At 47.8% G+C, this 140,478-nt stretch overlaps 6 protein-coding genes and 2 pseudogenes across 10 annotated transcripts; 6 read left to right on the top strand and 2 right to left on the bottom strand.

The window, feature by feature from the left end:
• The first annotated feature begins 161 nt into the window (after positions 1-161).
• LOC123594771 lies at positions 162-1,703 on the top strand (annotated as a pseudogene).
• A 5,347-nt stretch (positions 1,704-7,050) lies between these two features.
• On the top strand, positions 7,051-9,522 carry LOC123594354 (annotated as a pseudogene).
• Positions 9,523-10,505: 983 nt separating this feature from the next.
• UXT (ubiquitously expressed prefoldin like chaperone) lies at positions 10,506-19,442 on the top strand. 2 transcript variants are annotated; one of them, XM_045470727.1, is made up of 7 exons: positions 10,507-10,633; positions 10,815-10,921; positions 12,317-12,398; positions 12,538-12,605; positions 12,876-12,983; positions 19,060-19,123; positions 19,342-19,441. In XM_045470727.1, the coding sequence occupies exons 2-7, from the start codon at positions 10,824-10,826 to the stop codon at positions 19,393-19,395; spliced, it is 474 nt and encodes a 157-aa protein (XP_045326683.1). In that variant the 5' UTR covers positions 10,507-10,633; positions 10,815-10,823; the 3' UTR covers positions 19,396-19,441. The 2 variants fall into 2 exon arrangements, with proteins under 2 accessions (XP_045326684.1, XP_045326683.1); XM_045470728.1 differs by lacking the exon at positions 19,060-19,123 and having other exon boundaries at positions 10,506-10,633; positions 19,342-19,442.
• A 1,121-nt stretch (positions 19,443-20,563) lies between these two features.
• ELK1 (ETS transcription factor ELK1) lies at positions 20,564-35,096 on the top strand. 2 transcript variants are annotated; one of them, XM_045470726.1, is made up of 7 exons: positions 20,612-20,778; positions 27,856-27,913; positions 28,833-29,106; positions 31,316-31,765; positions 32,402-32,848; positions 33,515-33,616; positions 33,702-35,096. In XM_045470726.1, the coding sequence occupies exons 3-7, from the start codon at positions 28,897-28,899 to the stop codon at positions 33,798-33,800; spliced, it is 1,308 nt and encodes a 435-aa protein (XP_045326682.1). In that variant the 5' UTR covers positions 20,612-20,778; positions 27,856-27,913; positions 28,833-28,896; the 3' UTR covers positions 33,801-35,096. The 2 variants fall into 2 exon arrangements, with proteins under 2 accessions (XP_045326681.1, XP_045326682.1); XM_045470725.1 differs by lacking the exon at positions 27,856-27,913 and having other exon boundaries at positions 20,564-20,778.
• A 5,121-nt stretch (positions 35,097-40,217) lies between these two features.
• On the top strand, positions 40,218-45,636 carry LOC123594674 (complement factor properdin). The gene is made up of 9 exons (XM_045471546.1): positions 40,218-40,376; positions 40,454-40,604; positions 41,841-42,016; positions 42,451-42,621; positions 42,757-42,948; positions 43,144-43,317; positions 43,557-43,748; positions 43,907-44,018; positions 45,405-45,636. Exons 1-9 carry the CDS (start codon positions 40,298-40,300, stop codon positions 45,568-45,570), a joined length of 1,413 nt encoding a protein of 470 aa, XP_045327502.1. The 5' UTR covers positions 40,218-40,297; the 3' UTR covers positions 45,571-45,636.
• Positions 45,637-49,973: 4,337 nt separating this feature from the next.
• On the top strand, positions 49,974-101,156 carry SYN1 (synapsin I). Of its 2 annotated transcripts, none has more exons than XM_045473025.1 (13): positions 49,974-50,510; positions 61,462-61,519; positions 61,622-61,713; positions 63,834-63,990; positions 64,166-64,255; positions 95,192-95,254; positions 95,978-96,120; positions 96,214-96,288; positions 96,390-96,492; positions 97,717-97,863; positions 98,232-98,319; positions 98,408-98,999; positions 100,041-101,156. In XM_045473025.1, the coding sequence occupies exons 1-13, from the start codon at positions 50,134-50,136 to the stop codon at positions 100,174-100,176; spliced, it is 2,121 nt and encodes a 706-aa protein (XP_045328981.1). In that variant the 5' UTR covers positions 49,974-50,133; the 3' UTR covers positions 100,177-101,156. The 2 variants fall into 2 exon arrangements, with proteins under 2 accessions (XP_045328981.1, XP_045328982.1); XM_045473026.1 differs by having other exon boundaries at positions 49,975-50,510; positions 100,079-101,156.
• Positions 86,811-90,888, bottom strand: TIMP1 (TIMP metallopeptidase inhibitor 1). The gene is made up of 6 exons (XM_045473030.1): positions 90,756-90,888; positions 89,794-89,922; positions 88,652-88,731; positions 88,341-88,467; positions 87,943-88,067; positions 86,811-87,084 (listed from the first exon to the last, which is right to left on the bottom strand). Exons 2-6 carry the CDS (start codon positions 89,912-89,914, stop codon positions 86,914-86,916), a joined length of 624 nt encoding a protein of 207 aa, XP_045328986.1. The 5' UTR covers positions 89,915-89,922; positions 90,756-90,888; the 3' UTR covers positions 86,811-86,913.
• ARAF (A-Raf proto-oncogene, serine/threonine kinase) lies at positions 101,148-112,717 on the bottom strand. 2 transcript variants are annotated; one of them, XM_045473027.1, is made up of 16 exons: positions 112,588-112,717; positions 111,112-111,306; positions 110,835-110,938; positions 109,754-109,856; positions 109,506-109,660; positions 109,301-109,399; positions 106,764-106,905; positions 106,629-106,656; positions 106,389-106,540; positions 106,094-106,296; positions 104,164-104,340; positions 104,015-104,061; positions 103,407-103,525; positions 103,036-103,167; positions 101,921-102,055; positions 101,148-101,721 (listed from the first exon to the last, which is right to left on the bottom strand). In XM_045473027.1, the coding sequence occupies exons 2-16, from the start codon at positions 111,205-111,207 to the stop codon at positions 101,587-101,589; spliced, it is 1,827 nt and encodes a 608-aa protein (XP_045328983.1). In that variant the 5' UTR covers positions 111,208-111,306; positions 112,588-112,717; the 3' UTR covers positions 101,148-101,586. The 2 variants fall into 2 exon arrangements, with proteins under 2 accessions (XP_045328983.1, XP_045328985.1); XM_045473029.1 differs by having other exon boundaries at positions 111,112-111,266; positions 112,588-112,694.
• Positions 112,718-140,478: the final 27,761 nt, after the last annotated feature.

Below are 140,478 nucleotides of genomic sequence, written 5' to 3'. Positions count from 1 at the left end.
TGACAGAAGACCTGTATCTAGCGTATACAAAGAACTCTCAAAACTCAACAGTTAAAAAACAAACAAACAAACAAACAAACCAGTGCATTACTTACCTTGACTCTTAGCCTGTCAAGGACAGTATCTGGGACCCAGTGTCTACTCCTGTCTCCTGCGCCTACTAACCCATAGCCACTATGTGTGAGTGCACTTCCATCCACGTTCACCAGGCTGGTGTCCAGAAAGGCAATGCCTGCTGGAAGCGCTATTGCCTGGAACACTGCATCCAGTCCGATGGCCAGATGCGAAGTGACAAGACCCCTGGGGGAGATGACTCCTTCGACACCCACCTTCTTCAGTGAGACGGGTGCTGGCAAGCATGTGCCCAGGGCAGTGTTTGTAGACCTGGAACCCACAATCATTGATGAAGTTCTCACTGGCATCTACCGCCAGCTCTTCCACCCTGAGCAGCTCACCACAGGCAAGGGAGATGCCGCCAATAACTATGCTTGAGGGTACTACACCACTGGCAAGGATCAGTGATCAAGGTAAATGATCATTGACCTTGTCTTGGACCAAATTCAGAAATTGGACCACCAGTGCACAGGTCTTCAGGGCTTCTTGGTTTTTCCACAGCTTTGGAGGGGAAACTGGTTCCGGGTTCACATCCCTGCTCATGGAATATCTCTCCATCGATTATGGCAAGAAATCCAAGCTGGAGTTCTCCACTTACCCAGCCCCCCAGGTTTCCACTCCTGTGATTGAGCCCTACAACTCCATCCTCACTACCCATACCACCCTGGAGCCCTCTGATTGTGCCTTTATGGTAGACAATGAGGCCATCTATGACATCTGTTTTAGAAACCTCAGTATTGAACGTGCAACCTACACTAACCTTAACTGCCTTATTAGCCAGATTGTCTTCCATCACTGCTTCCCTTAGATTTGATGGAGGCCTGAATGTTCATCTAACAGAATTCCAAACCAACCGGGTGCCCTATCCCCACATCCACTTCCCTCTGGCCACATATGCCCCTGTCACCTCTGCTGAGAAGTCTACCATGAACACCTGCATGCTTTGGGCCAGCCAATCAGGTGGTGAAATATGACGCTCCCCATGGTAAATATATGGCTTGCTGCCTGTTGCACCATGGCGACATGGTTCCCAAAGATGTCAGTGCTGCCATTGCCACTATCAAGACCAAGTGCAGCATCCAGTTTGTAGACTGGTGTCCCATTGGCTTCAAAGTTGGCATTGATTACCAGCCTCTCACTGTGGTACCTGGTGGAGACCTGGCCAAAGTACAGCGAGCTGTGTGCATGCTAAGCAACACCATAGCCATCACTGAGGCCTGGGCTCACCTGGACTACAAGTTTGACCTGATGTATGCCAAGCATGCCTTTGTTCACTGGTATGTGGGTAAGCGCATAGAGGAAGGAGAGTTTTCTGAGGCCCGTGAGGACATGGCTGCCCTTGAGAAGGATTATGAGGAGGTTGGTGTGGATTCTACTGAAGGAGAGGGTGAAGAGGAAGGAGAGGAATACTAATTACCATTCCTCTCAGTCCCAAAGCATGTCACACTCAGAACTTTAGCTTCAACATTAGCTGACAGTCATTAAACCTTTCTGGTTAGATTGTCTTCACTTTTAACTGTGATCATGTCTTACTTTTCCATGTGCACCTGTCAGATTTTTCCCTGATGTCTCAAAGTAAAGGTTTTTAAGAAAGGGGGAAAAAAACCAATCCAATTAGAAAAGGATGAGCAAAGGACGTAAAAAGACGTTTCACCAAAAAGGATATACAGATAACAAACAAGCATGTGACAATATGTTCCATATTACTGGCTATCAGAGAAATGCAAACTAAGGCCATGATGAGATATCAGCACACACCTAGCTGAATGATTAAATTTTAAAAAATAGTGACAACACCAAATGCTAGGGAGGATGCAGAGAAACTGGGTCACTTATACATTGCTGGTGGGACTGTAAAATGATACAGCCACTCTGGAAAACAGTTTGGCAGTTTCTTATAAAATTAAACATGGAGGGGCGCCTGGGTGGCGCAGTCGGTTAAGCGTCCGACTTCAGCCAGGTCACGATCTCTCGCGGTCCGTGAGTTCGAGCCCCGCGTCAGGCTCTGGGCTGATGGCTCGGAGCCTGGAGCCTGTTTCCGATTCTGTGTCTCCCTCTCTCTCTGCCCCTCCCCCGTTCATGCTCTGTCTCTCTCTGTCCCAAAAATAAATAAACGTTGAAAAAAAAAACATGGATCCAGCAATTTTACTCTTGGGTGTTTATTCCAGAGACAGGAAAATTTATGTCCACATAAAAACCTGTCCCCTGATGTTTATAGTAACCAACCCAAATGTTCTACAACAGGTGAATGGTTAAACTATGGTCATACACACCATGGAACACTACTCAGCAATAAAGAGGATTGAACTACTGATACTGATACAACAACTTGGATGAACCTCTAGGGACTTCTGAGTGAAAAAATCCATCCCAAAAGGTTACATACTGTATTATTCCATTGATATAATGTATAAATAAGCAAAGGGCATGAAGAGACATTTCATTAAAGATGACATACAGGGGGTGCCTGGGTGGCTCAGTCGGTTAAGCATCCGGCTTCAGCTCAGGTCATGATCTCACGATTTGTGAGGCCGAGCCCTGCGTCGGGCTCTGTGCTGACAGCTCAGAGCCTGGAGCCTGCTTCGGATTCTGTGTCTCCCTCTCTCTCTCTGCTCCTCCCCTGCTCATGCTCTGTCTCTCTCTGTCAAAAATAAATAAACATTAAAAAAAATTTTAAAGATGACATTACAGGGTTGCCTGGGTGGCTCAGTTGGTTAAGCATCCAACTCTTGATTTTGGCTCAGGTCATGATCCCATGGTAGTGGGATCGAGCCCCACTCAGTGCAGAGCCTGCTTGGGATTCTCTCTCTCTCTCTCTCTCTCCCTCCCTGCCCCTCCCCACACACACACACACACTCCCTCTCTAAAAATTAAAAAAATTTATTTTTTTAAACTTTTATTTATTTTTGAGACAGAGAGAGACAGAGCATGAACGGGGGAGGGGCAGAGAGAGAGCAGACACGGAATCCGAAGCAGGCTCCAGGCTCTGAGCTGTCAGCACAGAGCCCAATGCGGGGCTCGAACCCACAAACTGCACGATCATGACCTGAGCCGAAGTCCTGACACTTAACCGACTGAGCCACCCAGGCGCCCCCAAAATAATTTTTTGGAGATGATATACATAGGTAAAATGCGCCCATAAAAATTTGTTCTATATCATTAGCCATTAGGGAAATAAAAACTAAGACCACAATGAGATATCACTACACATCTATTAGAACAGATTAAAAAAATAGTGACAATACCAAATGCTAGTGAGGGTGAGGAGATATCGGATCTCTCATGCATTGCTGATGGGAATGTAAAATGGTACAGACACTCTAGGAAATAGTTTGACATTTTCTTAAAGAAATTCAACATACACTTCTCCTGCAGCCCAACAGTTGAGCTCCTGGACATTAATCCTACAGACACGGAAACTTAAGTCCACACAAAACCTGTACACAATCGTTCATAGCAGCCTTGTTTGTACTAGCCAAAAATTTGAAACACCCTAAATGTCCAAGTGAGGACTATGTGAATGGTTAAATACACTGTGATACATCCACACCATGGAATACTACTCAGCAATAAAAGGAAGAAACTATTAATACCTGCAACTTAGATGGATCTCCAGAGTGTTGTGCTGAATGAGAAAAAAAAAAAAGAGTGCATCTCAAAAGGACACATACTGTATAATTCTATTTATAAAACATGCTCAAAATGACAAACTTATAGGAATTATAAAGTATAGAAAATTATGACATGGAAAACAGAGTAGTGGCTGTGAGGAGTTAGGGATAGCAGGAAGAGGGGTAGGGGTGACTACGAAAGGGTAGCATGAGGCAGATCATTACAGTGAGAGGATATTTCTGCATTGTAGTAGAGGTGCATTGAATGTGCACCCATAATAAAAGAGCACAGAGCTACACACACACATTGGACTGACGTCAGATAGCTTCCTTTGTTTGACACTGTACTATAGTTATATACGATTTAACCACTATAGGAAACCGGGCAAAGTGTATACAGGAATTCCCTGTGCTATCTTGCCAAATCCTGGTGAAGCTGTAATTATTTTTAAACAAGAAAAAAAAATTTTTAATGAAACAAAAATATGCTCGTAGAGAAACAAAGACAGAGAGAAGTTTTTGCTAGGTGACCTGGCTGACAAGAACTAGTAAAAGACGTTTTAGAATTTTATTTTTAAAAATGTATTATTTTGAGGTCATGTTGTTAGGTACATCCAGGCACCGGATCACAACTTTCTGGCAAATTGTTCATGTTCTTTTGTATAGATGTACCTTAATTAATTAGACCCATCCACTATTCATGGACACTTGGCTTGTTTCCAGTATTTTGCTTATACACACAACGCTGCCGTGCGTGCTCCGGTAATACTTTGATACATAATGGTGTTAATATACCTGTAAGATGAATTCCCAGAAGCAGAATTCATAGATCAAAAAGTAAGTATACTTTAAACTGGTAAAAGATATTCCAGATGAAAAAGTTCTGGGGACAGATGGTGGTGATGGGTGCACAAAAATGTGAACGTACTTAATGCCGCTGAAGTAAACTTAAAAATGGCTAAAATGGTAAATTTTATAGTACGTGTGTTTCACCACAATAAAGAAAAGTAAAATTAAAAAAAAATTTTTTTAATGTTTATTATTTGAGAAAGAGACAGAGAGCAAGCAGGGGAGGGGCAGAGAGAGAGAGAGGGAGACACAGAATCGGAAGCAGGCTCCAGGCTCCGAGCTGCCAGCACAGAGCCCGATGCAGGGCTCGAACCCACAGACTGTGAGATCATGACGTGAGCCGAAGTCGGCTGCCTAACTGACCGAGCCACCCAGGGGCCCCAAGAAAGGTAAAATTTTTAAAAAGTACTTCTGTATTTACTCCCCAAGTATGTAACAGTATTAGCCTCCCCGCATACCTGTCAACCGCAGCCAACGTGGAGAGGAGCTTCTCAGATTCCTCTTCAGGGAAGGGCTCAGGGCCCAGCTGTGAGAAGCAGGGTTACTTGAGACTCAGTCTCCAGTTAGCTCCACTGGGCTTCACCTCAGCTCTCACACCAGGGTCCAGCTATCGTCAGGGCTGTCTCTAGGCAATGACAGAGCAATGAGGAGATTCAAAGGACTAGGTGGGACTCCCCTAACGGACAATCTTTGCTCTGGAGCTCCATGTGGAGATCCACGTTGAACTCCATGTTTGTTGGGTTGGCATCATGGTCTGAACATCCCTCGGCTCAATCCTGCTTTGCCCCTTTTTCTTTCACGGATGCCCTATAGACCTGGACTTCTAACCCCCATGTCAGTATCTGCTTCCTGAAGAACTTAAGCTGTGACACCAACAGTATATTACAAACCCTTCTGGTCTTTTCCACCCTGTAGAAGAAAAACAGCATTTCGCATGTTTTATTTTGCATTTCTCTATTATGATCGAGCACGAACACATTTTCATGTATTCAAAAGTGATTTGCATATCTGTGAATTGTGTCTGTCTTGTTTCTTCTAAATTGTTGGGCTTTTGTATAGATTTGTAGTACTTTACGTATTAATTAACCAGCCATTGACTGCATCTGTTGCAAATGGTTTTTTTGGGTTTTTTTTTTTTTGCAATCTGCCATTTGGCCTCAGGGTTTTTAAGGTTAACCCTGCATGCATTAATTTTATGAACACGATGGGTAAATTGTTACACAGCAATGGAAAACTAACACAGTTATCTACTATTCCCAATTTTTTCTACAACACACATATGGTTTAAACATGAGACAACCACAGTTTTTATAAACAGTGCTTATCTTTTAGAAGTACACACTGAATTATCTAAGGATAAAATGGTATCATATCTGAGATTTGCTTCAATAAGTGAGAGAGGACAATGGAATGGTATAAATGAGATGAGATTGCTGTATGTTGATAATTCTTGAAGCTAAATGATGGATTCATGGGGATTTATTACACTTTTCCTTACCCTTTTGTATATGTTTGAAAGATTCCATAATAAAAAACTTTTTAAAAATTAGACTCATAGGGGCCCCTGGGTGGCTCAGATGGTTAAGCAGCCAACTTTGGCTCACGTCATGATCTCGCGGTTCGTGGGTTCGAGCCCCAGATCGGGCTCTGTGCTGACAGCTCAGAGCCTGGAGCCTGATTTGGATTCTGTGTCTCCCTCTCTCTCTGCCCCTCCCCCACTCCTGCTCTGTCTCTTTCTCTTCAAATTAAATAAACATTAAAAAATTAATAAAAAAATTAGACTCATACATAGAGATTAGCCAAAAGCATGTTTATGGTTTCTGATACAGGAAAACTAAATAATTTAAATGTCTACACAGGGAACTGGTTAAATTAATCACTTTAGATATACAGTATATTTATATGTATTTTTAAATTGCATAGAATAATGATGCTATTAACATTAGTCTATGGTGGGGCGCCTGGGTGGCGCAGTCGGTTAAGCGTCCGACTTCAACCAGGTCACGATCTCGCGGTCCGTGAGTTCGAGCCCCGCGTCAGGCTCTGGGCTGATGGCTCAGAGCCTGGAGCCTGTTTCCGATTCTGTGTCTCCCTCTCTCTCTGCCCCTCCCCCGTTCATGCTCTGTCTCTCTCTGTCCCAAAAATAAATAAAAAAAAAAGTTGAAGAAAAAAAAATTAAAAAAAAAAAACATTAGTCTATGGTCTGATAAGTCTATGTAAAATAAAATATTTCTAAGCAACAAAAAAAATTTATGAACACAGTGTGTCAATATATTCTCTCATGACTTCCAAATTTTATGTCATGACTAGAAGGGACTTCACTCTAAGATAATAATAAAAATGTTCTCCCATTTTTTCCTTCTAGCACACTGATGGTTTTTTACATTTTTACATTTAAGTCTTTAATCCACCTGGAATTTATTTTAGTGTAGGAAGTGAGGGAGAGTTCTAATTTTATTGTTTCCTGGTGAATGGCATGAAATATGTCCTTCTGCTGATGAACTGGTATGCTTTTTCCTCGTGGGCAATACCCGTCACATAACCTCATTTCCCTTTTTGCTACTGCTGTAGGAAGATTAGAGACAAATTCACAGCTAAGCACGGAAGTGAATTTCATACCTACATCCCAATTTCCCCTGACATTAATTTTCTCCTTGCTTTATACTTTTTGTGAGCTTACCTTTATTTTTCAATTTTATGAGATGTATTCTTAACGGGTTCCAAATACCCAGTGGAAAATAAAGGAGGCAGTGAATCAAGAGTTTAGCCCTAATTCATCTGGGCCTCAGTCATTTCTTGCTCTTCCTAGGTAAGGGCAAGACAGAGATCTCTAAGTCAAAGCCGGGGGCGGCTTGTGGGCAGGAGGTTGGCTGGGAGGGAGAGAAAATACAAATGGAGATGACAGACAGTGTCAGCCTCATACCTCCCAGAAGCACCAGCCTGAAAACACCCGTATCCGTAAGCCAGGTGAGAGGTCACCAGTTGAAGCTTGGTAGGCCCACATACTTAGAGCTCCAACATACGTATTGGTGATTAACATGGTTGTATAGAGCTGACATGATTGAGGTTGGCAAACTTTTCCTATAAAAGGCCAGATAGTGGGGCGCCTGGGTGGCTCAGTCAGTTAAGCGTCCAGCTCTTCATTTCGGCTCAGGTCATGATCTCACCGTTCATGAGATCGAGCCTCACATCAGACTATATACGCTAACAGCGCAGAGCCTGCTTGGGATTCTTTCTCTTCCTCTCTCTCTCTGGCTCTCTCTCCCTCTCTCAAAATAAATAAATAAACATTAAAAAAAAATAAAAGGCCAGATAGTAAATACTTTAGGGTTTTCAGGCCACATGGTCTCTTTGGCAACTACTCTACCACTAGAAGCATGAAAGCATCCACAGACATGAGTATAGCTGTGTTCCAATAAAACTTTATTATTGGACACTGAAACTTGAATTTTATAGGATTTTCACATGTCACAAAATATTCTTTTTACTTTCTTCAAGCATTTAAAAAAGTGAAACCAGTGTTCTTAGACTGCAGGCTGTAGAAAAACATCAAAGGTCAGCAAACCAATGATGTAGAGCTTAGATGAGGAAGTTTGTTACTGGAAATATGTGTACAATTGTCAATACTTGGTTTACAATGCAGTGACATCCTTTAGATCAATAATTTTACTTTGAGAGATTTATCATGAGGAAATAACCATGGTATTATACAAAAATAGGAAAGCAAAGACTGTTTTCCCATCCTGGGTGTTAACCACAGAAAAAACTGGACACATCCAAACATCCAATAACATAGGAGTGGCTCAAAAATCTGAGGCCATCCTGTTGGGCTCTGTGCTGGCAGCTCAGAGCCTGGAACTTGCTTTGGATTCTGTGTCTCCCTCTCTCTCTGCCCCTCCCCCGCTCACGCCCATGCTCACTCGCTCTCTCTCTATCAAAAATAAATAAATGTTAGAATTTTTTTTTAATCTGAGGTCGTCTAAAACGTGGAATTCTATGTAGTCATGTCAATAATTATTGCTGAGTCTGGAAACAGAGAAAGCAAATACGGTCAAATATTAACATTTGGCGAGTCTAAATGCAGGCTATATGGGTGTTCACTGCCAGCTTTTCTGTAGGTTTGAAATGTAAAAATAAAGTTGGAAACATGTTTTTAAAAAGTAAAAAAACGTTTCTGTGAAATGTAACTTAATAGATTTGCAGAGACCCATCTCCAGCTCATCAGAACTCTGTGTTCTTTTGTGTTAAATAAAGATGATAAGTATAACACCCTTTTTTACCCCACAGGAATATACTGTAGATTAACTCAGTAATAGTTGTCTAACTACCTGGAGTCTGTTTCAATGACACCAAATGCAACTTTAACTATATGTAACAAGAGAAGATTTAGAAAAAACAATTTTTTTTTTTAGCACGTTCCCTTGGCTCTTCTGCCCGGACTAGAGGAATGGGCTGATCGTGGAGGAGGGACAGTGCTCCCGCCGCTTCGCATGCAACACCTGCCCCTACCTGCACAACATCACCTGCAAGGTAACAAAACAAAGTATCCAAAGCTGAAAGAAGTGGATGATGTGCTTGGTGGAGCACCTGCCTGGGAGAATGTTGACTCCACTGCAGAGTCATGTCCTAAATGCGAACATCCTCTTGCCTATTTCAAGCAGCTTCTGCAGACTAGCCAATGACCACCTTCTATAAATGCTGCGATGCTCAGGGTGGACACCTCTGGAGGGGACTAAGGCCATACTGGCCCAGCTGTGTCAGCGTCTGCTTACCTTGTTCCCCAGGATGGATTCCCAGCCCAGAGTGTGAACCGTGAGTCCTGAGAGTCTTTGCTGGTGTGGCAGAAAGCTAACCCTTTTAGGGTAGCGGGCCAGGATGTCAGCAAATGTAGCTCATCTGCCAATCAGCGGATGAGTTCATTTATGTCCAGGGAGATGGGGGGGGGGGGTAGGGTATCCATAACGAAGTGCACTCTGTTTAATGTCCTGCTCATTTATCTTTTACATGTATTGAGTAATTGACATTCTATAAAATTTCGTATTTTTTTAAAATCACATTTCTTTTACAATCATGTTCTAAGAACAAAGAAAACTTGCTTAGGTTTTGAGCATTTGAAAGAAAAACTTGCTTTTACACATGAAACCCACAAAGTATCTGAGAAGTCTTCCCTGGTAGGGGTGAGTGCTCTAGGCCCTATAGGCGGGAGTAGCATTTGAGGGATCTGGCATGTGGGTTCTCCTTCAGGCTCAGCCTGAACTTGCTGGGTTTGATGCTATTATTTGAAAATCGAACATAGAAAAATAAATTCATTAGCTTCAGCGCATACGAATGAATAAAAAGTTTACACATTTAAATAAAGACATTGGAACTATTTCTAACTACAGAGTAGCTGATCTCGAGCAGAGGACGTCAGCGACCCGCCACTTGACGCCTCTACTAAATGAAGTAATAGACATAGTGTGCTGTCAGTATCTGCTCGGATCCTGGTTATGGAATTGCGAGCTGCAAAGCCGGAGTTACCAAAGATGAATTTTAGGACCTCTGTCTCCATTAAAAATTTTTTTAATGCTCACATCCATCCCCATTACCGGGAGCCAAACCCAAATCTCCCGTGTGAAGAATCCAAATCCATGGCGATAGATCACAGGGATGTACCCTCTCCTTTTTACAAACCAGAACCAAAATCAATTCTTGTCTGGCTGCTTCCGAAGCTCTGACTTTTAAATACCAAACGCTTTACTCTCTCTCTCTACCTCCACCTGCACGCCCCGCCTCACCCAGAACCCGCCAAATCCCATTAAGGCCCGCCCCCGCGAGCCACGCGCGGTCCCCACAGGCTCCGCGCGCATCCCTGTTCCCACACGCTGCTGTCTAGTACTCTCACCGGATTCCCTAAAGCCCCGCCCTTCTCGCCTCTGCTTCGGCGGTTTTCATCCCTTCAGAGCGGCCCCTCCCCACCTGGCTATTTGGTTGGCCCTCGCCCTTAGCGTACGTCATTCACCCGCGCCACCCGGAAGCCGCGGTTTATAGCAACTGTTCTTATTGCCGGCGGCTCTAAGGTGAGGGCCGCGTTTGGGTGTCCCTGGGTGGCAAGGTCCCAGAGTTGGGAGGGGCAGAAGGCAGAACCCCTGGCAGGAGTCGGACGAGCCCACTTCGGCTGTTGAGGGGGGGTGCAGATGTACCGTGCTTGAGGCCAAACTGAGTGATCAACGTGGTCTGCCCCCCCCTCACATTCCTCAGGAGCCCATCATGGCGACGCCCCCTAAACGGCGGGCGCTGGAATCCACAGGGGAGAAAGTGCTGCGCTATGAGGCCTTCATCTGCGATGTGCTGCAGCGGGACCTGCGGTGAGTGACAGTGTGGAGGGCCGGGCGTTTGGAACGTTCCACGTGGGGAGGCGGGGCGTTTGAAGTCAGGGCCTAGCCTTCTGATTGGTGGGGAAGACGTTCGGAGGTCGGCCCCGTGCGCCCATCGAGCGGGGAGGGGCGACGACATCCGGGGTGCGACTGGACTGGGATGTGGCGGTCTTAGCAGAGGGTGTGTCCGCGCATGTGCAGCCTCCCATCTCGGGCCGAGTTGGGCTCCAAACCGGTAGCTCTTGGGTTCGAATCCTTTGCTTGGCCGTTTCTCCATCGTGTGAAGACGGTGTACCCCGTCTCGCCTTTTTGTGCCTCAGTTTTCTTATCTGTGATATGGGAAAGTTGATGGGACCTTCCTCAGGGGGTTGTTTTGAGTTTTTATTGTGTTCATTCCTTGTAAAGAATTTAATATGAATACTACAGGCTCAATGAGCATGAAAAATTATTACTATCCTTACTAGTCTGAGTAGGAAATAGAGTATTCAGAAATAGGACCTTGAACATCCTAAAAGAGATGGAGGAATTTTCTAGAGAATGGGACATTCTGATTGGAAAAAGGCATTGGCAGTGTGATAACAATACTAAGAAATAGGGGCGCCTTGGTGGCTCGGGCCTTGAACATCTGACTTCAGCTCAGGTCATGATCTCACAGTTTGTGAGTTCGAGGCCCACCTCAGGTTCTATGCTGACAACGCAGAGCCTGGATCCCACCTACAGTTCTCTCTCTCTCTCTCTCTCTCTCTCTCTCTGCCCCTCCCCTGCTCATGTTCTCTCTCTCTCTCTCTCTCTCTCTCAAAACTAAAGTAAACATTAAAAAATTTTTTAATAATAATACTAATAAATATTAACTAATACATACATAGAGCTTACTATTTGGCAGGCACTATTTTAAGTGCTCTTTTTATGTTATTTTTGAGAGAGAGTGTGCAAGCAGCAGAGGGGCAGAGCATCCCCAACAGGCTCCATGCTCAGTGGGCAGCCAACTTGGGGCTCAGTCTCACGACTGTGAGATCATGACCTGAGCCCAAATCAAGAGTCAGGTGCTTAACCCACTGAGCCACCCAGGCACCCCTATAAGTGCTTTATAGTAAACTCTCATGTAATTCTCTTTATGACTCTGAGGTAATAATTGTCATCCCTATTTTATAGGTAGGTAAATTGGGTCCTAAAGAGGTTACTTACTTGCCAAAGTCACACGACTAGTCAAAAAAGAGAGCCTAGATTCAAACCCAAGCAGTCTGACTCACAATCCAAACCTTCACTTCTGCACTAAAATGCTTCTTTAGGGCATGGTGACATGAGGGTCTCAGAGGGTCATACTGTGAGGTATTCTGAGAGGGCCAGGGCTTCCTGTTGGTCACCATTCTCCTCTTGTCCCATCAGAAAAGTCCTGGACCATCGTGACAAGGTATATGAGCAGCTGGCCAAATACCTTCAACTGAGAAATGTCATTGAGCGACTTCAGGTAAAGACACCAAGGTTTGGTACCATTTTGGTGTATGTGGACAAGGGAGGGGGATGGGAGGAGAGACCCCAGACCAAAACCTGTCAGCTGACCTAAAAGTTGACCACTGACCCCTACCTCTTTTTCCCTGGCCCCACAGGAAGCTAAGCCCTCGGAGTTATATATGCAGGTGGATTTGGGCTGTAACTTCTTCGTTGACACAGTTGTGTGAGTGTCTACCTGCCCCTATGAGCCCACAGGGTTCAGCTCCCCTCTTCATTCAACAGATATTTTTTTGACTATTTGCTATTTACCAGACACTGTGCTAAGTGCTGGGGATGTGACAGTAAATCAAATAGGACAAAATCCCTGCCCTCCCAGAGCTTCAATTTGGGGAAGGTGGGAGGAGGGGATTAAAAAAAAAACCCATCTCTAATAAACTGTATAGTATGCAGTGATAAGGACATCCTGCTCTTCCTCTAACCATTGTTTCCTCAGCCCAGACACTTCACGAATCTATGTGGCCCTTGGATATGGTTTTTTCCTGGAGTTGACCCTGGCAGAAGCCCTCAAGTTCATTGATCGTAAGAGCAACCTCCTCACAGAGTAAGTCCATTCTATGAGGATAGTGCCTAAAATACCACCATTTGCAACACCCTTCTCCCTTTCCCCATGGCTGCCTGGGATGATACTTCAGGGCCCATCTCCCCTCCTCCTCAAGGCTAGGGCTGAGGACAGTGGAGATACAAAGCTGAGCCCCAAGTATGGTACATAGTAAGCACTCAATAAATGGTCTTTGTATTATCCATCCACACAAACATTTGTTGGCTCTCTGCTGTATGCCAGGCTCCATACTTGGTCGCGGGGAGGCAGACAGAAGGGTTCCTTGAAGGCCTAATTTTGACCAGATCCAGGAGGTTTTGGCCTATAAATCAGTAACAGTAAAACAAACTATCTCTGACTTCACCTTCTCCTAAGTTGTCTGCTCATCCACTGTGCTCTCACCACACTGACCTTCCCAGGCTTCTTTAAACACCCTCAGAACGAGCCCACCTGACTGCAGGGACTGTGCTCTCTGCCTGTAACACTCTTTCCCCAGGTACACGCCTGGCTTCTTTTCCCCTAACTCAGTTTAAGTCTTTCTCAAATGTCACCTCCTCAATGAGGACTTCCGTAGCCTAACTGTCAAATCACGACCCCTGGCTCTCCTCATTCCCCTCCCTTGTTCTACTTATGACCTCTCAATGTTTACTGTGTAATTTTACTTCTTTCTAAAATTCATTGCCTTTGCCCATTAGGATGTAAGCTTAACAAAGGGAGATATTTTGTCCATACCCCCAAGTGACCAGAATAGTACATGGCATAAAGTAGGCATTCTGTGTTTGTCGAATGTTGGAGGGGCACCTGGGTGGCTCAGTCGGTTGAGTGTCCGACTTCAGCTCAGGTCCTGATCTTGCGGTGAGTTCGAGCCCCGCGTTGGGCTCTGTGCTGACAGCTCAGAGCCTGGAGCCTGCTTCAAATTCTGTGTCTCCCTCTTTCTCTGACCTTCCCCAGCTCGCACTCTTTCTCTCTCTCAAAAATAAACAAACTTTTTTTTTTTTTTTTTAAAAAGGGTACGTTGGAAACAGATTGAAGTGGGGATTGAAGCAGATTTCTGGTGATGGCAGCAGGGAGGTAATGTGGGAAGAAAGTATGGGCTCCAATTGAGTTTAAGGCTTTGTACAGGGAAGGGAAATTGGGAGTGTGGATGAGAGGTTTGAAATGTAGCTAAGGAAGGCCTCCCAGGGGCTATCTGAGGAAGAGCCTTCCTGGCAAGAGGACCACTGTGACTGCCATGTAGCAAAATTGCCAAGAGAGGGGACACTGAGCAATGCATTTAGATTAATATCATCTCACAAGAGTGAATACCACTCATCTAAAACTCCTTCTGGGTTATATTTATTCCTACATTCATTTCTTCCAGCATTGCCTCTCTTGTGGTTTTAGTGATTCTTCTCTTTTCAAACCTTTCCAGGGTTTCGGTGTTAGTAGACCCAAAAGAGCCTCAGACCTGCTGAGATTTCTTAATCTTAGTGATCAGACCAATTGGTGGAGGGGTCAAGGGGCTGCTTTCATGGGCCAACACAGTTCTGAACTACTGGTCATTTAGACCACATCCATTTGTTTTATTTATAACAAAGCTTTCCTTTGTATGTCACAGGATTCCTGAGCCTTCAGGTAGATTTTAATTTTTTTGAGACTTGCTGTCTTTCCCCCAAAATGTACCTGGGGCACCTGGGTGACTCATTTGGTTGAGTCCAGCTCTTGATTTTGGCTCGGGTCATGATCCCATGGTTTGTGGGACCGAGCCCTCCACTGTCAGCGCAGAGCCTGCTTGGGACTCCCCCCGCCCCCTTACCGCCCATCCCCTGCTCTTCTCCCTCTCTTTTTCTCTCTCAAAAATAAATAAACATTTTTTAAAGATTTTTAATAAACATATTGTCAGTGCCTGGTTGGTTATTGTGATGAGAAATGTGATTGAATCATTTATTAGTTTATTGTAATTAGTAAGGCTTCTAGAAGTTTAATCTTTCTAGGAGATGAAAATTTGTGGGGTAGTTCACTCTCATTTTGAAAAGACTTTTTTACTTGCAACTCACTTTGAACTAACTTCCCCTCTCCACTCCCCCTCTGTTTTTTTATGTAACCAAATGGCCTGTCAGTCCTTCCTATTCTTAGTATTATTTTGGGGGGAGCAGGAGGATCTTATCTTTGTGTATATTCTTCTTGATTACACAGAAAAGAATATACATCCACACCATAAAGAGACGTGTAACTATAGAAGAGACAGAGAATAGGGGTGCCTGGCTGGCTCAGTTAGTGGGGCATGCAACTCTTGATCTCAGGGTTGTGGGTTTGAGCCCCACATTGGGTATAGAGATTGCTTAAAAATAAAATCTTTTGGGGCGCCTGGGTGGCTCAGTTGGTTGAGCGGCCGACTTCGGCTCAGGTCATGATCTCGTGGTCAGTGAGTTCAAGCCCCGTGTCGGGCTCTGTGCTGACAGCTCAGAGCCTGGAGCCTATTTCAGATTCTGTGTCTCCCTCTCTCTGACCCTCCCCCGTTCATGCTCTGTCTCTCTCTGTCTCAAAAATAAATAAACATTAAAAAAAAATTTTTTTTTAATAAAATATAAATATAAATAAAATCTTTAAAAAAAAAAAAAGAATTTGGGGCGGGCACCTGGGTGGCTCAGTCGGTTAAATGTCTGACTCTTGGTTTCGACTCAGGTCATGATCTCATTCGTAGTTCATGGGTTCAAGCCCTGTGTTGGGCTCCACGTTGACAGTGTGTAACCTGCTCGGGATTCCCTCTTTCTCCCTCTCTCTCTGCCCCTCCTCTACTCACTCACTCTCAAACTTTAAAAATAAATAAATAATTTAAAAAGGAGAGACAGAATAACTATTTGACCATTAACACTGCCTTACATATTTAAATCAGTAGCAAAAAAATAAACATCTTCCATTTGTGTTACAACTAGCATTTGGTAGACTTTGTATTTTTCTCCTTTTTAAAAAATGTTGCAACTCATAGCCTTTCATAGACTAAGCTTGTACCATTAACTAATTTTGTTATTTTCGTTGATGTTCAAATTGCCCTTAGAATCTGATCAGGTTCACTGCTCTGTTCTTTGAGTACCACCCCAGATATTTTTTTTTAATATGTTTTTTGTGAGTTTATTTTAGTTTTTTTTATTTTTTAAATTTTAATTATTTATTTATTTATTTATTTATTTATTTATTTATTTATTTAGAGAGACAGAGACAGAGACGGAGAGCATGAGCAGGGGAAGAACAGAAAGAGGGAGAATCCCAAACAGGCTGTCAGCACAAAGACCAACATAGGGCTCAAACTCACAAAACCATGAGATCATGACCTGAGCCAAAATCGAGAGCTGGATGCTTAACTGACTGAGTCACCCAGGGGCCCCTACCCCAGATATTCTTGAAAGCATTCTTGCTCTCTGACAACAATACCAGGCTTCATTTATTTCTTGCCTTTTTTTGTGTTTTTTTTTTTTTTAATAGTGCCAGGAGTCAGGGAGAGGGTCAGAGGGAGAGAGAGAGAGAGAGGGAGAATCTTAAGCAGGCTCCACACTGAGCACAAAGCCCAATGCAGGGTCTGATCCTGCGACCCTTGGATCATGACCTGAGCAGAAATCAAGAGTCAGACACTGAACCGACTGAACTACCCAAGCACCCCTATTTCTTGTCTTTAAACATAGGCTCAACCATCTTCTGAGGACTTCAGGTTCCTTTGAACAGAGTAGTTACTTAATTATTTATTCAGCGTACATTGGGTGACTACTATGTGCCATGCACTGTTTGGTTCCTAGGGATACAGCAGGGCACAAAGCAGACCAATCTGTTCTCTGCCCTTACACAGCTTATCTAGTCAGGGGAGCCAGATAATAAAAAATAAGTAAATGATACAGTATGTCACACAGGTTGACTATGCTACAGAGAAAAACATGGAATGGAGAGAAGAAACACTGGGAAAACTTTTTTTTGTAACTTTGTATGGTAACAGGTGGTAACTAGTATTATTGTGGTGATCATTTCACAATATGTATAAATATTGACTCATTGTTGTACCCCTGAAACTCTGTTCTGTACCAATTATGCTTTAATAGTGAAAGGAAAAGACACATTGCCTAGGATGGAGCGATTGTAATTTTAAATAGAATGCCTGATAGGATGTGGGGTATAAGAGTTTTGGGCTGAATAACTGGAAGGATGCAGTTGCCATTATCTGAGAGGGAGAAGATAGAGAAGGGGAAGATTTGGATGGGGAAGATCAGGAGTTCAGTCTAGGACCTGTTAAGCATGGGGTGCTGGTTTAACATTGGAAGTTTTTGAAGATGTGGTTAAAACCCCCAAGGCTGGAGTTCAGGAGAGGGGTCTGGACTGAAAATATAAATTTGGGAGACATTGATATACAAATGGGTTTACAATACTGTTTTTTTTCCAATTCAACATTCTATGTTGTTATACTTTTCTTACTGTATTTAATTTGCCTAAAATTGACTTCTGTGATAGCACAATAAAATCCATATTTCTCCTTATCACAGTATCAAGACCCTGCGTGATCTAGCCCCTTCCTACCTCTTGGACCTTATCTTGGACTTTCTGTCCACCATTCACTTAATTCCTAACACTCTGACTTCCTGAACAGCTCTTCCAAAAGCTCTTTCCTGCCTCTTGGCCTTTTGGGGGGAAAAGACCCTCTTACTGTTTAACTCTTACTCATTCTTCATTCTTCAAAAGGGCCTTCCTTGACCTTTGGTATCAGGATTCTTTTGAGTGAGACTGATCCCAGTTGGCTTCTAAGATATAAGGAATTGAGGGACGCCTGGGTGGCTCAGTCAGTTGAGCGTCAGACTTCGGCTCAGGTCATGATCTCGCTGTGAGTTCAAGCCCTGCGGCGGGCTCTGTGCTGACAGCTTGGAGCCTGGAGCCTGCTTTGGATTCTGTGTCTCCCTCTCTCTCTCTGCCCCTCCCCTGCTCATGCTCTGTCTGTCTGTCTCTCTCTCTGTCAAAAATAAACAAACATTAAGATATAAGGAATTGACTGGTTTATGTAACTCCGCAGTCAAGAGCCAGAGTGGTTTCAGACAACTCCACCTTCCCAGTTAGGCCCAGTTAAGCTTCCAGGCTTAGGCTTTGGCATCTTCTTTGAGTCCTCTTACACCTGACATCCAACCTTTGCTAAATCCTGTTGACCCTACCTTCCAAGTATGTTCCAAATCCAGTCACTTCTCATCACCTCAGCTGCTGCCACTGCGGTCTGAGTCTCCATCTCTCACCTGGACTATTACAGTAGCCTTCTCACTGGACTTCCTGCTCCCACACTAGCTTTCCTTATCCCCAGTCCTCCACAAAGCGGCCAGGTGGATCCTCTTAAACCCTAGTCGGTTCACATTCCTCCTCTGATCACAAGCCTCCCTTGGCTCCCACCTCACTTAGAGTAAAAGTCAGAGTCCTTACCATGGCCTGGTGGGTTTTACACGATTGCCTCCCCGGCTTACCTCTCTGACCTCCCCTGCTACAGTCCCCCTTCGCTTATTCTTCTCCAGCCACACTGCCCTCGTTGCTGTGCTTCAGACATGCCAGGTACACTCACACCTTTGCATGTGCTGGCCCTTGTGTCCAGAACATTCATCTTCCATAGATCCACGTGGTCCACTTCTTTAAGTCTTTAGTCAAATGTTTCTCAGTACAGTCATTTGTAAGTACTCTAATTAGAATTGTAGCCCCACTCCCGCACTCCTTATCGTCTCTTATCGTTTGACTTTTTCATTTTACTTATAGCCATCCGACACACTCTGTATGTCATTCCACCATTTGTCCCTCTTAATGAGAACTCGAGCTCCATAAGGCTGAGATTTGTGTTTGTTGCGTTTGTTGTTCTCTCCCCAGTCCCTAAAAGTGCCTGGCATAGAGTAGGGGATTCAATAAATGTCTCTGAATCAGTGCAGTCCAGGTGGTGGCAGGGCATCTCCACATAGGAGCAGGTGAGGCAGTAGGTTCCACCTGCCACATGGAAGTCATCCAGGACACAGGTAGTTCTTGAAGTGATGAGGAAGCAGCATCCTCATGAGCCTAAGTGGGGCCCACTTCGCCCTTTCTTGTTTCTTTTCTCCAGGCTCAGCGACAGCCTCACCAAGGACTCCATGAATATCAAGGCCCATATCCACATGTTGCTAGAGGTGAGAGCAGCTCACCCCACTCCCAGACTCTGTCTCCGAATGTGTTCAGGGTGGTGACCTGAGGAAGGGAGAGAGCCAGGGACGAGAAAGACCATCTTTCTCTCTAAGCTGGAGCCAAGCTGGAGCCAGGCTGGCTCTGAGGGAGGGGAGGTCAGAGCAAGCCTGGGATGGGGCCTGGACCCAGTCTCTGTTCAATCTCTTCTGTCCTCTTTTTTCAGGGGCTTAGAGAGCTGCAAGGCCTGCAGAATTTCCCGGAGACACCTCACCATTGACTTCTTCCCTGCCTCCCCAGACATTAAAGAGCCTGAATGCCTTTGAGTCACATGGCCCTTCTTTCCCCACCTCAACCCCTGCTGTTTGCTCAAGTGCCCTGTTTCTAAAGCACAAAGTTATCAGGAGGCCCAGAGATCCAGTCTCCGTGTGAAACCTTTAAAGCACCCCTGAAGTCCCGCCTCCAGCCTGTTGCCTAGCAGCATTTGCCACTTGACTTTCTGCTCTGCCCTATCTTCTGTCGCCTTGGCAACCCGGGCCCCCCACCTGGCTCTTCTTTCTGTTTCTTTTCCTGGACATAACTCTTTGAATTATCATAGAGAATGGGCCCGTTCAAGGTGGAGGTTTGTTCCCAAGACACTCATTCCTGGCCCTAAGTTTTGCCCCTCTCCCACACCCTAATCATTACTGGGGTACCTTAGATTACGCCCACGCCCGTCTCGGCTAAACCTTGGCCTCACCCCGCTTCTAAATAGTTCCAGCTTCCACCAATGGGCACAAAGCCGAATCCCTCCCTCCCTGGTCCGGCCCCTATTCTAGGTTGAGTCCAGCTTCCGCCAATCAATGCAGAGCCAGGTTCCGCCCGTTTATAACTGGCTGCTGCTCGACGCTACCCTCGTAGGCATTTAGTTTCCACCACTCAACGTCCCTTTGCGTGCCTGGCGGCTGTCCAGCCGTCCTATCTCTGTCCCCTTCTAAACTCGTCTTTTCTAGCCAATCACTATAGAGTTACCGTGCCCACCTACGCACAGCCCTGGCCCGACCCCCTTCCAGGCGGCTGCTACGCCCACTTCCATACAAGTCCAGCTTCCGCTGAGCAGCGTGGAGTGCAGCACCGCCCCGTTGGTGTTTTGGCAGCTGTCTAGGAGTCCCTCATCCACCAATTAGCAGAAAGCAGGGTCCATCGGCCCCTATCCTCGGAGGCTGTCTTCCATATAGGCCAATGAATGTGAGGCAGGCGCCCCCAGGATCTTGTCAATCGCCCACGGGCTGTCAGTCTTGAGCCAATTAGCGTGAAGCACCGGAGGGGCCCGGCACGCCCCCTCGGAACCCAGGCGGCCATCTGCGTTCCATCAATTCCCCTTGGGCCAATCACGGCGTAGCTCTGTGGGGCAGGGCCCGCCTCCCCAGCCTTGGAAGCCGCGCGGTCGATCCTCGGTGTTCTGTCCAATCAACGAGCGGCAGAATGCTCGGCCCCTCCTCAGTAGTCCCACGTGAGCGGTGAGGAAACGCAGGGGCGGCTTCTAGCTGCTGCCGCCGCCGTCGCCGCCGCCACCGCCGCCACCACCGCCGCCGCCTCGGAGCCCGGGCCTGGGGGGCGGTGGGGCTGCGCATGGAGCCCCCGCCCCCCGGAGCTGCCAACACTGCCACTGCGCTACACACAGGTGAGCCCGGGGCCTGGAGGGTGGAGGGCCAGTCCGTGACCCCACGTATCCTTCCCGCCCCCGCGCGAGGGATGTGGCTTGGCCCGTGGCCTGCCTGTGTTCGACTGCCCACCGCCACCTCCACGGCTGGTGGACCTGCCTGTGGTATTGTCCCCTCCCTTCGCCCCTTGTAGTGGAGCTGACCGTGGCCTGACCCCCCCTTCCTGTTTGATAATGGATCGGTCTGCGTGCTTATATTTCTCCCCACCCCACCTTACAGTGGACTCGCCCACGGTCTTGCCCCCACCCCCACTTAGAGGGGAGTAGTCTCTGGCATTGTCCGACTCCTTGACAGTAGGTGCACCTGAGTGTTCTTATTTCGCCTGTCCTCAACTTTCAAGGACCCCGTCTGTGGCCTTGTTTGTTCCACCACTCCTGTTCCTTGTAGTGAATCAATCCGTGGCGTTGTGCACCCCCCCCACCCCCTTTAACAGTGAGTTAATCTGTGAAGTTGTATTCCTGCCTCCTCCAGTCCCCCAGCGCATCAGTCCATGGCTCTCTCACACATCTTTTTTTTTTTTTTACTGTGGATCAGTCTAAAAGCTTGTATTCACATCCCCCTAGTTATCAGCCCATTGCCCTGTCCTCCTTTTTTTGTAGACTGTAGCTCCGGTCCTTGGGCTTCTCCCTTCCTTTTAATAGTGGGTCAGTTTAGTGCTTTTTATCGCCCCATTTTCAGTAGCCCAGTCCATGGCCTCGTTCCCTTCTTTTAATCAGTCTGTGTGATGGCTTTTCTCTTCTACTGTTGTGCAGTCTGTGTGCCTTTCTGCTTCCCTTGCCCCCAGTAAATTAGATGAGCCTTTGCACTCCCCCCACCCCCACCTTTGCAGTGGATCTGTTCATTGGCCTTCCTGTCACCCATGTGCTTGCATTCAGGCACACACCCCCATACCCTCCCCTGAGTCCAGAGCTTTGTAATCCCTCCCGCGGGAGGTGCTTTTATCTTCTCCCTTTCCTTGTGGTGGATCAGTCCGTGGCCTTCTCCCCCACCCCTACCATCCTTCTTTCTTAATATTGGATCACCCTGTGTGCCTGTTGAACCCAGGTGTTTTTCACTCTAGAACACACCCCCTCATATACATCATTAACCACTAAGACATTCGGTCTCACTCCAATAAATGGATACGTTAAAGATAGTGATAATGCCATTAGGAGCCAACATTTATTGAGCACCTACTAGGGACCTGGCAAGGGGCTGTATATTAATGAGCTCATTTAATCCTCACCATCACCCTATGAGACAGGTAGTGAGGAAAGTTTGGCATAGGGGTTCAATACCTTATTCAGAGGTAAGTCCCCAGTTAGGTGACCCCTCAACACAAAATTTTTGAGGCTCCCCTCTCTCACCTCACCCCACCCCACGTGAGACCCCGCTCCTTAAAAACCGAATGACTTCTCATCTCCACGCTTTTGTTTTTGCTGTTCCCCCTGCCTGCAGAGCTGCCTCCATTCCACACCTTGTGTCAGCACCCATCCACCCCCAATCCCAGCAGCTCTGTGACCTGAGTGATTTAACCACTTCCTCCCTGCACCCGATTCCTTATTTGTAAAACGGAGAAATCAGAGCTAGACTCCCCTCCAGTGTAAAGAATGCCCGGGAGTCAATAAAACAAGTAACCTGTCTGGCCTCACCTCCTGCACCTTGTCCTCTCAGCTCTGTTCCAGCCACAGTGAGCTCCTCACTCAAACACATCAGATGTGATCCAGCCTCAGGGCCTTTGTGTTCGTTATATTTCCTGCCTGGAACACTGTAGCCCTGATCTTGCCATGATTCCTTTCAGAGCTCTGTTCAAATGTCAGCCCGTCCCTGACCATCTGAACCTGCATACTTAGCAGGACTCAAGTCCCTTCTCTGCTTTATTGATCCTTTTGCCCCTTATCACTATCAGATACACTGTGCACTTTACCAGTTGATTGTGTTTATTGTCTCTCCCCATTAGAACGGGAGTCCCATGAGGGCTTACAATTTTTGTCTGCTTATTTACTGCTGGGTAAATATACCTAGTATATAGTAGGTGCTCAATAAGAATGTGTTGCATGAATGAATGTGAAAAATATAATTTCAGACGAATCAGGGTGGCGGGGAGGAAGATAGAGATGATGAGGGCATATGAGAGCTCATTAAGAAGCTAGTTGGGATTGTTCATTCAGCAAACACTTAGCACCTACTGAGTACCAGGCACTCTTCTAGGTGCTGGGGATACGGGAGGGAACAGAACAGGCAGAAATTCCTGCCCTTGTGGAGCAGACGCTTGCTAAAAGTGGGTGAGATGGACTATATAAATAAAACAGTAAGTAAAATTAGATCTAGTATGTTAGACAAGCACCAAGGGGGAAAAATGAAGTAGGGAAGACAAGGATAGAGTATGGGGGTGGTTGAAATCTTAGGCACCGGGCAGGCCTCGTTTACAAGGTGACTCTTGAATTAAGGCCTGAAGGAGGTCAGGGAGGGAGCCATAATGTCCAGGGGAAGAGTGTACCAGGCAGAAGGAACAGCCCGTGCAAAGGCCCTGAGGTCAGATTGTGCCTAGAGGGTTCAAGAAACATGAAGGAGGAGGCACCTGGGTGGCTCAGTCAGTTAAGCGTCCGACTCTGGCTCAGGTCATGATCTCACAGTTCATGGGTTCGAGTCCCGCATCCTGACAGCTCAGAGCCTTGAGCTTACTTCAGATTCTGTGTCTCCCTCTCTCTCTGCCCCTCCCCTGCTTGCACTCTTGTCTCTCTCTCAAAAATAAATAAACATTAAAAAAAAAAAAAAAGGAAGAAAGAAACCTGAAGGAGGATGGGGCACCTGGGTAACTCAGTCGGTAAAGCATTGAACCCAGTTCGTGAGATCGAGCCCCACATCGGGCTTGCACTGACCACACGGAGCCTGCTTGGGATTCTCTGTCTCCCCACCCCCACTCGCTCTCTCTCAAAAATAAACATTAAAAACAGAAGAAACATGCAGGAGGCCAGTGTGGCTGGAGGAGAGTGGAGGGAGAAGGCAGGAGGCAAGGTCAGAGTGGTGATAAGAGCCAGATGGTATAGGCCATGGTGATATATAAGGCGGGGGGGGGGGGGGGGGGGGGGAGGAGAACTGGAGAGGGGTGGCTGTGTATCTTAGCTTGATACACAAGCTAAGAGCTAACATTTGTTGGGTGTCTCCCACATGCCAGAGATAGTTTTCTAAGTCCTTTACATATAGTGGCATTTAATCCTCACAAAAGCCTTTGAGAATAGTATCTTTTGAGGATGTTTTACAGTTGCAGAAACAGACGCAGAGAGGTTAAGTAACTTGCTCAAGGTCACACAGCTAGAACAGGGCAGAGGAGTATGAGACTGAAGACCCAGAGAGAAGAACAGATTTGCGAGAGCAGACAGGTTGTTCGTCACATTGGCTCACACAGAGGAAGAATTTTAATTCTGCCTGGGAGATACTGGAACTTGATGATTGTAGAATAAAGGGTTTATCAGGTGTGAGAAGAGGGAAGGGCACATTCATATCCTCAGAGGTGGGGCCTGGATGAACTCACGGTGCCCGTGATGTAGTGTGCCAAACTTGTGGCCACCTTAGAGTCTGTGTACAGCAGTCTGTGTACAAAGACCCTTCCCACAGAGGTCAGCATGGCTTGCTCCCTCCCCCCCTTCAGGAGGGGACCCTCCCTGCTCACCCTGTGTAAAAATACCATCCCTGTCACCTTCTAGGGTCTTCCCCTTCTGTCTCTCATCAAAGAGAACTGGTGTTGTAAAGTGCTGGGATCACTGCCTGGAGCCAAACTGCCTGGGTTTGAACCCCAGCTCTGCCAGCTTCCGGCTGCGTGATTGGGGGCAAGCCGGCAAACTCCACCTCTATTTCCTCATCTGGAAAATGGGAGGATCGTGATAATGCCCACCCCACAGTGTTGCTTTGATGATTGAGTCAAGTGATTTGAATGATATGCGGCACACAGCCAGCGCTGTAGGACTATTTTTAAAATCAATATTATTATTCATAGCATACATATAGGTGTCTAAAAGACCTCTGAGACGATCTCCAAAATTGACCTCCCAGTCTCGCCTCAAAACCTGCTCTCCTGCAGCGCTCCCATCTCAGTTGGTCCTAGCTCCATCGTTTCAGGCGATCAGGCCACAAACCTAGAATCACCCTTGATGATGCCTCTCTCACCCACCCCCATCCTTTTTGTCAGCAAATCCTGTTCACTCTGTTTTCACATTTTGTCCAGAACTCAGCCACCCCTCCCCAGTTCCACTGCCACCGCCACCATCTCTCACTTGGACTATTGCAGTAGCCTCTCCTATCCCTACGGTTGGTCTCTTCACAACAGCCAGAAGGATCCTGTTAAAATCCAAGTCACAGCCTCTTACACACCTCTGTTCACAGCCCTCTTGTGGCTCTCCTCTCACTCAGTCCTTGGAGGGCCCGAAAAAGCCTCACTCAGTCTGGCCCCCTTAGCCCCTCTGTTCTCACCTCCTACCACTTTTTGTGCCCTTACTCCCTCCTCTCTGACCTTGCCAGACTCCTTTCTCTTCCTCTGACCTGCCCAGCACTGCTCCAGCCTCAGGGTCGTTCACCCTGGCTGTGTCCCCGTGTCCTCTGGCTGGATCGACCTGCTCTCGGGGTCATCACAGACCTGACTCTCTCGTCTCATTCAGGCCTTTGCTCAAATGTCAGCTGCTCAGTGCCTACCGTCCCCTGGCTACCCTTTCAAAAATAACAACTCCTTTCCCTGCTTCATTTTCTTCCCATAGCTCTTCTCACCATCTGACATATTTTTGTACTCATTTATCTTGTTTCTTATCTGTCTTCCCCACTACAGTGTGAATTCCACTAGAGCAGGGATTTTTGTCTGTTCACTGCCATATCCCCAGCACCTGGCGCTCAATAAATGCTTGCTAGGGGCGCCTGGGTGGCTCAGTTGGTTAAGAGTCCGACTTCAACTCAGGTCATGATGTCATGGTTCGTGAGTTCGAGCCCCGCATGAGGCTGTCAGTGCAGAGCCTGCTTCAGATCCTCTGTGCCCCTCCCCCACTCGTTCTCTCCCTCTCTTCCTCTCAAAAATAAACATTAAAAAAAAATTTTTTTTTAATAAATGCTTGTTAAATGAATGAGGTGAAGAGAAGTAAACACATTTGAGGTAGGCAAATTACTAGGACTCTCATTAGGGGTCAAGTGGGAAATACGATAAACAAAATAGAAAACCCTGTGTGCTGTTGAGGCTTGAAGCAAACTGTCGGATTTCACTTTAATTGGTAGGTTGGATTTCACCTTAATTGATAGGTTCTAGCGTGAATGAAAGAGGAACTGGTAAAATTGCCTGTCTCCACCACCAGGAGTCACACTGAACTCTTTGTGCCTCTGAAACAGGCAGGTCTTTGAAATAAACCCAGTGAAGCCTCTGATGACAGGACTCTCAAATGTGGACACTTCATGGCTCTGTGACTTGTATAATAGCCTAAAATCATGTCTGCCAAATGAGCTTCAAAACAGCTCGGACCTGAGAGGCTCATACTGTATATTTCATTACAGATTAAAGAATCAAGCTATAAATAATAGAGGAAGGTTCTTTGAAACCTGGTTTGGAAGGTCTTCTGAACCCAACAATCCCAGCCAGTGAACAGGTGATTGATGAAAGCTCATTCCTTGAGAATAAATGGGAAGCTCCATGTTTATTTCCAGTTCACCCTCAGCAAAGAGGGCAGTTCTGGGGTGGTGGGCAGGGGTGGTCCTGTTCTCCACAGGATGTGCTGAAGAAGCAGTGTGGGGGCAGTTTAGCCTAAGGGTTTAAAGGCTTAGACAACTGGAATCTGACTGCGTGGGTCCGAATCCTGGCTGTGCCACTTAGGCTCTGTGGCCTGTACACGTCACTTGGACATTTTGTGCCTCAGCTTCCTCCCCTGTAAATTAGTGATAATAAAGAGCACCTACTTTCCAGAGTTGTGATGAAAGATAAATGAGTCAGTACCTATAAAAATAGCAGTACAGGTCTACATGCCCTTATCCAAAACCCTTGGGGGCCAGATGTGTTTCAGAATTGCACATTTTTCAGATTTTAGAAAGGCAACAAGGTGCACATACAAGATGTTACGTAACACCGCTGTAGCAAAATGTACGAACAGTCACACTGAGTGAGGATCAATAAAGACCAGAAAGGGCCCTGTTCACTTCAAATCTGGTTTTGCCACCCAAAGGCTTATAAAGTTTTCTGTTGTTAGAGCTTTTTAGATTTTGGAATAGTAGGTAAGGAATCAGGAACACATTAGGAACTTAATAACTATTAAACGCTTATCGTACTCCAGGCACATTATATTTAATCTGTACAGTAACTCTGAACTCGGCATTATTATTATCCCTATTTCACAGATGGGAAAATTGAGGCACAAGGAGGTTAAAGAATATGCCCAGGGCCACACCGCTAATGAGTAGCGGAACCAGGATTCCGATCCTGGCAATCTGGCTCTTGAACCTGAGCGGTTGTCTGTTAGGCCATATTGCCTGATTGGAACAATGCCAGCCAAGTGTTATGAACCTAATAAACGTTGGCTATTGCTGTTCTCAAGAAGGAGAACATACAGGGACAGTAACAGGCCCAAGGAATGTGTAGTAGAGAGACAGGAGAGGGCAGACATTGAGTTTCAGGAAGGCTTCAGAAAGGCAAGGCTCCTGTGGCTGGGACTCGAATGATGGGAGAGACTTGTAGGCAGAAGGGAGCCCCACACAGAGTGAACAGCTTTTATGAGGGGCTAGTGGAAGGAACCTCCTGGAAAACTTGATGTTTGATGTGGTGGAGGATACAAATGAAAATGTTCAGGTGAGGGGCATTATACTAGTTTTCCACCCTGGCTGTAACAAACTATCACAAACCCAGCTGCTTAAAACAATGTACGTTATTATGTCGGCACTCCGGAGGTCAGAAGTCCAGGCCGAAATCCAGGTGTGGGCATGGCTGCATTCCTTTCTGGAGGCTCCAGGGGACCATCTGGTTCCTGCTCACTCAGGTTGCTGGCAGAATTTAGTTCCTTGAGGTTGTAGGGTTAAGGGCTCTTGTTTCCTTACAGTGGTAGCCTAACGCTATGTCACAACACCTATATCATTCACCGCGCTTCATCTCATTGTGTAAGTATTCTGTCATCTCACATCATCACAAGAAGGGTGAGTTCAGAACAATAAGATATTGAGAAGAGAGAGCACAGTCCCATAACTTTTATTATATAGTATATTGCCATAATTGTTCTATTTTATTATCAGTTATTTTTGTTAATCTCCTAGTGTGCCCGATTTATAAATTAAACTTTATCCTGTGTGTATATGTATAGGAAACAAACATAGTATATATAGGGTTTGGTGCCGTCCACAGTTTCAGGCATCCACTGGGGGTCTTGAAACGTATCCCCTGCAGAGAAGAGGGAATTCCTATAACCTTAAGTTCATCTGCAAAGTTCCTTTTGCCGTGTAACATAATACACTCCTAGGTTCCAGAGAGTAGGAGGTAGACAATTTTTTCCCTTTTTTTTTTGTTTTAAAGTTTATTTTATTTATTTTTGAGAGAGAGAGAGAGAGAGAGAGAGAGAGAGACAGAGAGAGAGAGCAAGCAGGGAAGGAGCAGAGAGGGAAAGAGAATCCCAAGCAGGCTTTGCGCTGTCAGCATAGAATGCGACGCGGGGCTCCAACTCACGAACCATGAGATTGTGACCTGAGCCGAGATCAAGAGTCGGACCCTTAACCGACTGAGTCCCCCAGGCACCCCAGCATGTGGACACTTTTTGAGAGGGGCATTATTTTGCCTACCACAGTCTGCCCTCTGGCCCCCAAAGATTCACATTTGCCCCACACGCAAAATTCATTCACACCATCCTCGTGTCCCCCAAAGTCTCCTACCATTATGAGGGGTCATCCAAAGCCAGGCCGAGGAGCTTAGAATTTAGTCTGAGGGGGTTTAGGGAATGATGGTGGGCTTTGGGGACAGCGGTGGAGCCAAGATGGCGAGAAAAGGAATCCTCCTCCTGCTGACCTTGGCCTCCTTCTGTGTTCACAGCCTCTCAGCTCTGAGCCGTCTGCCCTCCAGGTACCCCTGGGATGGCGTGAGCACTCCCCCAGCGATGGACCCCTCTGTGACGCTGTGGCAGTTTCTGCTGCAGCTGCTGAGAGAACAAGGCAACGGCCACATCATCTCCTGGACCTCCCGGGATGGTGGTGAGTTCAAGCTGGTGGATGCCGAGGAGGTGGCCCGGCTGTGGGGGCTGCGTAAGAACAAGACCAACATGAATTACGACAAGCTCAGCCGGGCCCTGCGGTACTACTATGACAAGGTAAGGCCTCGGAGGCCGGGACCAGGAACTGCCGACATTTGCGTCAGTCATTTCATTTTTTTGCCTTACTTGTCGGAGCTGTAACTTTGAAAACAAAATTTACTATTTCCTACCCTGTTCTCTGATACTCTCACGCCGGTATTGGGCACCCCAAACATTTAGCTCAGGTATTTCCTTTGGGCTACTGCTTTGGCTGAAACCTTCACAGCAGTGTTAATACTGACTCCTACCCCACCACCCCCCACACAACATTTCGTTTTCTTGTCTTACAGCTAAAAATGTTTGAAAACACCATTAAAAATGACTCTTCCTCATCCTGTCTTCTGGAACTGGACCAGTCCTGGGCTTCTTCAGTTATTTCATAATCCGCTCTTATTCCAGAATATTCTTATTCCCAGCATCAAAATCTCCATGACAGTATTATACCAACCTTTCTGTACCTCATCCTCTGGGATACTGAACATTTTTATCGATTCTTCTCTCATTCCTTTAGCTGAACCTCCAAAATAACATGTATAATGCCAGCCGCACACCCCATTCTCTTGCATTCCCAGAGCAACACTGGTCCACCCCAGTGTTTATTATTTTATCATCTTATTCCTATAGCTAAAATTTTACATTTTCCTTACCCTTTCAGACTCCCACACTGGTGCTGCGTTTCCCCTCCCCCACAATTTACCAGTTATTTCATTTTCTTCTTTATCTGAAACTTCCAAAACAATATTAACGAATACCCCTCTTCATTCCTTTTCTGAGAAACACAGACCCACCCTGTGACATACCTGACCGGGATTAAGAGGTCTCTAAGGTGCCCGAGTGCCCCCCACATGCCTCTTGTCCCCCAGGACAGCCCTGTACCTATGCTGCACACCCTTAATTATTTATAGCATTTATTCCATTTTTCATATTTTATTCCTTTAGCTGAAACCTCCAAAACAATATTAATGAGGCCACCACAACATCCCTGAGATCCTCCTGACCTATCCTGAAATATCTCAGACGTGGTCTGTGATCTACCCAGCCAGCCTTGAGATTCCCCCCAATATTTACACCAGTATTTTAATGCTCTTATCTACTTGCTGTCAGTCACTCCATCTTCTAACGGCCTTAGCTTTAAAGTCTACCACAGTATTAAGAATGGGGCTCCTCAGTTACAGCTCAGTCAAGAAATAAACTGTGAGGGGCACCTGGGTGGCTCAGTCGGTTAAGCGTCCAGTTTTGGCTTAGGTCATCATCTCGAGGTTCATGAGTTCAAGCCCCACGTCAGGCTCTGTGCTGACAGCTCAGAGCCTGGAGCCTGCTTTAGATTCTGTGTCTCCAAGCTCTGTCTCTGCCCCTTCCTTGCTAGCGCTCGCTCTCTCGCTCTCTCTCACTCAAATAAATAAACATTGTAAAAAAAGAAACTGTGACAAGGAAAAAAAAAAAAGCCCAAAACAAAAAGAGTGAGGCTCCTCAGCCTTTTCTCCCTAGTGACGTTGCCCTGTTGTACTTCTGTATCAATAGCTTTACATAATTCTCCATATCAGCAATTCCTCACCACATTCTTCTATATTAATTTAGTCTCTTCCAATATTTACATCAGTTACTTCGTTTTCCTGCCTTACTGCATCAGCTACACTCCCAACACTGTCTTGGCAGCCACCCCCGCAAGGCCTGGCCCTGTTAGCCCCCCAGACACCCCTGGTTCCTGGAGCCTGCTCCTGCACCGACTCCCCTAGGTGGACCCCTTGTGGAAAGGTGCCTCAGGGTGTGGGTGTGTGTCTCTGAGTTGGGGGCGGGCGCGGGGTGCAGACGGATGGCGATGAGAAGTGACAGGGAGACTCGGAGGGCGATTGATGGGAAGGAGACCCGGAGGGGAGACAGGGGAAGGGGGAGAACGGCAGTAGACTAAAGGAAGAGTTGTGGAAGGGAGAGGAGAGAGAGGGGAGAAACTGGGGAGAATACAGAGAAGGAAATCATGATGGGGAAGAGAGGTAGAAACTGAAGGAGAAGGGAGGAGCCCCCAAATCAGGAAAGACGTGGGTGAAAGATAGGCTGGGAGGGGGGACCCATGCAGGGGCAGACACAGAGGTGGGATGGCATATATGTAAAAAGACAGGAGAGGGGCAAGAAAGACCCTGGGAGATGCACCCCTCCACCCTCCATCCGTAACCCCCCCAACTCTGGCCCTCTCCTCTAAGGCCCTCTATCCTGTCTCCTCCCTTCCCAGAACATCATCCGCAAAGTGAGCGGCCAGAAGTTCGTCTACAAGTTTGTGTCCTACCCCGAGGTCGCGAGGTGCTCCACTGAGGACTGCCCGCCCCAGCCTGAGGTGTCGATCACCTCCACTGTGGCAAATGTGGCCCCCACCGCTGTACACACTGTCCCCGGGGACACAGCCTCTGGGAAACCAGGCACACCCAAGGGTGCAGGCATGGCAGGCCCGGGTGGCTTGGCGCGCAGCAGCCGGAACGAGTACATGCGCTCAGGCCTCTATTCCACCTTCACCATCCAGTCCCTGCAGCCACAGCCACAGCCGCCCCCTCATTCTCGGCCTGCCTCAGTGCTCTCCAACACCGCCCCTGCAGGAGCTGCAGTGCCCCCTTCTGGGAGCAGGAGCACCAGTCCAAGCCCCCTGGAGGCCTGCCTGGAGGCTGAGGAGGCTGGCCTGCCTCTGCAGGTAAGAACTGGAACATAGAAATTCAGTAAGAGGGAGGATATACAGTTCCCAAATGAGGAGGCGGGCTGGTGGGAGAAGGAGCATAAACATCCTACTTAGATATGGTGGAAGGAGGGACACAGAAGTTCCCTGGGAGAAGGGGTTGGGGAGGAGAGCTATGCAAGTATGAAGCTACACAAGGTGCCCGAATTTATTTGCTTAACGCATAGACTCTCTCACCTTAGCGTTCATCAGAATCACCTGGAGGGCTTTTTAAACTCGATTGCTGGGGCCCACTCCCCAGAGTTTCTGGTTCTGTGGATCTGGGGTTGAGCGCAAGAATTTGTATTTTTAACTAGTTTCCAGGTGAGGCACATGCTGCTAATCCATAAAGCAAATTTTTGAGAACCACTGCTTTCATGAATGGGGGCAGTGTCCCCGGGAAGCCCACCCTGAGGGGCAGCCCTGTCCCTGGAGAGACGCTGCCCCAGAAGAAGCCCCACATCCTTGGCAAAGCCCCACGTCTTGTCGATGTACCTGCCTTGATGTGCGATCATGCCCCCTGCTACAAAGTCCTGCTTTCCAAGAGAAGTCCTTGGCTTCGCTAGCCCAGCAATCCTTATGCACCCCCTCTGCCCGCCCGCCCTCCTCTCTCAGGTCATCCTGACCCCACCCGAGGCCCAGAACCCTAAATCAGAAGAGATGAATGTGGATCCCGGGTTGGGCAGGCCACTGCCCCCCGAAGTGAAAGTGGACGGGCCCAAGGAAGAGGTGGAAGCCACTGTCGGTGGGGAGGCGGGGTTTGTGCAGGAAGCCGCTAAGGCCGGGCCGGAAGTTCCTCCTGCGGAGGGTGGGCCGGCCCGGCTGCCCGCGGTCGTCATGGAGACAACAGCACAGGTCGGCGGTCTCGCGGCTTCCACTGCTTCCAACACGGAGATCGCCCAGCCTCAGAAGGGCCGGAAGCCCCGGGACCTGGAGCTTCCACTCAGCCCGAGCCTGCTGGGTGGCCCAGGACCCGAGCGGACTCCAGGATCGGGAACTGGCTCCGGGCTGCAGGCGCCGGGGCCAGCGCTGACCCCGTCCCTGCTACCTACGCACACATTGGTGAGTGCCTGTGCAGGGGTGGGGCGAGCGAGGGAGGAGCTAGACTGTGAGAGCCAGTGTGGTTTCTCTGAGTGAGCGGGAGGGTGGGGCCTTCGAGCCGGATTGGCTGCACTGAACCCCAGGCTGGAGGGACGGGGCTTGATTAACGCAGGGCCCACTAGTCTCCAGTGCCTTGGGTTGGGCTGTCCGAATGAAGGGCTGGTGTGGGGAGTTTTGTGGGCAGGGATCGAGAGGCTGTGTGCGGGAACTGTTTGGGGGGGTTGGGGCATGGGTTGAGGAACCTGCGTGGGGCTTTTTGGTCTGGGATTTCCTTAGCGGGTTTCCTGTGAGGTATATGGTTGAGTGGGATGTAAGAGTTGGAGGTTGATCCTAAGCTGATGGGTTGGTGACTTAGGAGGTTGAAAACGGCATGTGGATGGGGTCTTGTAGGTGGTCTTGCCCAGCGAAGCTGGAGGTGGGCTCTCAGGAGTTGGGAGGGGTGGTCTGTATAACATTGGAGAGGTGTCCTGGGCTTGACCTTAGTAGTTAGGGTGTAAGCCTGTGCAGTTTGGGAAGATAATCTCAGAAGTCCGAGTGGGAAATCTGGTGGGGCTGGAGCCAAGTTCCTTCCATTTTCCCACACCTGCCCTGTGTTCACTTGAGTTTCACCCACCCCTTCCCCCACAGACCCCGGTGCTGCTGACGCCAAGCTCGCTGCCCCCCAGCATTCACTTCTGGAGCACCCTGAGTCCCATTGCACCCCGTAGCCCAGCCAAGCTCTCCTTCCAGGTAGGATCCCCTTCCCCCATCTCGGAGAGGGTGAGAGACCCTGGCATGGCCCCCATCCCTGACCTTTCCCTATTTCTGTCCCCAGTTTCCGTCCAGTGGCAGCGCCCAGGTGCACATCCCTTCCATCAGCGTGGATGGCCTCTCAACCCCCGTGGTGCTCTCCCCAGGGCCCCAGAAGCCATGACTACCATCACCACCGCCACCACTCCCTTCTGGGGTCACTCCATCCATGGCCCTGAACTTCTCTCCAGCCAGCCGTCTCAAGGAGAAACATAGTTCAGCTGACAGACTTGTGCTCTAGTTGTGGTAGGGTAGGGATTCTTAGGAAGGATCACTCAATAACCCTTCCACAGGAAACACAACAACTTCTCTCTTCTTGGTCAGTTCCCCAGTGGCCGCCCTTACACGTCTCCTACTGCAATGGTGGGGGGCGGTTTATTTATTTATTTTTTGAAGGCCACTGGGAGGAGTCTGGCCCAACCCTTTTAGGGGGGTGGTGAGGACATCTCCCCCATCTCCGCATTTTTCCCCTAAGATGAGATAATCAGGGTCTGGCTTGAGAAGGACCTTTTCTTTATTTATTTCTCAGCCGGCCCTTGGGAAGCTGAGGGAGCCCTGTCTCCATTTGGGGGTGTGGGTAGAAGAGGTAGCTTATTGTAGTTTATTATTCCTGGCCATACCCAAGGGTCCAGGAAGAATTTGTGCCGTTTAACGGTTTGGGAGTCTTGGCTGAGGAAGTCTCACACCCTTGAAATAGGATTTTCCACCTCCCCAGCCTCTCTCTCAGATACCATCTTTTTGGCCAGGGAGAAATGCTCCTTTTGTTCTTCTCCCCCTGAGAAGCCATTCCTGTGTCTGCCAAACTCCTGGGGTCCTGCCTGTTACCTCCCAATGGAGGGTTTTTTTGGGGGGAGTGGTCCCCGTCTGGGGGGCCCCTCCAGCCAGTACTCCAGGTCTCCTTGTCCCCCACCCCTTGCCATTTTGATAGTATAATCTATTTTTAAACAGGGCTTTTCAATAGGGGAGAGGGGAGCATCTCTTCCTATATCTGAGATGGGGTGGGTGGGAAGGAAGGGATTTGGGGGGGAATCTTCCTGCCACCCCCAAGTGTTTATTTTTGATACCAAACGTGTATTTTCAGCTCCCTCCCTCCCAGCCCCCCAATTTCCTGCGGGCGGGTACAAAGGACCCTTTAAGTGTCCCTGGAGTTGGGAGGGAGGAATGGGGGGCATAAAGCCTATCCTATCTTAATTCCAGGCTGGAGAGGAGGGTGGGTTCAAAAGACTCCTGGGCTCACCTCCTGTAAGCACCGGTCCAGCCCGGGCCTGGGGACCTGGGGGTTGGTGATTTGGGGGACGGTGCTACACCTGTCTCCACCGTTTGTTTTACTTCCCCAAAAAAATGGATCTTTTTTTTTTTTTTTTCTAAGAGTCCCAGAGAATGGGGAATTGTTCCTGTAAATATATATTTTTAAAGGTGATGTTGGAGTCTGCTAGCCGTTTTTCCCTGAAGCCATTGGGACTGACTGTGACAGGCAGGAGTTTGTATGAAGGGCGGTGAGGGTGTGAAATTGACTACGAGAGGTAGCATGGCGGTGTGTGTCAGAGAGACTGCAGATCGGTGACCACATGTGTGAAGAAGAGAGCAAGTGTGGAGAGCTGTGATCGTGCATGCATGCGTGTGAAACCGTGTATGAGAGAGTGGTGGCTGTAACCACAAGCGACATCGTGTCTATGTGAGAAGTTATGGCTGTGTGGCAGAAAATCACTGTGGGACGGAATGACTGATTAAGGTACTGTGCACGAGACCGGAGGTGCGTGTGAAGTCCTGTTTAGGCAAAGGTAGCGGGGGCCACACCCCCGACACTGACAGGCTGATGATGGTGAGCGAGACAGACCGAGTGACCAAAACGATGTGTGAGCCTGTACGGGCACGAAGGTGCAGTAGAGATGGTCAGAGACACTTTAAATAAGCAGATGACCGGGGGATGGTTTGTGTGTGAAACTTCACGCAAGGCTGTGGTAGCAACTGAAGCCATGGCAGCCTTGTGGGGAAAATCGATGGTACGAGGAGAAAATGGCTGTGAGGCCAGATGGGTGCCTGAGACACAAGATCCAGGAACGCGTGATTGTGTGTGTCGACACTGTTCGTGTGAGACTAGCAAAGACTGAGCACCTGAGAAAAGATGGCTCTGGCCAGGGAAGCGTGAGGCTGCAAAGTGTGCATGCGCATGTGTACGTGTGCTTTGTGTGCGTGTGTGTGTGTGTGTGTGTGTGTACCTGAGACGAGTGGAAGATTGATTACAGTTTCTACTCCAGTCTAGCCCGGAGGCTCAGGGGGAACTGTGACAGCAGGAGAGAAAATGATGGCGAGGCCGAGTGACTGAAACAGTACGAGAGACCACATAAGTGTTTGTGAGTGAGAGCCGAGAAGGAACACGGCACTGTGTGAGAGAATCAACAGCCCAGCAGTGTGTGAGCGAGTCTGTGAAACATCTCATGTGGGACTTTAATCAGAGGGTTTTTTTTAAATATTTTTTAAGTGTATTTATTTAGAGAAAGAGAACAAACTGGGGAGGGGCAGAGAGAAGGGGACAGAGGATCTGAAGTGGGCTCTGCACTGACAGCAGAGAGCCCAGTGTGGGGCTCGAACTCACAAACCGTGAGACCGCAGCCTCAGCCGAAGTCGGACACTTAAGCCACTGAGCCACCCAGGTGCCCCTAGTTAGAGGTTTTAATGTGTGTGAAAATCAGAAAATGAGGCCCTGGGAGGCCATGGGATTGGTATGTGGGAGAAGCGGGCAAGGCTGTAGCTGTGTTCAAGTGTCCCTGCTAAGGAAAGATGGTGTGAAGGACCAAGGCCATGAGAGACCGTGTGTGTGTGTGTGACACTGAGAGCCTCACAGCAGTTGAGAATTGGTGACTACAGATGGCAGAGGCTGACTGAAGAAACATGACCGTGACAGTGAACAGGTGACCGAGACAGCATCTGAGATACAGATGGTGTGAGTGTATGTGAACCTCCTTGCAAGAGACTGTTAAAGGCTGTAAATCAGGACTGGGTATATTGAACGCCGCTGGAGAAGAAACGTGACACGAGGTGACTGACACAGTGAGATACCGTATGACTGCATGCGTGTGCACCTTAGCTACCATCGGCGACTGTGGCTGTGTGAGATGGATGGGGGCTTGGGTGAGAAGAGGTAGGAGAGATGGCGATTTCGTCTGTGTGCAAGAAAGTCCTTGAAAGACCAGCAGGGGCTATAAATCAGTGACTATTCTGATATGTGACTAAGTGGTAGAAACATCTAAAGGCGTGACTGTATTGTGTGCATGTGAAAAACCAGTAAGAGGACATGGTGGTGTTACTGGCCAAATGAGGGAGGCTGTAAGACGAGTGTGTGTGTGTGTGTGTGTAGCTGTTTGTAGGAGACCAGGAATCCATGACAGAGAAAATGACTCCCTGAGTGTGTGAAGGAAAGTCTGAGAGGCTGTGAGACCAAATATGTAAATGAGCCCTGCTCCTAAGACACTCTAGTAGAGACTAGAGATCCAGAATTGTGTGTAACTGTGTTTAAAAAAAAAAAAAAGGTGAGAGAAAATGACCAAGGCCAAATGAGACTGTATGAGAGACCACGGAGCAAATATGCCAGGCCTGGGAGAAAGTCACTTCCTCTACAGGTCCTGCCTCTTCTGTCCCCTGCGCTGGCTTCTCCCAGTCCTCCAACACTTGAAACGCTGGAGTTCCCGGGGTTTTACCTGGCACAAGGTGAAGTCTCCAGGAAGTCTGGTCCAGTGCCGGCCCTTGAGACTCTACTTATCCCCTCAGCGGCGATGCCCACATTTTTACCACCAGCCCAGACTCTGTTTCATCGCACTTGTCAGAATCTCTAGAGTCTTGTTGATTTCACATATTTATTCATTTGGCGCCTGTTTATTGAGCCCTGCGGCCACAGCAGTTACCAAGCCAGGCACAAATCCCTGCCCTTTGGAGAGCAGGCATTTTAGTGAGGGTGATGGTGATGGACAAGAAAGAAACAGATAAATACATCATATCAGGCGGCAGTGCAATAATTACGTGGGAGAAGAATCTCTCACTCCGTTGAAATAATAAATCTGCAGAGTCATTTTATTGCCAAACGTGGAAGAAGATGGAAGCACCAACACCCCTCTTCCACAGGGAGTCCTAGGAGTATACAGTTTAGGCACAAAAGAGCTATCAATTCTATCATTATTACCAGGGCAACGGGTGATTAGATAAAACAGCCAACCAGAATCACAGGTTTCTTGGGGAGATTGTTTCTGCAGGATTAACACCGAGCTGATGTTTGAGTCTTGGAATCTTAACAAGATCCCTTTGTTCAAAGCATACTTTCAAAGACAGGCTTATGTTCTCAGGAAACAGTACATCTGTAACGGGTACAAATGTCAACATATCACCCATAACACAAGACCAACATCCTTGCGAAAGTTCTCTTTTAACACCTGACCCGATCAAATTCTATTACCTTGTTTTAATTTGCAGAACGGTACCTCTCCCTCCATGAATGCAGAGGAAATGACACCCGGCCTTCCTAACTTTCTTAGACTTTTTTTAATGTTGATGTATTTTTGAGAGAGAGAGACAGCACATGTAGGGGAGGAGCAGAGAGAGGGAGACAGAATCCAAAGCAGGCTCCCAGGCTCTGAGCTGTCAGCACAGAGCCCAATGCAGGGCTCAAATTCACAAACCCTGAAGATCATGACCTGAGCCGAAGTCAGATGCTTTACTGACTGAGCCACCCAGGCACCCCAGACTCTTTTTTGTTAATTAAAGAACTTCCTGTTCTTAAAGTGGGCTCTGGAGTTTCACTCATCAGGGCTTATGAGAAAAAAGAAAAGAGCAGGTCCGTGGAGCTCAGTTTTACCTGCATCAACAAGGGGCTGAAGAGGACTTAATTATTAACAGTAAAAGAAGGAACATGCAGAATTGTTTTTATAGATGAGACCTACAAAGAAAGAGGTTTCAGTGACTAGAATGGTTCTTAAAGTGTAGTCCCCAGACCAGCAGCATCAGCGTCACCTGGGAGCCTGGTAGAAATGCACATTCTTTTTGTTTTAATGTTTATTTACTTTGAGAGAGAGCGTGAGCAGGGGAGGGGCAAAGAAAGAGAGAGAGAATCCCAAGCAGACTCTGCACTGACAGTGCAAAGCCCAACACGGGGCTCAATCTCACAAATCATGAGATCATGACATGAGCTGAAATCAAGAATCGGATGTTTGACTGAGCCACCCAGGCATCCCTAGAAATCTATATTCTTTTTTTTAACCTTTTTTAAGTTTATTTATTTATTTTGAGAGAGACAGAAGGAGAGAGAGAATTCCAAGCAGGCTCTGCGCTATCAGTGTGGAGCCCAATGTGGGGCTTGAGCTCACGAACCACAAGATCATGACCTGAGCCAAAGTCGGATGCTTAACTGACTGAGCCGCCCAGGCACCCCTAGAAATGTACATTCTTGAGTCCTACCCCACACCTACAGAATCAGAAACAGGTGGGGCCCAACAATCTGTGATTCAACAGATCTTCCAGATAATTCTGATGCACACTAAGGTTTGAGAGCCCCTGGGCTACAGAGTGACAGGAGTGCCATACAAAAGGGTAGCTAGAGAAAGCCTCTGTGAGGGAGATGACCTTTTTTGTTTGTCTCCTCTTTTAGAGCGTAAGCCCCTAGAGGGCCAGGATTTGGGGCCATCTTATGCTCTCTCTGCTCCATCGAGTGCCAAGAACAGCATCTGACCCCCAATAGATGCTCAATACACGTTGAGTGAATGTATTTAACAAGCAGCACCTACTGTATGCCAGGCGCTGTTCTAAGGACTTTTAAGAATCTGAAAGTCCCAGTCTTTGCAACAAACTCCGTGATACAGGCTCAGGGCGGGGCTTGTTACCCACCCCAGTTACTCGATGGATCGTGGTCAAGCTCGGTCCTTCCCAACCACCCCCTCCCCAGGCCCCAGCTGCCCCCACCTGGGACAGTGGATAGTCCCACTTCACTCCCACACCCTTTTTCCCATACTTTCACTTCCCCTTCTCACTTCCCTGTGCTGACCGCCCTTCCCCATGCTGACCACAGGGAACCTCACTTTCAGGAAAGAGGAGGATGAAGCAATTACCTCGATCCAATGAGGAGGGACACACTGAGCACCCTACACTCATTTCCCGTCGTCCAACCCCCACTTGAGGTTGACGCTATCGTTGTGGTACAGACTGCTTTTTACCGTTGGAGAAACTGAGGCTCAGAGAGGTTCAAGTGACTTACCCAAGGTCACCCAGATAGCAAGCGTATGCTCCATTTCCTCTCAGTAAGGATGTGACCAGGGAGCACTGACTGAGTACTCAAGGGTTGCTGGGCAGGGTGCGGGTGCCGGGGATACAGTGAGGAGCAAAACCGGGCCAAGAGTGAGGCAGGAAGTAGGGAGGGGAGAGCAGAGCAGGAGGCCTCCAGGGGAAGAGGTGACAGGAAAGAGGTTGAAGCTTCGGGGACCCTGCACGACACTCTCCCCTCCCCCCCAACTGCCCTCCCCCTCCCAGTTCCTCCTGGCCCGGTTCCTCTTTCCCACTGATTCCAGAGCCGGGTCAGCCCATACAAAGCCAGGCCTCCTCTCTGGCGGAGGGCAGAGCTGCTGGGGTGCAGTGCTCAACATGCCCGCCCGAGCACAGGCCCCTTGGTTGCTACCACTGCTGCCGCTGCCGCTGCTGCTTGCCCTGCTGCCAGCCACAGGTGAGTGGGTGAGGGCGCCCTGGGGTGCCGGGGCCCATGACAGCCCTGACCGTGCCCCCCCCCCAACCCTGTTCCAGGCTCAGACCCCGTATTGTGCTTCACCCAGTATGAGGAAGCCACAGGCAAGTGCACGGGCCTCCTGGGGGGAGGTGTCAGTGTGAATGATTGCTGCCTCAACCCTGCCTACGCCTTCCAGAAGCCTGGCAGCAAGCTGTGCCAAGCATGCAGGTGAGGGGGCATGGGGGTTGCAGGAGAGGCCACCCACAACTGGGGCCTTTGCTCCTCTGGGATTTCCAAGGGCGACTCCAAGGCCCTGATCAGGACCACAGCCCAGAGGTTCTCAGCCTCTGTTGACATTTGGGGCCGGAACATTCTTTGTTGTAGGGAGCTGACCTGTGCATTGCAAAACCTGTACTCTGGAGCCTCCCTGTCCTCCCACTTGATGCCAGTAGCAACTCCCCCAGCCAATCGCGACAACCAAACTGTCTCCAGACATTGCCAATTGTCCCCCCACCCGGGGGGCAAAACCACCCCGGGTTGAGAACCACTGCCATAGCTTGGGTATTGAGCACTTCCTGCATACTGGAAGCATCGTGGGTGGAGTACAGCTCAGGTATTCTGAAGGTAGCTCACATCCCCTTATTGTGATTTCAGCTCATACTGCGTGCTTACTGTATACAGACGTGTCGTGGGGGTGGGAGAGTTTGGGGAATTGTGAGGGCAGCTCCAGGCTCCTGAGTAGCCCCTAGTTATGATGACACTTCACGTTGTTCGTTGAGTACTCCCAGCACACTGGATGCATTGCAGAGGTCATGGGTAGCTGGAGGATTTCTGAGGGTGTCTCTAGTCTCCCAATCATGATGCCAGCCTACATGTATTGAACCCTTACTGTATGCCAAACATGTTTTCTAACAGTTTACTGTATATCCTAGATACACCCTATGGAAGGGGAGCTTGGGGAGTTTTGAAGGCAGCTCTGGGCCCCTAGTCGTGTCAACAGTTCACATCAGTTTAGTATTATGCTGTGCAGGGAGTTGGGGATAGATCTGGGGTGTTTCTGACCAGGTCTCTAAGCTCACTGGGTTGATAGCTCCTGTTTATGAAGCACTTCCTGTTTACCAGCTATCATGTACGGTGGTGGCCTGGCAGGTTTCTGACAGCAGGTCTGGGCCCCTAGTCCTTATATTTGCTTACTGCATGCCTGGCACTATCCTTGAGGGACCTCAAAGGGTTCCAGGTCCCTGATCGTGAACGTCAATGATATCGTTAAGTGCTTACTGCGTGCCCTCCTCTTCCCATTTAATCCCTGACATCCCTAAAGAGGTAGGTACTCTGACCAATCCATTCCACATACACTCAGCCCGCGCCCCCCACCCCCACCCCGTGCCTGCCCACACTCTGTAGTCCAGTACATCATCCTTGCCAGCTCCAGCCAGGATGAGACATATGTGCTCTTCTCTGCAGGCCTCCACGTTGGTCGCCGTGGTCTGCGTGGGGCCCCTGCTCGGTGACCTGCACTAAGGGATCCCAGTTACGGCACCGGCGCTGCATAGGCTGGGATGGGCAGTGCTCTGAGAAGGTCGAGCCTGGGACCCTCGAGTGGGAGCTGCAGGCCTGTGAGGACCACCCGTGCTGTCCTGGTGAGGAGGATCCCCAAGGCAGGCGACCCTGGGAACAATCAGGGCAGAGGCCCTAAGGGCAGGACTGTGCCTGATGTGTGTGAGGCACTAAGGAACAGGCCGGTGTGGCTGGAGGAGAGTTGTGGGAGGCGACATCAAAGGGGAACTGATCCTTGTGGGCTAGGATAAGGATGCTGGCTTTTATTCTGTGGTCGTGGGCAGACGGGGAACGTGAGTGGACTTGGCTTGTGACATCCCTCTCACTGTCAGGAGGAGGGCAGATTGTATGTGGTGAGGGCTGAAGCAGAGGGGACCGGTGTGAAGGCTACTGCAAGAGTCCGGAGGAGCAATGATGTTGCACCAAGTGTGGCAGAGGATGTGGGGCACGTGAGGAAGCGAGGACCCCCGCATGATGCCCCCATTTCCATCCTGTCCCCCTCCCTTCTATCCCACAGAGATGGGTGGCTGGTCCAACTGGGGTCCCTGGACGGCTTGCTCTGTCACCTGTTCCAAAGGGACCCGGACCCGTCAGCGAACATGTGATCACCCCACCCCCAAGTGTGGGGGCCACTGCCCAGGAAAGCCACAGGAGTCAGAACCCTGCGACACCCAGAAGGTCTGCCCCAGTGAGTGAAGGCAACCACAGGGCACTGATGCAGGCACCTGGGGTGGGTCTGGGGGTTCCAGCAGGAAACTGCCAGGGCCGGAGGACTTCAGCATGCATGACCACACTTAGCATCCCCCGCCCTGTCCCGCCACAGTACACGGGGCCTGGGCTGCCTGGGGTCCCTGGGGCCCCTGCTCAGGTTCCTGCCACGGTGGACCCAGCAAACCTGTGGAGATACGAAGCCGCACGTGTTCTGCACCTAAGCCGTCCAAGGAGCCTCCTGGAAATCCCTGCCCGGGGCCAGACAGTGAACAGCACACCTGCTCCGGCCTGCCACCCTGCCCAGGTACACAGGGATGAGGCCTCTGACACTCTGTTCTTGACTCGGGCACAGACGCTCTGCCATTTCAGGGGATAGAGATCCTAGGCCACGTGACCATGGAGCTCTTCACTGGGGCTTCGTTCGTCTGCCTGGAGGGTCTAGGGGCTGAGGGGAAGATTGAGGTGGACTTTCTTCTCACTTCATCCCCCACCCCAATAGTGGCTGGTGGCTGGGGACCATGGAGCCCTATAAGCCCCTGCCCTGTGACCTGTGGCCTGGGCCAGATCCTGGAACGACGGACATGTGATCACCCTAAGCCCCAGCATGGGGGCCCCTTCTGTGCTGGTGATGACGTCCGGACCTTAATCTGCAACACGGCCGAGCCCTGCCCAGGTCAGTACCTCAAGATGTATTGTCGCCATGCCTTAGCCCTCACCCATCTCTGCTGCCCAGTTCCTGCTACTAATGCCTTGTTCCTGCCTCTGACTCCCCCATTCCTGGCCCTGGTGCCTCAGTCCCACCCCTGATCCCCCATCCACACATCTGCTCACCCCCGCTCCTTCCCCCAGTCTTCATTCCTTCCTCTGGATCCCCTCACTGGCCCCCTTCTCTGGTTGCCCCTGTCTCTGCAGTGAACGGAGAGTGGGGGCCCTGGGGGCAGTGGAGCCCCTGCTCCCGTCGGAACATAAAAACTATCAGCTGTGAGGCGATCCCCGGCCAGCAGACACGCTCTCGGAGCTGCAAGGGCCGCAAGTTTGACGGGCAGCGGTGCATCGGGGAACAACAAGACATCCGTCACTGCTATAACATCCAGCGCTGCCCCTGTGAGTGCCCCTGCAGACGAGCCTGTGAGGCTGGGGCCGCCCATGCAGTGAAGGGGGCGGTTCTGACTCTACCGTGGACCCCATGTCCCTGCCACCTCTCTCTCTCTTACTCTCTCATTCCCCACCCCACTGAGACCTCTCATTCTGACTCCTTGCAGGGAAAGGCTCATGGTCGGAGTGGAGTAGCTGGGGGCTGTGCATGCCCCCGTGTAAACCCAACCCTGTACAAACCCGCCAGCGCCTCTGCACGGCCCCGCTCCCCAAGTTCCCGTAAGTGAGGGGGTACAGTGTGCCCAGGAGGGGGCGGGAGAGTCTGCTCAGCTCCCTGCAACCAGGGCGTCCACTCCTGGGTCTAAGGTGCCTGCCCTGACAATTGCCACCTCTCACCTGCAGGAAGAGAGAAACTAAGGAAGCAGCTGAGAAAGAGAATACTGAGGGGAGAATTGGTAGCCTCTGTGCCCTCTGAGCCTCTCATTCAGTCACTCAGCCATTCCCCCATCCCCCCAGTCCTTCCTGCGACCGTGTGCTCTCACTCTCTCGGTTACCCATGCTTCCATTTGCTCCTTCTGTCACTCAAGCCTTCATTCACTTATTCATTCCTGCAGCCACCCACATCTCACTCAACGTCTCACTGCCCCAAGGCACTTGAAGGCCTTTTTGGCAACAATCATAGGCCCACAGAACCCAGGTCCCTTGGGTCCCCCAAAGGATCCAGGTCAGCAGGGCCCTGACAGAAGGCAAATGTGGAACAGTTGGGGCATGGATAAGGGGCTGCCATCTTGACCCAGGCCCAGGAAGCTTATCGGGTCTCCCCTGGCAGGAGGGGCATTCCCAGTCTCATTACTGTGTGAGCAGAGTCCTGGACATAGGTGACCAGCCGCCCAAAGTGTTTCCTGGTGGCCCAGGTGTTGGAGAGGGTTAAAACGCCCACTCATCCCTTCTGTATTTCCAGATACACCAAGCCACTAGATTGAGTGGGCCATTCTCAACTCATGGAAGGCCTGCCATCTGGGAACTGGTCTCTGGCTCTGGGGTTTCTAGGGGATCTTGAAAATGAGTTACAGGTGTTGAGTGGAGGCAGAAAGCACTTGACAGAGTGGGGAAACGAATGGATTTGAATGAGGGGACTGGAGTGAGAGCAGATGAATGGAGTGCTTGCCTTGTGGGAGGAATAAGCCAGGCAAAGACCATTCTGGACGTGGGACTAAGTCCAGATGAAATGGAAGAGAGAGAGGTTGGCTTGGGGCAGGCATGTGGGCCCAAAAACAAGGTCTCGAATACCAGGGCAAGGCATCTGGCGTCTTTTCCAGTGGGCAATAGAGAGAGATGTAAAGGATTTGGAAGGTAGGAGAGGGTAACTCTTGTCAATAAGTAACAATTACCAGCATTTATTGAGCACTTTCTGTGTACCAGACAGTACTCTGAGCATTTTATCTAAACTAACTCAGTTATCCTCACTCAGCCCAGTAAGGCGGGTATTATCATTATGCCAATTATTCCCATGTTTCAGATGAGCAGAGGGAAGATACAGAAATTGCCCGATATCTCATAGCCAGAAAATAGTGTTGGGCACACAGTAGGCACTCAATAAGAATTTGTTGAATGCATTCTTGCCTTCCTTGAGTTTCTCCCCTCCATTCCCCTCTAATGCCCCAGGCCCACCATTACCGTGGTCGAAGGTCAGGGTGAGAAGAACGTGACCTTCTGGGGGAAGCCATCAACACTGTGCGAGATGCTGCAGGGGCAGAAGGCGGTGGTGGAGGAGAAACAGCCCTGTCTACACGTGCCTGAATGCATAGACCCTGAGGATGAGAAGCTCTAACACCTCTCTCTCCCACTCTGACCCCCGGACCTCCCAAACTTCAATAAACGGATCTCTTCCCCAGGAGGGGGGCAATACCATCTTCTAAGCCAAAGGGCACAGCACGGGCAGAGTAGCAGCGGCTTGTTGTGGAAAACAGTATTTTCCGCTCTGGCCATAGTTTGGCAGGAGCGAAGGCGAGTATCGGTCCCTTCGTGGCCGGCTTGAACCCAGAGTCTGCGCACCACCCCCCCCCCCCCTCCCGCCTTCTGCAGCGCCCTTGGCCAGTACAGCACGTTCCTCTGCAGAGCTCCGCGTTACGGGTTTCCTGGTTGGCTACTCGCCCTGGCAGGCACTTTCTGATTGGCCGACGTGCCCAGGTTTCCACCCGCCAGAGCCTCTCGGCTGGCGGTTCCGCGTTAATTCGGCATTGAACCGCGGCAAAGGCGGCAGAGGCATGCCTGTGGTTGGCACCCCGCCGCTCGAACACCTGCACCCACCCACTCCCAACAGCCCTGCTCCAATGCCACAATTAGCAGAGACGAAATAGCTCCGCGAGACCGCAAGTGGGGGGATGGCCGGGGGTGGACCGAGGAAGTGCCTGTGAGGTGCTCTGAGCTGGGGCAGGAGCAAACAGAAGCTAGAGTCAGCATCTGCCAGAAGGAGCCCCCGGGACAAACCCAGACACAGATTCCTTTGGTATTTGTACATTCATTCAACACTTGATAGCGTCTACTGTATACTAGAACTAAGTCTGGGCATCTGGGGTGGAGGAGGGCTGGTAGAAGGAGAGGACATCTGAGCGAGGGAACAAAGTCAGAATATGTGATCCTTTCGTTTGAACATTTATTCAACACTTATCAACGCCTACTGTATACTAACAATAGCGCTGGACATCATGGAGAATAGAGAAGAGGAGTCAGAACGGCACGTGTCTCCACAATGAAGGGAACAAACCCAGACACTAATACTGTTAGCATTTGCTCATTCGATTTTGCACCAATTCGCATTTACCGAATTCTGAGCCCCTTGTGATGAGACAAATCCTAAGAATCATCATAACTGTGGAATTAGCTAATACCTAGTGTGCCTGGTTAGTGTTTTAAGACTGCATAGCATCATGAATTCATTTAATCCACAACAAACCTAAGAGGGTCGATATTATCATCATTCCCATTTACAAAGGAGTAAACTGAAGCACAGAAAGAGAGTAGGCTGAACATTTGAAGCCCCATGTGTGCTGTGAGTGGAGGGACCCCTCTGTGAAAGGGTTCAGATGAAAGATTCATGACACCTGGAGTCTGTCAGGGTGCTACTTTCTCTGGGTCGATTTCCCTCTGTAAAATAGGTCAGTTGATGGGTGGAAGTAAAGACAAAGTTGATGAATTTTTGGTCATCTTGGGAAGACTGAGCTGAAGTGAGTGATTCTGGTCGCTACCACAGGGTATGAGAGGTCTGTGTTTACAAGAAAGTGGAAGTTTGTGCATTATGAGACATATCTTTGTGTATGTGTGATATGCAGACCTATGGGTCTGGGCAAGAATTAAGGATGTATTGAGTGTATGCAGAATGCATTTAAAGTTACAGCCATGTGTGCGCCATAACAATCTGAATTATAGATGTGTGTGTGTGTGTGTGTGTGCACATGCACGCATGTACATGTGCGTTAATGTGCCATGGATATGTGCGAGTGTGCATTATAAACACGGGTACGATACTGATTACGAACATATGTCAGGTGTGTGTGTCTCAGGGTCGTTGCTCACCAATGCACAACAAAGAAAATCATTCCTGGAACCCCTTCGGTTCATTCATTCCTGCTGGAGAAGATGGAGACAGTGCAGTGGAGCCTTACCTCTGCCTCAGGGAGTTGAGACACTCTTGAGGGGAATCCTCATTCTTCTGTAAAACAATCTAGAAAACATGTATTTCTGGGGATCGAGCCACCTAGAGAAAGGGAATGATGCTGGGGGCCGTGAATAGTAGAAACCTAGGAATGGGGGCCCCGGGAAGAGGCAGTCTGGAGACAGATTCCTAAGTTCCCCAACTTCTGGCCCTGAGAGGAGCCAGAAAGATCTGTAGACCTGCACCTGCTCCTGTCCCCCGGAGAGGCCACCACGGGTCCAGCACACAGCCTGTTTACTTCAGTTATTGAGCAAAAAACTGGGAAACACATACCTCTACATGTTGGGAAATTACCTGACTAATGGGGAGTTCCCCATCTGGGGGACACTGGGAGATGGAATGCAGAGAAAGCATCCAGGAAAGACAGGGAAGGAATAGCCAAAGAAAAGACCCAGGAGTGAGACTGAGGCTGCCTGGCACCGAGGAGGGAGTAGAAGAAGAAGAATTTGACCTGAAGACTGCGGGAGGCTGGGGGAAGAAGAGATGGAATCTGAGTCCTGGACGAGGGGACTTCCTGGAGACCTTGGCCAAAGATATCCTTGAGAGAGAGAGAGGTAAAGGACATTCCTGTCAGAAGCCACAGCACATGCGAAAATATAGAGGTCGTCTCTCACCCATACACACCCCCCCCCTTACAGGTGGGTCAGTTGATCATTTTGACAGATGAGGAAACCAAGTCTCAGAGGGGTTAAGTCACTTTCCCAAGGGTATGGTGGAGGTCTAGTTTGAACTTCAAGCACTCTGACTCTAGACTCCACCCCATCACTACCTTGTTTAAACAGGCCAAGGATCTAGTGAATAAAGAATGAACAAATGAAGAACGGGTGGATGATTCAACTGAAAATCCTGCAGGCAGAAGAGACTCCAAATCTGCCTATTTCTTACCATATCTTCTTCCACCTCACTTGGTCCACCCCCATCACTCCCTGCGGCCCACAAGAACCTGCTCAGTCTGGTCCCTGCTAAGCAGTCTGACGCCATCTCCTGCCACAAACTCCCTTGCTCACTTTGTTCCAGCCACACTGGCACCTCTTTCTAGCACATTCTATTTAAGAAATGCATGGATCACAAAGTCAACATGGCCCTTTGGGAATGAACTGGAGTTTTGGATTCCTTCATCTGTAAAGTAGCAATGTTTCCCACCCCACAGGATTGTTGTGAGGGTTGGATGAGACAATACCTTAGTTAAGCACTGGGTGCTGTCAACAGATGATTGCTTTTAAATGGATTTGTGCTTTCACTGTAGTCAGGATCCTACAGGAGCTGTCAGGATGGCTTCCACAGCCCACCTCTGCCTGGACTATACAGGTCATTTGCTCGTGTGGCAAACATTATTTGGCACCTACTGTGTGCATACCCTAGGAAAAGTCTGTGGAAAGTTCTCTGGTCCAGGGGAGACAACGATGGGCACCGATGATACCAGGTGGTTATGGTGGTTTTTGGCTTGTCCAGGGCAGAAGGATGGGGACATATAGACTGAGTGTGTGTGTGTGTGTGTGTGTGTGTGTGTGTGTGTGTCTAGGGCCACGGGGTGGGGAGCTAGAGCTTCAGGTGATGTGTCTGTGTGGCAGATCTAGGTTTATCACGATCGTCTATGGGTATGTAATTTGTCTGGGTGTGCATGTTCGTGTGCGTTTCTCTGGGTCTCTGTGTGTCAGTGTGGTGACTGTGTGTGTATAGGCTGATATGCGTGCATGTATGCATGCATGCACATGTGTGTTACCCTGGGCTTGTGTATGCCTACAGACCTAGATCTGTGGGTTATCTGTACGTGCCTCCGTGTGTTTCTTTACTTCTGTGTGTGTCCATATGTTTCCCCACGTTTGTGTCATTCTTGTGTGCCTCCAGGCCCCTGCAAGGGTATGTACCCCACCCAAGTGTCCAAGTCTGCCTATCTGATGCTGTCGATGCCGCCCCCACATCCTCTGTCTGCCTAGCTGAGCCTGTATGGATATGGGAAGTTAATCTCCCCCCACCTCCAAGGTACTGCGTGTGGCCCCCACCCGTCGCGGTGAGGTTATTTCTCTACTTTTGAGTCTTTGCGTGTTCTTCCATTCCCACCTCACACCGCCCCCCCCCAACATGACTTCTGTAGTGAACATCAACACTGGAAATTGAGTATCTGCCGAGAAACCTGCGTGTGGCTGAGACTGGGTGCGAAGACCAGAATGAGGCGGGGTGGGGGGTCTTGCCAGGCCACTCACCCCCAATCCTCCTAACAAGTACCTACCCCGCCCCCACTCCCCAAATTGCGCATCCCCGTTCGGACGAGGGGGAGGGGAAACAGGTTGCGGCGTGGCGCGTGCGCACTGCCGCCTTCAGCACCACGGACAGCTCCTTCGCCCCCGCCTGCCGGCGCGCGCCACCGCCGCCCCAGCACTGAAGGCGCGCTGACGTCACTCGCCGCTCCTTCGCAAACTCCCCTTCCTGGTCGCCTTGGTCGCGTCCGCGCCGCCGCTGGCCCAGCTGGACAGCACCATGCGGGGCGCGAGATAGGGGGGTACGGGCGCGACCATCCGCGCTGCGGCGGCGGCGACTCGGCGCTGCCTCAGTCTGCAGCGGGCAACCGAAGAGTCGCGTCGTGCCTGAGAGCGCAGCTGTGCTCCTGGGCCCCGCGCGGTCCGCCCCCGCGGCTCCTGACCAGACTGCTCCTAGGACCCCCTGCCCCGCGCCGCAGCCATGAACTACCTGCGGCGCCGCCTGTCGGACAGCAACTTCATGGCCAATCTGCCAAATGGGTACATGACAGACCTGCAGCGCCCGCAGCCACCCCCGCCGCCGCCTGCTGCCCCCAGCCCCGGAGCCACACCCGGTTCCGCGACTGCCACTGCCGAGAGAGCCTCCGTGTCTGCCCCTGTGGCCTCTCCGGCTGCCCCTAGCCCTGGGTCTTCGGGGGGTGGTGGCTTCTTCTCGTCGCTGTCCAACGCGGTCAAGCAGACCACGGCGGCCGCGGCTGCCACCTTCAGCGAGCAGGTGGGCGGCGGCTCTGGGGGCGCAGGTCGTGGGGGCGCTGCCGCCAGGGTGCTGCTGGTCATCGACGAGCCCCACACCGACTGGTAAGCCACTGCTGCGGACGTCTTCCCGCGGGCCTGGGTCCCCAGATCCTTCCACGATGAGCACTTAATCAAGCGCCGCTTGTGTGCCAGACATCTGGCCCCCTTGCCCAAACCTTCTTCCTTTAAATTATTATGCTGGGCGCTTCCTGTGTGCCCCATCCTTGCCCCCCACCCAGGCCTTCTCGCTCCATACAGGGAGCAGTTATCGGGCGCCTGCTGTGTACCTCCTTCCCAAAAGCCTTGGCTTGAATATATCCTGTGAGCATTCGAGAGCCAAATGTTCCCTGTCCCCCCAACCCTCACCCCAAAGGCCTTGTCCTTTAATGGACCCTGTGAGCATTTATCAAGTACCTGCAGTGTGCCTTATCGGGAGCGCTTCCCCAAAGCCTTTGGCTTCCATGAATTTTGTGAACGTACATTGAGAGCTTGCTATGTGTCTTGTCCCCCTCAAACCTCGCCTGAAGGACTTCTCTCTAATAGGTCTTGTGAACATGTATCCAGAGTGTGGTATGTGCCCCACCCCAGCCCTCTCCCCAAAGACCTTTTAAGCTATTCAGTGAACATCGATTGCCTGCTGCGTATCCCATCCCATGGTCTCACGAAAAGTGTTGCCTTTAATGGGTCCTGTGAGCCTTTATTGAATGCCTTCTGTGTGTCCCAACTCCAAGCCCCCTCTCCAAGAGCTTATTTCTCCCAAGGATCTAGGACGCATTTATTAAGTGCCTGATGTATGCCCTATCTCCAAACCCCTTTCTCGAACGTATTTTGCTCAAATGAGTCCCCTAAGCATTTTTAACCTTCTGTGTGTGACTCATCTTCAGACTCTCCCCTAAATCCTTTTCCTACGATGGATCTAGAAGGCATTGATTGAGTGCCTCGTTTAGCCTCCATTCTCAGGCTACTTCAAAGACCTTTCCTTTGGTGAACCCATCTAGCATTTATCACCTGCCTGCTGTGTGAGCCTACTCTAAAGCTTTTTTCCTCCAGTATATTCAGCAAGCATTTATTGAGTGCCTACTGTTTACCCCATCCCCAAACCCTTTCCCCAGTGGCTTCAGTCTGCATGTGTTGAACACCTTCTGCATGGCCCAACCTTCTCCATAAAGGCTTACCTCCCATTAATACAGTGATCAGGTATCTAGCACTTGTTGTATGCATCATTTCAATCCTCTTTCCAGAGACCTTTTCTTGTTAATCACTCCTTGGAGCATTTGTGGAGCACCACTGTGTGCCTGATTCTGTGCCCTCTCCCCAAAAGCCTTTTATATCACGGATAGAGAATCAACATTACATGGACCAATCTTCTGCATCCCCATTCCCTTCCACAAAAGACTTTTCCTCCAGTGAATCCAATGATTGTATGCCCATCCCAACCCCCGCCCCCGCAAAGACCTTTTCTTTTAATGGATCCAGTGAGCATTTATTTATCCCCTGCCAGGTGCTCGATTCTAATCACCTTCCCCCAGGTGCCTTTTCCTCCAATGGCTCCTGTGAGCATTTATAGAGTGCCATCTGTGTGCTCTATGTTCACACCTTCTTCCCAGAATCTTTTTCTTTTAGTGGATCTGGTGAGCATATATGCAGTTACTGTTTTGTGGAGGGAGTAGATACCCCTTCCTTACCCCTAGTAGAACCTGTGCCAGTCATAAAGCCTCTAGCTAGGGTTCTTTCTTTTGATAAATCTAGAGCCCAGTTTATAAGGATTGCTCTTTTCCCACTCCCCTCGGGGTCCCTAGGATTCCCTCTCCCAATCTCAAGTCCATACCCCCAAAAGGTCTTTCTTCTGTTTAAGCCAGTAAACACTTATTGAGTTCCTACTGTATAAGGGCCGTTCTCAACATCCCCTTTCCAAGTCTGGAAGTTGCTGCCCCGTCTCAAGAGCTCTCTCTCCAGGGGTCTACTTCAATATAAATTTATTGAGTTACCAGCTTTTTACTAGTTAGATCACCCCTCCACCCCAGGAGCCTTTACCCAGCAGCCTTTCTCTCTATTCAGAGCCATTTATTCATTCCACAGATATTTATTGCATACTTTCCATGTGTCAGAAAGTGGGAGGCATTCATTTAGCATTACTATATACCAGGAAGAACTCTCCTTCAGTGCCATTTCCTTCTAACCCCAACCACCAGCTGTGTTCTTTTTGCCTTTTCGTCCATTCAAGCCCACAATTGTTTAATGAGCACTTACTGTATACTAAGAACCCTATATTCAGTGCCTCTTTCCCTCCCCCCCTTGTAGCCCCAATTCGCCCTTCAACAATCTCCATCCTGCCTTTGACACTAGGCAATCCTGAAAGCTCATAATATGCACCTACTGTATTCTGGCTAGGTCCCTTCCCCCACTTAGTAGCCATCTTCCCACCTGCTCTTCCCCAACCAATTAATCCGAAAAGCATTTATTAATCTCTTACTGTATTCTTTTCAAACAACCACATCCTCTTTGCTCCATCAATCCATAAAGCAGTTCTTAAACACATGCTCTAATTCCTTCACCAACACCCACTCACACAGGAGCCATCTTCCTGGCTAACTTTGCTCCACTGAAGTCAACAAACCTTAATGGGTCCCCTGCTGTATATTGGTAACCACCGTCCTTTAGACTTCCCTTCTCCACTCCTATACTCCAAGAAGGTTCTTTGCCGTGTTTTCCTTCATCCAATTGAACATTTACCAATTGTCTCCGAGATACTGACAAGACCCTCCCCCTTTCCATAATCACAACTCCAACAAGCATTCATTGAGCACCTGCTGAATTCAGTGAAAGGTTCTTCCCTTCTCCTTCTGTGTCTCAGAACAGCCCCAGCAGCTGCGCTAGTCTTTTCTTCCAGTCAATCTAGCAAATGTTTATTTAGTGTCTTCTATAGATGGGATGGGATGGACAAAGATCCCGTGGACATCAGGCTCCGCGTGGCAAACAGAGACCTCTGCATCACCAACCTGCAGGCATAGCGAGTACCATCCGCACTCCAGCCTGGAATAAAGGAGGAGTTGTGCACAGTCTGTAATGGATTGTACACTTAGATAGAGTCTGACAACTTTCCCACCAAACCTCACCCCTCTCGTTCTCTCCTGGGTCTCAAATCCTCTGTGGCTTAAAGTTGCGAACTCTGAGTTGAGACTCATCTCCTCTTTTTAGAGATAATTTGGTTCAGTGTTTTTTCAAACTGTGGCTCACCTGTTGGCTTGTGACCAGCATTTCATTTTCTTCATGAATCAGTGTAAATGAAAATAGAACATAACAAGAATATGTTACACATTGTAAGTGCAATTATTATTATTTAGTGTAACTGTTACTCCAAGAAATATAACCAGTAATGTATACCATATATTATATGTGACATATACTATATAATACATTTGCTATATAATAGGCTTATAGTATATAATACATATATATGTGTATGTTTTTCTTCATGAAATGGAATAGAATAGAGTAGGAAATATCAGACTCCATTGCACACAGTAAAGGTAATTTACTAAAGCTTTCTTCCAATTATATATGTATATTTATATACTTTCTAGGTACATATACACATAGTATGTGATATGAAATATATTATATGTTATATATTATATAAGCCATACTATATTTGCTGTATAACATATTACAGATGTCATATAATATAAATTACATATATAGGGCAGGTAATTATGTATCTATGTATATAGTGGGTTATATAAACTATATCTCTTACTGTGGCTTCTTTTCTTAGACTTCCCTGGAAGCAGGCCCTGAGACTCTGAGGTTTGTGTGCAGTCTTCTTGGGGAGAGCTCTTGGGAACAACACCTGTTGCGGGGGAGGAGTGAGGGAACAGGATTTAGCAGAAGGAAAGGTTGAGCGATGATGCAGCCACAACAGAAGCCTCAGCCAATCCTCTGGGGGAGCTCTGCAGCTAGAATGACCCTTCAGAGTTACCCCAATTGGGGCAGGGTATCCAGGCTTTTGTATTCTTACATCAGTCAACCATTAGCCACAGGCTGCCCCCTGGAAGGAGGCATAATCATGGGGAAGGCAAATCTCTCCTGCAGAGGCCAACTCCCAGTGAGGGACAGCACTGGGGGCCATCAGTAGCACATATTCCCAGAAGCCCGGAGAGAGATGGGTAGGCCTGAAGGTGCAGGTAAGGAGGCGTGAGGTTCTGGGCGGAGCACAGAGTCTACTCCTTGCACTGCTCAGATTCACTTGCTTCTCAGAGTAAGTTTACCCTGTCTGGGAACAGCATTGCAGCCTGGGAACAGGACTGTAATTGGTCTTGTTTCCTGGAGGAAGCTTGAAAGAACACGGTTACGTGGGATGAACGACAGCCCCCACTGCTGCACGTGATAAAAGTGGCATAAATAAATGATATGCATTGGTCTCCTTCTTCTGCGACACATTCTAGGTTCCCCTCACCCCAAGCTAGCACCTCTCTTGGTCTCAGCGGCTTACCCAATGAGTGATTCATCCCTTCATCCTCGAGGGATCCCTGAGCCCTTGGTCCCCATGCCCTTCCAAGGCTGTGGCTGCTGTACTTGTTCATTTGCCATCAAAGTCGTACAAGGAGTACCAACAGATGCCTAAGTGGATCACCGGGGTGCCATGCATATTCCTCCCTGCCCCCACTGTGCAATAGCAGCCCTACCTCCTCCTGATGTTCAAGGTCATGTACCCCTGCGAAGACAGTGATACATTCCTCTTCATATCCGTTTGGCATGTGAAACCTGAAGTGTCCAGGTGGCATCCATAGCTTAGAATGTAATAGAGTTCTTGCCGTGTCCCCTGGTAGCATGTTACCCCTTGGAGAACCAGGACCTCTAACCTTGCAGAGCCTTGAGGGAACAGGAAGCACACATTCCAAAAGTGGATCACTGGGACTGATGGTAAGCTGGGCCTCTCCTACTTTCACCTCTGAGTTCCCGGACCCGCGTATTCTACCCATTGGGAACACAGCACAAACGATGGGTTGTCGATTTCGGGTGTTTTAGAGGATGGTGCCCCATTCTTTCGTGGTATCATTTCCAAGCTAGGATCTTAGCGGTGGCCGCAACAAGTTGTTTCAGGCCAGCACCTTCTGGGTGGTGTGGTATATAACGTCATTAGTTGATTCCACGGCCATGGGCCCATTTGGCACCTCCTTTGCTGTAAAGTGTGCCCTTCGGTTTGATGCAGTGTTACGAGAGATCTCATACTGGTGAATCAAACGTTGTGTAAGTCCTTGGACAGGGATACTGGCTATGGTCCTGCCGTCAGGAAAGGCAAACCCACATATAGAATATTCCAGTACAAATGAATCATTAGTCTTTCCGGGGTGGAAGGCGCCCGATGTAGTCGGCTGGCCTCAATGTGGCCAGTTGGTCTTCTTAAGGGAAGGCACCATGTCGGGAACTCAGTGGTGGTCTCTGTTGCTGGAAGATTGGACCCTCGGCAATAGCGTGGTAGGCCCCACTTATAGCCTCTATCTCTGCTAATGTTGCTACTTCATTCATGTGCCCATCTGCTAGCACTGCGGTGGCTGATTTGAGAGGCTGGCTGACATCATCTGGCTGACTCATTCTGTCTACCTGGTGGTTCAGTGCCACTTCCATTGTGGATGCCGTCTGGTGGGTGTTAACACACAATGCAAAGATCTTCACTCCTCACTTTTTGCCCCCTCCCATGTCCACCCCCATGTGTCCACCCACGTTTCTGTGTCCCAGACTTCTTTGTCCTGATCTTTTTTTTTTTTAGGTTTTTATTTAAATTACTTTCAGGTCTACAACGTAGTGATTCAATACTTCCATACATCACCCAGTGCTCATCACCTATTTCACCCATCCCCCCCCCACCTCCCTTCTGATAACCATCAGTTTGTTCTCTATAATTAAGAGTCTGTTTCTTGGTTTGCCCCTCTCTCTCTCTCTCCTCCCCCCCCCCCTTTCTTCCCTCTGCTCGTTTGTTTTGTTGCCTAAACTCCACAGTATGAGTGAAATCACATATCTGTCTTTCTCTGACGGACTTATTTCACTTGGCTTGATACTCCTTGTCCTGATCTTCTAATATTTTTCCTCCAAGGCCTCTGATCAGCCAAGCCATCCTCCAGTGCCCATCAGCGAATATATATTCTAATCTTGGCCCACTTCTCTTTCCCTGTTAAGTAGACTACCGGGCGCACAGCCCAAAGCTCTGCCCACTGGGAGCTCTGCCACTGTCTTTCAGGACCACTCTTGAGTGGGGCTGTAGTACAGCCGCTGTCCGTTTTGGGCTTCTCCCCACATACCAAGCCAGTCCGCCCGTGAACCAAGCTTAGGCTTTTTCTTCCTTCCTTCATCAGCTGGTCGTAAGGGGTTCCCTCGGGAGTTGAGGGAGGTGCTAGATTACCTGCTCAGTCCTGCCTGAGCTTGATCCCAGCTGCTGGGTCCACCTGACTTAATTACTTGGTGGGCCTGGCAAGACCCAGCCCTTAATGAGCACCTGGGTGCATAATCACCTGGTACCCCATCGTCAAGCATTCCGTCTCTACCAGGGCCCAGTACCGCACCCGGAATCGTTTCTCAAAAGTCACGTAATTCTGTGCTGCAGATGGCATGGCCTTGCTCCAGAACCCCAGGGGCCTCCCACTCAAACTTCCCAGAAGCTCCACGCTGCATCTCTTCCCACCACCGACACCTCCAGTATGGTAGGATCTGCCAGATCATGTGGCCTAAGTGGAAGGGCTGCTGGCACCTCAGCCTGGACCTGCCGCACAGCCCTTTCGGCTCCGGCCCCCATTCAGGGGAGGCAACCTTATGCTGCATCTGAAAAATGAATCAGAGCAGTATTTACAGGTGTGGGATATGCTTCCTCTAGAACCTGAAGAGACCTACCAAGTGTTGTGCTTTTTTTCCTTATGGTGGGAAGTGCAAGATGCAATGTTCGCCCCATCATTTGGAGGGGCTGTCCTGGCAGGTCTTGGACCACTGTGTCCCCAAAAGTTTTACTAAGGTGGCAGGCCCCTGGGTCTTTGTAGGGTTTATCCCCTACCCTCTGGAGTGCCTGTGTCTTGGCAAGACAGGGTGCTAATCATGCCTTGCTCATCTTGCCAAATCAATATGATGTAATTGATAGAGTAGTCCAGTGTGATCTTCTGTGGGATGTCCAGACGGTCCAGTCCCTCTGGACTATATGACGATACAGGATGAGAAAGGTAGCAGAGCCCTATGGCGAGGCCAGAAACAAATATTGCTGTCAGTCCCATGTGAATGCGAAATGTTTCTGATCCTCTTTTCCGATCAGAATCGAAAAGAGTGCATTCACTAAGTCAGTGGCCACCTGCTGCACTAAGACTAGTTTGCACCATCACCCTTAGGATAGATATAATATTATCTTTGGTTTGCTGATTTGATCAGGGGAGGGGTGTGTAGTTTCAGAGGCACCCATTTGGACTTCCTCACCACAATAACTCTTACCCCACAAACCAAGGAACCCATGAAGGGGTTCTGACAACTACAGACATGTCCATTTTATTTTATTTTTTAAAATGTTCATTTATTTTGGGAGAGAGAGAGAGAGAGAGTGAGAAAAGGGGGGGGGGGACAGGCAAAGAGAGGGAGAGAGACAGAGAATCCCAAGCAGGCTCCGCACTGCCAGTGCAGAGCCCGATGCGGAGCTCAGTTTCACAAACCGTGAGATCATGACCTGAGCCAATATCAAAAGAGGTGGATGCTTAACCACCTGAGCCACCCAGGAGCCCCAGGACTGTCCATTTTAATTATGCATTTGTGAAGCGAAGAAGCGACCACTGGGTGGACCTGTGGACCCAGCGGACCCACTGTGAGCAGGACCTGAGACAGGTCCTCATTTATTACCTTAACACTACCGTGCTTCTCAGCATGGGTCGTGCCACTCTCACTAGCATATGCCTTATTGATTTTTTAAGTTGGGTATATCCTCTGGGCCCTCCGATAGAACATAGTCAGTGGATGAGTTTTCTAGACTTACATAGTATATCTTCTCTAACATGTCTGCTTCTTTGAATCCTTTGATCCTTTCCTCCACAACCCTCCATGGAAGATTTGGCATTTCTGCGTCACTTGGTGTGGACCATTGTTCTCTCCAGGCCTCCACAAGTCATCCAACAGTGTATCAGCAGCATTTCCTAGAGTCCTTGCCGGTCCTTTTAAGGACACAGTGGTCCTTTCAAGTTGTCCAACTTCATGTTCCACCTCTTTGGTCCATTGTCCTTAGGACCCAGTGTCATGCACTTTTACAGCTCCTGCCAACATATATTGGCCAGATTTTTCAGCCTCTATTATTTCTTTCCTTCCTTTGCAAGCTTAGAACTTCTCCATTCGGATGTGCTAGGACTTGACCCTGCTTATTGATCTGGTTGCTAAGAGGGGAAGGGGGTAGATTCTGAAAAGGGCAAGCTTTGTTTTATAAGGGACCTGCTTCATTGAGGTCTCTGTGTTATCTTCAAGTAGAAGGAAGGTTTATATTCTAACAAGGAGGAATGGGCTACTTCTGCAGGCCCAGTGGGTTCAGGTGAATCAATAAGTTCAAGGTGTTACATGCGTCTTCCCAGATAGCCCCACCTCAAGTTTCAGGGCTTCACTCTTGTCCCATTAGGACCCTGAACGTGGTATAGGAGATGTCCTGGGCCTGAGAATTCAACCTTCTCTGAAGTTCTGCTACACTTATGATTATGTCCGAAGCCTGGTCTTCCCCTCTGTCTGCCCTCTAGTTGCAGAAGATTAGGGTCCCTTTAAATGTAGCCAAGGGGATCCTCAGGCTTTCACATTGTGCTTTGAATCAGTGATTATTCACCCTGAACATGTCAGATCTTTCTTCAGCCGATCAATGGTGTTTAGCAAATCGTCACCCAAGCCTGGTTACCATCTCCCTCGCACCTCTCAAGTACCGGGGATATTTCGCCAACTGATAACATCCCCCTCCACCAGTACCTCATTACAGTTCACCACCAGTAAAAGTCACTGCTACCCCCAAAGCCCAGGGGCCCACACTCATGAGAATAAACTCCACGCTGCATCTTTTCCCATTACTGACACCTCTGGCATCATGGGATCCGCCCGATCATATGGTTCAAGTGGCATCCTGCTTGCACCACAGCCCAGACCTGCTGCAGAGTCCTTTCTGTAATTTCACATCTCTGGCCCACAGTCTTAAGTTGGGTTCTCTGGAAAGAGATTTCGAGGCAGGTATTTATATGCAGGAGGCTTACTGGGGAGTGCCTTTGGAAGCAACACCTGTGAGGAGGCAGGGTTGGGCAGAAGGAGAAGCTGGTCCACAATACAGCTGCGTCAGAGGCCTCAGCTGATCCTAGGGGGACCTCTGGGGCTGGGATGGTCCTTCAGAGTCAGCCTCTGTTGAGGCAAAGAGGCCAGCCTTTGTACTCACTCATAAACCAGATATAAGACATGGGCTGGGGCGCCTGGGTGGCACAGTCGGTTAAGCGTCCGACTTCAGCCAGGTCACGATCTCGCGGTCCGTGAGTTCGAGCCCCGCGTCAGGCTATGGGCTGATGGCTCAGAGCCTGGAGCCTGTTTCCGATTCTGTGTCTCCCTCTCTCTCTGCCCCTCCCCCGTTCATGCTTTGTCTCTCTCTGTCCCAAAAATAAATAAACGTTGAAAAAAATATTTAAAAAAAAAAAAAAAAAGACATGGGCTGCCTGAAGTAGGTGTAACCTTGGCCAAGGCCAAGTTCCCTATGACAGAAGCCAGTTCTCAGTGGGACATAGCCATAAGCTGTTAGCAGCTGACATCCAGGGTGCATTGGCCCTGAAGAGGAGATCTGAGCAGAGTGCCACAGTATTCACTATGCTTATGGTCAAAACAAAGTTTGAAAGACAGTGATATAGTCTACGCTCATCATTATTTTATAAATGAAAAATGTGCAGGTCTCAGAGAAATTCTCTTCCAACACTTGTGAGGAGACAGTGTCAGTAATGGAGTGTGTGTGCGTGCGTGTGTGTGCGAGAGAGAGAGAGAGACAGAGGGAGAGAGAGGTTGGGAGGGAGGGAGAGGGAGAGGAGAGAACGGCCGTGCTTGGGGTCTTTGGGGTATGTCAGTGAAGTCACTAGGGCCTGCTTGTGCTGTGCGTGTGTCAGAGACCCTGAATGTGTGCACATAGGTGACCCTGAGAGTGGCTGCTTTCCTCATCCGTCTTGTATGACTGGAGATGAACTTCCATGGGCAGAGAAGCCTGTCAAGCAGGAATCCTGGGCCTGGGCGAGGACGCCACTGGAAATCAAGCGCAGCTGAGGTTGGGCCCAGGGACAGTGACATGGCAGTTCATGATCCCTCTACTGCTGCTCCTACCCCTCTTCCCTCCAATGGCTTCCCCTTGTCCTCAGCTGCATCCCTCCCCACCCCCATCATTGCTGGCTCTGGCTTCTCAGAACCACCGGCAGCCTGCACCCTCAATCTGCTCCTCCTTTTTTGTATAGCTGCCCCCCACCGTTGCATCCCTCATAGCACACAGCCACACGTGGCAAATGTGCCCCTCTGCAGGAAAGGGCCAGAGAGCAGAGAGACGCTTCAGGCCACACGAGCAGACACAGGCGCTGAGACATAGCCTGGCACACTTCATGTATTATGCATTCTCTAAGGGTTTTTTTTTTGCCATTTACGAACCTCCATGCAAGTTCCAAGTGTGTTACAGCTTACAAAGCACTCCTCGTTTTGCAAAACTTTTCTCAAAAACACTTACGGTAGCAATGTGATGAGCAGACCATACCCTGAGGAGGGCCTGCCTGCCACTTGCAGTTTAAGGACTTATTTTTACAGTTCGCCTCGTCCTTTGACACTGACATACCTCCGTGAGGATTACCACACACTTTATCGTTCATAAAGCGCTGTTGAGCTTTTCAAAGTGTTTCAACAATCGCGAAGCACGTTATGATTTCTCTAGTAGCACTGGAGGGGTAAAAGGGTCAAAGGACTGGCCTGGGTTTTGTCTTCCTGAGACTGACAGATGTGCTCTGCTTTTCCTCTCCAGGGCAAAATACTTCAAAGGGAAAAAGATCCATGGAGAAATTGACATTAAAGTAGAACAGGTTAGTTGGGGCGGATGGAGCTGGGGGTCAGCTGTAGATTGAAAACTGGAAGGTCATTTTCATGTGACGTGGCTGAATCACCATTTTTTTTCTCTTTCCTAGGCTGAATTCTCTGATCTCAACCTCGTGGCTCACGCCAATGGTGGATTCTCTGTGGACATGGAAGTTCTTCGGAATGGGGTGAAGGTCGTGCGGTAAGTATGGAAAGGTTAATTTGGAGTTATGGGAGAAGAATAAGAACTCCCTTAGAGCTGAGGGAGAAGCCCCCACCTCCCTACCCATTTTTCTGTGAGCAAGAACTTAGCTATATTACAGTAGCCAAGATACGGAAACAACTTAAGTGCCCATTAGTGAATGAATGGATAAAGAAGATGTGGTCTGCATATACTATGAAATATTACTTACCCATGAGAAAGAAGGAAATCTTGCCATTTTCAACAACATGAATGGACCTCGGGGGCATTATGCTAAGTGAGATTAATCAGACAGAGAAAGACAAATACTGTATGATTACCTGTTGTCTGTGGAATCTAAAAAAGCCAAAGTCATAAAAACAGGGAGTGAAGTAGTGGTTACCAGAGGCTGAGTGGGGGTAGAATAGGAGAGCTTTTTAAGGCTAGAAACTTGCAACTGGTAGATAATTAAGCCCTGGCGATATAATGCACAGTACAGTGAATAAAGATAACAATACTGTATCAAAATTATCAAACTTACTAAGAAACTAGATCTTAATTATTCCCACCACAAAAAGGAAATGATAATTGTGTGACATGATGGAAGTGCTAAATAGCCCTACAGTGGCAATCATATGACAATATATAAGCGTGTCGGGGCACCTGGGTGGCTCAGTTGGTTGAACGTCCAACTCCAGCTCAGGCCATGATCTCACAGCTGGTGGGTTCGAGCCCCGCATCAGGCTCTGTGCTGACAGCTTGGAGCATGGAGCCTGCTTCAGATTCTGTGTCTCCCACCTCTCTCTTTCTGCCCTTCCCTGCTTGTGTTCTGTCTCTGTCTCTCAAAAATAAACATAAATATATAAATAAACATATGTGTGTGATATATATATATATATATATATATATATATATACACACAGTGTGTGTGTGTGTGTGTGTGTGTGTGTGAAACCTGTTTTATGCCTTAAACTTATACAATGTTATATGTCAATTAAAAAAATTAGGTACAGAATGTGGGAAGATAACTTCTCTTCTGCAGAGCTAAGGGTCCTAGCAGACCACAAGCCAAACGTTTTAGTTATTAAATCAGCAAATATTTCTCTTTCTTTCTTGAGGTTTATTTAGTTTTGAGAGAGGGAGAGAGAGCATGCGAGCTGGGGAGAGAGGGGATCAGAAGAAGGTTCTGTGCCGATAGCAGAGAGCCCGAGGTGGGGCTCAGACCCACAAACTGCGAGATCATGACGTGAGCTGAAGTCGGACACTTAACCAACTGAGCCACCCAGGCGCCCCTAAATCAGCAAATATTCCTTGAGCATGTACAGATCCCAAAAAAAGCCCCCCCCCCCGAAACCCTCTGCCCTCAGGAAGCTTATATTCGACTGTGGGATACGTACAATAAACAAATAAGAAAACGTAAAGGTGGGGAGCACCTGGGTGGCTCAGTCGGTTGAGCTTCCAACTTCAGCTCAGCTCACAATCTTGCAGTTCACAAGCTCTAGGCCCGCATCTATGCTGACGGATCCTCTGTCCCCCTCTCTCTGCCCCTTCCCTGCTTGCGCGTGCATGCTCTCTCTTAAAAATAAACAAACATGAAAATAAAAGAAAATGTAAAGGTGCTAAGAAAAAATATATAGCAGCAAAGGGATTGTTGGATGACAGAGGGGGTCTGCAATTTGGATAAGGCAGACCAATATTGTGAGAGACATTTGAGGAAAGACCCGAAGGAGGTGAAGGAGAGCTATGTGGGCGTATCTAGCGGGGAAATGTTTCAGGCAGAGGGAACAGCCAGTGTAGGGGCCCTGAGGCTGGAATTTATTCTGGGCAGCATCCTTTGAGGACAGCTAATAGTCTGAAAGATTGTGACCAGGGAGCTGTCAGAGCTGAGTGGGTAGGCTGCTAGGTGACCTTGGCAAGGAGAGGAGCAGGTAGGAAAGGCTTAACAGGGGGTCGCCAGATGGGGAAAGGGCAGAAAGGGTGCCTGTGCCAGAGAAAACAGCTTGTGCATGTGTGCTGGGGTGAGAAGGCACTTTTCCTTGCCACTTCTAGGAGCTGTGGAGATTTAGAAAGTTGGTTTTTGTTCTGAGGGTGATGGGGAGCTCTTGGGGGTACCCTGGACACTTCTACCCCTGCCACCCCAGGTCTCTGAAGCCGGACTTTGTGCTGATCCGCCAGCACGCCTTCAGCATGGCTCGGAACGGAGACTACCGCAGTTTGGTCATTGGGCTGCAGTACGCTGGAATCCCCAGCGTTAACTCTTTGCATTCTGTCTACAACTTCTGTGACAAGCCCTGGGTGGTAAGTGACAGATAGGGTGCTACTGGCAGAGGGACTGCCTCATGCATGCGTGCACGCAGGAGCTCAAAACCACCATGCGCTGGGGGGGCTGAGAAATTTGGGAAGCTTGGAATCCCAGCTTGGAGACTGTCCAGGTGAAAGGTTTGCTGACCCACCTCTCCTGACTGTCTCATAGTTCGCCCAGATGGTTCGACTGCACAAGAAACTGGGGACAGAGGAATTCCCTCTAATCGATCAGACCTTCTACCCCAATCACAAGGAGATGGTGAGTCTGGGGGAGTAGGATGGGCAGGAGGGAGAAGCGTCATGTTACCAATGGCGTGCTGGCAGCCAGTTCGGCCAGTGTGTGCATGTGGAGAGTGAAGTTGCTTCGCAACAGGGTTTATTAATACTACGAATTTACTTCTGTGCTTACAAGGGCTATTTACATCATTGATCCTGTTACTTATAGTATCTCTTATCGCCAGTATTAAACATTGACTTCTAATGTAAATGGACAGATCTACTGCAATGAATCAGATTATACTACGTATAGAAAGCAAGTCATTGTTACTAATATTGTCAAATGTGCTTCCTGATAGAAATGTGACCAATGTTCCAGATTAGGAGCGGCAATCAAATTATCAGTGGCAATGTTACAAATTAAATTGTTTACAAAGACCCGGGTGCCTGGTTGGCGCAGCCGGTTAAGTGTCCCACTTGGTCTCAGGTCATGATCTCACGGTTTGTGGTTCGTGAGTTCGAGCCCCGCGTCGGGCCCTGTGCTGACAGCTCGGAGCCTGGAGCCTGCTTCGGATTCTGTGTCTCCCTCACTCTCTGCCCCTCCCTTGCTCACATGCAGTCTCTCTCTCTCAAAAATAAATAAACATTTAAAAAAATACTACTTAAATTGTTTACAAATAGCAATTGAATTGTTGGTTACTATTATCATAAAATATAATCACTAATATTACAACTCACTACAAATTATTGTTATTGATGTAAATTCTGAGTACCAATGTTATGAATCAAATTATAGTTCCTAATGGAAATTGAATAATCATTACTAGTGTCATCAGAGATTATAACTATTATTATAAATTATTGTCATATTAGAAGTTATGCTCTAATATAAATTATAAGTCTCTGTTTTGAATTATATTATACTTCATAGAAATTACATTATCATTAATAACATCAAATATTATAACTAATATTACGGTTTATTACCAGTGTTACAAATTAAGATTTTCATGTGAGAAATTAAACCATTAGTATGTTGTAAAATATTATTATAAATTATTGCCAATATTACACATTAAGATTACTGATATAAATTACAAGTAACTATTTGATAGTTTCTAATGGAAATCATCATTAATATGGTTAACACTCCAGTTTATATTAGGAATATTTACTGATATTAAAGTAACAATTACTAATATAAATTGTGAGTGCCACAGTTATGGATCAGATTTTCATCACACATAGAAATTGAATCACCATTACTGATGCCATCAAATTTTACAATGAATTTTGCAAACTTTTAGCAGCATTATAAATTATGTTTCCTTATGCAAATAATTATCACCACTTTTGTGAATTAAATTTACAGTTAAATATCAATATTGACCCAACATTGGTTAAATAACCAACTTGGCTAAATAAACATTGGATTTACTATTTAAAATTCTTATTGGTATTACAAATTATGGTTACTGATATAAGTTAACAGTGTTATGAATTAAGTTTACTTACAGATGAAAATCAAATCATTAGTTGTCAGGAAACCCAATTTGTTTGTCATTATTCTTATTCCACATTCTTTGAGAGACAGGATAGCTGACTGTGGGTGAGAGCATGGAGTCTAGCCAGAATTTCTATATTGGAATCCTAGATCTACAACTTACTAGCTTCCTAACACAGGAAATATTACTTAATGCTCTGTGCCTCAGTTTACCCATCTGCAAAATGTGGGTAATAGTTCCTGCCTCACAGAGTTGGCGTGAGAATTAAAATCGCTAGAACAGTGCATCTGGGGGCACTTGGGTGGCTCAGTCGGTTAAGCACTCGACTTCGGCTCAGGTCATGATCTTGTGGTCCAGGAGTTCAAACCCCACTGCCTGCCGAAGCCTGCTTCGGGTTCTGTGTCTCCCTCTCTCTCTGCCCTTCCCCTGCTCACACTCCATCCCTCTCCCTCTCTCTCTCAAAAATAAATAAACATTAAAAAATTTTTTAAAAAGAACAGTGCATCTGGTATATATTAACTGCTACCTAAGTGTTGACAAAGTTCCCTCCTATCCTTAGTTTGTTGAGTGTTTTTATCATGAAAGGATGTTGAACTTTCTCAAATGTCTTTTCTCTATTTATTGATATGATCATGTAGGGTTTTTTTCCCCTTTATTCTATGAACATGGTGTATTACATGACTAGAGTTCCGTGCAAGTTGAGCCACATTTGCATACCTGGACCAAATCTCACTTGGTCTGGTGTATAATCCTTTTTAGGATTCAGTTTGTTAGTATGTTATTGAGAATTATGATATCTGTCATCATAAAGGATATTGATCCGTAGTTTTCTTATGACATCTTTGTCTGGTTTGGGCATCAGGGTAATAGTAGCCTCACAGAATGAGATGGACAGTGTTCCCTTCTCTTCTATTTTGGGGAAGAGCTGTGAAAGATTGGTGTTAATTCTTTTTAAATATTTGTAGAATGCACCGGTGAAGACATCTAGTCCTGGGCATTTCTTTGTAAGCAGTTTCTTTATTACGCATTCAATCTCTTCATTTCTTATAGCATTATTCAGATTTCTCAGTTCCTCTTTAGTTTTGGTAGTTTGTGCCTTTCTAGGAATTTGTCCTCTTCATCTAGATTTTCTAATTTGTTGGCATATAATTATTCATAGTACTCTCTTCAAATTATTTTCATTTCTGTAAGGTTAGTAGTTACGTCCCTCTTTCATTCCTTATTTTTTTAAGTTTATTTAGTTATTTTGAGGAGTGGGGAGGGGCAGAGAGAGAGAGGGAGAGAGAGAATCCCAAGCAGGCTCCACCCTGTCAGCACAGAGCGTGATGTGGGGCTCAATCCCACAAACCATGAGATCATGCCCTGAGCCGACATCCAGAGTTGGATACTTAACCAGCTGAGCTACCCAGGAGGCGCCCCTCATTCCTTATTTAATAGTTTTCTCTCTTGTCCTTCTTAATCTAAAGGTTTGTCAGTTTTGTTGATCTTTTCAAAGAATCGGATTTTGGTTTCTGTCTGGTTTTTCTATTCTCTATTTCAATTTATTTCCGCTGTAATCTTTATTACTTATTTTTTATTGAAGTATAATTAACATAATGTTATATTAGTTTCAGGTGTACAATATAATGATTCAACAATTCTATACCTTTCTCAGTACTCATCAAGATAAGTGTACTCTTAATCCCCTTTATCCATTTTGCCCATTCCCCCACCCACCTCCCCTCTGGCAACTTACCAGTTTGTTCTCTATATTTAAGAGTCTAAGGGGGTTTTTTAGGAGCACCTGGGTGGCTCAGTCGGTCGAACACCCAACTCTTGGTTTTGGCTCAGGTCATGCTCTCACCGCTGGTGGGTTCAAGCCCCACATGGGGCTCCACGCTGGCAGTGCAGAGCCTGCTTGGGATTCTCTCTCTCACCCTCTCTCTCTGGCTCTCCCCTGCTTTCTCTCTCAAAATAAATAAACTTAAAAAAAATCAAGAAGAGTCTAGGTCTTTTTGTCTCTTTTATTCTTTGTGTTGTTTTTTAAATCCCACATATGAGTGAAATCATATGCTATTTGTCTTTCTCTGACTTATTTCACTTGGCATGATACTCTCTAGCTCCATCCATGTTGTTGCCAATGGCAAGATTTCATTATTTTCTATGGCCAAGTAGTATTCCATTGTGTGTATATCCCACATCTTTATCCATTCATCAGTCGATGGGCACTTGGGTTGCTTCTATATCTTGGTAGTGTAAATAATAGTACAATAAACATAGGGATGCACATATCTTTTTGAATTAGCGTTTTCATTTTCTTTGGGTAAATACCCAGTAATGGAATTACTGGATCACATGATAATTCTACTTTTAATTTTTTGAAGAGCCTCCATACTGTTTTCAACAGTGGCTGCATCAATTTGCATTCCCACCGACAGTGCTTGAGGGTTTCTTTCTCTCCGTATCCTTGCCAACAATTGTTATTTCTTGTGTTTTTGATTTTAGCCATCTGACAGGTGTAGGGTGATACCTCATTCTGGTTTTAATTTGCATTTCCCTGATGATTAGTAATGTTGAGCATCTTTTCATGTGTCTGTTGGCCATCTGGATGTCTTCTTTGGAAAAATGTCTATTCAGGTCCTCTGCCGACTTTTAATTGGATTATTTGTGGGCTTTTTGGTGTTGAGTTGTACAAGTTCTTTACATATTCTGGACATAAACCCCTTATCAGATTAACCCCTACTCACTTGCAAATATCTTCTCCCATTCAGCAGGTTGCTTATTTGTTTAATTGGTGGTTCCTTTTGCTATGCAAAAGCTTTTTATTTTGGTGTAGTCCCAATAGTTTAATTTTGCTTTTGTTTCTCTTGCCCAAGGAGACATATCTAGAAAATTTTTTCTATGGCTGATGTCAAAGGAATTATTGCCAATGTTTGCTTCTAGGAATTTTACGGTTTCAGGTCTCACATTTAGGTTTTTAATCCATTCTGGGTTTATTTTTGTACATGGTCTAAAAAAGTGGTCCAGTTTCATTCTTTTGCATATAGCTGTCCAGTTTGGCCGCACCATTTGTTGAAGAAATTGTCTTTTCCCTGTTGTATATTCTTGCCTCCTTTCTCACAGATTAATTCATCATGTAAGCATGGGTTTATTTCTGGCCTCTGTTCTGTTCCATTAACCTATGTGTCTATTTTTGTGCCAGGACCATACTGTTTTCATTACTACAGCTTTGTAGTGTATCTTTAAATCTGAGATTGTGATATTTCCAGTTTTGTTCTTCTTTTTCAAAGTCGCTTTGGCTATTTGGTGTCTTTTGTGGTTCCATACAAATTTGGGATTATTTGTTCTAATTCTGTGGAGAATGCTGTTGGTATTTTGATAGGGATTACATTAAATCTGTAGATTGCTTTGGGTAGTATGGACATTTTCACAATATCGGTTCTCCCAACCTATGAGCACAGAATATCTTTCCATTTGCTTGTGTCATTTTCAATTTCTTTCATCAGTGTTTTATAGTTTTCAGAGTGTAGGTCTTTCACTTCCTTGGGTAAGTTTATTCCTGGGTATTTTATTATTTTTGATGCAATTATAAATTGGATTATTAATTTCTCTTAATTTCTTTTTTTAATGTTTATTTTTGAGAGAGAGAGGGAGAGAAGAGAAGAGAGAGCATACAGGGGAGGGGCAGAGAGAGAGGGAGACAGAGGATCCGATGTGGACTCCGCACTGACAGTGCTCTGATAGCAGTGAGCCCTGACGCGTGGTTCAAATCACAAACTGGAGATCAGGACCTGAGCCGAAGTCAGACGCTTAACCACCTGAGCCACCGGGCACCTCTCTTAATTTCTTAATTTCTCTTTCTGCTACTTCATTGTTAGTGTGTAGAAATGCAACAGATTTCTATGTATTAATTTTGTATCCTGTGACTTTACTGGATTCAGCTATCAGTTCTAGTAGTTTTATTGGTGGAGTCTTGAAGGTTTTTTTTCTGTGTAGTATCATGTCATCTGCAAACAGTGAAATTTTTACTTCTTCCTTACTAATTTGGATACCTTTTTTTTTTTTGTCTGATTACTGTGGCTAGCACTTCCAGTACTATGTTAAATAAAAGTGGTGAGAGTGGACATTCTTGTCTTGTTCCTGATCTTAGAGGAAAAGCTCTCAGTTTTTCCCCATTGAGTATGATGTGAGGTGTAGGTTTTTCATAGATGGCCTTTATTATGTTGAGGCATGTTCCCTCTAAACCTACTTTGCTGAGACTTGTTATCACGAATGGATGTTGTACTTGGTCAAATGCTTTTCATCCATTGAGATGATCGTATGGTTTTTATCCTTTCTCTTGCTGATGTGATGTATCACATTGATTTGTGAATATTGAATTACCCTTGCGTCCCTGGAATAAATCCCACTTGATTGTGGTAAATGAGTTTTTTAATGTATTGCTAGATTCGGTTTGCTAATATTTTGTTGAGAATTTTTGCATCTATGTTCATCGGAGATACTGGCCTATAGTTCTGTAGTTTATTGTGTCTTTGCCTGGTTTTGGTATCAGGGTAATGCTGGCCTCATAGAATGAATTTGGAAGCTTTCCCTCCTCTTCTATTTTTTAGAATAGCTTGACAAGAATAAGTATTAATCTTTATTACTTGTTTCTTTCTTCTTGCTCTGGTCTTAATTTATCTAATTTCTGAAGATAGAAGAATGGGTTATTGATTTACTATCTCTCTTCTTTTTAAATACACACATTTAGAACTATGAAATTCCCTTGGGAGGCCTGGGTGGCTCAGTTGGTTAAGTGTCTGACTCTTGATTTTGGCTCAGGTCATGATCTCATGTTTCAGGGGTTTGAGCCCCATGATGGGCTCTGCGCTGACAGAGTGGAGGCTGCTTGGCATTTTCTCTCCCTCTCTCTGTACCCCTCCCCTGCTCTCTCTCTCTCTCAAAATAAATAAATAAATAAATAAACAAACAAACAAACATTTAAAAAGCTATGACATTCCCTATAAGCATCACTTTGGCTGCATACCTTAACTTTTGATACATTGTGTTTTTTTCATTCATCTCAAAGTCTCTTCTAATTCCCCCAGTGATTTCTTCCTTGACCCATTGGTTATTTAGGAACGTGTTTACTTTCCACCTTTTTGTGGAATTCCCCAATATTTTTTTTTCTGTTAGTAGTTTCTAATTTCATTCAGTTGTGGTCAGAGAACATACTTTGTATGATTCAGTACTTTTACATTTATTGAGACTTGTTTTCTGGTTTTGTGCACTTGAGAAGAACGTGTATTCTGTTGTTGTAGGGTGGAGTGTTCTTTAGATGTCCATTGGGTCTAGTTGGACCTTCTCTTTCTTTGTTGATTCTCTGTCTAGTTGTTTTCTCCATCATTTAAAGTGAAGCATTGAAAGGGCACCTGGGTGGCTCAGTTGGTTAAACGTCCTCCTTCAGCTCAGGTCCTGATCTCATGGTTCATGAGTTCGAGCCCTGCGTCAGGCTCTGTGCTGACAGCTCAGAGCCTGGAGCCTGCTTCGGATTCTGTCTGTCTCTCTCTCTCTCTCTCTCTCTCTCTCTCTCCCTCTCCCCTTCCCCCACTCACACTCTTTCTAAAAAATAAACATTAAAAATTTTTGTAATAAAAAATATTTTAAAAGTTTCCTCTTTATAGGTTTAGTCTCGGGGTGCCTGGGTGGCTCAGTCGGTTAAGCATCCGACTTCGGCTCAGGTCATGATCTCCCGGTTGGTGGGTTCGAGCCCTGGGTCGGGCTCTGTGCTGACAGCTCAGAGTCTGGAGCCTGCTTCTCCCTTCTGTGTCTCCCTCTCTCTCTGCCCCTCCCCCACTCACGCTCTGTCTCTCTCAAAAATAAATAAACATTAAAAAAAATTTTTTTAAATAAATTTAGTCTCTCACTCTTCCATTGTGCTAACATAAATTACATCTTTACACATCATGTGTCCACAAATACAGACTTACAATTATTGCTAGCCGCAGTTGTCTTTTAAATTAGATGGATGTTAAGTGTTACAAACAAAGCATGCATTCACTGTCTTTTGTATTTACCTATGTACGTACCTTTACAGGTACTCTTTATTTCATTTGGATTCAAGTTACTGCTTAGTGACATTTCACTGCAACCTGAAGGACCCTCTTAGTATTTCCTATAGAAGTGTCCTAGTAATGAACGATCTCACTTTTTGTTTATCTGCAAATGTCTTCATTTCTCCTTCATTTTTGAACTATTGTTTGGGACAACATAGAATTCTTACATGATGGTCTTTTTCTTTCAGTGCTTTGCATATGTTGTCCCACCACCTTCTGGTTTCCAAGGTTTCTGATGAGAAATCAGCTGCTGATCTTACTGAGGGTCACCTGTATGGGATGGGTCACTTCCCTCTTACTACTTTCAAGATTCCCTCTTTGTCCTTGGCTTTCGTAAGTTTGTTTATGATGTGTCTAGATGTAGATCTCTATGATTCTATCCTACTTGAAGTTCAGTGAATTTCTTGGATATGTAGGTTAGTATTTTCCCTTAAATGTGGGAGGTTTTCAGCCATTATTCCTTTTAATATTCTTTATTGCACCTTTCTGTCTACTGTCTCCTTTTGGGACTCCCGTTACATGTGAGTTTATATGTTTGAAGGTGTTCCCCAGGCCCCTGAAGTGTTCATTTTGTTTATTTTTTTCTTTCAGTTCCTCAGATTGGATTATCTCAGTTGACCTACCTTCCGATTCATTGATTCTTCCCTCTGGCAGCTCGAATCTACCGTTGAGCCCCTCTAGTGAATTTTTTTTAAGTTTGTTTATTTTTGAGAGAGAGAGTTGGGGGGGAGGGGGCAGAGAGAGAGGGAAAGAAAGAGAAACCCAAGCCCAGAGCCCAACGCAGGGCTCAACCTCACAAACCGTGAAATCATGACCTGAGCCGAAACCAAGAGTTGGACACTCAACCGACTGAGCCACCCAGGCGCCCCTGTAGTGAATTTTTATTTCAGTTATTGTGTTTTTCACTTCTGGAATTCTATTATTTGATAAATTCTATCTTTTTACTGATAGTCTATTTGTTAGAACTTCATTCTCATACATTTATTTAGTTCTTTAGACATGATTCCTTTTAGTCTTTTGAAAATATTTTAATTAGTTGATTTATAGTCTGTCTATTAATTCCAATATCTGGGTTTCCGTAGGGACAATGTCTGTTGGATATTTTATCTTTCTCTGTTTGGGTCATACTTTATCGTTTCTTTGCACGTCTCATGAGTTTCTGTTGAAAATTAACATTATAAATAATATAGTATGGCAGCTCTGAAAATCAGATTCTCTCCCCAACTCCAGGATTTGTTTTTCTTGCTCTTTGTTTTTTTAGTGACATTCCTGAACTGGTTCCATAAAGGTTGTATTCTTTGTCCTACATGGCCGCTGAAGTCTCTACTCCATTAGCTTAGGGGTCAGGTAATTAATAGCAGATATTTCTTTAAACACCTAGAACCATCAGGGCGCCTGGGTGGCTCAGTCAGTTGAGGGTCCAACTTCAGCTCAGGTCATGATCTCGTGTCCCTGGCTTCAAGCTCCACGTCAGGCTCTGTGCTGACATCTCAGAGCCTGAAGCCTGCTTCAGATTCTGTGTCTCCCTCTCTCTCTCTCTCTGCCTTTCCCTGCTCGTGCTCTGTCTCTCTCTGCCTTTCAAAAAATAAAACTAAAAAATGTTCAAAAAGTTAAAAAAAAAAACCACCTAGAACCATTAAGTCTCTGAGCTTTTGCCGATGGGTCCTGTGTGCATGTCAGAGCAGGCCTTCAACGCTCTGGCAGGCTATTTACAACCTTGCCTTAGCCTTTACTTCCTGATTTTGCAGAGCCTCAAGGTCAGTCAGAGATCCTGAGCCGGCACACAGCTTAGTCATATTTGTGGCTTTCTAGACTCCTAGGAATGTCAGAGCTTTTCAAAGCCTCTTATGGATATCTCATTACCCAACTTTTCCTGTTAGGTTTTTTTGGTCAGCTTGTTGTTTGTCCTAGCTATAATCTCCGCCTTAAGCATTGCTGTGTTAAACAATTGCTACTCATTGTTTTTGAAAAGAACCCCCAGGGAAAGCTGTTCACACTAGGTGAACTCTGAGTCAAATCGAGTAGACAAGCCCCATGAATGGAGTTTTCTAGGAAAGTGCCAAGACAGGTTAAATGAAGATAGTTCTCTAGGAATGGAACTTGGGAGGAAGCTCCAACCCTGTTATGCCTCCTCTTGTGTCTGCTAGGCTGCTGGTTTTCATCAGGATCGCAAGGCTGTTGATTTTCAAGGCCGTTGTGGAGGTGTGGAGAAGAGGATGGGAACAGGGAAAGTTCAGATGCTACAAAGCTTACTGTTCTTCCTGAGTTTCAGCCATTTTTCCTGACTAGGTGCCTCCTGAATTGTTATAAACCTTTGGTCACTTTCTAGAGTTCTGAAAAAAATAATTTTGACAATTTTTGCTACTATTCTCATTGCTTTTACGAAGGAGAGGATTTTTATAGGCCACTGATATCACCTCCAGACATACTTTTTTCTTTCCCAGCCCTAATATAATAGTATTTCAAAGCCAGGATATGGGAGCTAGATGTACTCATTGATATCGGAATATCTTTACTTCTAGGCCTTGTCATTAGATAGTGCTGGGAAATATATATGAATATATAATATATTATATATATATGTATATATACATATGTATATGTATATATACATATACATATGTATATATACATATACATATGTATATATACATATATATATATATATATATATATATATATATAATTTCATGTGTTCATACTGATACCTCCAATTCTAATCCAACACATCACAGGGTTCCTTTTAGCTTTCCCTCATTCTATATTTTTCTTCTATAACAGCATGAACCCTAGCCTCCAATATCATCAATGTGTCTACTCATTTGTTCAATCCTACAATATAGAGATATATTTTTAGAATTTCAACATCCATACCACTATGAAAAACAAACAGTAAGGTAGAGCTTGAAATTTGTTGGCCCTTTTTAGGTCTTTAGATGAGGACATACAGTCAAAATACTGTATTCAAAAGTTTCTTGGTTTAGCTCATTTTATTGTTCATTCAGCATGATTACATTATTCATTTTATTTCAAATATAATTTGTTTTTCCTTGTAGTAAATTATAGTTTTTTTTTTCCCTATCATTGGCTTAAATGTAAGACATTAGCATGATTCCAAAAGTCAAAATATAAAAAGGCATATAACAGATAAAATTTAAAACCTAAATGAAATGGATAATTTTCTAGGGATACACAGTTTACCAAAATTGACCCCATTAGAGCTTAACAGACCAATTTCTATAAAAGAAATAGAGAAACTAAGTAAGGAACTACTTCATAAGAAAGCATCAGGCCCAGATGGTTTCACAGGAGAATTCTACCAAACTGTTAAAGAGCAGTCAATCCCAAAGACAAATAAATTGTTCCAGAGAACAGAAGAGGAAAAGAAACTTCTACATGGTTTTTCTAAAACAATTATAACATTGACTGCACACAAAAAATCATGCACACATATTCACTCGTGAATATCAATGCAAAAATCCTAAATGAAATATTAGCAAATAAATTCAAAACTACATTAAGAAAATTATGTAGCATAACCAAGCAAGTGAGTTTCCTTCTGGCAATGCAAGGATGGTTCTTTATAGGTGATTTGTTAATATAATGCAACATATTAATAGATCTAATGAGAAAATCATACAATCATTTCCATAGATATTTTAAAAGGCTTTGACAAAATGATAAAATCATTCAAAAATAGAAATCAACTGATAACTCATTTTTTTAATGTTTATTTATTTTTGAGAGAGTGAGAAAGGCAGAGAGATCGGGAGACAGAGAATTCCCTGCAGGCCCTGTGCTGTCAGCACAGAGCCTGACGCGGGATTCAAACTCACGAATGGTGAAACCAGGACATGAGCCCAAAGCAAGAGTCGGACACTTAACCGACTGAGCCACCTAGGTGCCATGACAACTTCTTAACATGATAAAATTTATATATGTCAGTCCTAAAGTTACCATCAACTGAATGGGACAACATGGAAGGCATTTCCACTAAGATCAGGAACAAGGCAGATGCCTGCTGTCTCCTCTCCTTTTCAACACTGTACTTGGAGGTATTAGACCAATGCAGTTAGGCTAGAAAAAATAATTATAGATGTAAGAATGGGTAAAAAGGGCACAAAAATATCTCTATTTATGACAATATCAATAGTATCCCTGGAAATCCCCAAGAGAACCAATAATAAACTAATTTAAACAATAAAGAATTCAGTAATATAATAGAATATAAAATCAACATATAGAAATTAGTTTTCAGGGGAGCCTGGGTGGCTCAGTCGGTTAAGCGTCCAACTTCAGCTCAGGTCATGATCTCATGGTTCATGAGTCGAGCCCCACGTAGGGCTCTCTGCTGTCAGCACAGAGCCCGCTTCAGATCCCCATCTCCCTCTTTTTGCCCCTCCCCCACTCATATGCACACGCGCGCACTCTCTCTCTCTCAAAAATAAATAAAAATATTAAAAACAGAAATTAGTTTCCATAGACACAACCAGATATAATGCATAATAGAAGAGAAAACCCCATTTATGATAACAAATGAAAGATAAAATACTTCAGGATAAAGTCAACAAGGGGTAATGCAAACTTACATGAGGAAAAGCTTAAAACACTCCTGAAAGACACAAAGGTAGACTTACACAAATGCAAAGACATTCCTTGTTCTTGGATAGGATGAATTAGTATCATAAAGATGTCAGTTTCCCTTCTCAAGTGTTAATTCATAAATTCAATGTCATCCCCCAAAATATACCTATAAGCTTTTATCTGCAACTGATGAAAGTTGATAGTGAAGTTCATATGGAAATGCAAACATGCAAGAATATCGACATAAAAAAAAAAGAAAAGCTATGAGTTGGGGGGGGGGTGTGGAATTAGACCTCACAGCCCACAGGGAGTCTAATGCCTCTGCCAGGAAACATTTTATGAAGGTTTTCTAATTTAAACAGTATGATGCTGACACATGAATAGACAGTCTGACAGACTAAAGGAAGAAAAAATTAAAAGTCCAGATATAGACCCATATACATATGGAAATGTGTGGATGGTAAAAGTGGCAAGCTTTGTTTTTGACATTCAAATTTTCCCTCGTTGTGAAATGGATTTTTCTCTTTTTTTAGCACTCTTACAAACATCTTTATTCTGTGTGCTCTTTGGAATTTTCTCTTTTTTTAATGTTTATTTATTTTTGAGAGACAGAGATAGAGCGTGAGCCAGGGGAGGGGCAGAGACAGAGGGAGACACAGAATCCGAAGCAGGCTCCAGGCTCCGAGGCATCAGCACAGAGCCCGACGCGGGGCTCGAACTCACAAACTGTGAGATTGTGACCTGAGCCGAAGTCGGTCAATCGACCGAGCCACCCAGGCGCCCCAGCTATGGTTTTTGTATGTTTGGTTGGTTGGTTTTGAGAGACAGAGAGAGACAGAGCATGAGCAGGGGGAGGGCAGAGAGAGAGGGAGACACAGAATCCGAAGCAGGCTCCGGGCTCCCAGCCGTCAGCACAGAGCCCGACGCGGGGCTCGAACTCATGAACCCTGAGATCGTGACCTGAGCCGAAGTCGGCCGCTTAACCGACTGAGCCACCCGGGTGCTCCTGGAACTGATTTTTTTTTTTTTCAACGTTTATTTATTTTTGGGACAGAGAGAGACAGAGCATGAACGGGGGAGGGGCAGGGAGAGAGGGAGACACAGAATCGGAAACAGGCTCCAGGCTCTGAGCCATCAGCCCAGAGCCTGATGCGGGGCTCGAACTCACGGACCGCGAGATCGTGACCTGGCTGAAGTCGGACGCTTAACCGACTGCGCCACCCAGGCGCCCCCTTGGAACTGATTTTTGTATAAAGTATGAAGTAGGTTGAGATCCAGTTTCAAATTTCTGTCATACACTAAAATCTCATGTATTTCTGGGGCGGGTTCTGGACACCGTTCCAGTCCACTGGTCATTTTCTCTATACCTGTACCAATGCAGTACTATTTTAATAACTATATTTTCTCATTAACTACCGATGTCTAGTAGGGCAGTCACACCCCGTGGCTGTTCTGTGGCCGTGTAGAGGCTATTTTTGTCAGGGACAGAAAGAACATGACTTAAGAGGCCAGGAAGAAGACAGAACTAATGGTGGGTGACGGTGGCAGGTGGGGGCACAGGCATTAGACTTCCCGCAGGCCAGCTTGCCGCTCACATTTCCTCGTTTGTCCCCCACCCCACTGTGCGGCATGAAGGCGCAAACGCCAGGCCTGGATTTGTGGCAGCTGTCTGCTCCCACCCTGTACTTCGAGGCACTGGTTGGAAGGTTACCGATATGTGGTGGGAGGCACATATCGAGACTCTGGCTCTGCTACCCTGTCTCTTCCTATCCAGGCTGCAGGCCACCAGGAATCCTCAGGGCTGCTCAGCTCAGCATCTCTAAATAGTCACCTGTCAGGGATGGGGCACACGGGAGGACTCTGTTAAGCACAGCCCTGACTTCTTTTAACCCCAGCTTCCCTATAGCGGAGTGATCTGATTTTTGGTCAAGCGGACCTAGCGGTGGGGGCTGCTGCAGGAATAGGGACCTCCCCTCCCTTGCTGCCTACACTCCAGCTGACTCAGGGCTTGGCAAGTATTTATAGAGGGCTCACAATGGAACAGATGAAGTCCTACCCCAAGGCCTCTCTGGATCCAGTCCCTTCTCTGGGCCCAGGATTCATGGTCCCTGTGCAGTGGGGAAAAAGAGGGTGCTTGGGAGTGAGAATCAACAGTGTCAGGGATGTGGGGGTTGTGTGAAAGGGAGAGGGCATGAGGGAGTGAGGAAGTGAAGGGAGGGACACAGGAGATGTGTTAATAATGTGGGGAGTTTTCTTTTGAGGGGCCAATTTCACTGAGATATAACAAGTCCAGAAAAGCAGACACATCACCAGTGTGCAGCTCCTTAAATTTTCCCAAAGCGAACACATTCCCATCGTCTGCATCCAGATCAAGAAACACTACATGACCAGGGGCGCCTGGGTGGCTCAGTTGGTGAAACATCCGACTTCGGCTCAGGTCATGAGCTCACAGTTCGTGAGTTCAAGCCCCGCGTCGGGCTCCCTGCTGACAGCTCGGAGCCTGGAGCCTGCTTCCGATTCTGTGTCTCCCTCTCTGTCTGCCCCTCCCCTGCTCACACTCTGCCTCTCCCTCTCTCTCAAAAATAAATAAACATAAGAACTTTTTTTAAAGAAACACTACATGACCAAATAGATCCCCAGCACAGTTGGAAGGTGACGTTTGGGGAGGCTTGAGGGGACAGTTGTGGGAAGCCGGTGGGACTTGAGGAGACTTACAAGGTGGAGAGTCCCCAACTCACTGTGGCCGAGTAGAAGTCCAGGTCCAAGGCTACTGTACTTGAGGGTTCAACAGCAGATATTGGGTCACCAGGGAAGGCAGCCAAGTTCCTGGCGTCATGTTCTTGCCCATGTTCAAATCAACAGGTGTCCCTCCATGGACACTGCACAAGGTTGGGATTTAGGTAGGGAGGCATGTAGATGTGGTTGGGCAGAACACTGCTCCCCATGCTTCTTCTCGTGGCTTTCGGTCCTGGGAGAGAAGAGTCGTAGGCACTGAGAATGGGCGGAGGGGCCGGGGAACAGTGAAAGGGAATAGCTCACGGTGAGGAAACAGGGGAGGAGCAGGGCGCAGGGTGGAAAGAAGAGAGCAAGGAGAGGGAGCAGGAACAGGGAGAGAGGGATAGGGAACGTGGAGAAGGACCAGGGGGGCAGGGAACGGGGAACCTGGCAAAGGAGCAGGGGATGGCAGAGGGGACGGAGAGCACTGAACAGCGAAGAGTGGGGCTATGGCTACAGGCATCCGTGAGAGGCACACTCAGAGTCCAGTGACCCCCTTCCCTGCAGATATTCAGGAAGCCTCCCTGATATGCTCCCCTCTGAGCCCCTTCCAAGGATACACCACTCATTTCTTGGAGTGCAAGTTCCCATCCCTCAAAGAGCCTAGAGGGGACAGATGTCATGCCTGACTCTTGGGGGTCAGTAAAGTGTGACCAGATGTCCCTTGGCTAGGACTAACTGTGACCCATAAGTGGTCAATCCTGAAGATTCAGGACCGTATGGGTTGGGGACAGAATTTGCTGTGATTGGCCTAAACGGGGAGCACAGTATCCTGGGGAGGGGGGAGCACTTGTGAGAAAATACCCTGGGGAGGGGATACCTTGTTCCAGGGCTGATATGGGGAGAAGCTTGAGGATGAGGAGTCCATGCAGGGTAGAGACTCTACTCATGAATATCCCCACAGCTGTTCTTGGTGGGCATGTAGATAGATATAACCACATCGTTCTTTATATTCTGGTACTTCTATAAAGCAGAGGTTCAAAATCTCTTTAGGAACCTTGATTGTCTGTGAAGTGACGAAAGGGAGAGGGACACTGAAACTGAGGAGCATTTATGGGGTGAGGGGATGGGATCTTAGTATCACATCAGTAGCTTTTGGGTCTCAGAGACCCACCCCATTTCCTCAGCCAGAGCAGGGTCAAGGGGCTTGTATTTTGTTTTGTTTTGTTTTGTTTTGTTTTTAAATTTTTTTTTTAACATTTATTTATTTTTGAGACAGAGACAGAGCATGAACAGGGGAGGGGCAGAGAGAGAGGGAGACACAGAATCTGAAACAGGCTCCAGGCTCTGAGCTGTCAGCACAGAGCCCGACGCGGGGCTCGAACTCATCGACCGTGAGATCATGACCTGAGCCGAAGTCGGACACTTAACCGACCAAGCCACCCAGGCGCCCCAAGGGGCTTGTATTTTGGTGGGGAGACAGGTATGAGGAAGATGTGGGCAAAGTACCTACATGATTTGAACTCATGATGCCTCCTAGTCTCAGTGAGGAGGATGAGCCCCAGGAATTAAGCCACGAGAACTAGGGATGGGAGAAATGTGTCAGGACGCCCTTTTGAGTTCAAGTAAGATTTCCCCCATCCCTAAGACTTCTGAAAAAAAAATTTGCAGAGCAACTCCCCTGCAGGTTCTACCATCTCAGGGGGTTTTATCTACCCTTCTGGAACCTCACTGTTGAGCCCCTGGTTGGAAGCCTGCCTAGACTTATCCATGTCTGAGTTACAATAAATAGCATGGGGGTGTGGATGATAGCGTCTGAAGGCTTGCCCAAGGGTGGTCACAGACAGCCAGGAGCAAAGCAGTGACCAGCAGGAAGGCAGGATTCATGGCAGGAGCTTGAGAAACATACGTGGGGGGAGAGCTGAGGAGTGATCTTTAAAAAAAAATGAATGAGGGGCACCTGGCTGGTTCAGCCAGTGGAGTGTGTGACCCTTGATCTCAGGGTTGTGAGTTCAAGCCCCCTGTTGGGCATAGAGCTTACAAAAAACAAAGGAAAAAGAAAAAATATTGGGATGCCTGGGTGGCTCCATTGAGTGTCTGACTGGCTCAGGTCATGACCTCATGGTTCGTGAGTTCAAGCCCCACATCAGGCTTCACGCTGACAGCACACAGAGCCTGCTTGGGATTCTCTCTCTCGCCCTCTCTCTCTGCCCCTGCTCCCCCTCAAAAAAATAAACTTTAAAAAGAAAGAATGATCTTTCTCTGGCCCAGCTCCCCCCAGTCAGGAGAGGATTCGGGAAGCTCCTGTCTAACACTACTGCTTTCCAGGGGCCTGGGGTCATGGGGAGGCCCCCATTGCGGGGGGAAAGGACACTGAGTCTGGGCCGCTGGCCAATGGCCCCACCTCCATCCATCAGAGCTGTAGCTCTCCACAAAGGTTCAGCATGAGGCCCCCAGTGGTAGATAAGTAGTCAACAACAGGTAGTACAGTCTGGGCATTCCTGCCCGCATGAACCTTCTATTTGATTCTTTCAGTTCCTTCTACTGGAGTGGGGATTAGGAGTTCGGGAGTGTATCTGAGGTTCTAATGGCTTCTTATACAGACTTTCAACCTATCTTCCCTTTTTAAAAAAAATCTCCGCCTTCACTCCCACACTGAAAGGCAACTTGTGTCCTAATTGTTTCCTTTGGTGGGAGCTCTACAGTGTGATAAGAGGTGGTCTTCAGATTTCACCGGTACCGTATAGGAAGTGTCCAGGGCTGGACAGTGAGACGTAGGTGTCAGTCACCATTGAGAAGAGAAAGGGCTGGTCTTATTATAGAAATCTGCTTCTTCATTTGGGGCACCTGGCTGGCTCAGTCAGTGAGTGGAGCATGCGACTCTTAATCCCGGGGTTGTGAGTTCGAGCCCCACATTGAGTGTAGAGATTATTTAAAAATGTTTTAAAAAGCTTAAAAAAAAGGAAGAGAAATCTACCTCTTCATCTGTCACTGGGGGGTGGGAAGAGATGTGTCATCATATATGGTAATACCGTAATATAGTGATAGATTGGGAGCTGTTCCAGCAAGGGGATTTTCCAATTAGACATATCTAAGGATAGCGAAATTTCAATGGGGAGATTTCAATGAGGGTTGACCAATAGGGGCTCTATGGAGGGGTGTGTTTCTTTCTTTTTTTTTTTTTTTAATTTTTTTTTTTAACGTTTATTTATTTTTGAGACAGAGAGAGACAGAGCATGAACAGGGGAGGGGCAGAGAGAGAGGGAGACACAGAATCCGAAACAGGCTCCAGGCTCCGAGCTGTCAGCACAGAGCCCGACGCGGGGCTCGAACTCACGGACCCTGAGATCATGAACTGAGCCGAAGTCGGACGCTTAACCGACCGAGCCACCCAGGTGCCCCGAGGAGGGGTGTGTTTCAATGAATGGAAAGATTTTTAAATGGGCTTATCATTGATAGAGATCAATGGTGGGTATTTCTGAATGGGAAGATTGGACAAGGGAGTTTATCAATGGGGGAATTTCGATGCACATGTCTGAATGGGGAGATATGTCAGTGGGTCTAGATAAAGGAATAGGGAGATTTGTCAATAAAGATTGTCAATGGGAGGGGGTGTCTGGCTGGCTCAATCAGTGGAGCATGCGACTCTTGATCTCTGGGTTGTAAGTTCAAGCCCCACGTTAAGCATAGAGATTAGTTAAAATAAAATCTTTTAAAAAAAGATTGTCAGTGGGAATTATGTCATAGAAAGACACTTATAAATAGATTTGTCAACTGAGTGGTCAGTAGGGGATATGCAAATGGTGGGTAATTATGAAGAGAGATATTTGTCAGTGGGATCCATCAGTGGGTGATAGATTGCCGCTAGGTATTTTTGAATGGGGAGATTTGTTCATGGAGATCATCCATGGGGATATGTCAATGGGATATTTATGAATAAGGTGGTAGGTAGCTCAACAGGGGTATTTGTTATGGGGTATTTGTGAAAGAGGGGACTTGTACAGTGAGGAGAGGGAACTCTTCCAAGGAAAGAGTTGACCTTAGATATTTGTCACCTGCATTCTTGGGAACAGAAGAGATTTGTAAGTATGCTGATTCGTCATCCACAGTAAGGACTTCATAGTGGGGAACATTATCACTGGGGAGGAGGAGTTTTCTTAGAAATCTTTTAAAGCATCGGTATTTTTCAGTTGGGGAGACTTGTGCACCGGGAAGAAGGATATAAGCTTCAGAGTGATAAGAAAAACATTACAAATGAGCATATTAAATATTTGTAACATCTCTGGGGGGATTATCAGGATCACGAGTTAAACTAAGGTTTCCAGAGTGCATTAAATTAGTATTACTGGTATTATACATTATTTCCAATATTGTAAATAATCAATACTGATACAAATTATCAAATGACATTTATCATACTACTACTAACTAATACTTGTAAGTGCTACGTGCCCAGTACATTTTACATGTACTCCCTCATTTAACGTTCACATTGTCCCTGCGAGTTAGGCATTCTTTTTATCCCTGTTTTACAGATGTGGAAACTGAGGCACAAAGGGGTAATGTGATTCCCCCAAAGACACAGACCCAGTGCATGGAAGGGGCAGGATCTGAATTGCAAATGACCTGGCTCCAGCATTCATGTTCTTAACCACTACACGCAGCCGGGCTAGAAATGAAGTCACTGTTAGAAAGATTTCACATGAAGTTATTATTATGAGAGTTTCGTGTTTTGACCTGAAAAAGTACCCAAGGGGCAAACACACCCTTTAATCATCCTCCAAACCTAGCACAGACCTCAAAAGGATTCTGGGTAGGGACTGTGAGGCCCATTTTTCACGGAGAAGTATTGAGCCTCAGGTGAGGGAAGGGCTGGCCCCCAGGCTACCCACTGAGCTGTACCGCACCCCCCCATGCTGCACGTGTCACAAGGCTATCACACTTCCCCCGTGTGCTTTCTCTCAGCCATCAGTCTCTCCCAAGCAGAAATTCACACCCAGATACATGGAATGCTGGAGTGTGGGGGAGGGGGGTAACTCACTCACTTTAGTGAACTTTTTTAAAATCCTTTTTTTTTTTTTAATTTTTTTAATGTTTGTTTATTTTTGAGAGAGAGAGAGAATGAATGGGGGAAGGGCAGAGAGAGAGGGAGACACAGAATCTGAAGCAGGCTCCAGGCTCTGAGCTGTCAGCACAGAGAGCGATATGGGGCTTGAACTCGTGAACCGTGAGATCATGGCCTGAGCTGAAGCCGGATGCTTAACCGACTGAGCCACCCAGGCGCCCCATGGTGGATTTTCTAGAAGAGTGAAGGGGGGATGTATTGACCCCAGGACTACAGATATCCTGCCAGGAGCTCCTGCCAAGGTCTGGGGGAGGAGGCCTCATATGCTGTTCTGGCCTCAGTAGGGCCTGGTGGTCAACCCTGTCCACGAAGCATTGACGTCTCTATCCAGGGCACCACCTGCAGGTGGGCAGGTCGGCAGGAGAACGGCCTCCACACTGGGCTCCATCTTTTTCCACTGCCTCCTTCTGCTTCACCTTCTTCCCAGGGATTAAAATAGCTGAGGGCTCAGGAAATGGGTCCTGGGGTCAGGGAACAACAGCATAGCAATGCAGGGAACTGATACTAGGATTTGGGAAACTGGTAGGAGCTGCTGAGCCAATAGCGACAAGGGCCACCAGGGCCCTTACAGTCAAACCCATCCGCAAAGGCTGCCATTTGCCCCTTTTAGCGGACAGGGTTTAGAGCCTCCCAGGGCATACCCAAGATGTAGATGTTCAGGTAGAAATTGTCACTGCAGTGGGTGTCCCCTGCACAGGCAGATAGGCCCCGAGTGCTCAAAATCTACCCATCCTTTGTAAAAAATTTTTAAACATTTCTCCATATTTGAGAGTGAGAGAGACAGAGCGTGAGTGGGGGAGGGGCAGAGAGAAGGGGAGACACAGAATCTGAAACAAGTTCCAGGCTCCGAGTTGTCAGCACAGAGCCCGACGCAGGGCTCAAACCCATGAACCACGAGATTGTGACCTGAGCTGAAGTCGGACACTTAACCAACTGAGTCACCCAGGCACCCCAAAGTCTACCCATCCCGATCTAGGACATACTTGGGCCCTGGGGGAATCTCCTAGGAGTGCCAGAGGATCCAGGGGGCCAGCTTGCTGACCCAGAATTCCCTGGAGGAGACCTGGCTTCTTCTTGTTAGGAGCGGAGTGTAGTCTGACAGGAGGGAATTTGGGGGTCCTCTCCTTCACCAAACATGCATTGGGATCTTTTTCAAGCAGATCGAGGCCGACAGGACACTTGAGTATTCTGTGAAATGTTTGCACCAGTCTGAAATTGTGGTTCCCAGGGGCCTCACTCGAGTGAGGATCTTTGGAGTGGAGGGGACAGGAGCCAGGGATGGGGAAGGGCCCAGGGAGGCATGGAACAGGAAGGCCTAAGACTTGGAATAGTCAGAAGGGCAACGTAACACAGCCTCATGTGGGGGGCAGTCAGAGCTGCAGAACAATAATCAGATGTGCTGGGGAAGAGTCATCACTCAGCTTTTATGGGGGAGGATGAACCAGAAAGGTGAGGTTTGGGTCTAGAGCCCCCAGCTTTGGTGAGGGAACAGCTGTGTAGGAGGAGGTACGTGGGGGGTGAGGGATGGGCTGACACATGTGGTTGGTCCCCATTTTGAACCCCACCTGCACTTCACTGCTGTCGGTATTTCCTTCAGAGGTGGTCACAGTGAGGGGAGGAGAGGTAGGGGAAGGGGGAGAAGGACAGAGCTTGGGGATCTCCAGATCGCACCTTCTCCTCATCCCTCCTATTCCGCAAACAGCCACTTCCAAGGAATCTCCCACAGGCCATGGGGTGGCCGGGGGAAGCCAGAGCTACCCCTTCTTCCAGAGTCCCTGGCTGGGAGGGGTATTGTGGGAGCCCTGAGCCCCCCTGGAGGTTTCCTCTTTCACTCAAGTCAGACTCACAGTAAAAAGCCAAAGGTGTGGACAGTAACACCTACAGATCTGGATGGGACAGGACATCCTCCTCGATGACATCAGGACAGTGCCCAAGGGACGAGAGCCGTTCCGTTGGCCAATTGATAAGACATTTGTCAATGAGCTTGTCAACTGGAAAGGATTTGTGAATAGAGGAATTTGCCAGTGAGACAGTGATCTGTCAGTAGTGGGATAATTTTCTAGAGAGCCCTGTGCAAATAGGAAGTATAAATTAGTCTAGTAAAATGTTCCAAAGTACCGAGCAGAGAGATTGTCCAGTGAATTGTGGTTGATGATGCAGGTTGAATGGCCAGTACTGATGTTAAAGATTGCCAATGTTAATGCCAAGGTAGATGATTATTACTAGTACCTCAATTTTTTTAAATGTTTTTTTATTCCCGAGAAAGAGAGAGAGAGAGAGAGAGACAGAGCCTGAGTGGGGGAGGGGCAGAGAGAGAGGGAGACCCAGAATCCGAAGCAGGTTCCAGGCTCTGAGCTGTCAGCACAGAGCCCAACACAGGGCTCGAACCCACGGACCGTGCGATCGTGACCTGAGCCGAAGCCGGATGCCCAACTAAGTGAGCCACCCAGGCGCCCCATCAGTACCTCAGATTTTATGTACAAATATACAAAGCCGATTTCGCATCCCCCACTCCCTCGGCATTGGTCCCAGGGTGCTCCCACCGGGTCATCAGTGACATGGCTTTGTTCCCACACATTACACGGGGACACTGCCTGCTGGATGGTAGTTGTTTATTTCATTGTTTGGGATAAAGAAAGACAGGAGTGGGAAATGGGGTGAACACTGTGCAGGCTTCAGCTTCCGCTGGGGGCCGGATTCAGGCCATCCGGGTCCTCAGGGACTGCCAGGTGCATATCCCTGGCTCTCTTGGCAGGCAGGCAAGGTGGCGGCTCTGGAAACCCTTGTCAGTGCCTGTGAGGAACTGGTCTGTCCACAAGCAGTGAGTGTCATTCTGCAGTTTGCAGGGGATGGATGAACAGGAAAATACCTAGAGAAGGGGAGGGGAGGGAGGCACATCTCTGAGGGCTTCGCCTCCCGCCCCTACTCAGTTTTCAACACTCAGCTGCCTAGGGAGACCTGGTGTTGCCCCACCTGGGGAGAGACTTGAGAACAGCCCCTCCCATTGGAGGAACAGGCATTGGGCTTGGCAAGGTGATGGTAATCCAGGGAACTGATCAGTTTCCTGGAATGGCGGCTGGAGAACAGTCATGGGGGGGGGGGGGGGCGGTCAGACAGTTTTCCAGGGAAACTATTCCATAGGATAGGGAACAAGCGGCAGTAGTAGCGGGGAACAGCTGGCCAGTGGGGCACAGGCATAGGATAGAGCCATGGGGCTCAGACGCACAGTCACTGGGATCAGAGGACATTCAGGGCCACCAGAAAATAGTCTTGGAATGGTTGGAAGGGCAATGTAACACACCCTTGTGTACGGAGCAGTCAGAGCTACAGAGAAATAATCAGATGTGCTGGGGAGGAGTCAGTGGGTTGGGGGATCGGCGCTTTGGGTTCCTGGAGAACATTCTAGGGAACCAAGAAACAATCCCTGGGGGGTCAAGAATAGACAGTGGGACTAGAAAATAGTCCCAAGGGGGGATTTAGAGGGACAGGAAGCAGCCAGAAAGTCCAGAGAACAGCGAATCCCCAGGTACGAGACACAGAGCAAAGAAGAACCAGAATTTCCAGTCTCAGGTTTCGGGGGACCAGCAAGAGAGATCAGGGACAGCACTAGGGTTTGGGGAGCAGCCATACGGACAAGGAATGGTCAGGAGGAGCAAGAAAGAAGCCAGGGTTTGGGTAAGAACCCAAGGACCGCTCTCCAGGTGGCGGGCAGGGCCCAGGTACTCACGGTGCATTCTTCGCAGCCAGCAGCATAGGTCTTGGTGAAGCCCCGGCGCTGAGAGGAACTCAGACTGTTCCAGGGAACCACGTAACTGCAGGTATTGATGTGCAGGTGTCCGTTCCGCAGTTTTCCTGGGGGCAGGGGGCAAGAGGCAGCAGCTGATCAGCTGGGCCGGCGTCGGGGGGGGGGGGGGGGGGTAGGGCGGCGCCTGATTGGCGTCCCGGGCTCACAGACCCCCGCTGGGCAAAAGCCCCCCCCCCCCCCCCCCGCCTTCCGATAGGCTGAAATTGGGGCGGTTCCCATTTCAACTGGGACGAGTCCCTCCGAGCCTCGCCCCCTCGCGGCGCCAGGCGGCGTCAGAGGGACGGGCCGGCGTGGCACAGGACGAGGGGGCGGGGCCTCACCGGCGATGAGAAACTCCTCGCTGCGGTTCTGGGACCTGTGGAAGTATCCGCAGACGCTCTCCGCGGTGGGGGTGTAGACGAACCGGATGTCAGAGGCATCCCCCAAGGCGCTGAACCCTTTGAACATCTGTCGATAGGTGAGGGGAAGAATCTCTTTTACTGCTATCATCCTCCCCCTCCACGTTCTTCCCTGAAGTCGTAGAGCATCCTGACATCACAGCCAACTTCCTCGACAAACCGGTGGCCCTTGGCTTTTACTTTGACGGGAAGGAAGATGTTAGGAACTGCTGGGAAAAGGGCAGGAGGGATACCTTGGTCATCTTGATCTCATAACGCTGGCTTAAGGCAGTCTGGTTGACTTCTGCGGTCCCCACGAACTTGGCCCTGATGACTGCAGGAGAGGAGGGGGGAGAGACGAGTCAAATGGACTGCAGGAGCCAATAAAATAAAATAATCAAAATACTAATACCGGCGAAGCACATACTTAAATAGGGATCGCTAGATGTCAGCTCACTAAGCTATTTACACACCGGTTAATTGATTTGATTGGTATATTGAGCGACTACTCTTTGCCAGGCGCTGCTTAAAATTAAGCCTTTTTCATATATTCATCATGTGTTCATTCACTCAACAAATATTTCAGAGCCTGCTGTGCGCCAGGCACTGTTCTGGGTGTTAGGAACACAACAGTGAACAAAACACAGAACCCCCCCCCCCCTTGTGGAGCTCACATTCCAGCCAGAAGGAGGCTAAACACAAGCGAAATAATACGTACATGGAATGTTACAAAGTATTTAGTGCGATGAGGAATTTCAGACATGGCGATCAGGGGGTACTAGGGGACCGGGGTTAAAATCCTGAACAGGGAGGGGGGCATCTGGGTGGCTCCGTTGGTTATGTGACTGGCTCTTGGTTTCAGCAAAGGTCATGATCTCACCATTGGTTAGTTCGAACCCTAGTCAGCCTCCGTGTTGGGATTGTCTCTCTCCCTCTTTCTCTGGCCCTCCCCCTGCTCCTTCTCTCTCTCTCTCTCTCTCTCAAAATAAATAAATAAACTTTATATGTGTGTGTGTGTATATATATATATATATACACACACATATGTGTGTGTGTGTGTATATATATATATATATATATATATATATATACACACACACACACATACCTATATATATAAATTTTGAACAGGGAAGGCCATCCTGACATCGGAGGCCACCACCCGTGTGGATACCTGGGGTGAGTGGGGGAGGGTGTACCAGGCAGAGGAAGCTGCCAGTACAAAGGCCCCCGGAGGTGGGATTGGGCTCAGAGTAATCAAGGAAGCACAAGGATGCCGGTGCGGCTAAAGCAGAGTCAGTGCAGGGCTGAGTGGACTTGTTCCAGGGGTCGACACCACTGTGAACCCCCCAAAAGCAAACGCACAGAGTGTGCGGGCAGAGTGGGGCACACTTACTGAAGTCCGAGCTGCAGAAGGCGGTCTGCGGGTGGAGTGGGGCACAGGTACAGGCCCGGCTGGGGGCTGCCAGCCACAGCAACAACAGGATGCAGGAGGCCAGGGGCGCCAAAGGTGCCATGGTGGGTTCTGCGGGGTGGGGAGGAGGGGTCAGCGGTCCTCTGCGAGGTGGGCAGTGCCTTCCCCAGACTGGAACGGGATTAAGCCTCTGCACTCCAGGCTTGAGGGGGCAGTGGAGATTTTAAGGGGGGTGGGGATCTTGGAGCCCAGAGGAGCCAAGAGGGCAGAGGGTCGGGGGTCGGGAGAGTCTAGGACTTGTGGAGCTCATGCAATTTCACAGATTGGGAGAGTCAGGGCGGGGGGGAGGGGGGGGAGGGCGGGGGGACGGGCTACAAGGCTGTGGTGTTTGCAGAATAAGGGGGCAGAGGGTTTGCAGGATTTAGGGACGTTGGGAAGTCAGAAGGTCGAGAAGCTGGGGGTGAGGAATTTGGGGTTCAGGGAGCCAGGGGAGTTTGGGGTTTCAGGGTTGTGCGTAGTGAGATGGGGGGAGTGGAGAGAAGCTGAGGAGTCTGGAGGAGGTTGGGGATTCAGAGAGTTTGGAGGCTTCAGAGGTCGGGGTGCCTGAGGGATTTGGGAGCAGGGAAAGTCGTGGAGTTGGGGATTTAGGAGGGTTGGGGGAGCAGTGAGGGAATTTAGGGGATTTGGCAGCCTGGGAGGCAGCTGTGATATTAGGGGGCTCATGGGTTTGGAGGAGTCGGGGATAGAGATGGGGGTTCCAAGGAGTCTGGAGTGTGGGAATTGGGGGAGAAGTTCCAGCACCACCACCACCCCCCACTCCCGCCCTCCTCCCCTGAACCAGCCCGGAGTCCTGGTACCCGCCGGCCAGGCTGAGCGGCCAGACGTCCAGCAGGAAAGCTCCGGCCAAACTTCAGGCCCCGCGGGCCTCCCAGGCCCCTGCCTACCTCTGGTGGATCTCTCCAGGCGCTGGGTCTGAGGCGACAGTGGCAGGGCCTGAGCAGCGGAGGATAAATGTCCACGCGAGGGGCGGGGGTGGCAGTGGTGCGGAAACCACAGGCCTCCAGGCTTCCTGGATGCATTACTCATCCGCCCACCCTCCGTGGAGGCCAAGGGGCGGGCCAAGCAAGGGCTGCCGAAAAGGAGATGCGCCCTCCTCCTCTTCCTCCCGCTGGGCCTCGCCCTGGCCACCCGCCCCCATCTCCACGTTTGTCCATCTGTCAGTCCATCCATCGTCCGACACTAGTCCTTCCAGGCAGCCTCTGGGGAGGGCTTAGAGGCAGGACTACCCCCTACCCCCCCCCCCCCCCGCCAGCACTCAGGGCAATTCCCTGAAGTCTCCAAACTCTCTCCAAAGTCTACCCCATCACCCACATCCCCCAAAATCCCCGTGGCCGAAGCCTGAGTTAGTCCATCCTTTTAATAAGCATGTCTTGTGCACCTACTGTGTGCCAGGCACACACACAAATCCCTCTCCTTGGTAGTTCTGACAGTCTGGTGAAGGGTGAGGGAGGCAGAGAGGAAACAAATTAGGTAGAAGCAGTGGAGAGAGTAAGGCAAGTGAGAGGAGGAGGAATACAAGGGGGGCAACTGAGGCACCGAGAGGTTAAGTGACGTATCCAAGATCACAGTTAATAAGCAGCAGAACTGGCATTTGAACTCAGGTGGCCTGAAGCCAGAGCCTGGATGTTAACCCCTCGCAAAAAACACAGACTTGGGGCGCCTGACTGGCTCAGTCGGTGGAGCCTGCAACTCTTCATCTCGGCCGGGGTTGTGAGTTCAAGCCCCACGTTGGGTGTAGAGATTGCTTAAAAATAAAATCCTTGAAAAAATAAACACATAGGTAAATAAATAGCATTTATACAGCACCAACTGTGTCCCAGGCACTCAGCATATTTTTTCTCACTTAAAGCTCACAGTAAACCTCCGAGATGGGTACCGGTATTAGTCCCATTTTACAGATGAGGAACTATGAGGCATAGAGGGATTGAAGAACCTTCCGAGGATCACCGGGCATGGCTGGGATTTGAACCTAGGTTAACTGGTGCCAGGATCTCACCCCAGCCGTGGCATGGCCCTGACCTGTGGGGAAAGTGCCAGTGAATTAGTGAGCATTACGGTGGGGGGGGGGGGCGGTTCACTGGTGGTGAAAGAGGGCTGTGAGTCAGTAGAAAACGGATCCCCTCCCATCCTGCCCTGCCCCTTCCCCACTAGCCCTCCCACACCTCTGGGGCGGGGGGAGGGGGGGGGTTGGTGGTGAGGCAATCCCTGCCCACCAGCTTCCAGATGCTGCCTGAATCTTCCCTGGGGTCCTGGGAAAGGGCTCTAAGGGCTAATTAACATCCTTTGTTGGTTGGGGAAGGCAGACCAATGATAACAGTGATGGTGCTGTGCGCTTTGTCCTATATTCCTTGTGTAAATTCTTTCAGTCCTCATGGCCCCCTTGCTAACGAAGCTTGCTTAACTCAGGGAGGTTAGCCCAGTCACCCGCCCCCCACCCCACTACTGTGGGTATCGAACAGCGTTCTGGAACCTTTGTGAGCACTTCATCTCTCAGTCCCGATTGCCACCTTGGTAATTCATGTCGGTTGGCCAAGGGATGCTGACCCAGTACCAATAGCAGTAGCCAACACTTTTTGAGGAGGGGGGCTTCCTGTGTGCCAGATAACTGGGCTCAGCGCTTTTCCTGAAGTAAGTAATCTGTTCCTCACAATTTGCCTGTGACTTAGGGACTTGGTGTATCTCCTGATGCTGATGAGGAAACCCAGACACGCTGAGGGGTCGAGTGACCTACCCAGGAATGAGAATGAAGAAACGGCCCCGTCAGGCAGGGGCGGGGGCAGAGGGGGGAGGGGGAGTAAACCAGGAATTTGGAGCCGCCGGTTGTGAAAGTGGGGAGGGAGAGTGAAGGAGGCAGGGGCTAAGTCAGAGCTCGGCCAGTGGGAGCCGCGCGGGAAGGGAAAACCCTGCTGCAGCCCCTCACTGACCCTGCTTCGGATGCCAGCTCTCTCAAGCCTGAGTCAGCAGCGAGTGTGGCCGACTGTCTACACGTGAGGGGTTCTGTGCATCCGGGTCATAGTGCGGGTTTTGAAACCGGTGGGGTTTCGCTGAGATGTATCCGGATGTGCAGCCCCTGGAGGACATTGCATGGGTGTGGGGGCCGTGGGGCCGGCTGGGTGTGCAGCGCGGATGCCCGGCCATCTCCACGACGTGCCAAGCGCTTGGGCCTCGTGGTGCCCTTTGTGCAGATCAGGAAACTGAGGCCCAGAGAAGGTTAGGCGACCTGACCCGGGCTTCCACATGGCTTTAGGAAGAGGCGAGGCCAAGATGCAAACCTAGGGCTCTCCAGGGGATCCTGGAGTGCAAAGCTCCCAGCATGCACGCGTGTGCGGGCATAGTCGCGCACATAAGTACACACGGGGTTGCGTTCAGACTCAAGTCCAGAGGAAACAAGGAGGGTTTATGAAAAGAGGGGCCTGGCCTGGGTGGCTCAGTCGGTGAAGCATTCGACTTCTACTCAGGTCATGATCCCTGGGTTCGTGAGTTCGAGCCCCGTGTGGGGCTCTGTGCTGACAGCTCGGAGCCTGGAGTCTGTTTTGGATTCCGTGTCTCCCTCTCTCTCTGCCCCTCCTTTGCTCACACACACTCTCTAAAAAATAAACATTAAAAAATGTAATAAAATTTAAAAACAAGAAAAGAGGGGCCTAGAGACCTGTGCGCGCGTGTGCACTTGCACGCAGCTCTGCTCTGTGTCTGCCTCTGAGAACTGTGTGTGCGCCCCTAGTGTTGCGCACCTGTGTGTTTTGTGTCGCTCCTGGGAGTTGTACCTCTGCTTCTGCAGAGAGGGTCTAAGTTGCGCATGTAATTGTGGAGGTGGTGTTCCTGAGTTGTGTGTGTGCCCGAGTGTTAACGTCAAGCGCTGCCTCTGCGCTGCTGCCCCGGAACGCTAACGAGAGGATCCCCGCAGCCCCCTTCCCAACGCGGTGCCTCTTGGGGGACCCGTGATGACGCCAGTCATTTGGGAAATGAGGAAGGTGGGGGTGCGGAGAGAGGGTGAGGCCTGAAGGTCAATCGGTCACCCTGAGCCTGCGGGCTTCCTGTGCCTGTCGGGAACCGGGAACCGCCGCCGCCCAGGCAGCCCCTCCGGGAATGCCCTCTCTCTACCCCGCGGGACAGCGGAGGGGGCGGTGCGGCTGTGCGCGCGCAGCTCGCCCAACCCGAGCCCCTCTGCCCGCCCCCGGGGTCGCGGGAGGCCTGAGGCATCCCCACACCTGGACGTGTGAGTGTGCGTGTGCACGCACACACCCGTAAGTGCCTACACTTAGGAAGACTCTGGGTGTCCCTGGCTGTGTGTGCGCCTCTCCGGTTGTATGGGTGGCAAGGCGCGTTGTGTGTGCGCGTCCCTAGATGTACTTTGGGTGTGCCCCCCCTCCCCGTCTGGTGCGGCTCTCCGTGCTGAGTCTTGGTGGTTATGTGACGACCTAGGAGTGTGTACCTCTATATGTGGCGTGGGTCTTCCTCGTGCGTGGGCCCGGGAGTGTCGCGGGTGTGTCTGTGAGTGTTGGGTGTGAGTACGTGCCCAGTTCTGTCGTGTGTGCCTGTCGGGGTTGTGTGTGCCTGTGCACTCCGTGGCTGTGCCTCTGAGGGTGGTCTCTGTACTGCATGGGCAATCCTTCATGCTGTGTGGGTCCGTGACGTGGCTTTGGGTCACAGGAAAGGGGCTGTGTGTGTGTGCCCCAAAGCGTGTGCTGCTGGGCAGAGGCTGGCCAGAAGCGCCTGGCTGGCTGAATGTGTGGACCTCTGCAGCCGGAGAGCAAGGTGTGCTCTGACTGAGCCTGCGTTGGTTGTGTGTCTTTCCATCTCATGGGTCTCAACCTACTTGGCAATCTCTGGGCTTGGTTGTGTAGATCTGAGTTCTGAGGGTTTGTGTGCGTGCCTCCGGGTCGCGTCTGTGCACGGACGATGCTTACACACGAGGCCTGGCTGAGGGATCCGGTTACTACATGCTTGCCACCACACCCCCGTGCATGCACATGCACACACTCACTTCTCTATCATCCACTCATTATAAAAACAAACTTTCCCTTTTCCGGAAAAGTCCCCCACCCCCACCCCTATCCCATGCCTCTGCCCGGGAAAGCAGAGGCGGGATGTCTGGGACTTGAGGGTAGTGGAGGGAGGGACAGGCAGGCAGGGCTCTGAGTTCGATTCTGGGCACAGAAACGTGTGTGTGTATGACCCCCGCTGCTGACTGTCCCTGACTCGCCTCTTCTGGGAAATGGCTTCTAACGTGGCTCCCACAGAACAGGCTTCCCTCAGCCCCCCCCCCACCCCTGTGATGGCCCTCCTGCCCTGACCCTGCTCTGCCTTTCCGCCCTACCAGCTCACCAGCACGACGTACCCTGTGGTTGTGAAGATGGGGCACGCACACTCCGGGATGGGCAAGGTGAGTCCCCAGATGGGTTGTGTAGGTGTGTGTTTGGAAATGGTGCGTGCATACGTATACTGCGTATTCAAAGCACTCCGGTAATTCTGTGTGATTGTGTGTCCTGGGGTGTCTTTGTCTCTTTGGATTTTTTTCCCTCACATTCTTAGAGTTTGTCATACATTCAACCAGGTTTATGCGTCCTGTTACTTTGTTCGTGTAACCAGCATTGTGTTTGTGTATACACATGCCCCTGTGTTGAACACACACTATATAATCTTTTATGTTCAAGCGTCTTGGGGTCCTGCGTGCATTCCGTCCACCTGATTTTGTCTCTGTGTGCGTAGAAAGCAGACTTGTAATGTGTATGCTTGCATATCGTGTATACAACCGATTGTGTGTCGCAGTACCCGTACACATAGACCATATATACACACAGTTTTTCCACAGATTTACTGGGATATAACCCACCTACCATACAACTTACCCATTTAAAGTGGACAACTCAATTGTTTTTAGTATGTTCAAAGTTGCATATCCCCACCTGCGTGTCTGCTGTGTACGTGTAAAAACTAGGACCCCCAGAATTATGCACGCCCGAGTGTCTTGGCGTATCCACTGAATTTGTACGTACTTGGCTCACCCGTGTCATTTACGTGCATGCTCCCGCCCTGGGACACCCCCCCCCCCCGCCTGCTGCCACCTTGTCCTAATCAGGTCCTGATCCCCGCCCCACTCCTACAGGTCAAAGTGGACAACCAGCACGACTTCCAGGACATCGCGAGCGTCGTGGCACTGACCAAGACATATGCCACTGCCGAGCCCTTCATTGACGCCAAATATGATGTGCGCGTCCAGAAAATTGGGCAGAACTACAAAGCCTACATGTGAGTGGAGAGGCCGAGGCCTGGGTAGGGGTCCCCTGCCTGTGCAACCTGGGCTCCCCTGAGCTTCTGTCCTCTCTCGTCTTGTCCCCCCAGGAGGACGTCAGTGTCAGGAAACTGGAAGACCAACACCGGCTCTGCCATGCTCGAGCAGATCGCCATGTCTGACAGGTGGGGGTGGCCTGGACTCAGAGGGAGGGGACGCCAGGGGGGAAGCATGATACGCAGGCCGGCCGGGCACTGACAGGCTTCCTTGCCCCACATCTCGGCAGGTACAAGCTGTGGGTGGATACGTGCTCCGAGATTTTTGGGGGACTGGACATCTGCGCAGTGGAAGCACTGCATGGCAAGGATGGAAGGGATCACATCATTGAGGTGGGAGCACCCAGGAACTGGTAGGGGTCCGGGGTGGGGCAGGTGCATGGCAGCATCGTTCCATAAGCCGTGAAGCTCTCCATGGCCCAGGTTGCTATAAAGGCACTCTGTGAACTGTAAAGTACCTCATAAATTAGGAGGTGCTTGAGGAACAGCCGAGTGCTTTACAAAACTATATTGGGGCGCCCACGTGACTCAGTCGGTTAAGTGTCCAACTTCGGCTCGGGTCACGATCTTGCAGTCTGTGAGTTCGAGCCCCGCGTCGGACTCTGTGCTGACAGCTAAGAGCCTGGAGCGTGCTTCCGATTCTGTCTCCCTCTCTCTCTGCCCCTCCCTTCCTTCTGCTCTGTCTCTCAAAAATAAGAATAAACGTTAAAAAAAAAATAAAACTATAAGAAAGGAGCTCTGTAAACTGGGAGGTCCTCGTTACTAAAGCAAAGCACTCGCAAAATTCTAAATCTGTTTGTACACAGCAGTGCCCCTGGCAAACGGTAAGGCAATTTGGAAACCATAAAATGCCTTGAAAATTGGAGCGCTTTCTACACAGTGAGGCATTTTGTAAACAGTGGCGCCCATGCAAAGCACTTTTCTAAAGTCTAAACATACCATATATCCCCTAGTCCCTTGAAAAGGACAAGGAACTTTGTAAACTATAAAGTACTATAGCCACCACGAAGTTCTTTGTAAATGACAGAACACCTAGCAAACTGTAAAGCAGGGACTGGCAAATGTTTTCGGTCAAGGGCCAGACAGTGCACATTTTAGGCTGTGTGGGCCATACAGTCTCTGTTGCAGCTTCTCTGCAAAAGCAGCCGAAGACAATACGTACAAAACAAACGTTCCCCTAAAACTGTCGGGATATAAAAATTGAAATGTCGTATATTTTCACGTATCACAAAATCTTCTTTTGTTCTCTTACCTACCATCAAAAAATGTAAAACCCATCCTTGGCTCTAGGGGCCATACAAAGACAGGCGTCTGGGCTGGATTTGGCCCGCGGGCCCTAATTTGTGGAGCTGTGCTCTAAGCTGTAGGCTCCCTTCAGGAGCTGTCCGGTACCTTGTAAAAGACAAGCCTTCTCGCACTGCAAAGCTGGTGCTTCTCAAACTGAATCTTTCCTTGGCACCAGCCCGCGCCTTTCCCCAGCTTAAGGGTGCTCGGTGGCTGTCACCCTCCCATGCACTTCCTGCCGCTCTCCTCACCGGATCCGTTTCCCTCCCCCAGGTGGTGGGCTCCTCCATGCCACTCATCGGGGACCACCAAGATGAAGACAAGCAGCTCATCGTAGAGCTTGTGGTCAACAAGATGGCCCAGGCCCTGCCCAGGCAGCGGCAGCGGGATGCCTCCCCCGGCAGGGTCTCCCACGGCCAGGTCAGGCCCCTGGTGCTGAGCGAGGGCGGAGCTGGCCAGAGGGGGGCTAGTGGCTGCCAGGCCAACCCTCGGTCATGCTGCCGCAGAGCTGATAATCAGCAGGCAAAGGGCACTGCCAGTGCGCATGTGTGGCGGCAATTACCAATTGCTCGTAAAAGTTGATAAAATGGCTGCTACCCTGACTTCCCCGAGTGCCTCCCAACCCTCCCCCGCAACAAGCTCCCCCCTCCCCAGCTTGATACCCCCTCAGCTCAGCCACAGACGGGTCAACACCCAGCACACTGGGAGCCCGTGTCATTTTGATTGGCTGATGCTCTGGCTGGCCGGTAACTATTTTTAACCTCTCCTGCTCCACTCCTCTGCCGCAGACTCCGTCCCCAGGGGCCCCGCCCTTGGGCCGCCAGACCTCCCAGCAGCCCTCAGGACCTCCAGCTCAGCAACGACCCCCACCACAGGGTAAGTGAGGGGCCGGCTTCCTGGGGCCTGACTGTACTGGCAACCCTCACCCCCCACCTCTCACATGTGCACTCTTTCTGTCCCTCAGGTGGCCCTCCACAGCCCGGCCCGGGCCCCCAACGCCAGGGACCCCCGTTGCAGCAGCGCCCGCCCCCGCAGGGCCAGCAGCACCTTTCGGGCCTCGGACCCCCAGCTGGCAGTCCCCTGCCCCAGCGTCTACCAAGTCCCACATCAGCACCCCAGCAGCCTGCGTCCCAGGCCCCACCACTGACCCAGGGTCAAGGCCGCCAATCCCGGCCAGTGGCAGGAGGACCCGGGGCGCCTCCAGCAGCCCGCCCACCCGCCTCCCCATCTCCCCAGCGCCAAGCGGGCCCCCCACAGGCTACGCGTCAGACATCTGTCTCCGGTCAGGCTCCACCAAAGGCCTCGGGGGCCCCACCGAGTGGTCAGCAGCGCCAGGGCCCACCCCAGAAACCCCCAGGCCCTGCCGGCCCCACACGCCAGGCCAGCCAGGCGGGTCCCATGCCCCGCACCGGGCCACCCACCACGCAGCAGCCGCGGCCCAGTGGCCCGGGCCCTGCTGGACGACCCACCAAGCCACAGCTGGCCCAGAAACCCAGCCAGGACGTGCCGCCACCCGCCACCGCCACTGCCGGGGGACCTCCGCACCCCCAGCTCAAGTAAGAGGACCCCACGGCAGCCCTCGCCTTGCTGCTCACAAAACAGGCTCCTGCACCAGAAGAGTGGCCCCAGCTCCCAGGCTCCTCGGACCCAGGTCCTATACAGGAGTCCCAAGAGTTTGATCTTCAGTCTGGACAGAACCCTCATCCAACCTATACACACACACACACACCGCCGCCCCACTTCACGGAGGCTCCTGCCCTCCGTCCCAGACATTTGTGGCAGAACCCCAGAAAAAACCCTTTTCAGTTCACAGTCTTCCCACTAGGCCCCTGGAAAAGCCCCCTCCCCCAGCCCCCCAGGCACCTTGCTGATTGACCCTGCCCATCAAATCCTCCACCCAGCCCAGCCGCACTGCACTGGAGCCTTCGCAGCAAAACGCACCCTTCTCCTACCCAACTGGACTCCTCCCAGCCCAACCCCCCGACTCTTCCTGGCCAACTCACAGCCCCGCTCTATCACTTCCCGCTCTTTCCAGCTTGTCCTCATGCTTTTCCTACAGTCTAGCCTCCCTTCTGGGCCATTTCAGTCTCCTCCCAAATCATCACATGGTGCTCTCTGCCTCTTCTGGTCCACTCCAGACTCCCCCCACCCCAGCCTGAGCTCAGAAGTCCTCCCCACCACATCCAAATGCTCCCCCTTAGATTGCCCTCCACCCACACTAGCCTGTCCTCAGTGCAAACCCCACCGCACTCCCTCCCCGACTCCTCACGCAGACTGGGAGGCTCCCTGCCAATCTTCAGCTTTACATCCTCCCAGTCTAGTCTACAATTTGGAGAAGGTGCAGCCCAAGACTCCTCCCACTAAGCCCAGACTTCACCTTGGATCCAAGTCCTCCCAGTCTGGCCCAGGGCTCCCCCACTCCACCTGAGAATCCATCAGGGTCCAGGCCTGTGCTGGTGGGTGGGAGGGTCACAGGCACAGCCCCAGGACTAGAGGGGCAGGGCTGGGCCGGGCCTGGGGTAACATTGTGTTTCTCTCCCCTTCCTCCCTTCCTCCCCACCCCCTTCCTCCCATGCCTCCACCTTGTCTCTCTCTAGCAAATCCCAGTCTCTGACCAATGCCTTCAACCTTCCAGAGCCAGCCCCGCCCAGGCCCAGCCTTAGCCAGGACGAGGTGAAAGCTGAGACCATCCGCAGCCTGAGGAAGTCTTTCGCCAGCCTCTTCTCCGACTGACACCCCACCCTGAGAACCCTTAATTCCTCCTGGGCAACCCCTCTCTGGGCCCTGAATCCATTTCTCACTTTTGGAATCTCCAGATCCCTTGAGAAGTCCTCTCCTGGTCTGCCCAGACCCCTCTTCTCACTCTGCAGAATGCCCAAGTCCCTGGGGAGACCGCACTCCTGGTCCTACATCCAATTCTCACTTTGGAATTCCCGAGTCCCTATAAAAGGCCACTCTCGGCCACCTCAAGACTTTTTTTTCAGTTTTAGAACCTCCAAATTCCTGAAAACCTCTACTCCTGACCTCCCCCCCACCTCCAGAGTGCACTTTCCTTCCCAGAAGCTCCCAAACACCAGGGAACACGTTCTGGCCCTAACACTACTGAGTCCCCTCCTGGAACCCTGAAATTCCTGGGAAACCATACTCCTGGTCCCAGATCTCTCAAGGACACCTTGTTCCCCATCAAGATTTCCTAGATCCCAAAGAAACCCCTACCTTGGAGCCCCTTTTCAGGGATCTCACATCTCTGGAGTTCCACCTCTTCAGATGCCATTCTCCAGCCCTGCAAGGATGTCTCTTAACCACCCCTCAACCCCACTGATCACATCGGGAGGTCCTCCCACTGCTAGGACCCTTCTGTTCCCCAGGGACCCACACTCCCACTTTCCTGCCTCTGACAGCTCTCTCTAAATATGCAAACTCCACCCATCTTCCCAGAATCCTTTGCACACGGAGGGCCAGTGGTCCTCTGCTTCCCCACCTTTGCCGTGATGTCTGTGTCTGTGACTGACGTGGCCTCCTCTTGTGCCGTGCTTGGCATATGTGGTCCTCGTTCATCGTGCCGCCTGTGGTGATGCGTGCAGTGGCGCTGTTTGTGTGGTCCGCACTTCCCCCCAACCACTCCTTGCCTGGACTCACCCCCACCCTTCAGCGGCTCTGAACCCCATGAGAAGAGTCGGGAAGCAAAATAAACAAGCAAAGGCCCAGCAGAATTCTGTGCTTCTTGGTGAATAGGGGAGTCCTTGAATGGCGGGGAAGACACAGAGGGGACCCCCCAAATCCACATGGGGTGCTGGGGACCCCAAAATCCAGTGGAAGGCACATCAGGCACAAATTCCAGAGGTTCTGAGCGGAATCCCTGCCACAAATCCCAGCCATTGGATACAGAAGAGCTCCCAAATTTAGAAGTATCCCCAAAGCCAAGAGGAAACCAAATTATGGAGGAAGCAGGGGTCTCGGTCTTTGGGGGGGGGGCCCAATTCCAGAGGAACTGGAAAAGCACACGGGGACCCTCTCCTCTCCCAGGACGGGGATGGGGGATCCTGAGGCAGTATCAGGGCAGAAACAACATTGATTGGCTGGTGGGCAGAGCTCCTTGGTGTGGCAGGCTGAGATTGGTTCCCTGGCGGCTGGGGGCAGGGCCTAAGGCACAAGGCGGGCCGCGCTGAGGAGGCAGGCAGGCAACTCATCAGCCTGGGTGCGGTGCAAGGAGGGTTCGGAGGCACTCCGCTCAATCTTGGGGAGTGACCGCTGCAGCAGCTCAATCGTGGCCAGGATCTGGGGGCAGGGGCAGGTTAGAGGAGGTGTCCAGAGCCACACGGGCACCCCGACACCCGCAAACCCCGGCCTAATGGGGAAGTACACACATGATACACTCCTGACCCTTGAAGGTGCACCATTCCCACTGACACCTCGGAGTCTTCCTCCTCCTCAGACTTGCCCTCCCCATTGTGTCCAGCCCGCCTACCCGGCCAACCTGGGGGAAGAGGGGACGTTCCTCTCGCTGGAACTTGAGGCAGTCAGACAGCAGGCGCCGCATGGCCTTGGGGCAGTTGCTGGAGATTTTGCTGAGGTCCGGGGACAGATAGCCACGGCCCACCATGAAGATAATCTGGGGGGGGGGGCAGGAATGCGGTGATCTGGGGGTCTGAGCTGGGAGGCTGAGGGAATTCTGGGTCTCAAGGGGCTTTGGAGGCTCCTTTTTGGGAAACTAGGGTACTCTGGGTATTCGGGTCTGAGGACTGTGGGTATCTTGTAGATGCAAGGATTCTGGGTCTCTTAGGACTTGGGACTGGGTCTCTGAAGACAAGGATTCTCTGCTTGCAGAACAGAATTTAAGCTCAGGAGAAGTCAAGAATTGTAGGTATCCCTTGGCTCACAGGTTTCTAGGGGGCTTAGAAGCCCAGAAAGTACTGAGTCAGGGGAAACATAAAGTTCTGGGTCTGGAGGGAGCTAAGTGACTCTAAATCTCAGGAGTTCGTATTTCTCTAGGTGTCTGGGTGCTAGAGGACTATGGGTCCATGCATCCTGTAGGACTGTGAGTGCTCAGGGCTTGGAGCCTAGAGGATCCCCAATTTCAGAGGTCCTGGAAGATTCCACACTTTAGACCTAGGAAAACTGTGACAGTCCAGGCCTAAAACATCACGGGTTCCAGGGCCCCAAAGGCCTGCTAGATGCCCAAGGCCTGAATGACCGTGGGTATCTGTGAGTATTCCAGAAGCACAGATGGCTTCTGTGACGGGCAGAAACCGAATTCTGGGCTTTTTGGGACTTGGGAGATTTTGAGCACTGAGGCCAGAGGACTGTAGGTATCTAGAGTTCCAGAGGGCTTCTGGGTACTCGGGGGCCCTGTGGGATCCTGGGTATAGGGGATTCAAGAGATTCTGGACTTCAAGGACCCAGAGGCTGATAGATGTATAGGGGAGGAGAGGATTCTGACTAGGGAAGACCAAAGGATTCTGGGAGTTCTCAGCCCAGAAGACTTTGGGTTTCTGGGGGAAGTGTGGCGTTCTTTACAAGGAGGAAGTCTAAGGTTTGGAGGCTGAGGGGACTCCCTTCCCTGAGAGATTATGGGTAAGGTGTGGGGCTCACCTGGTCACGGCTGCCAATGTGGCTGTAAGGCAGAGAGCCGGTCATGAGCTCATAGAGCACAACCCCGTAGGCGTAGACATCCGACTGGAAGCTGTAGGGGTTCGGGTCCTGCATACGGATCACCTCAGCCGCCTTCGATAGGGCAGACCAGACCAGGCAGGGGGATCATGGAGGCCAGAAAATGGCTGGCCAGAGTCCCAGATCCCACTAGCCACACTGGGTACAACTGGGAACACCCTCACAAGGTAAAAACATGAGCAGTCTAGACACCCACATCTGGCACAAGTATCCCCGTTCCCACTCAGCTCCTCACATCCTGGCCCAGCAACCCATGTCCCTATATGGCCCCAGTCCAGCCTGGCCCAACTCACCATCCATAGCACAGAGCCCGAGGGCTGTTCCAAGGGCTGGGCCCCGCTCCACCGTGTCTTCACCGTGGCCAGGCCAAAGTCACCGATCTTCACTGTGAGCCCCTCGTGTAGGAAGATGTCCACCAGGGTCAAGGGCCACTACAGGAGCTCTCAATAGCCACATCTCTCATCCTGACTGGGAGGTTCCCACTGATGCCTCCACACTCGTGCCTCTGACCCTGACCAGAAGCCCCCCAATATCACACAAACTAGCCACAATCTTGACTCGGGCTGGGAACTCCAATTAGTGCTCCCTACCTTGGCCCCCCTGTGACTCCCGGCCAGGAAGCCCCTGGAGTGGCACCCATAACTGCCACTCCCATGACCCTGATCAGAACTCCCTGTAATGTCCTCCACAGCTGCCATACTTTAGACCCTGACCAAAGTCCCCAGGAACAGCACCCGAACCAGTCGCAACTTTGAACCCTGACCAAGAGAGCCCCATTAAAGCCCCTATTAAGCCACATGACACATGCCCCTCCCTATGCATCTCCAGAAGGCCCCCCAACAAGAGCCATCCCTCTAAGCCCCCACCCCACCCAAGCCCTTAGACAGGGACAGGCAGATACTGTTAGACTTGAGATCTCGGTGGATAATGTTCTTGGCATGGAGGTAGCTGTAGGGATGGAAGCAGGCAGCAAATTGGCTGGGGGTGACCTCATCTCCCCACCCCAAGCCTGCCAGCCCCCTCCCTTTGTCCCCAGGCCAAGAGGCTCACTCCATGCCCTGGGCAGTCTGCCGGGCCACGTCGATGAGCTGGACCATGTCGAAGCGTGTGTCGGCCACATGTAGGTGGTGGTACAGGCTGGAGCCCTCACACCACTGTGTGATGATGGCAAATCCCGGCCGGGTCATGAAGCCCATGAATAGCAAGATGTTGACATGACGTGTCTTCCTGCAGGCAGGGAAGGTGGTACCAGGACAGGAAGGAAAAAAGAGCAACTGTCACTCACTTTCTGAGCATCAGGAGTGGTGCTGTTCACTGCTGCCTTCTGTCATCATTTCCACCCTGTCTTTCGGGAGGCTCAGGGCCAGGCTGTGGCCAGCTTCAGTGCCTTTGTGAGATATGTTTCATGGGCTACGATCCCACCCTGGGGGCTTACATCCCAAGCTTCCTCATCCGAGTCTCCCAACAAAAGCAGGAGGGAGCAATTACTGACCCCGCCCCTCTGCCGACCAGTGGCTCTCCATCATCAACACCTGCCAACCTCTGACCTTGACCATGACCTGGGCCTGTGACCACTCTACAGACAAGAAAGGGGAATGCCAACCTTCTTCATCGATGTATCGTTGTAATACTGATAAATGCCGGTAAAAATACCAGTGACATGTGACTATGTCCTGTTAATCACCACGAGAGGCTTCGAGGTAAAGAGCTTTGGGTTAGGACTCAGATCAGAGTCTGTGTTCCAATCCAGGCTCCACCAGGTACTCACTGTGCAACCTCAGGGAGGACACTTAACCTCTCTGTGCCTCATTTTCCTCAACTTCCAAACTGTCATAATTAGATTAGCTGCCTTATAGGGAAGCTGGAAGAATAATTAGTAAATAATCTGTAAGGCACTTAGAAGAGCACCTAACGCGTAAGCACCCTGAAAATGTCACTGTCCTTGCTGTTATTGCTACTGGGTACCTGAGTCTACCTCACAGAAGCTCTGTCACAGATGAACAGATCCCCTCTGATTTAGAAGAAAAACCATCGCTCCTTATAGAAGTAAGTAGTAACCACAGTAGTAACAGTAACACAAACGCACACAACATCAACGATGCTCTGCCATTTTGCTCACGTCGCAGTGGATAATAGAGGACGTGAGCATTCCTCACAGTGGGCGGATTATGGTTAAAATATTGACATAATGCAAATTTAGAGCGTGCTCAAGTAATTTCCAGGGAGGAACAGAGAATAAAAGTTTTCTTACTGCGGCATCCGTAATGAGGATAATTATTAAGATAGCACAAGAAATTCTGATAACGTCAACTCTGTGACACAGTTGTGCCCATTTGTCAGAGGGAAAGTCCACGCCAGCAACCCCAGGAGGGGTAGCAACTAGAGAGGCAGAAAAGGAACCCCGGGGTTTCTCAGTGCCAATTAATTAATATCGCATTAAAGACAGATTAAGGAGAGCAACCACAATCGTTAATTACACCACAATTAAATTACGGTCACCATTACAGTTAAATAATACTGCTCTTTCAATTACGGCATTGCTGTAATTAATAACAGGAACGCAACACGGTAAGCGTCCCACAAATGATACAGCAGACACAGAGGGGAAGGAGGGACGCAAGCCTTCCTGGCAATGTGGTTGACACTATGCTATAAATGGAGGGGCACACACTAAGGCTGAGGTCCTGGCCTGCCGCCACACCCATTTCACAGCAGGCGAATGACAAGACCCACGGTTTGCAGGCAGAGACGTTAATTAACATCAGTTATCAACCCCAACACAAACAATACTATCGTCAGCTGTGCTCTACCCATACCCACTTCCCAGAGGGGAAAGGGACGGCCCGGCTGAGAAACAACTTCCGATTATGGTTATAACACAACACAAACACGGGTGCTGTGCGGGAAGTGCCCTGAGCCTGGCCTTTCCCCAGGGAGGGGCCAGAGCTGCCCCGCCGCCCCCACACGAGTGCAATCTCACCTGAGCACCTGCATCTCGTTCTTGAAGGCCTGTGCCTGCTCCGCTGTGGGTTGAGCCACCTTGAGCACCTTCACGGCCACGTCGCCATGCCACCGCCCGCGAAACACGGTGCCAAACGAGCCCGTCCCGATCCTCTTCAGCAGCTGCACCTCGCTGGGCGGCACCTCCCAGTAATAGCCCGAGTCCCGGTACCCCAGATTCTTCTGTGGGCCACACGGCGGCATCTCAGGGGCCTGCCCGCTTCCCTCATCACTCAGCCTGTGGCGCCCCCACCAAAGGTTCCCCGGGAGCTTACCACTTTCTTCTTGTCATCAGCCAAGGACTTCCGCTCCCGCTGCTCACGCTGCTCCGACGGGGATTTGGAATGGGGGGACTTCCTCCCCGAGGGCACGCTGGGGCTGGGGCTCCCCCGGGGGGCTCCGTCGCCACCGCCTCTACTACCAGCAGCTGCGGTTGTGGAAGGGACGTGAGTGGAGGCACGTGGAGTGTGGTTGGGGGGGGCACAGGCAGAAGGGCTGTGGGGGGGCAGACTCACCATCGGTGCTGAAACTCTGGGCAGTGAGCTGGAAGAAGAGGGACGGGACTCAGAGAGGGGACAGGGGAGCCAGCCGGAACGGCTCTCCCCTCCCTCCGCCCGGTGCCCTCCGTGACTGACACCCGCACCACCAACCTGGAGGAGGCTGGAGTCCATGGGGGCCGTGGTGCTGACCATGTGCACGTTGGGAGTGGATGTGGAGCGGATGCGCTGGAGTGGGGCGTTGGCAGGGGCGGGGAAGGGAAAGTGCTCAGGGTCGCGGTGCTGGGTGCGGGAGCTGGCAGGGGAAAGCCTGTGAAATCACTGTCAGCCCAACAAGGGAACAAGTAAAGCCGCCCCCCACCCCGGTAAAGGTAGGTCTAGCTCAGAGTAAGTCAACGTGATCACGTTTCACTTCCTCAAGAAACACTTGTTGAATGCCTGCCCTGTGCCAGATACCATTAGAGCTGGTGGAAGGAAAACTGTGGGCACAGCACGTAAAAGTTCTTGCCCTCGTGAGACTGATGTTCCAGTACGGACAGAGCGCCGTAACAACCCAAGAATATTTAATATGCCCACTGCTGACAGGGGCAAAAAAGAGAAAAATAAAGCAACATGAGGAGACAGAAAGTGGCCCTAGTAGGGTCTGGAAAGGCTTCTCTGACGTAACATCTGAGTAAAGACCTAAGGAGAGACAGCAAGCCACACAGACAGTGGGGGAAAGAGCAATATATAATATTTTATAACCATGCGTACTATTCAAATATATCATTACATAATGCACAACACATTAGCTGTATTCAAAATGCTAATGTTTCCAAATATATATATTATAATAACGTCATACCATTGACCCTTGGACAATGCAGAGGTTAGAGGCACCAGATCCCTGCCCAGGTGAACACCCACGTACAACTTCTGACTCCCCCAAAACTTAATTACTGAGAGCTTACCTTTGACCAGAAGCCTTACCGATAACATAAACAGTCAATTAACACAAAGTGTGTATGTTCTATGTAGTATATCCTGTAGTCTTACAATAGATTTACAGAGCAAAGTAAGCTAAAGAAAAGAAAGTGTTTTGGGGGCACCTGGGTGGCTCAGCGGGTTAAGTGCCTGACTCGGGCTCGGGTCACAGTCTCACGATTTGTGAGATGGAGCCCTGCGTCAGGCTCTGCACTGACAGCGCAGAGCCTGCTTAGGGTTCTCTCTCTGCCCCTCCTGCACTCTCTCTCTCAAAATAAATAAATCAACATTTTTTAAAAAAAAGGAGAGAAAGAAAACGTTTTTAAGAAAATCATAAGAAGGGTGCCTGGGTGGCTCAGTCATTCATTAAGCATCTGACTTCGACTCAGGTCATGATCTCACGGTTTGTGAGTTCGAGCCCCATGTCGGGTGAGCTTGAGCCCCGCTTCGGGTGAGCCCCGCTTCTCTCTCTCTTTCTCTCACTCTGCCCCTTCTGGGATTCTCTCTCTCTCTCTGCCCCTCACTCACTTGTACCCCTCTCTCTCTTTAAAAAAAAGAAAAAGAAAAGAAAAAAATCACAAGAAAGAGAAACGCATTTATAGTACTGTATGTAAAAAATCCACAAGTGGACCCACACAGTTCAAACCCATGTTGTTCAAGGGTCAGCTGTATATGTTATACATAGATGTGTGTCAATACGTAAAGATGTATGTTATATATATATTGAAACATTACAAACACATTTTAAAATGTTCCTTTCACTATCCTGAAATGAAATTTATAGGCAATTAATCCACATATACCCATAATTAAAAATAACACAATGCCCTAACTTTACTATTTTATATTATGTAAAAATGTGTATTTTACATTATACGAAGGTAGTGTAAGTAGAACACATGATGATGTATTTATAGCATACCGTACAAATACAGACATTCTAAAATACATAATCAAACAGATAAAATGCATGTTTTATAAACTTACACTATCTTAGAATAATAATATACTTTAATATAGAAATACTACAGTATTATAATACTTAACATAAAGGAGAAATAAAATGGAATTTATGGTAAAATAGTATGTATTTCAAAATGGAAAGGCTTGAGAATGGTTATACTCCAAGAATTAACAAAATAGTTAGATGCTTCATATATGTATTTATAATTAATATGGACTCCTTATTCTGTAGCAGATCTTGTCCTAAGCAGTGGATGTGTCTTAACACATTTAAATCCTCACCAGAGGGGCGCCTGGGTGGCGCAGTCGGTTAAGCGTCCGACTTCAGCCAGGTCACGATCTCGAGGTCCGTGAGTTCGAGCCCCGCGTCAGGCTCTGGGCTGATGGCTCAGAGCCTGGAGCCTGTTTCTGATTCTGTGTCTCCCTCTCTCTCTGCCCCTCCCCCGTTCATGCTCTGTCTCTCTCTGTCCCAAAAATAAATAAACGTTGAAAAAAAAATTAAAAAAAAAATAAATAAATAAATAAATAAATCCTCACCAGAACCCTATGTGGTAAAAAGTATTATCATCTCCTCTTTGTAGATGAGAAAACTAAGGCCCAGAGGGATTGGGTAACTTGCCCAAGGTCCATGCCCTTACTCACAGTTGTAGGTACTCAATAAATGTTTGTCAAATAAACAAATGAATGAAGCATGGCTTGTGGTCTACAAAGGCCTCCAGATCTTTTTCTCCTGACAACAGGCGTTCAGTTATCGGCATCCCTACCTGGGACCCTGAGGGGTTAGCGGCTCATTCAGGGGGCGGTTCGAGGGAGCCTCGTGCTGTCTGGAGCCTCCGGACAAATCCTGGACACTGTGGTAGACCCTTGAGGGCATTAAGGGTGTACAGCAAGAGGACAAGGGTCAAATGACTATAAGAGCTTGTGGCCTCTGTCCTCCCCATTCCCCAACCCAACCCAGGCCAGGCTCACTGTCGGCGGTTGGTACTCATGTCAACACAGACTGTGGGGACCTTGGAGGAACAGTGCTGGTGGAACTTGTAGCCACAGGTTTGGCAGCGGAAGCCATGGAACAGAAACTTAAGGCAGAAGTCACAGAATGCCAGGCTGAAGAACGTCTTCCGTACCTGCTGCCACAGAGCAGGGAAGGTTGAGGCCTGGTCAAGGACTCTCCCTGCCCCATGCCCACAGTCTTCCCCCACCATCCACTCCACACTCACAAAATTGTGCATGGTCAGTGGCACATCTTCAAGGACCTCTACGATGAGCTCCTCTCCATCCAGGGGGGCAATGGCTGTGTCCCAGGCAGTGACTGTCTTTCGCCTGCAGGGGGCATGGAAGGGAGTGAGAGGGTGGACAGGGACGGTGGAAGGCAGGGAACCCCCAAAAGTCCCTCCAAGCCTACCATCCTAGAGTAATATCTGACATGTTTAAATTTCATCGTGGCAACTCTAGGAAGTAGTTACTCTCCTAGTCCCCATTTTACACATGAGGAAACTGAGACTGAGAGGAAAAAGTGACTTGCCCAAGGCCACAAAGGATTGTGAGTGGCAGGACAGTGTGAAGAGTCCATGCTCTTTAAAGATTTTTTTTTTAGAGAGAGTGTGTGCATGAGTGGGGGAGAGGGGCAGAGGAAGAGAGGATCTTAAGCAGTCTCCATGCTCAGCATGGAGCCCAACGCAGGGCTCGATCCCACAGCCCTGAAATCACAACCCGAGCCAAAATCAAGAGTCGGGACGCTCAACTGACTGAGCCACCCAGGTGCCCCAGAAGAGTCCATGCTCTTAACCACAAGATGAGGAGCAAATAAGACAGTGAATTAACAGCAAATCTCAGAAGTGCTCAGCAAGCCCCTGAAAAAGTGGCTGATGAGGCACTGAAACAACAAATGAAAAGCCATGTGTGAGTCAAATAAAAAAAAAAAAATTAAGGCACCCCAGGACACAGGGATAAACAGAAGGCCAGCACGGCCCCTCGCGGCAGACAGAGAACAGGGAAACGGAGGCAGCAGAGAGCTGACAAATGGATGAAATGGTGAAAGAACAAAACAGATGAATTCTGGGAGGAGGCATGGGAGCAGGGTGAGGACTTGGAGGCTAAGTCGAGAGGAGCTGCTCTGACCTTAAAGGCCAATGAACTAATGAAGGTATGAAACTGAAGCTGGAGGCACTCTTAGTGGACTCACTGAGCTAAGGGAAGACTAATGGGAACTGCAGGACCGAGGGAAGGAGTCAGGCGGCTCTCAGAAATGGGAGGCTGGGCGCCCAGCAGAGGGAGGTGAAGTGGGGGTGGCACACTTACCCCTCAATCAGCCGGTAGACCACACAGCAATCCTGATTAAGACCCCGTACCTTGAGGGCCTTGTCTAGAGAGTCGTAGACACTCATGCCATCCCGGACAGTCACCTGTGTGTGTGTTTGTGTGTGCAGATGGGCGGGTCAGTGCCCAACACGGGCCCCAGCCAACTTTCCCCCACGCCTCTGTTAAAGCCTCCTCCCATCCCGAGTCACCCTTCTGAATCAAGACTTACAACGGGGTCCATCCCCACCCCCTGCCAGCTTTGCCCTGCCACACTCACCACCGTGCGTTGCTTGTTGGGCAGGTACACTTTGACAGTGCCCACTGCCCGGGACGGCTCGGCCCCGTTGGCAGGGGGGCCCCGTGGTGGCTCCATGGAGCCTAAGACTTTGTCAAGACGGACTGAGGCGGGGCTGGGCAGGTGCCATGGGGCTCCTAGAACACAGGAGGGATTCAGAGGTCCAGTAATGACAGTCTGGAAGCAAAGTGGCAGGGGAGGAAAAAAAAATTCAATCTCCAGGCTCCACATCACCCCCTGTCGCCTAATCACACAACAGCCCAAGGGATCCTATTAAGCACCCTGAACTCATCCAGTCCTTCCTCTGCTCAGCCTCTCCTGTTGTTTGTCTCACTCTTAAGGGCCGAGGGTGGAGAGGAGGGGACAGTAAGGACACAATGAGAGGCAGCACACTCAGTCCTGGAGGGCACAGGAGTACCCAGTCTCTGCTGGGGGCCAACAATCAAGTCAAACCACACCGCAATGGGGCGTGTCAGGTACATAAAGGACTTGAACAGGCTGTCCTGACTTTTTAATGGACAAAGGGTGGTTACCAGATACTGTGGTGACAAAGGCGATGGGAAACAAACAGAAGATCAGATACCGCCCTTAGCTTAGGGGCAATGGGAACTGCACCAAAAGAGTGTTTGTAAGGGCACTGCAGGAATCCCTAAGCCCGGGGAATCCCTAAACCCCGGGCTGTAACGGAAGGTAGGCTCTCAAACACTGTATTATGTGGCTAATGGAAGTCACCAGACTGTGATGGGGAGTTCATAGGGGCTCAGCAGACACTATGCTGCAGGGACGGTAAGGGGGAGAAGAACGGAAATGGAGGTCACCGGACATTGTCATGGGGTGAATGGAGGATAATGGTGCGTTACTAAACACGGTTAAGGTGAGATAAACAGGGGTAAAACAGGGGTGGGGGGGGGGCTCTAAAATCCCCCCTAATTAATGAAGGGGTCACAGACATATTACTGGTGATAATGGAAGGAGGCTGCGGTGGGTTTCAAGAGTAAAGGGGGAATCCTCAAACATTCTTCCAATGGGTCAGACATTGATCCGGAATAAGGGGAGCGACTAGTGAACGACATCTCCAAGTACACCCCGTTGTCTGCAAGGAAGGGTCACCAAGAGACCTCAAGGAGGTTTAGAGGGAGTCCGGGCACCACGCCACAACCCAGGCCCCATTCAGCCCGGCCCCGCCTACCAAGGGCTTTCCAGCTCTGCGCAGGCGCGCTGCCACACGCGACGGGCGAAACCATCCCCCGCAGCCACACACCCCTATTCCTGTCTACCCCACCCCCCCCCCCCCGCTGTCGACGATGGTCTCGCCCCGGGTCAAACCACTCCTCCGGTTCCGGGCGTGGGGCGCCGGGGCCCAGGCGAAGCCATCCTGGAGCTGAGCCTTCGGTCCCGGCTCCCTGCCCGTGCCCGGCGGTCGCTCCAGAAACCTAACCCCACCGGGCCCGCCCTCACCTGTCACGCCGCTACGGCCACCGCCGCCTCCATCTTGGGCCTGTCTTCTTGTTTCCTCGAAGAGTCCGCCTCCACGGCCCCTCAGACTTTGGCCATTGGCTCCACAGGATTCAGCCCTCAATTCTTATTGGATTAGGGTCACGCCTGTCAAGGCAGGACCGGCGGAATGTGGGTCCTGTTCCGGATTAGGAGGGGCTGCCTGAAACGTCAGGGTCTGGGGCAAATTCGCATGTCTGGGCTCGCGCAGGCGCAGTCGGGTGGAGACCTGCGTGCTGTGTACTTTAACCCCAATAGTGCCGTGGTGGAATAAAGCAGGAATTTTTTTTTCTGCTTTGAGGGTTCCTGAATCTGGCCGGGCAATCCTTAAGTGCCTTTTTTTTGGCCAGTGACCGGAGTCCTTGGTACCCACTTGGGATTTTCCTGTGTCTCAGTGTTGCCGTCTTTGAAATGAGTTGGAATCAGACCACTTAACTGCAACGTTTTCCAATTCTGACACTTGTAGTCACACCTTTTGATAACGGCGGGGCTCTAGTGTGGCCGGGGCTGCAGGGTCTGGCCCTAGGAGGAGCGGCCTGCTGTTTTGGGCGGCTTACTGTAGAAATGGAGTTGGTAAGGATTTTGAGAGATTAGTCATAGATAGCCAGGTGTAGAGGCGAAGGAAGTGTGGACCTGGAATGGGGTACAGAGCAGAGACACGTGAAGGTATTGTAGGGTAAAAAAATTTTTAAGAGTTGAATTTTCCCTTTCTTAGAGCATTTCCTTTAGAAAGGTTGTAAAATTGTTTCTCCGTCTCTCCAAATGTATGTAAATCTTTTAAAAAGCCACTTAGGCCTCTTGCCAACTTTACTACCCATGAATGTTGTTCTTGAGGGCCTTGGAGCCATCTCTTTGAAATGTAAACATCAATGAGTCTAGCACCCTTATCTCCACGTCTCCATAGGAATTTGACCTAGGCTCCTGGCTCAAACTTGTTACCTGCTTGTCAAAGAGATCTGTGTTTTATTTTTCCTTTGGGTAAAGGCAGATGGCTACCCCAAATTCCACATGAATTTGAGATGAACTATGTGTAGCAAATGGTGCTGTCAGTTCTTACTTGAGGACAAGTTACTGTCGTTTTTGGGAACATGTATGTAACGGGTTATATCTGCCTGGCTGTATAAAAGGATGAGGTTACTTTCTGTCTTCGCAAGCTCTTTAGCGCATCGCTGGAACTGCGCATCGCAGCCTGCTTTAATGTTTATTCGAAGCTTCCTATAACGTCAAACATAGACATACCACGCAGTCTAGCAATCTCACTCCTAGGTATTTACTCCAAAGAAATAAAAACATATGTCCAGTGATGTGCTGGTAAATGTTTAACAACCAGCTTTCCAGGAAAAGAAAAAAAAAAATCTCTAATTTGTAGCATTGCCAACTATGGTGTAAATAATCCCACCATGGCTTATTTCAAGCTACTAATATGACCTCACCGAACAAGAGTTGAGAAGAGATTTACAAAATCGGCTCTAGTGAGCCGTCCACAGCATGCTATTGAAATATGTCCACACAAAAACTTGCACTCAGATGTTCACATTAGTTTGATTCATAATAACCAAAAAATGGAAACAGCCCAGGTGTCCCATAACAGAAGAATTGACAAAAAACACAACAATGGGATCGTGGAATACTACTCAGCAATGAAAGGGAATCTCATAGACATAGGGTTGAGCGAAAGAATCCAGACTCGAAGGAGAAATACTGTTTGTTACTCCATTTGTATGAAATTATAAGGCGAAACTAATCTATAATGAGGGAATTCAGGCTAGTTATCTGGGGAGAATAACTGGGAAGGGCATGAAGGAACTTTGGGAGGTGATTGGACTGTTCAGTACACATTTGTTAAAACTCATTGAACTCTATACTGAAACTGGGGACATTTTATTGTGTGTAAAATATACTTCATAAAAATGCATGGCAAAACAATGGCTTCAAACATAGTTCCAAACATCTTGATTTCTTACAAATTCTTATTGGTTAGAGAAAACATTTTTTAATTCTTCTTTCCAAAATTGAATCCCTGGACCCCAAATCTCCATTTCTCAGTGCAAGAGCCCTGGCGGCCACCTCAGAGCCACATGAGGTCCGGAACAACTGTAGGAGCTCAAGTGAAGGGCTCCAAACACTCACTCCAACTAAAAACAATTTGAGCGCTTGGGGGAATACATTTTAAATTTCAATTAACTTAAATATTATTCAATTACATATTATTTTATTTGTTTAAAATTTTTTATTTCTAGGCAGTATTTGAAGACAGACTTCTGGCTGTGTTGCACAAGGTTTGCAAAAAAATGAACAAAATCCCGCTGCCATAAACTCACCGCACACGTGCCAGGTGGGGGCAGGGGGAGGGGGAAGGGGTGGGTAGTGGAAGGGCAATCCTTTCTCTCCTAAGGACTTCACTTCAAACCCGTCCCAACTGGCATGACTTCAGCCAAGTACCTGACAAGCCATGAAGGCCTTTAAAGTGATTTGGGTTTTTAACATCCACCATCATCACCGTATTAAAACCATCAGAGGGGCACCTGGGTGACTCAGTCGGCTAAGTGTCTGACTGGCTCAGGTCATGATCTCACGTTTCATGGGTCCGAACCCCGCATAGGGCTCTGTGCTGACAGCTCAGAGGCTGGAGCCTGCATCGGATTCTGTGTCTCCCTCTCTCTCTGCCCCTCCCCTGCTCATTCTTTCTCTGTCTCTCAGAAATAAATAAACATTAACAATTGTTTTTAAATAAAAATAAAACCATCCGAAGCACCATGTATTAAAACAAAAATTAAAAGCTGAGCTAGCCGGTGATGGTTTTCTGACATTTCCCTCAAAGTTACCCACCTAGAAATTTTTAAAAGATTCTAAAGTGGTTGTTGGTTTTCATTACTGTTGATTTTAAATTCTTAGACACGTGTCTAAAAAATATCTAAAATCTTAAGGGTTCACCAACTGCGGTTGTAATGCTACCCATTCTCCAGCTAAGCAAACTGAGGTTCATGCTGCTCTAACTGGAGGGACTGAGAAGAGCTCAGTCCAGGAATTCAAGTTTGATAAAAAAAAAAAACTGCTGAACAGGGTGCAGGCCAAGGACACCTCCTTAAGGAATCTTGGATCCACCCCAGCAGTCCTGCATGCCTGAAGCCCACTCTAGAACCTGCCGCTCACATTTCCCAACGCCAACACCCTTGCCCCCTACCCCCCCCCCTACCCCCCGCAGCCGCCACCTGTTAAATGCCACCTCTGGGACCCAATAGCAATGCCTCCCTCTCAGCTACCCATTTTGGAAGAGACGACTGTGCATACACATTTCACTGAGGTCCAAGACTTAGCAGGGCGCCCTACAAGCCTAACTCAGGACCTTCAACCCTCGGCTCTGCTGGGCCACGGGCGGTCTGCAAGGACCCACTCTGCGCTCCTGGCCCCAGGCGTCGAGATCTGCCAAAGGCAATGCAGTGGAGGCAGGGTTTGGGGATGCCGCGAGCATTGATAGACTCTACCTCAACCCTGGCGTTTAGGAGCGAGAAGACAGGGGACTTCCAGACGCTGAGGAGCCACTGGCAAACCAATAGCTACTCACAGGGGGTGGGCTTTGGGCCATCCCAGCCAATGGGAGGTGATGCGAGCTAGTCTCTAGCTGCAAACCCGCAACTTAATGTTACTTTCAAATTAGGGGCAATGCGGCTGTAATCGTTCTATCTAAAGCAGAGTGTGGAAGTTTCCACTTCTGAACATTCCTTGAAGAGATTTTTAATATACAACCCAGGGGTAAGAAGTGTGGGAAATTCACATGGGAACCAACACAGTATTTTAACATGGATTTTCCTTATTAAAAAGTCTTTCCTAACAAAATGCATTGAGCAGTGATTTGAATTTGCTATCCCTATGATCCAAATTGATGAAAAACACACCGTTAAACCAACACAAGATTCTTTCGTTTAAAGAATTTAAGTTCGTGATGTGCTACGTATGACATTTCCATGTTTTCATAAAATTAAACAAACGTGCAAGTTTGCATATTTTCTATCTCCAAATCCAAGGATCAGATGAGGAAAAAAATAGTCAATTATTTCACGATAAAGGGGAAAAAATAATTAAACCAAGTAACAGTCCTGTAATTGTTATTAAAATCTTACACTGATGAGGAAATCCTTTGTTGAGTGTGCTTGTTTCTTAGAAATAAAACAAAACTCAGGTATGAAAATATTTAGGTCAGGTAAAAGGATCAATATAAGCCTACAAACTGAGCAATGGAACCACCTTCACATGTCATGGACAGTGACATACACCTCTGGCCCTCCTTGGTATGGATCACAATTTAATATGGTCAGCAATTATTTTTAAATTTTTAATTAATTAACTGAACAAACAAACAAAAGTAATTTCCCCAAAGGAAGTGATTCTGAAGTGTTTACTTTGGATTTCATCACAAACACATCTGCTAAAAATTTGCTCAAGGTTAACACATTTATTTCAAGCCCATATACACTGACTTAACAGGCCTATCATAGGTGGGGGGAAAAAAAGCTTAATACCTGTTGGTTTACGTCACACATATTTAATAAATTTCTAGTCAATTTATAAAACTATTGTAGGGGCGCCTAGACGGTCGGGTCAGCTGGGCGTCTGACTTCGGCTCAGGTCATGACCTTGGGGTTCATTAGTTGGAGCCCTGCATCGGGCTCTGTACTGACAGTTCTGAGTCTGGAGCCTGCTTTGGATTCTGTCTCCCTCCCTCTCTGCCCCTTCCCCACTCACACTCTGTCTCTTTGTCTCTATAAATAAACATTTTCTTTTAATTTTTTAAAATGTTTTTATGTATTTTTGAAAGAGAGAGAGACAGAGCAGGAGTGGGGGAGGAGCAGAAAGAGAGAGAGACACACAATTCAAAGCAGACTCCAGGCTCTGAGCTGTCAGCACAGAGCCCGATGCGGGGCTCAAACCCACAAACTGTGAGATCATGACCTGAGCCAAAGCCAGATGCTCAACCAACTGAGCCACCCAGGCGCCCAGTGTAAATAAACATTTAAAAAATTTTTTTTTAACGTTTATTTATTTTTCAGACAGAGAGAGACAGAGCATGAACGGGGGAGGGTCAGAGAGAGAGGGAGACACAGAATCTGAAACAGGCTCCAGGCTCTGAGCGGTCAGCACAGAGCCTGATGCGGGGCTCGAACTCACGGACCGTGAGATCATGACCTGAGCCGAAGTCAGACGCTCAACCGACTGAGCCACCCAGGCACCCCAATAAACATTTTTTAAAAAGCATTGTAAATGAGATTTCAGACAAATGTACTCCAAGTAAATTCTCATTATTTCATTCATTAAAATGACCCACATGTGGTCTTTGCTATATCATATATATATATAATTTTTTTAATATTTATTTTTGAGAGAGAAAAAGAGAGACAGAACATGAGCAGGAGAGGGACAGAGAGAGAGGGAGACACAGAATCTGAAGCAGGCTCCAGGCTCCGAGCTGTCAGCACAGAGCCCGATGCAGGGTTTGAACCCATGAGCTGTGAGATCCTGATCTGAGCCGAAGTCAGCCACCCAACCGACCAAGCCACCCAAACACCCCTTTATTATATCATTCTTGATACAATATGCATATTATATATAGCCCTTTGTAAATATAAAAGAATTCCTCATAGTTTTTATGCCACCTATGTAAATATTATGTACGGTCATGTGGTCTGAGAAAATCAATTCTAGAATTACCTAGAATGCCTTAGGACTTAACCACTTGTCTAGTTAGAGTGTGAGAGTATCCCCATGTTCTGCTATGTATCTGTGTGACCTTGGACAAGCTGTTTCCTCTCACCATGTGTCTCAGCCTTATCGTTAATATTTTTTAAGTGCCTCTGTCATAAGGTTGTAAGACTCTGTGAACTAATCTATATCAAACTTTACACAGTGCCCAATACATAATGACTAAGCAGTAATTACTAGCTATTCCGGTTATCACTATCATCATCACTGATAGTATTAAAGTATTAAAGCAAAGATCTTTGTCCCTTGGCAGAATTTGTATGACCCAAGTTCAAGGACGCTGCCAGGAGAACAACAGATTAAACATACATTCCAAAGAATCCAATATGAAGGCTAGTTTCTTTTTTTCCCAATGTTTATTGATTTATTTTGTGCAAGTGCATGAGAGAGAGAGAGAGAGAGAGAATGCACGAGCACGGGAGGGGCAGAGAGAGAGAGTGAATGGGAGGAGCAAACAGAGAGAGGGAGAGCAAGAATCCCAAGCAGGCTCCACAGCTGTCAGCACAGAGTCCGAGCTCACAAACTGTGAGATGGTGACCTGAGCTGAAATCAAGAGTTGAAGTCACTCAGATGCCCTGGAGGCTAGTTTCATTTCAGTAGGCTCTGTTCCAGCACTGACAGATGGTTTAGCCATTCTGGGGGCCTGTAAGTAACCAACTCCACCAGTGCTATGGTCTACTCCTTTCCTTCTTTTCTTTTCCTTTTCGAAGATACCCATTAGGGGGTACCTGGGTGGTTCAGTTCATTGAGCATCCGACTTTGGCTCAGGTCATGATCTCACTGTTGGTGAGCTCGAGCCCCACTTTGGGTGAGCTTGAGCCTGCTCTGGCCTCTGCATTCTCTCTCCCTCTCTCTCTGCACCTCAGAGGAATTCTCTGTCTCTTTCTCCCCCTCACTCTCTCAAAAATAAATAAATAAATAAACAAACAAACAAATAAAAGAAGGTACCCTTCAGAAGGTTCATAAAGTTCCCTTTTATCCTAATTTTCTGAGAGTTTTTATCAAAATGGGTGTTAATTTTGTGAAATGGTTTTCTGCATCTATTTAGATGACCATATGGTTTTCTCTTTTAGTTTGTTACTGTCGTTATTGTGATGAATTCCATTGACTGTCTTTTTTTTTTAAGTGTGTAATATTTATTTTGAGAGAGAGAGAAAAGGCATGAGTGGGGGAGGGGCAGAGAGAGAGGGAGACAGATAATGCCAACCAGGCTCCAAGCTCAGCACAAAGCCCCATGCAGGGCTGGAACTCAAGAACCGGGAGATCACGACCGGAGCCAAAATTAAGAGCTGATTGCTTAACCAACTGAGCCGCCCAGGTGCCCCCATTAACTGATTTTGAAATGCTAATCCAATTCTACATTTCTGGGATAAACCCCACTTGGTTATAATGTATTATCATTTTAATGTATTATAGAATTTGATTTGCCAAAATTTTGTTTAGAATTTTTGCATCTATTTAGAAGTGTGCTAGTTTGTTTCCAGATATTTGGGGATTTTCCAAGGATCTTTCTGTTACTGGTCTCTGTCCACTGGATCTGTTCATTTCTGAGAGAGGGTTGTTGAAGTCTCTGGCTATGATAGGGGATTCACCTGTTATTGGTTTCTAATCCAATTTCATTTTGGTCAGGGAGTATACTTTGTACGACTTTAATTCTTGTTTTATGGCCCAAAATATGTTCTATACATTGGCAATGTAATGTACATTTGAGAGGAATGTGTATTCTTCTGTTGTTGGCTGGACTATAAAGGTAAACCAGGTCAAATTGGTTAGTAGTGTTATTACAAACTGAATCATAGTCCCTCCCAAATCCTATGGAGAAGCTCTAAACACCGATGTGACTATATTTGCCGATAGGGCCTTTAAAGAGGTCATTAAAGTTCAATGAGTCCATAAGGGTGGGGCCGTAATCCAAAAAGATCAATGCCCTTGTAAGAAGAGGAAGAGATACCACAGAATGACCACACGAAGAAAAAAAGGCCGAGTGAGGACATGGCGATAAGGCAGCCATCCACAAGCCAAGGAGAGAAGCCACAGGCGAAGTCAACTCTGCCAACACCTTGATCTCGGACTTCCAGCCTCCAGAACTTTGAGAAAAGAAATTTCTGTTAAGTCACCCAGTCTGTGGTATTTTGTTTGGCAGCCTGTGCTGACCATACAGTGTTGTTCACATCTACTGTATCATTGCCGATTTTCTGCCTATCTGTTCTATCAGCTTTTGAAAGCGGGGTATTGAAATTTCCGATTTTCCTTGTGGTTAGACAAGTTTTGGTTTCGTGTATTTTGATCCACAGTTATTAGGTGAATGAATGTTTAGGAGTGTTATGTTCTCTTGATTACTTGGCTACTTTATCATTATGAAATGACCTTTGCTGTGGTATGTCCTTTGCTCTGGAATCTACACTGTGAGATTTTTAGATAGTCACTCTAGCTTTCTTTTCACTAGTGTTAGCACAGTGTATATGTTTCCATTCTTTTACTTTTAACCTGTTTCTGGTTTTATATTTAAAGTGTGTTTCTTGTAGGAAGCATACAGTAGTGTCTTGTCTTTTCATCTAATCTGGCAATCTGTGCCCTTTAATTTGGGTGTTTAGGCCCTTTGTATTCAGTGTGATTATTGCCCTGGTCCGGTTCAAATCTATCATCTTGCTATTTATTTTCTGTTTGTTCTATCTGTTCTTTGTGCCCTTTTTTCTCTTTTTTCCTGCCATCTTTTGGATTGAGTATTGTTTTTTTTTTTAATTTTTTTTTTCAACGTTTATTTATTTTTGGGACAGAGAGAGACAGAGCATGAACGGGGGAGGGGCAGAGAGAGAGGGAGACACAGAATCGGAAACAGGCTCCAGGCTCTGAGCCATCAGCCCAGAGCCCGACGCGGGGCTCGAACTCACGGACCGCGAGATCGTGACCTGGCTGAAGTCGGACGCCCAACCGACTGCGCCACCCAGGCGCCCCATGGATTGAGTATTGTTATGATTATTCTATGTTATCTCTTTTGTGGACCTCTGAGCTGTAACTCTGTTATTTTAGTGATTGCTTTAGGCTCTATAATAAACCTTTAACTTATCATAATCTACCTCTGAGTGACAATATACCACTTCATATATAGTACAAGAACCTCACACAGTATACCTCTCTTTCTCCCCTCTTGAGATTTATGCTCTTGTCATGCATTATATTTTTACCTATGTTATAAACCCCAGAACATGTTATCATGATTATTTTTAAACAGGCAATTATCTTGTAAAGAGATTAAAGGAGGGGCACCTGGGTTGCTCAGTAGGTTAAGCATCTGACTTCGGCTTAGGTCATGATCTCACGGTTTGTGGGTTTGAGCCCCGTGTCGGACTCTGTGCTGACAGCTCAGAGCCTGAAGCCTGCTTCGGATTCTGTGTCTCCCTCTCTCTCTGCCCCTCCCCCACTTGCACTCTGTCTCTCTGTCTCTCGAAAGTAAATAAATGCTAAAAAAAGTTTAAAAAGCTTAAAGGAACATTTTAAAGAGATTTACCTATGCAAAATCTTGTTTATTTACCTATATAGTTATCACTTCCAGTGCTCTTCATTCCTTTGTGTGGGTCCTGATTTCTATCTGGTATCATTTGCCTTCTGTCTGAAGGACATCCATCCTTTAACATTTCTTGTACTGAAGGTCTGTTGGTGATGAATTCTTCCAGCTTTTGTATATCTGAAAGCAACTTTTTAATGCTTTCAGATCCTATTTTTTTTAATGTTTATTTGAGAGAGAGAGAGAGAGTACAAGTTTGGGAACGGCAGAAAGAGAGAGGGAGACAGAGAATTGCAAGCCGACTCCACACTATCAGTGCAGAGCCCAACGCAGGGCTCGAACCCACGAACTGTGAGATTATGATCTGAGCTGGTAGCAAGAGTCAGACGCTTAACCAACTGAGCCACCCAGGTGCCCCTATTTCTCCTACTTTTAAAGTTAAGTTTTTTTTTAAGCTTTTCATTTTGAGATAATGGTAGATTCAAATGCAATTGTAAGAAATAATACAGAGGGGCGCCTGGGTGGCGCAGTCGGTTGAGCGTCCGACTTCAGCCAGGTCACGATCTCGCGGTCCGTGAGTTCAAGCCCCGCGTCGGGCTCTGGGCTGATGGCTCAGAGCCTGGAGCCTGTTTCCGATTCTGTGTCTCCCTCTCTCTCTGCCCCTCCCCCGTTCATGCTCTGTCTCTCTCTGTCCCAAAAATAAATAAACGTTGAAAAAAAAAATTTTTTTAAAAAAGAAATAATACAGAGAGATCCGTGTTCCCTTTTAAAAATTTCCCCCAATGGAAACATCTTGCAAAATTATAGTATACTGTCACAACCAGGAGATCCCTCAACTCAAGGAGCCCACTGGTCTCTATCTCATTCCCTGGCCTTTTACCGGGTCTGGAAACTCTTAAGACAGTAAGCCAGGGGCAATCACAGGGCTGTCCTTGTTTATTTCCTGTTTCTCAGGGATTACTGTCCTTCATTGCGTGATGTCCAGTATGTTAAAAACCATTGTTTTATTTATATTGTCTGGGATTTTTTGGTTCTTTCAGATGGGAGGTTATATTTATTCCCTGTTACTTCATCTTGGTTGGAAATAGAAGTGTCTGCTCCTTTTCTTAATGACTCCACACAATCCCCCAAACCAAGGACTTGGGTGCTTTTCCCAAAACAATGATATAACTCTGGCCAGAGCCTCTGTAAAAGCTGCTGTTTCCCTGAAACTGTGTTCCCCCCCACCCCCCCACCCCCCCCACACACACACTGGCAATAGTTTCTGTACAGAGAACATCCTTCCTCTTGAGAAGACCTGTCTGTCATCCCTGGATTTAATTCTGAGTGCACAGCTAAGGGCTTGACATAGAAACAGCCTAGGGGCGCCTGGCTGTCTCAGTCAGTAGAGTGCGTGACTTTTGATCTCGGGGTTGTGAGTTCAAGCCAGACGTTAGATACAGAGATTACTTAAAAATAAAATCTTTCTGCCTGTCAGCTATTTTATAGGAAATCGAAATCTTTAGGTGTAGAATGAATATTCCGTGAACCTTCTGAAACCTTTTTCCCATATTGTGGAGTATTCCATCATCGGCTTTAATATTTAAAGAGATTTACCAATATATTTATAGGGAACAAGAACATCTAGGGGCACCTGGGTGGCTCAGTTGGTTAAGCATCTGACGTTGGCTCAGGTCATGATGTCACAGTTCCTTGTGGGTTCGAGGCCCACATCGGGCTCTGGGCTGGCAGCTCGGAGCCTGCTTCAGATTCTGTGTCTCCTTCTCTCTCTGCCCCTCCCCTGCTCACACTCTGTCTCTCTCAAAAATAAATAAATAAACATTTAAAAAGAGAGAGAGAGAACAAGCACCTCTATTACATTCAACTTATTTGCAGAAGAGAATGAAGGCATCTTCGCTGTATGTTATGGACTGAATGTTGTGTCCCCTCAAAATTTATGTGTTGAAACTGTATCCCCCAGTGTGGCTGTATTTAGAGATGGGGTCTCTAATGGACTAACTAAGGTTAAATTAGGTCATAAGCGTTGGGTCCTGACCCGATGGATTAGTGTTCTGATAGGAAGAAACACCAGAAAGTAGTCATGCGCTCATCCTCTCTCTCTCTCTCTCTCCCTCTCTCTCTCTCTCTCTCTCTCTCTCTCCCTCCCTCCCTCTCCCCACCACCCCACTCTTCTCCCTCTCCCTCCCTCCTTTCCAGCTTCCTTCTCTCCTCCTTCACAAAGAAGAGGTCATGTGAGCCCACAATGAGATGGCTGCCGCCTACAAGCCAAGAGAAGAGGTCTCAAAATGAAACCTACCTTGATAGCACCTTGATCTTGGACTTCCAGCCTCCATAACTGTGAGAGATAAATTTCTGTTGTGTAAGCCACTCAGTCTGTGGTATTTTGTTATGGCAGCTCCAAAAGACTGATACACCATATTTCTCATCCACGAAGGGGAATCTGGGAACATCTCTTTCCTTTAGATTACACATTTCTGTTTCAGATTCATGTTCTCAATGACTACACGAGCAAAGATGATATTATCAAAAGACACAGAAGGAAACTAGGCAAAATGCCTTTTTATCAGTGGTTCTTTCAGGAAATCGCTAAAAAAAAACCCAACAAGTTTTTGGTGCTCACAAATGCATACTCATTTAGGGGCACCTGGGTGGCTCAGTCAGTTGAGCACCTGACATTGGCTCAGGTCATGATCTCACAGTTCGTGAGTTCAAGCCCCACATCGGGCTCACAGATCCTCTGTCCCTCTCTCTCTGCCCTTTCCCCAGCTTGTGCTCTCTCAAAAATAAATACAATATAAAAAAAATGCACACTCATTTGAAAATCTTTACAATTGTATAGCTGATGCCTATTTTTCTAGTCTAAATATCATTCTCTCTCATGGGCACCCTTTTCCAACAGAGAAGGAAAAGAGGTGTCTTGTAGCATTAATGTAGTGAGATGTCCAAACTTGAGACCAGTCCAGGCAGAGGCTGGCAAAGAGGAGTGAGAAAATCACACCCCTTTCCTTCCCTCCTTGGTCCCACAGATGAGGAAGCTGAACTTGCCAGGGACAGAATGAGGAGACCTAGACATGCCTTTCTCAGCAGGGCCCAGCCTAGGTCTCTAAGCCCATGTCTACTCCTTTATGCCCAGTATTGCTCTTAACAGTGTAATTTGTATTGTAACATTAGAATAATTTTATTTTATTATTTTTTAAATGTTTATTTATTTTTGAAAGGGTGGGGAGAAGCAGAGAGAGAGGGAGACACAGAATCCGAAGCAAGCTCCAGGCTCTGAGAGGTCAGCACAGAGCCCGACGCGGGGCTCGAACTCACAAACTGTGAGATCATGACCTGAGCTGAAGTTGGATGCTTAACTGACTGAGCCGCCCAGGTGCTCCAACATTAGAAGAATTTTAATTGATGCTAAAAACATATGGTGCCAAAGGTCTTGAGAATGCCACAGAAGGATGAGTTTCTCTTAACATTTTCTCTTTCAAAGTTTGACTTCCCCACTCATGCACTGTTGGTGGGAATGCAAACTGGTGCAGCCACTGAGGAAAACAGTATGGAGGTTCCTCAAAATGTTAAAAGTAGAACTGCCCTATGATCGAACTACTAGGTATTTACCCAAAGAATACAAAAACACTAATTCAAAGGGATACACGTATCCCAATGTTTATAGCACCATTATTTATAATAGCCCAGATATAGAAGCAGCCCAAGCATCTGTCGACTGATGAATGGATAAAGAGGTGGTATATATATATATGTGTGTGTGTGTGTGTGTGTGTGTGTGTGTGTGTATGTATATATGTATATATAACGGAATACTCTTCAGCCATAAAAAAGAATGAGATCTTGCCATTTGCAACAACATGGACGGAGCTAGACAGTATAAGGCTAAGAGAAATAAGTCAGGCAGAGAAAGACAAATACATGTGATTTTACTCATATGTGGAATTTAAGAAACAAAACAAATGAGCAAAGGGAAAAGAGAGAGAGAAAGACAAACCAGGAGACAGACTTTTAACTATAGAGAACAAACTGATGGTTACCAGAGGGGAGGTGGGTGGGGGGATGGGTTAAATAGGTGATTGGGATTAAAGAGTGCAGTTGTGACGAGCACTAGGTGATGTATGGAAGTGTTGAATCACTATATTGTACACTTGAAACTCATAACACCGTGTGTTAACTACACTGTAATTAAAATAAAAAGTTATAAAAAATAGAGGTGCCTGGATGGTTCAGTTGGTTAAGCCATGGACTTTTTTTTTTTAATTAAAAAAAATTTACTAACATTTATTTATTTTTGAGAAAGAGAGAGAGAGAGATAGCATGAACAGGGGAGAGGCAGAGAGAGAGGGAGACACAGAATCCAAAGCAGGCCCCAGGCTTTGAGCTGTCAGCACAGAGCTCAACGTGGGACTCGAACTCAAGCACTGGAAGATCATGATCTGAGCCGAAGTCAGACGCTCAACCGTTCAACCGACAGAGCCACCCAGGTGCCCCTAGCCATGGACTCTTGATTTCAGTTCAGCTCATGATCTCTTCATATGATTGAGTCCCCCTGTGGTGGGGCTATCTCTCTCTGACTGGGATTCTCTCTCCCTCTCTCTCTGCCCCTCCTCTGCTCTTGCCTGCGTGCGTGCACAAGCATCCACATACACTCTCTCCCTCTATCAAAAAAAAAAAAAAAAATAGGGGCGCCTGGGTGATTCACTCAGTTAGGCATCCAACTCTTGGTTTTGGCTCAGGTCATGATTACATGGTTCATGGGTCTGAGCTCTGTGTCGTGCTCCATGCTGACAGCAGGGAGCCTGCTTGGGATTCTTTCTCTCCCTCTCTCTGCCCCTCCCCCACTCTCTCTCTCTCAAAATCAATAAGTAAACATTAAAAAAAGCAATAAAATAAACATTTAAAAGACTTTCTTAAATGTACTATTAGAAAAATTCAGGGGCACCTGGGTGGCTCAGTCGGTTGCACGTCCAAGTTCGGCTCACGTCATGATCTCTCGGTCTGTGAGTTCGAGCCCCGCGTGGGGCTCTGTGCTGACAGCTCAGAGCCTGGAGACTGTTTCAGATTCTGTGTCTCCCTCACTCTGACCCTCCCCCGCTCATGCTCTGTCTCTCTCTCTCTCTCTCTCTCTCTCTCTCTCTGTCAAAAATAAATAAACATAAAAAAATTTTTTTTAAAAAGAAAAATTCAGAAAGTATAATAAAGTACAAGAGAGAAATAAAGATCATTGATATTCTCACTAAAAAAAAAAGAAAAAAGAAAGAAGAATTTTGAGTTCCCATGGGAAATGGCACTTCGTAATTCTGAAGAGCAATATGGGGACAGTTAGGCCCTAGGACATTTAAGATCCTTCCTGTAACCCATCATCGCCTCATGCTTCATTGTCACGGTCTGCCTTTCTACATCTCTCCCTCACTTCCTCGCTTTCTTCACGCTAGTTATTTTCTATTTTAAAGCTGTTGGGGCGCCTGGGTGGCTCAGTCAGTTAAGCGTCTGACTCTTGGTTTTGGCTCAGGTCATGATCTCACAGTTTGTGGGTTCGAGCCCCACATCAGGATTCACACTGATAGGAGCCTGCTTGGGATTCTCTCTCTCTCCCTCTCTCTCTGCCCCTTCCCCTCTTGTTCTCTCTCTCTCTCTCAAAATAAAAAAGTAATAAAAATTAAAAAAAAAAATTAAATATTAGGGTGGCTCAGTCAGTTAAGCATCCAACTTCGGCTCAGGTCATGATCTTGCAGTGACTTCGAGCCCCCCATCAGGCTCTGTGCTGACAGCTGGAAGCCTGGAACCTGTTTCGGATTCTGTGTCTCCCTCTCTCTCTGCCTTGACCCAGCTCACGCTGTGTTCTCTCTGTCTGTCAAAAATGAATAAACATTTAAAAAATTTTTGAATAAATAAATAAAAATAAAATATTTTTTAAAAAGCTGTTAAAGCTCTCAAAACCAGCAATTGCTAAACCTAGCAACCTTTATGGTACCAAGTGTTTCCTACAATGTAGGCCCTCTAGTGGCATTATTGAAAGATTTCAACAGAGACTTGTACTAAAAATTTATAAATATATGTATATATATATTTTTTAAATGTTTGTTTATTTTAGAGAGAGAGAGAGAGAGAGAGAGAAACAGAGGCAGAGAGAGAGGCAGAAAAAGAGTCCCAAGCAGGCTCTGCACTGTCAGCGTAGAACCCAACACGGGGCTCGAACTCACAAACCGTGAGGTCGTAAGATGCTTAACCGACTGAGCCAACCAAGCACCCCCAAATTTATATTTTTAATATATATTTATATTGCACTAAATACGTATCATTTATATTGAATTTATATTGTACTAAAATTACATTTCAAGAAGATGCAAATATTTTATTCTGATATAAAATGTTTCTATTCAGATTAAAACAAATTTTTTTTTAATGTTTCTTTATTTTTCAGAGAGAGAGAGAGAGAGAGAGAGAGAGAGAGAGAGAGTGAGCAGGGGAGGGGCGGCAAGAGACGGAGACACAGAATTGGAAGCAGGCTCCAGGCTCTGAGCTGTCAGCACAGAGCCAGATGCGGGGCTCAAACTCTTGAACAGCAAGATCATGACCTGAGCCTAAGTTGGGTGCTAAACCGACTGAGCCACCCAGGAGCCCCAAAATGTTTCTATTCAGATTAATTTTAAGTTTTATGTGACACAAAAGAAGGAAAACAAGGGGCACCTGGGAGGCTCAGTCGGTTAAGCACCTGACTTCGGCTCAGGTCATGATCTCGCGGTTCGCGACCACAAGCCCCACATCAGGCTCTGTGCTGACAACTCAGCCTGGAGCTTGCTTCCAATTCGATCTCCCTCTTTCTCTGCCCCTCCCCCACTCACGCTCTGTCTTCTGTCGCTCAAAAATAAACATTGAAAAAAAATTTTAGAAAAAGAAACGAAAAAGGCCAGGATGGTGAAAGACATATTTTTATCATTAATATGAGGGCTATCGCTTAAGGATTTTAAGTCACCTCTACACTCAACCTGGGGCTCGAACTCACAACCGTGATATCAAGAGTCACATGCTCTACCGACTGAGACAGCCAGGTGCCCCTCAATATGAAGTTTTAATTCAGATAAAATCCTTACATTTCTAGAGCACTAATTTTTTTTTCACAATTAGGAGACAGATTTTCATGTTGAATCCAAGAGTCTCTGTGCCTTAGGATTTGTACATACTAATAAAAATCTAAACTGGGTTAATGGATTTTTTTCCATTTACATCTTCGTTCAAAAGGCACACATTTCACAGTAGGCTGAAGCTTTGCAGCTTGAGGTGCAATCTAGACACATAATATTAACTATATCATACACAGAAGTTTGTTGAAACCATATACCTTGCAGCCAAAGACTCATCCATCTGACCAGATAGTCACAATGTTTGTCATTTCCTTTAAAATCTGACAGCGTAGGCTACAAGGTAGAAAGGTGATATTGCAGATCGGGTTTTCTAATACGCAGGCCCTGCAATGGAGTTTAGTGTTCAGACTGTTTATTCGGGAATGTTCTTGGCATCAGTGCACATGGAAGCAATGGGGGAGAGGCCAGATTGGACAAAAGGGCAAGTCGAGATGTCATGTGCAGTCCTTTGGACAGCCTTGGCTGATCATGTAGGAAAGCTCTGGATGGAGGGTGGCCAATCAGAGATTTCCAGAGCTGGGCTGAAGATAGCCAGGCCTTTCTACCTCCTCATCAGTCAGTGACTGGGTGTGGACCGAGAGAGAGCATGGCCTCGTGCTAGGTGTCCCTCTGCAACTGTGGCCACCCTTGCAAGGGCTGGTGGCTAAAGATTATGCTCCCAGTGCTCCCAGCAGCTGGGGCCACAAGTTATTGCTTAAAGGAACATCTAGATGCCACATCAGAGTATCCACTGTTAGGTGAGTTGGGGATTTTTTTCTAGCTTTATTGAGGTATAATTGACCATAAAAATCATATATATTTAAAATGTACAATATAATGATTTGATATACCTATACATTATGACATGATTACCACAATGAAGCTATTGGACATATCCATCACCTTCCATAATTATCATCTTTTTGTAGTGAGAACACTTCAGATTTATTCTTTTAGCAAATTTCAGGTATATAATACAGTATTATTAACCGTAATCAGCATGCTGTATGTTACATCCGCAGAAATTATTCATCTTATAACTGAAAGTGTGTACCTTTGGACCAACATAGGTGGGTTGATTTAAAAATTTTTTAATGTTTATTCAGTTTTGAGAGAGAGAGAGAGAGAGCACAAGCAGAGGAGGGGCAGAGAAAGAGGGAGACACAGTATCTGAAGCAGGCTCCAGGCTCTGAGCTGTCAGCACAGAGCCCGACGCAGGGCTCGATCTCACCATGAGATCATGACCTGAGCTGAAGCCAGACACTTAACTGACTGAGCCACGCAGCACCCCTGAAATAGGTGTACAGGATTTTAACATATTCTGTCACAATATAAATAAAATGATAATGGAATAAAAGTGTTTACATTTAAAAAGATTTGCTTCAAAAATACTCAATATTGGGGTGCCTGAGTGGTTCAGTTGGTTAAGCGTCCAACTCTTGATTTTGGATCAGGTCACCACCTCATGGCTCATGGGTTTGAGCCCCACATCAGGCTCTGCACTGTCAGTGTGGAGCCTGCTTGGGATTCTCTCTCTCCCTCTCTCTCTGCTCGTCCCCTGCTTGTGCTCTCTCTCTCTCTCTCAAAAATAAACTTAAAAAAATAAAAAAATTTTAAAAAAGGAAAATAATAATATTAACTGTTAAAAGTTAAATGTAAGTTATAATTGACAAACCATAAATGAAAAACTTTAAAATGCAGACAAATCTTGGTTTTTAAATTTTATTCCCCGTTAGAAGGAATCGGGGCAGGGAAAACACATGAACTTGGAACACATTTTTGTGCAATTAAGTAAGGATGTGCTCACTGATGGAGACATGTCAAAAGGACACAAAAGCCAGCTTGCAGGGGCTTCCACTGGCCAAAAATGGGATCATTTGAGTATCAAAATAAATGTTTAGTAACAGATTATAACCATTTTAATAAGAATCCATGAACCCATCCTCATAATAAGTGCATACACACACATGTACAACATACAGGCACAAATGGATAAATAAGGGTGCTATGCTAGTTTGTTTGGGCTGCGATTACAAAATACCACAGAACGGGTGGCTTAGAAACAACAGAAATTTATTTCTCACGCTGCTAGAGGCAGGAAGTCTAAGATCAGGGTGCCTGCATGGCACGGTTCTGGTGAAGGCCTTCTTCCAGGATGCAAACTGCCAACTTATCACTGTCTTCACTTGGTAGAAGGGGAGAGGGAGCTATCTGGGTCGCTTGTATCCCATTCATGAGGGCTCCACCATCAGGACCTAATCCCTTCCCAAAGGCCCCACCTTCTAACACCGTCACCTTGGTTATTAGATTTTCAACATAGGAATTTTGGAAGGATGCAAACTTTTTAATCTATACCAGGTGACTTACAGTAGAATACAATTAGTAAATGTAGAAAAAAAATTGATAAGAGTTAGAAAATCACTTTCAGGGGCTCCTGGGTGGCTCAGTTGGTTAAGCATTCAACTTCGGCTCAGGTCATGATCTCACAGCTTGTGGGTTCAAGCCCCGAGTCAGGCTCTGTGCTGACAGCTCAGAGCCTACAACCTGCTTCAGATTCTCTGTATCCCTCTCTCTCTGCCCCTCCCCTATTTGTGTGCTCTCTCACGCTCTCTCTCCCCAAAATAAATAAATAAACATTTTAAAAAAGAAAGAAAATCTCCGCTTTCAATCATTCTTAATTTAGGCAAGAGTAATCAACGAATATTAACTGGATGGGAGGCGTTTGAGTCTACAAAATATCCTATTCATCATAAAACTGTCTATGTACTATTCTTGCAAGTTTTCTGTTAAATTTAAAATCGTTTCCGAGTAGGGGCACCTGGGTGGCTCAGTCGATTAAGCTTCCGACTTCGGCTCAGGTCATGATTTCATCGTGAGTTGGAGCCCTGCATCGGGCTCTCAGCTCTCAGTGGAGAGCCTGATTCATTCAGATCCTCTGTCTCCCTCTCTGCCCCTCCCCTGCTCGCACTCTGTCTGTCTCAAAAATAAATAAAACATTTAAAAGTAAACAAATAAAATCATTTCGAAATAAACATTTAAAAATGTAAAATAAAATATGATGGGAAAGAGGAAATACCCTGGCTTGAAACTAGAGAATGTTTACAAACCTACTTAATCTTTAAGTACAGTCTACTTCTGCATACAGGGGACTTCCATGTCAGCAGATTTGGCTCAGGGTTTCCTGGCCTTCCTTCCTGGTCCCCACAGTTAAGCGGAAAACCTGGTGTCTGGAAGAGTCTGATGAAGGTGCCCATCCAGGGGTCCTGAGGATGGGACTGCCCCACAGGCAGAAGCCAGTTGTGGTGGGGGGACGAGAAGTTCTCCATGAAAAATACTTGAAGAACTAAGGAAAGAAGGGGCCTTAGCCAAGTGACAGCTGGGGTTGGGGAGACAAAGATCTACCAGACGGAATGAAAATAGTAACCATGCTAGTTTCCTAATCAGAAGGGCTTGTGATCTAGATTAGGCAGGAAAACCTATTGGGGGTGGGGGTGGGGGTGGGGAGGAAGTTTATGGAATGAAAAATGCCTGGTACATAAAAGTAATCTCTCAATATTTGTGGAATAAACACACAATTGACCCTTTAATTCAAAATATACTTGAATGACAGAAAGTCATCACAGACAGTTTTTTCCTCCTTGAAATCAAGAAGTTGATTTCCCCCTCGAAATCAAGAACAATAAAATTTGTTTCTGGAAAAGTGATCCGTGCCTTCTTCACATAAGTCGATTCTTCCACTTTTTTTGCTGAAAGGATAAAAATGACAAATTAGATAAAGGTTAAATGGGTCATTCTCATGTATGCTACTTAAAATTTTGTTAATGTTTATTTATTTTTGAGAGAGAGACAGAGCCAGGGGAGGGGCACAAAGAGAGAAGGAGACACAGAATCTGAAGCAGGCTCCAGGCTCTGAGCTGTCATCACAGAGCCTGATGTGGGGCTAGAACTCACAGACTGTGAGATCATGACCTGAGCCGAAGTCAGACAATTAGCCAACTGAGCCACCCAGGTGCCCCTACGTTATTTTATACTGTTCTAAAAATGCTTTTAATAAGTTTTTTAAAAAGTGGGTCTAAATGTTTTGAATCTTTTTGATAAGCATATATTTACTTCCTGTCTCTTGTTTTTTCTTTCTTCTGTATTTTCTTTTTGAAAGTGGAATATTCAAAACAAAATACATGTGCTACCATTAAAATCAGGAAAAGAAAAGAATGTGGCAAAATCAGCCATCATCTCGTCAGTAATAACCATCCTTTACCATTGTGATGTATTCCTTTTGAATGTATTTCTCCTAAGCTGTTATATTACATGCCTGAACAGCTGTAAATGGAAACTGATAGCCCTGTGGGTGGAGTGTGGGAGGTTAGAAGCCTTCATTCCTGATTTCCGTCCTAACTGGGTCTGCAGTGTCTCCTACATATGCCTGATTGTGGCTCAGAACACAGGGCCCTCTACCGGGCTATGTGCAAAATCCTGTCCACGGAATTTTCTGGAAGGAAACAGGCCATGGAGGGTGTAAGGGAAATTTTCTTATTTTGTTGTTGTTGTTGTTTTTAATTTATTTTTGAGAGTGAGAGAGACAGCGTGCAAGCAGGGGAGGGGCAGAGAGAGAGAGACACACACAGAATCCGAAGCAGGCTCCGGGCTCTGAGCTGTCAGTACAGAGCCCGACGAGAGGCTCGAACCCACAACCCTGGGATCCAGACCTGAGCCAAAATCAGGAGCTGGACACTCAACTGACTGAGCTACCCACGCGCCCCTATTTTTTAAAGTTAATAACTAAAATGGCACATCTTTATCATCGCTCTGGAAAGCAAAACTGACGAAATTTAAAGTGGGGTTCATGAGCAAATGGATAAGAAAGAATTCTTGAGCCGTTTTTGGTACAAAAAGTGATTTTATTATATCACAGGGACAGGACCCCGTGGGCAGAAAGAGCTGCACTGCGGTTGTGAGGAGTGACTGATTGTGTACTTTTAAGTTTGTGGAGGGAGGGGGAATAGTGATCAAGTAAGTCTCCAAGGAATTTTGATGCAAGGCTTTCAGCTGTTAAGATAAAGTTACTTTTAGTTGTTAATAAAATATAAACATTAAGGCACTAAGGCAGCCATGAGTTCCTCTAGGAAGGTCACGCTCTGCACATTTCCGGTGTCTCTCAGTGGGCTGCAAGCTGTGAGGAGATTTTAATTTAATCTACAATGCCTTTGTTTCCCTCATCAAAAACAATTCAATTTTCCAACATCCATAACTTTATTGTCTTCAGAATCTTAATTACTATTGTTTTTTTTTTAATATTAAGATTCATGTCCACCTGGGAGTGGTGAAAAAAACTATATGTCCTGTGACTCAGCATTTTTTTTTCCAGAATCATTTATGTCCAGTCACACACTGGAACAGAGGATGTCACAAAAAAACATTGGATTAGGTGCTTTGAAACCCTTTGAAAAGAATCTCTAGGCATTATAAATATTGGTGTAGGCTTATTCTTTGCTTCTCCTATAACCTAGTCAGTTAAGACATTTACAAAAGAGAAGAATATGAAAGAGAATACATTCTCGATTTCAATATAATGAGATACTTATACACCCATTAAAACAAAGGCACTACTTTGGAAAGACACCATTATTTTATTGCCAAGTGAATAAAAATAAATTGCAAAGCAATAAGCATTCACTGAACTCATTTTTGGTAAAAAAAAAATATGTTGGTATAAGAATAGCAAAATGTTCAGAAGCATACACAATTATATTTTTAGGAGGCTTAATTTGTCAGTTCTTTTTCTTTCATGACATCTGATTTGTCAGTTATAAAAATATTCACCTTTGGGGTGCCTGGCTGGCTCAGTCGGTTGAGCATCCGACTTCGGCTCAGGTCATGATTTCATGATTCGTGAGTTTGAGCCCCACATGGGGCTCTGCGCTAACAGTGGGATTCTCTCTCTTTCCCTCTCTCTGTGCCCCTCCCCCATTTGTGTTTTTTCTCTCTCAAAATAAATAAATAAACTTAAAAAAAAGAACCTGGATTCAAACCTGAGTTTTAAAAACATATATTTGCCTTTGTTTTAATTTAATACTCCCAATGTCTTTTTTTTTTTCTTTAGGTTTGTCTTGGTTTGTATTGTATTGTTTTGTTTTTAGCATTTAAAGCTTCTACCCAGAAGGAATTTCTTGTGGCATAAGGAGTAAGATAGATGACGAATTTTTGGTTTTTTCCCCAAATAACTACTAGATACCCTAGAAATATCTGAAACTTATCGGAATTTGTCAAAAATAGCATATAGAAAAAATAGTGAAAACTTTTAATCGAGGGAAAATCTCAGAACCCTTTAAATATGTTAAGTTTTTTTTTTAAATGTTTATTTATTTTTGAGACAGAGAGAGACAGAGCATGAACGGGGAGGGTCATAGAGAGGGAGACACAGAATCTGAAACAGGCTCCAGGCTCTGAGCTGTCAGCACAGAGCCCAACGTGGGGCTCGAACTCACAGACCGCGAGATCATGACCTGAGCCAAAGTCGGAAGCTCAACCGACTGAGCCACCCAGGCGCCCCAAATATCTTCAGTTTTAAAAGCAGTGAGATTGGGGCGCCTAGGTGGCGCAGTCGGTTAAGCGTCCGACTTCAGCCAGGTCACGATCTTGCGGTCCGTGAGTTCGAGCCCCGCGTCAGGCTCTGGGCTGATGGCTCAGAGCCTGGAGCCTGTTTCCGATTCTGTGTCTCCCTCTCTCTCTGCCCCTCCCCCGTTCATGCTCTGTCTCTCTCTGTCCCAAAAATAAATAAACGTTGAAAAAAAAAATTTAAAAAAATAAATAAATAAAAGCAGTGAGATGTAGAGGAAGAAAATGCCATACAAGAAGCAATTAAACTAATCACCACCCAAACCAGAACCATGCCAGGGCATTAATTGAATAGGGGGAAGCCACAGCACCTGGAAATACATGCTATTTTGGCATCAAAACTTACAAGTTGGTAAGGGAGAAAAAGGCTTTCATTGTCTTCATCTTTAGTCTATAAGAGTTATTAAAAAAATTGGGGGGGGGGTGCACCTGGGTGGCTCAGTCGGTTAAGTGGCCGACTTCGGCTCAGGTCATGATCTCACAGTTGGTGGGTTCGAGCCCCTCGTCGGGCTCTGTGCTGACAGCTCAGAGCCTGGAGCCTGCTTCAGATTCTGTGTGTCCCCCTGTCTCTCTGCCCCTCCCCCGCTCATACTGTCTCTCTCTCTCTCAAAAATAAATAAACATTAAACAAAATAAAAAACTTTTTTTGGCATTTATTCAGTTTTAAAAGACAGAGAGACAGAGCACGAGCAGGGGAGGGGCAGAGAGAGAGAGGGAGACACAGAATCCGAAGCGGGCTCCAGGCTCTTAGCCGTCAGCACAGAGTCCGACATGGGGCTCGAACTCACCAACTGTGAGATCATAACCTGAGCCGAAGTTGGACACCTAACTGACTGAGCCACCCAGGTGCCCCAGTGTTTTTGTATTTTGGGGGTAAATACCCAGTAGTGTGATTGCAGGATGGTAGAGTAGTTCTGTTTTTAACTTTTTCAGGAACCTCCATACTCTTTTCCACAGTAGATGCACCAGTTTGCGTGCCCAACAGTTCAGGAGGGGGTCCCTTTCTCCAGGTACTCGCTAACACCTGTTGTTTCTTGTGTGTTTGAGCGTAGCCATTCTGACAGGTGTGCAGCGATAGCTCTTTGTGGTTTCAGTATTAATTTCCCTAATGGACGATGGGGCTGAACATCTCGTGGCTTATTTGCCACTGCATATCCCATTCAGTGAAATGTCTCTTCATACCTTTTGCCCATTTTCTAATGGGATTGCTTGTTTTTTTTATTGTTGACTTTTGGGAGTTCTTTATTCTAGCATGTTATTTGTTGTTGTTTTTTTAAGTTTTTCTTACTGATTTATTTTGAGAGAGAGCACATGAGCATAAGTGTGAGTGGGGGAAGGGCAGAAAGAGAAGGAGAGAGAATCCTAAGCAGGCTTCGAACAGTCAGCACAGAGCCCGACGTGGGTCTTGATCTCACAAACCATGAGATATGATTTGAGCCGAAACCAAGAGTTGGTAGCTTAACTAACTGAGCCACCCAAGTGCCCCTCTAGCATGGTATTTGGTCATGTTTTTAATCCACTCTGCCAATGTGTCTTAATTGATGAATTTAGATCATTTACATTTAAGATCATTATTGATATGTTAGAGTGTAAGTCTGCCATGCTAATGTGTTTTTTGTTTGTTTTCTCTGTTTCTGTTTTTTTTTTAATGTTTATTTATTTTTGAGACAGAGAGAGACAGAGCATGAATGGGGGAGGGTCAGAGAGAGAAGGAGACACAGAATCTGAAACAGGCTCCAGGCTCTGAGCTGTCAGCACAGAGCCCGACGCGGGGCTCGAACTCACAGATCGTGAGATCATGACCTGAGCTGAAGTCGGACGCTCAACTGACTGAGCCACCCAGACGCCCCTGTTTTCTCTGTTTCTTATTCCTTTCTCTTTTCTTACTTTCCTGTGGGGTCCTTGAAGATGTTTTAGGATTCCATCTTGACTTATTTATAGTGTTTTGAGTGTGGAGCTTTGTATAGATTTCTTAGTGGTTGCCTTCCGTAACCAGTAGATAATGTAACTTATCTATTGGTATCAGCATTAGCTACTTTGAATGAGGTCTAGAAACCTTACTTCCTTTACCCTTCCCACTTTTTAAATGTAATTGTCTTAAATCTTTTCTTCACGGATATTTAACACCATATCAGATAAAGTAGACTTCAGAACAAAAAACAAAAACAAAAACAAAAAGCACCCAAAAAACAAAACAAAACAAAACAAAACAAAACAAAACTTCAGTAAAAACAAAGAGGGACATTGCATAATGATAAAAGGATCAACGTACCAGGAAGATGTAACAATCCTAAATGTGCAGGTACCAGACAAAAGAGCTTCAAAATGCGTAAACCAAAAACTGATGCACACCAGTCAGAATGACTAGTATCAAAAACACAAGAAATAATGAGTATTGCCATACGCTGTCAGTAGGAACGTAAATTGGTGCAGTCACTATGGAGAACAGTATGGAGGTTGTTTTTAAATATAAAAATAGGGGCGCCTGGGTGGCGCAGTCGGTTAAGCGTCCGACTTCAGCCAGGTCACGATCTCGCGGTCCGTGAGTTCGAGCCCCGCGTCAGGCTCTGGGCTGATGGCTCAGAGCCTGGAGCCTGTTTCCGATTCTGTGTCTCCCTCTCTCTCTGCCCCTCCCCCGTTCATGCTCTGTCTCTCTCTGTCCCAAAAAATAAATAAACGTTGAAAAAAAAATTAAAAAAAAAAATTAAAAAAAAAATAAATAAATATAAAAATAGAAATACCATACGGTCCAGTAGTTCCACTACTGGGTATTTACCCAAAGAAAACAAAAACACTAGTTCAAAAGACACATGCACCCCTATGCTCGTTGCAGCGTTGTTTACAACAGCGAAGATACGGAAGTCACCCAAGTGTGGGTCCATAGATGAATGGATAAAGCAGATGTGGTATATATACATACAATGGGATATTACTCAGCCATAAGAGAGAATGAAATCTTGCCGCTCACAAGATGGACGGACCCAGAGGGTATTATGCTAAGTAAAATACATCAGGCAGAGAAAACCAAATGCCATATGATTTCATTTATATGTGGAATCTAAAAAACTACAACAAAATAAAACAACAACAAACAGAAACAGACTGATAAATACAAAGAAGAAATTGGTGGTGGCCAGAGGGGAGAAGGGATGGGGAGATGACTGAAATAGGTGAAGGGGATTAAGAGGTGCAAACCTCCAGTTATAAAATAAATAAGTCATGGGGATGAAAAAGGTACAGCCTAGGGAGCAGGGTCAACAATACTGTAATAATGTGACATGGTGACAGTAGCTATGCTTATTGTGGTGAGCACACTGCATAATGCATAGAATTGTCAAATCACGATGTCGTACACCTGAAACTAATATAACCCTGCATGTCAACTATACGTCAATAATGTTTTTTAAGTAGGCTTCATGCCCAGCATGGAGCCCAACGAGGGGCCTGAACCCACAACCCTGAGATCGAGACCCGAGCTGACATCAACACTGGACACTCAACCAACCAAGCCACCCACGCACGCCCTTCAATAATAATAATATTTTTGGGGCGCCTGGGTGGCGCAGTCGGTTAAGCGTCCGACTTCAGCCAGGTCACGATCTCGCGGTCCGTGAGTTCGAGCCCCGCGTCCGGCTCTGGGCTGATGGCTCGGAGCCTGGAGCCTGTTTCCGATTCTGTGTCTCCCTCTCTCTCTGCCCCTCCCCCGTTCATGCTCTGTCTCTCTCTGTCCCAAAAATAAATAAACGATGAAAAAAAAATTAAAAAAAAAAAATAATATTTTTTAAAAAACCCTAATGGAGCTGAAAGGAGAAATAAACAGACGCACTGACTTGAAGACTTCAACACCCACTCTTATCAATTGATAAAACTACTAAACAAAAACTCAGCAAATACATGGGAGATGCGACCCATCCAACACCACTTACACTGCCCGGAAACTCGTCTCCTCCCTCAGCAGGAAATGTGTCCCCAGCAAAATTAGGGCACAGGCTTGCATCATCTCCTCATCTCTATGTGGGATTGTAAACTCACCTGCTTGCTGGGCCCTGCTGACCCGAGAAGTGAGGAGAATGTGCAATTCCGGATTAGATCCCCTCTCTCGCTGCCTGGTGTAATCTGTTCAAGTGAGTGGGGGTGAATTTTCCATTGGTACCCGGCTGCTGCAGGGCTGGTATTACTTAAAAAGTTTCCTGTTGTTAGTCCACCTGTATTTTGGCACCTTTGGCCAAGGGGAGCAGACTTTCCCCGTGGCTTTTTATTTTTTATTTTTCTTCCGCTCCTGTGGGCGGTTCTGGATGGGCCCCCATCCAGGGCTTACAGGTGGCAGTGAGGCAGCTAAGGAAATTCACTGCCCTGTTATTTCTCAAATCCTGGGGGTCCTTAGGAAGTTTGTTTTCTTTCCACCTTTCAGAACTTCCTGTTTGTTGTGCTACAGGAATCTTTAGTTGCAAGCGGGAGGGTTTGGGAGGAATGGGGCTACTCCAACTTGGTGGGAACTAGAAGTCTTAATATTATTTATTTTGGTGCTTCAATTGTCCAGATTTGACCCAGTGAGACCCCCTTCGGGCTGCCTCCCGTATCATTCTGATACATCCCCAGCATCCTCTGAGCACTCCCTTACTTTCTGGCACAAGATGTTCCAAGCTCATCTTGTACTTTCCTGGCTCAGCCCTAGAAAAAGCGATCTCTTCAAAGAGCCCTGAATCTTCTCGTGGTGAGTGGTATTTAGAAGCCACTAATAAGGGGGCTAGCAGATACCCCCCCTTCATCCCCCTGGTGCTCCGACGCAGCTTTTCCAGACATAAGGTGTGTGAAGGCCGACAGTAAATACTCCTCTTCCAGCACCTGAGGCCC

This window comes from Leopardus geoffroyi, chromosome X (assembly GCF_018350155.1).
Source record: "Leopardus geoffroyi isolate Oge1 chromosome X, O.geoffroyi_Oge1_pat1.0, whole genome shotgun sequence".
NCBI classification, from domain to species: domain Eukaryota; kingdom Metazoa; phylum Chordata; class Mammalia; order Carnivora; family Felidae; genus Leopardus; species Leopardus geoffroyi.
The sequence above is the reverse complement of the archived record's forward strand: the minus strand, read 5'-3'. Positions and strand labels throughout refer to the sequence as shown.

Excerpts from the sequence above, each read along its gene's own strand:
- UXT (XM_045470727.1), top strand. The coding sequence starts at position 10,824 with ATGGCGACGCCCCCTAAACGGCGGGCGCTGGAATCCACAGGGGAGAAA. Across the intron at positions 12,606-12,875 it reads TTCTTCGTTGACACAGTTGT|CCCAGACACTTCACGAATCT; the intron begins GTGAGTGTCTAC and ends TTGTTTCCTCAG. Across the intron at positions 19,124-19,341 it reads ATATCCACATGTTGCTAGAG|GGGCTTAGAGAGCTGCAAGG; the intron begins GTGAGAGCAGCT and ends CTCTTTTTTCAG.
- ELK1 (XM_045470725.1), top strand. The coding sequence starts at position 28,897 with ATGGACCCCTCTGTGACGCTGTGGCAGTTTCTGCTGCAGCTGCTGAGA. Across the intron at positions 29,107-31,315 it reads TGCGGTACTACTATGACAAG|AACATCATCCGCAAAGTGAG; the intron begins GTAAGGCCTCGG and ends CTCCCTTCCCAG. Across the intron at positions 32,849-33,514 it reads TGCTACCTACGCACACATTG|ACCCCGGTGCTGCTGACGCC; the intron begins GTGAGTGCCTGT and ends CTTCCCCCACAG.
- LOC123594674 (XM_045471546.1), top strand. The coding sequence starts at position 40,298 with ATGCCCGCCCGAGCACAGGCCCCTTGGTTGCTACCACTGCTGCCGCTG. Across the intron at positions 42,017-42,450 it reads GGACCACCCGTGCTGTCCTG|AGATGGGTGGCTGGTCCAAC; the intron begins GTGAGGAGGATC and ends TCTATCCCACAG. Across the intron at positions 43,749-43,906 it reads TAACATCCAGCGCTGCCCCT|GGAAAGGCTCATGGTCGGAG; the intron begins GTGAGTGCCCCT and ends GACTCCTTGCAG.
- SYN1 (XM_045473025.1), top strand. The coding sequence starts at position 50,134 with ATGAACTACCTGCGGCGCCGCCTGTCGGACAGCAACTTCATGGCCAAT. Across the intron at positions 63,991-64,165 it reads TCTGTGACAAGCCCTGGGTG|TTCGCCCAGATGGTTCGACT; the intron begins GTAAGTGACAGA and ends ACTGTCTCATAG. Across the intron at positions 64,256-95,191 it reads ACCCCAATCACAAGGAGATG|CTCACCAGCACGACGTACCC; the intron begins GTGAGTCTGGGG and ends CCGCCCTACCAG.
- TIMP1 (XM_045473030.1), bottom strand. The coding sequence starts at position 89,914 with ATGGCACCTTTGGCGCCCCTGGCCTCCTGCATCCTGTTGTTGCTGTGG. Across the intron at positions 88,468-88,651 it reads ATGAGATCAAGATGACCAAG|ATGTTCAAAGGGTTCAGCGC; the intron begins GTATCCCTCCTG and ends ACCTATCGACAG. Across the intron at positions 88,068-88,340 it reads CGAGGAGTTTCTCATCGCCG|GAAAACTGCGGAACGGACAC; the intron begins GTGAGGCCCCGC and ends CCCTGCCCCCAG.
- ARAF (XM_045473027.1), bottom strand. The coding sequence starts at position 111,207 with ATGGAGCCACCACGGGGCCCCCCTGCCAACGGGGCCGAGCCGTCCCGG. Across the intron at positions 106,657-106,763 it reads TGGACTCCAGCCTCCTCCAG|CTCACTGCCCAGAGTTTCAG; the intron begins GTTGGTGGTGCG and ends CTCTTCTTCCAG. Across the intron at positions 104,062-104,163 it reads CAGACTGCCCAGGGCATGGA|CTACCTCCATGCCAAGAACA; the intron begins GTGAGCCTCTTG and ends CCATCCCTACAG.